This window comes from Neofelis nebulosa, chromosome X (genome assembly GCF_028018385.1).
Source record: "Neofelis nebulosa isolate mNeoNeb1 chromosome X, mNeoNeb1.pri, whole genome shotgun sequence".
Lineage (NCBI taxonomy): Eukaryota > Metazoa > Chordata > Mammalia > Carnivora > Felidae > Neofelis > Neofelis nebulosa.
In genome coordinates, this window is record NC_080800.1 from 20,294,489 (window position 1) to 20,416,384 (window position 121,896).

Consider the following 121,896-nt stretch of genomic DNA (forward strand, 5'->3'; position numbering starts at 1 on the left):
TCCTCAGGCAAGGGAAGCAGAAGCAAAAATAAACTATTGGGACTATACCAAAATAGAAAGCTTTTGCACAATAAAAGAAATCATCAACAAAATGAAAAGACAACCTACTGATTGGGAGAAGGTATTTGCAAATGATAGCTCCAATGAAGGGTTAATATTCAAAATATATGAAGAACTTGTACAACTCAACACTGAAAAACCCCAAACAATTCAAGTAAAAAATGGGCATCTGAATAGACATTTTTCCAAAGGCATACCGATTATCAACAAACACATGAAGAATGTTCAATATCACTCATCATCAAGGAGAAGCAAATCAAAACCACAATGAGATATCACCTTACATTACTCAGAATGGCTAGTATAAAAAAGACAAGTGTTTGGCAAGGATGTGGAGGAAAGGGAACCTTCATGCATGTTTGTGGGAATGTAAATTGGTGGCAAATACCGTGGAAAACATGGAAGTTCATCAAAAACTTAAAAATACCAGTAATTCCACTACTGGGTATTTACCCCCCCAAAAATGAAAACACCAATTTGAAAAGGTACACCCCTATGTTCATTGCAGTGTTATTTACAGTAGCCAAGTGTCCATCCATAGATGATTGGATAAAGTAGATGTGGTATATGTACACAACAGAATATTACTCAGCCCAAAAAATATTTAAATCTTGTCATTTGTGACAAAATGGATGGAGCTAGAGGCTATTACACTAAGTTAAATAAGAGAAAGACAAATATTATTACTTTTAAATGTTACTCATTTTTTGAGAGGCAGAGTGTAAGTTGGGAAAGGGCAGAGAGGGAGACCCAGAATCCAAAGCAGGCTCCAGCACAGAGCCTGATGCGGGGCTCAAACCCACGAACCGCGAGATCATGACCTGAGCCTCAGTCAGACGCTTAACTGACTGAGCCACCCCGGTGCCCTGAGAAAGACAAATATTATATGCTTTCACTTGTATGTGGAATCTAAAAAAACAAAACAAGCAGGCTCGTGAATACAGGGACAGATTGATTTCTGGTGGTGGAGTGAGGTGGGTAGGGGGATGGGTGCAATGGGTGAAGGGGATTAAGGCTTCCAGTTATAAAATAAGTAAGTTCTGGAGATGAAAAGTAACAATTGAAGGAGCATGGTCAATAATAGAATGTTGTGTGGCACCAGATGGGGAGTACACTTAATGGTAAGCATTGAGTAATAAAGAGAATTGTCCAATCGCTATATTGTATGCCTGAAACCGATACAATATATACCAACTATACTTCAATAATAAAAGTATTTAAAAATCAAATTTAATTTAGCAAGTGTGTTAATATTTTTAAATGAGAACATCTGAATGATTTACATTCTTTAGAATTGTGGTTTTACCCCATGAGATGGGTTTTGTTCTAGAAGCTATTGCTGAGGTAGCAATCCAGCCTACTCATTGATTAGAGAAAACGCCAAAAGGGAGCAGAGGTTCCTCTGCTACTGAGAGTAATCTGCTACCAGACTATATATTCTACTTCCTCTCTAAGTTTTCTTTACCAGCCAAGGTCATGCTAAATCCTTTGTGATCTGTCGAGTGCTGTGAATGGTAAAAAAGCATTTTTCAATGAGGAAAGGATAGAGAATGAGATATTTTAGAAAATCAGGCTGTGGTAGATTGTGTATCAGCATGAATACTTTAGTGGACTAGACTGGTGGTTCTGGAGGGATTAGTGTATCCCTTTATTCTAGGGATAGAATAAAGACAAGCATATTTGTAGTAGCAACTTTTTGTTTGCTTTTTTTGGTCATTTATTATCGCTGGAGCCCATCTTTGTGAGCCTGAGAATCTACGAAGATAGTGTGAGCTTTCTTAATGGAGCGCAGGTTTTGGAAACATTCATAGCAGATAGGCAAGTAAAACCACTTACGTCATATGATTGTGTGGTAATGATAATGAAAGAGGTGTAAAATTCATGATTGAAAAATTTTGTTTTTTGCAGTTTAATTGGCTGGGGCCAAATAAGAAGAGGAGTGACGATCAAGCCAACAGTAGATGATGACTGAAGAATTCCAGTTAAATAATACATTTGGATGGAATCAGAATTTGTCTTTACAACCTAGGGGTATATTTTCATAGCAGTACTGGGAAATTAATTTCACAGCTCATTACCTTAGTGGCAGCTCTAAGGTTATTCTCATTTTTTGGTCATGAAAATTTAACCTCTACTGCTAAATTAGGATCTACAATAAATGTAAAAATTGGCATAATGTTGGATTGAATCTACATTTTAGCAGAAATTAATCATTCCCAAATAATGTCTAATTTATACATGATCGCAGGTTTGAAATGAAATTGCTACAACCAGCCTTTGCTGTAGCACACGTACCAAGAAACCTGTTTGAAATAAAGGTTTTCTTCTTATTTTGCATGATTCATCTTTGAATAGTTCCAGGCTTGAAGAACTGTTATACCAAGTAAAAACTTGAAGGCACAAATTCTTGGAAACCAGCTTTCCTTTGCCCCATATTTAATGTTGCTTTATGTTTGAAACTGTGAGTGAAAAGGAAATTAATAAAACATTACCCTTTAGATCATAGGAGCCCATTCTCCTGGACGCACCTTTCCATCCCCTTCCTCGTTTCCTTAACTGGAACACAGGAAACTAGAGCTGCTTCTCCTCATCCTCTCCCTGATGCCCTGCAGTTGTTTCTGCATTGCTTATTACCTGAAACCCTCTAGCTTTCCCCCATTGCAAAATGCTCTTACACCGGATGATTCTAGATGAGTAACAGATCTTTCTAGGCCTTATTTTGTTTTTTCGTAACTGATTAATCAGGCTGTAATGTAGAGTCTAGTATTAGTAACCGTTGGACCTTTCAAGATGTCATTTTCCATGTTCTGGCACTTTCCCTGTGCTTTTTTATTTTTATTTTTATTTTTTTGTCTCTAAGATTCTCCTAGAGCAGTAGCTCCCAACTCTGGCTGACATTAGATTTGCTGGAGAACCTTTAAAAAAAAAAAAAAAAAGTTGGCCTGCAGAGATTCTGATTTAATTCACTAGGGGTAGAACCCTGGCACTGATATTTTTAACTCCTCCCCCCACCCCCCACCAGTGTTAAGAAACAAGTTTAGAGTTGAGAAGTAGGCGTATCAAATAACAGAATTGACTGAGTTTTGCTGATCATAGTCTCTAGTTTGCTTTTCTTAAATTTGTACTTACCACGGGACTTGATGCCACAGTCATAATATTATGCCTTTTTAGGCATTGAAATTGCCTTGTAGAAATTGAGAAGATATGACTATGAATTACAGGTTTTGAAGAAGGATATAATGTTACATACTTGATTGACTTGGAAGGGTTGTGTTATAGCATGAAGGACACTTAAATAAAGCAAGGTTCTAATCCAGACGTATGTTTTATATTTAGAATGTCCCCATGTGTTTTATAAGCCCCTTTCACCAGAAATTCTGAAATAACATAAGACCCAAAGCTTCAATAGTTGACTAAATTTATCTTCATATCGTGTCACAATTGAAAGCACAATTGGTCATCCTCATGAATTTTCAACAAATGTGCAAAGCACTGTGCTTAGTGTACAAAGGTAGACAAATAAAAAACAGTGGGCCTGACCTGATTTTCTTAAAACTTGAAGTCAGTGCATAGATTCTTAGCAAAAGCTATACCTGGTTGAGAATCTGCTTGTAACGCAGTGTTGCAGGTGAAAGCACATTGTGTGTGTAAATCCTGTTGGCTCACCTGTCAGGCAGTTTTCAGAGTCTGACTAGTTCTCATCCACTCCACTGTTAACAACTTAGTTGAAGCCACCCTTAGCTTTCACCTACAATAGCCCTGTAACTCCTTCCTACTTCCACACTTGCCCCATTGCAGTCTGTTCTCAGCACAACCCTATTAACCTTTTTGTAAGAGAATGATGTATGATAAGTTGTAAAGCTAGTCTCACAGAAATGGGGGATTTGAGGGCAATCTCGCTGTGACATCACGTGATTTCCAGACTGACCTAGAAGGTTCTCATGATTTCACTCTTTGTAACCTCCAAAGATGATGATGTGTGTGTTTGGGCTTTGCAGAGGAAAAAGAATTTTCTTCTAACAAGAGTGCATATAACTGTACTCCTAAAACTTCTGCAATCTCATTTCTAGAAAAATTTAATATGCTGAAGCTTTCAGTGAAATAGATGCTTTTCTAGAATTAACAAAATTTTTATAAGTTATTGAAAATGAAGCAGATACCCTTAAAATACTTACAATCAATTAACTTGAATTATTAAAAAATTGCCTCTGCAAAAGTTTCCACAAACTCAATATATGTTTTGTCAAATTTCACAGAATGGGTAATTTTTGTTTAAGAATATGGGAAATGAAAGGACAAGAAAGGAGACCTCATAATTCAAAGTAATGTCCCTGGTGTCCAAACCTGGAGAGAATACTACCAAAAATAAAAACCACTAGAGTTTATTCTCACCCAAGTTATAAAATCCATACTAAAATATTAGTAAGTTAAGTCCAGCAGTATACTAAAAGAATAATGCGTTCTTGGGTACACTTGGATGTTAAAGAGATTGAAAGAGAAAAGCATACCTTGAAGATGTATTTAATACAATCCACAATAACTTTTTAAATGTAGGTAAGGTAGGGAAGGAAACTATTAACTTGATTACAGTGTACTTGTTAGTAGAGAACTACCAGAATCATGGTTTTGAATGATGAAATATTGGAGTACAGTAACATCCTCCATAATGCCATAAGTGGGGTAAAAAGTTTTGGTTGGGTAAAAACACGGAGTTGTAAGGTTAATGAAATAACTAGCATGAAGTTCAGGGTGGGAAGCAGTTATCAGTGGCATGACACTGGAATTCACATTTTTTTTTTCTGTATATTCTTCTCATTAAGGTCTGGAACAAGTCAAGAATGCCAGCTAACACTTCAGTTCTACGACAGTGTTTTCTGAGGCTTAGCAAATGAGATACAGATATTGGGAATGGGAGCAACAGAACATTACTTACAAGGTATAAGATTGTTTAGAAATACAATCCAGAAATTGAAAAACAGGAACTGCGCAGAGAGTTCAGTGAGGTGAGAGAGTTAAAGATAAGCATGCAAAAATTACTAGTTTATTAAGTAGTTTACTAATTAGCTTAAAGCCCTCCACCCCACTTACATACAGACAGATCAGAAAATGCAATGGGTATAAACTATCCAGGTGTAAATTTAACAAGACTGCAAGATCTATATGAGTGAAACATTTGCTGAAGGACAAAAAAGGAGATAGGAATAATGAGAAAATAGGCAATATTCTTGTACGCAAATACTCAATATTGTATAGATGGCTGCCATTTTTCGTTGTAAATTCAGGGCAATCTGAATAAAAATTTCAGTGAGACTTTAAAGAACTTGTCCAGCTGATAAAGATTTGGAAAAGTAAATTCGCAAGAATGGTAAGTAAACTTTAGGAAAAGAATTATCATAGGAGAATTGACTTACCATGTTTTGAACTTTATAAAGCCACAATATCAGAAATGTGATACTGGGGCACCTGGTGGCTCAGTCGGTTGAGCATCCAACTCTGGATTTTGACTCAGGTTATGATCTCGCGGTCATCAAATTGAGCCCTGCATCAGGACTAGGATTCTCTCTCTCCCTCTGTCCCACTCCCCCACTTGAGCTCTCTCTCTCCAAAAAAAAATAAAAATAAAAATAAGTGGTAGTGATGCAGAAATAGACCATTGGAATAAACTTTACAGCCACATAAAATTTTAGTAATACATGCTATAGGTCACATTTTATGTCAGGAAAAGGAAAGATATTTTTAGTCCAAATGGCTAGGCATTTGGAGATAAAAGGTCTTTTATTTAAAATCTTATCTAAGGTTTCATTTTAATGGGACAAAATTAGGAATAAAGAAAAAAGTTTATTTTAATAATTTGTATGAGGAATGCAAAACAAACCCAAAAACCATGAAGGAGAGTTTGGCAGATCTGACGTCTAAAAATTCAGAGCAAGGCCAAAGATAAGATGTAAAAGCTGATAGATTGAGAGAAAATATTTAAAACTTAAATGACCTGTGAAAGATTAATATATATCTAGAACAAATTGGTAAGATACAAAAATAGAAATGGGACAAAATATTTATCGTGTCCCTTTAGTTGAGCTAAAGACTGGCAGGAAGAGAGGTCATGTTGATTCATGAGCACACTGATTTGACTTGGGTGAAGACTGAAGTTAGTGGCAGTCAAGTCCCACAGGTAGGAGCCAATGTGGCATCTACTCCATGGAGTTTTCTCTGTGCCTCAGACTTAACAGGAAAGGGCTGTACTGCTGCCAGTGACTCTCTCTTTAAAATTTTTTTAAATGCTTATTTATTATTTTTGAGAGAGAGAGAGAGAGAGAGACAGAGTGCAAGCAGGGGAAGGGCAGAGAGAGGGAGATACAGAATCTGAAGGAGGCTCCAGGCTCTGAGGTGTCAGCACAGAGCCATACACAGGGCTTGAACTCACGAGCCATGAGATCATGCTCTGAGCTGAAGCTGGACGATCAACCTACTGAGCCACCCAGGTGCTCCTCTGCCAGTGACTTTCTTAAAGGCCAGGTCTTGCTGGATCAGAGAATAATGAGTTTTGTCCTGGGCGATTGTGCTTTTATACTTAGGGATTGTATCACTGTTCAGGAAGCACTTATACAAATACTTAACGCTTTCATTTAAGGGAATGTTCACAGGGGCGCCTGGGTAGCTTAGTTAGTTTGGTGTGCAACCCTTGTTTTTGGCTCAGGTCGTGATCTCACAGGTTGTGGGTTCGGGCCCCACGTCAGGTTCTGCACTGACAGTGCAGAGCCTGCTTGGGATTCTCTCTCTCTCTGCCTATCCCTTGCCCACGCTCTCTCTCTCTCTCTCTCTCAATAAATAAATGAACTTTAATAAATGTAATGGAATGTTTACAAATATCAGGCATTAGGGAAATAACACTGCATTCTGGGGGATAGAACACCACTATTGAACAACATGTCTGACTTCAGTTTCTGGCAACAGGGAAAATCCATGTTGCAAATATGTCTGGGCTATTTATACAAGAAATACATATACCCAACACAGATTTGTAAAGTGCTGAGTCTATCTAGTAAAAAGAAATGTGCAAACAACGTGATTCTTTTTCACTCATTAAAATTGGCAAAAATTGTGTCAACTATACTAAAAAAAAAAATTGGCAAAAATCGAAAAGATTTATACCAGTGTTGGTGAGGATATATTGTTGGTGAAAAGTAGAAACTGGAATGTTCTTTGAAGAGGGCAGTTTAATTATATTTTTATTTTTTTAATGTTTATTTTTGAAGGAGAGAGAGACAGAGCATGAGCGGGGGAGGGGCAGCGAGAGAGGGAGACAAAATCTGAAGCAGGCTGCAGGCTCTGAGCTGTCAGCACAGACCCCGCTGCGGGGCTTGAACTCACACACCGTGAGATCAACTCACAAACCGTGAGCCAAAGTTGGATGCTTCACCAACTGAGCAGTCCTGGTGCCCCCAGTTTGATTATATCTGTCAAGATTTAAAATATCTCACCCTTTGACCCAGAATTCTTTATCTGGGAAAGCCTCATAAACAAATCTTTGCTCATGTTCACAAAGATCTACATAGGATGTTTATTCCAGCATTGTTTGTTGTAGCAACAATTGTAAGACACCTAAATGTTAGAAGGGAATGATTAAGTACATTTTGTGGTACATTTGTTCTATTATGAAATAAAACCATAATCCACCTTTTGATTCAGCCCTGTTTAAAATTAAAGGTGAAAATATTGGTCCCAAAAGTGTTTTATGAAAACCCTGAGAGGAAATCATGTCTTTTTTTTTTTTTTTTTTTTTAATTTTTTTTCAATGTTTTTTATTTATTTTTGGGACAGAGAGAGACAGAGCATGAACGGGGGAGGGGCAGAGAGAGAGGGAGACACAGAATCGGAAACAGGCTCCAGGCTCCGAGCCATCAGCCCAGACCCTGATGCGGGGCTCGAACTCACGGACCGCGAGATCGTGACCTGGCTGAAGTCGGACGCTTAACCGACTGCGCCACCCAGGCGCCCCGGAAATCATGTCTTTAACTTATAGTGCTTTGAGAATTCAAAATGCATTATTCGTTGTTCATCTTAGCAAAAAGAACAGTGTCAAAGGAACAAGCTCTATGTCAGTGTTAGCTTTGACTCTGTTAGAATCACAAGTTTGTTTTCTCTGACAAGTTGATAGGGAGAAAGCCAGGGCCAGTCTCTGGATTCATGCCACTCACACAGTAGTGAAATTATACATCAAAGTGTATCACTGTCGGACTGGTATATTTATTACAATCTATATTCCTACAATAAATACTTTCTAATAAATATGATTTTCTACTACAAGCGTACAGTGGGTAATTCTCTCAACAAGCATAAAAATGTAGCAGGATTCATAACTTTCAGTATCACATTCCAAAAGAGTTAACAATAAATCTTTCATAGATAATATGTATGTCAAGAATGTCACAGCAGGAGTTTCACCAAACAGGAACACATTTTAGTGATGGCAAGGTACTGAAAATGTGTAGCTCAAACTTAAATGAGACCTTCATCCCTTGAGAATCATCTTCAACCTTCTCCAAAGGATTGTAAAAATACAACAAAACCCATCAGTCCAGTGGTTTGCATTCTCAAACTCATTCAACAATCTCTGGCACTAATTCAAGAATCTTTTGTCTTTAACTTTCTGGTCAACTACTATCATGATTCATGGCCTGTTTTTCTTTTTGCCAAAGACCATTTTTTGGCTTTTTTAGTCTCTCGTTTTTATTTCATTGATTTCTTACCTTTGTTACTTTCTTTCTTTTACTTTCTTTGGATTGATTGTCCTATTTTTTACTAAGTACTTCATTAATTTTCTTTCAGCTTTTCTCATTTCTAAAATATTGAAGACCAGACACTTCCCACTTGGGACTTTTATAGCAGAATCAAACAAGGTTTTATTAATTTATTTAGACATAATCTATATTCAATAAATTGCCCAAATCTTGAGTATTCAGTTTGATGAGTTTTGGTTATTTTATACACCAATGTATCTATAGCCCAGATAAGATGTAGAACATTTCCGTCACTCCAGAAAATTCCCTCATGCCTACAATATGTAGTCTTTTGGCATCTGAATTCTTCCATATAGGGTGTTTTTGAGATTCATCTATTTTGTAGCATGTATCAGTAGTTTGTTTCTTTTTATTGCTGAATAACATTCCACTGTAAAGACAGTACATTTTGTTTATCCATTCACCAGTTGATGGACATTTGGATTGTTTCCTCTTTTTGGCTATTAAGAATAATGCTGCAGTGAATATTAGCATTCAAGGACACATGTTTTCATTTCTTTCTCTTCATTTCATTTCTTTCATTCTCTTGAGTAGATTCCTAGGAGTGGGGTGAATGTTAGGTTGTATGGTAAGCCTATGTTCCACTTTTTAAGAACCTGTTAAACTGTTTCCCCCAAAGCACCATTTTATATTCCCATCAGCAATGTATGAGGGTTCCACTTTTTCCACATCCTTCTCAAGACTTTGTATTGTCTCTTTGTTTTTATTACAGCCAATTTAGTGGATATATCGTGCTATCTCGTGGTTTTCATTTGCATTTTCCTAATGACTAATGATGTTGAGCATCTTTTCATGTATTTATTAACATTAATATTTCTTTGGTGAAATGGTATTCAGATTTCTTGCCCATTTGAAAACTGGGTTATTTTGTTATGAGTTGTAGCAATTCTTTATATATCCTCAGTACAAGTCTCTTATCAGATATATGATTTTCAAATATTTTCTTCTGTTCTGTGGCTTGTCTTTTACTTTCTTAATGGTATCGTTTGAAGTGCAGTTTTTAATTATGATGAAGTCCAATTTATATATATATATGTGTATATATATATATATATATATGTGTGTGTGTATATATATATATATATATATATATATATATATATATATATATTATGGATTACGCTTTTGGTATTCTGTCTCAGAACTCTTTGCCTGCCCCAAGGTTACAAAGATTTTTCTCCTTTATTTTCTTCTAGAAGTTTTATAGTTTTAGCTCCTGCATTTACATCTATGATCTATTTTGAGTTAATCTTTTTTATTCCAAGAAATTTTAAGTTTTTAAATTTTAATTCCAGTGTAGTTAACATACAGTGTAACATTAGTTTCAGGTGTACAGTATAGTGATTCAGCAATTCCACAACATCACCCAGTGCTCATCCCAAGTGCCCTCCTTTAATCCCCTTCACCTGTTTCACGCATCCCCCCCCCCCCACATCTCCCCTCTTGTAACCATCAGTTTGTTCTCTATAGTTAAGAGTCTGTTTCTTGGTTTGTCTCTCTCTTTTACTTTTCCTTTTTCTCATTTATTTGTAAATTCCACATGAGTGAAATCATATGGTATTTGTCTTTCTCTGAGTTATTTTGTGTGACATTTTACCTCTAGCTCCATCCATGTTGTTGCAAATGGCAAAATTGCATTCTTTTTTATGGCTGAATAATATTCCTGTGTGTGTGTGTGTGTGTGTGTGTGTGTGTACCACAACTTCTTTTTATTTTATTTATTTTTATTTTTTTATTTGTAAATTTACATCCAAGTAAGCATATAGTGCAAAAGTGATTTTGGGAGTAGATTCCAGTGATTCATCCCCTTTGTATAACACCCAGTGCTCATCCAGCCAAGTGTCTTCCTTAATGCCCCTTACCCATTTAGCCCATCCCCCACCCACAGTCCCTCCAACAACCCTCAGTTTGTTCCCTGTATTTAAGAGTCTCTTATGTTTTTCGTCCCTCCATGTTTTTATATTATTTTTGTTTCCCTTCCCTTATGTTTTGTATTCCCACCAGCAGTGCAAAAGAGATCCTCTTTCTCCTCATCATCACCAACATCTGTTGTTACCTGAGTTGTTAATGTTAGCCATTCTGACTGGTATGAGGAATCTCACTGTGGTTTTGATTTGTATTTCCCTGATGATGACTGATGTTGAGCATTTTTTCACGTGTCTGTTAGCCATCTGGATATCTTCTTTGGAAAAGTGTCTATTCATGTCTTTTGCCCATTTCTTCACTGGATTATTTGTTTTTTGGGTATGGAGTTTGGTAAGTTCTTTATAGATTTTGGATACTAACCCTTTATCTGATATGTCATTTGCAAATATCTTCTCCCATTCCATCAGTTGCCTTTTAGTTTTGCTGATTGTTTCCTTCACTTTGCAAAAGCTTTTTTCTTGATAAGGTCCCAATAGTTCATTTTTGTTTTTGTTTCCCTTGCCTCCAGAGACTATTGAGTAAGAAGTTGCTGTGGCCAAGGTCAAAGAAGTTGTTGCCTGTTTTCTTCTCTAGGATTTTTTGATGGCTTCCTGTCTTATGTTTAGGTCTTTCATCCATTTTGAGTTTATTTTTGTGTATTGTGTAAGAAAGTGGTCCGGGTTCACTTTTCTGCATGTTGCTGTCCAGTTTTCTCAGCACTGCTTGCTGAAGAGACTGTCTTTATTCCATTGGATATTCTTTCCTGCTTTGTCAAAAGATTAGTTGGCTATACGTTTGTGGGTCCATTTCTGGGTTTTCTATTCTGTTCCATTGATTTAAGTGTCTGTTTTTGTGCCAGTGCCAAACTGTCTTGATGATTACAGCTTTGTAATACATCTTGAATTCTGGGATTGTGTTGCCTCCAGCTTTGGTTTTCTTTTTCAGGATTGCTTTGGTTATTCAGGGGTTTTTCTGGTTCTATACAAATTTTAGGATTTTTTTTTTCTATCTCTGTGAAAAATCCTGGTGTTATTTTGATGGGGAGTGCATTGAATATGTAGATTGCTTTGGGTAGTATCGACATTTTAACAATATTCTTCCAATCCATGAACATGGAATGTTTTTCCATTTTCTTGTGTCTTCTTCAATTGCTTTTATAAGCTTTCTATAGTTTTCAGCATATAGATTTTTCACCTCTCTGGTTAGATTTATTCCCAGGCATTTTATGGTTTTTGATGCACTTGTAAATGGGATCGATTTCTTGATTTCTCTTTCTGTTACTTCATTATTGGTGTATAGAAATGCAACCGATTTCTGTACATTGATTTTATATCCTGCGACTTTGCTGAATTCATGGATCAGTTCTAGCAGTTTTTTTGGTGTAATCTTTTGGGTTTTCCATATAAGTATCATGTCATCTGCGAAGAGTGAAAGTTTGACTTCCTTCTTGTTTGGTAGTCATGTTTCTACCTGTCATGTGTCTGACCTTAGTGGGAAAGCTCTCAGTTTTTCCCCATTGAGGTTGATATTAGCGGTAAGTCTTTCTTTCATATATGACTTTCATGATCTTAAGGTATGATCCTTCTGTCCCTACTTTCTTGAGGCTTTTTATCAAGAAAGGATGCTGTATTTTGTCAAATGCTTTCTCTGCATCTATTGAGAGAATCACGTGGTTCTTGTCCTTTCTTTTATTGATGTAATTATCACAATGATTGTTTTGTGGATATTGAACCAGCCCTGCATCCCAGGTAAAAATCCCACTCGGTTGTGGTGAATAATTCTTTTAATGTATTGTTGGATCCAGTTGGCTAGTACCTTGTTTGTTGAGGATTTTTTGCATCCATGTTCATCAGGGAAATGGGTCTGTAGTTCTCCTTTTTAGTGGGGTCTTTGTCTGGTTTTGGAATCAAGGTAATGCTGGCTTCATAGAATGAGTTTGGAAGTTTTCCTCCCATTTCTATTTTTTTGAACAGCTTCAAAAGCATAGGTGTTAACTCTTCTTTAAATGTTTGATAGAATTCCCCTGGAAAGCCATCTGACCCTGGACTCTTGTTTGTTGGGAGATTTTTTACTACTAATTTGATTTCTTTACTGGTTATAGCTCTGTTCAAATTTTCTATTTCTTCTTGTTTCAGTTTTGGTAGTGTGTATGTTTCTAGGAATTTGTCCATTTCTTCCAGATTGCCCAATTTATTGGCATCTATTTGCTCATAATATTCTCTTACTATTGTTTTTATTTCTGCTGTGTTCGTTGTGATCTTTCCTCTTTCATTCTTGATTTTATTTATTTGGGTCCTTTCCTTTTTTCTTTTTGATCAAACTGGCTAAGAGGTTTATCAGTTTTGTTAATTCTTTCAAAGAACCAGCTCCTGCTTTCATTGATCTGTTCTAGTTTTTTTTTTAATTTCAGTAGAATTGATTTCTGCTCTAATCTTTATTTCCCATCTTCTGCGGGTTTTGGGTTTTGTTTGCTCTTCTCTTTCCAGCTGTTTAAGGCGTACGGTTAGGTTGTGTATCTGAGACCTTTCTTCCTTCTTTAGGAAGGCATGAATTGCTATATACTTCCCTCTTATGACCACCTTTGCTGCATCCCAGAGGTTTTGGGCTGTGGTGTTATCATTTTCACTGGCTTCCATGTACTTTTTAATTTCCTCTTTAACTTCTTAGTACATTCATTCTTTAGTAGGATGTTCTTTAGTCTCCAAGTATTTGTTGTCTTTCCAAATTTTTTCTTGTGGTTGACTTCGAGTTTCATAGCGTTGTGACCCGAAAATATGCACAGTATGGTCTCAATTTTTGTACGTATTGAGGGCTGATCTGTGTCCCAGTATGTGATCTATTCTGGAGAATGTTCTGTGTGTACTCGAGAAGAATGTGTATTCTGCTTTAGGATGAAATGTTCTGAATATATCTGTTAAGTTCATCTGGTTCAGTGTGTCATTCAAAGTCAGTGTTTCCTTGTTGATTTTCTGTTTAGATGATCTGTCCATTGCCAAAACTGGGGTGTTGAAGTCCCTTACTATTATGGTATTATTATCAATGAGTTTCTGTATGTTTGTGATTAATTGATTTACATATTTGGGTGTTATCACGTTTGGGGCATAAATATTTACAATTGTTAGATCTTCTCGGTGGAGAGACCCCTTAATTATGATATAATGCCCTTCTTCATCTCTTGTTACAGTCCCTATTTTAAAATCTAGATTGTCTGGTATAAGTATGGCTTCTCCAACTTTCTTTTGGAGACCATTAGCATGATAGATGGGTCTCCATCCCCTTACTTTCAATCTGAAGGTGTCTTTAGGTCTAAAATGGTTCTTTTGTAAACAGCATATGGATGGATCTTGTGTTCTTATTCATTCTGTTACCCTGTGTCTTTTTTTTTTTTTTAATTTTTTTTCAACGTTTTTTATTTATTTTTGGGACAGAGAGAGACAGAGCATGAACGGGGGAGGGGCAGAGAGAGAGGGAGACACAGAATCGGAAACAGGCTCCAGGCTCCGAGCCATCAGCCCAGAGCCTGACGCGGGGCTCGAACTCACGGACCGCGAGATCGTGACCTGGCTGAAGTCGGACGCTTAACCGACTGCGCCACCCAGGCGCCCAGTGTGTCTTTTTTTTTTTATGTTTATTTTGAGAGAAAGAGAGCATGAAGGGGAGAGGGACAGAGAGAGAGGGAGACACAGAATCGGAAGTAGGCTCCAGGCTCTGGGCTGTCAGCACAGAGCCTGATGCGGGGCCCAAACTCACGAACCGTGAGATCATGACCTGAGCTGAAGTTGGATGCTCAACCGACTGAGCCACCCAGGCGCCCCTACCCTGTGTCTTTTGATTGGAACATTTAGTCCATTGACATTTAGAGTGAGTACTGAAAAGTATGAATCTGTTGCCATTGTGTTGCCTGTAGAGTTGGAGTTTCTGGTGGTGTTCTCTGGTCCTTTCTAGTCTTTGTTGCTTTTGGTGGTCTTGTTTTATTTTGTTTCTTCTTTTCTCCCCTCAAAGAGTCCCCCTTAAAATTTCTTGCAGGGCTGGTTTAGTGGTCACAAACTCCTTTAGTTTTGGTTTGTCTGAGACACTTTTGATCTCTCCTTGCTGGATAAAGAATTGTTGGCTGCATATTTTTCCAATTCAGCACATTGAATATATCCTGCCACTCCTTTCTGGCCTGCCAAGTTTCTGTGGATAGGTCTGCTGTGAATCTGATCTGTCTTTCCTTGCTGGTTCAGGACTTTTTTTTCCCTTGCTGCTTTCATGATTCTCTCCTTGCCTGAATATTTTGTGAATTTGACTGTGATATGCCTTGTTCATGGTCAGTTTTTGTTGAATCTAATGGGAGTTCTGTGCTTCCTGGATTTTGATGTCAGTGTCTTTTCCCAGCTTAGGAAAGTTTTCCGCTATGATTTGTTCACATAAACCTTCTTCCCCTTTCTCTCTTCATATTCTGGGACCCCTGTGATTCGGATATTATTCCTTTTTAATGAGTCACTGACTTCTCTAATTCTTATATCGTGGTCTTTTGCTTTAGTGTCCCTCTTTTTTTCTGCTTCATTATTCTCCATAAGTTTGTCTTCTATATCGCTTATTCACTGCTCTACTTCATTCGCCCTTGCCACCATGGCATTCATTCAAGATTGCATCTCAGTTATAACATTTTTAATTTTGTCCTGACTAGATTTTACTTCTTTTATCTCTGCAAAAGGGATTCTTTTTTTCAATCCCAGCTAGTATTCTTATTATTGTGATTCTAAATTCTGGTTCAGACATCTTGCTTATATCTGTGTTGATTAAGTCCCTGGCTGTCATTTCTTCCTGTTCTTTCTTTTGGGGTGATTTCCTTCATCATTTTGGAGGAAGAAAAAGAATTAATAAAATAAAAATTTAAAAATTAACACAAAAAAATAAAAGATAATAGATCTTAGGCGTGTTTTGCTCTGGTTGTTGAAATAAGCTTGATAGACTAGAGAAAAAAGGGAAAGAAAAGAAAAAAAGGAAAATGTTTGAAAATTTAAAAAAATTAATACAATAAAATAGAATAAAATGAAATGATGTAGGGGCGCCTGGGTGGCGCAGTCGGTTAAGCGTCCGACTTCAGCCAGGTCACGATCTCGCGGTCCGTGAGTTCGAGCCCCGCGTCAGGCTCTGGGCTGATGGCTCAGAGCCTGGAGCCTGTTTCCAATTCTGTGTCTCCCTCTCTCTCTGCCCCTTCCCCTGTTCATGCTCTGTCTCTCTCTGTCCCAAAAATAAATAAACGTTGAAAAAAAAAATGAAAAAAAAAAGAAATTATGTAAGTGAAATAGAATTTTAAAAATTTACAAAAAAAGTAAAAATATGGTAGAAAAAATTAAAGAAAAATCTTTTTTATAAAAACGGAAAAGAAAAAATATTTTTTTCCTCTTTCTGTATTCAAGAATAAGGAAAGAAAAATTGAATAAATGGGCCAGCAAATTGAATGAAATATGATTGAAATTACATCCACTTTCTCCTGGAAGTCAAACTATGAAGAACTTTATAGTCCGCAAACTAAGCAGATGAAGGGACTCTAGAGCGTGGTTGGTGCAGTTCTGGTCTTGGTGTAACAGCTCTGTTATCCACTAGATGGCACTGCTTAGCTTACTGGGGTGGATCGTTGTGGCGCGTGTGTGTATGTGCATGTGTGGGAGAAGTGAAAATGGCTTCACCCAGCTATCCAGGCTCTAGTATCAGAACTCTGAGCTCTTGCTGACTGGCAATTAGGCACCCCTCCTTTGTCTCCGGCTTCCATCCACTCCCCACTTTTACACCATCTGCGACCAAGCTGTCAGCCTGCCAGGCTCAGATGGGGCTGTGTTTCCAAACCCCTCATTTCTGAGGGCCCTATGGCTTTGACCTGGCCAAACCCTCTGGGGGAGAGTCTTGCGGAGCAATGGCCGGTGCCGACCCGCCCCCAGGAATGTTTGGGAGACCGTGCTGCTGCCGATGTCCAGAGACTGCTGCTGGATGCCAGCCCATTCCAGAAAAAGTTCACACAATGGTGTAGCAGCAGTGTTTCAAGGATTATGGTAAATCACAACACACATCTGGCGCCAGGATTCACTGCCCCTTAACGTCCTTGTTCCAACACCAGCAAATGTGGCTATTCTCTGGGGTCTGCTGGGACCTTTGCCTGTGCAGAGGCTGCACAGCCTCTACCAAATGTCCTCCTAGCAGGGAAACCACCTCTCCCCATGTGGCCTGAGGACCCCTTGGACCTCAGTGTCTGCTTGTGGGGATTCACCCTTCCCACCAGAGCTCTGCCAGGTATTGAGCTGCAGAGTTTCAGACTCTGTGCTCCTCTGTTCATAACATCTTAATGGTATCCAAACCCTCTTCTCTCTCCCTTTCTTGTTAATTCCCCTATAGGTGTTTCCACTCTTTCTCTTTCTCTCCAGCTGCTTTCAGGAAGGAGTGCTTTTCCTATACTCTCCCCCGTCTCTGTCCTCTCTCCACAAGCAAAAACAGCTCCCTCCCCTCCATGGCTTCTCTCTCCCAGTTCACCTCTCCACGCCATGTACCTGCCAAGGTCTGTGGTTCAAGTTATGCATATTGTTGTGCTAATCCTCAGATCAGTTTTCTAGGTGTGCAAGATGGTTTGGTGTTGATCTAGCTGCATTTCAGGGATGAGCGAAGCAAAAAATTTCCATGCTCCTCCACCATCATGGCCCCACCTAGCCCACCGCATCTTCTTTATCCATTCATCTATGGATGGACACTTGGGCTGCTTCCATAATTTGACTATTGTAAATAATGGTACAATAAGCATAAGGGTGCATGTATCCCTTTAAATTGGTGTTTTTGTATTTATTGGGTAACTACCCTGTAGTGCAATTACTGGATTGTGGAGTAATTCTATTTTTAACTTCTTGAGGAAGCTCCATACTCTTTTCCACAGTGGCTGCACCAGTTTGCATTTCCACATACAGTGCAAGAGGGCTCCTTTTTCTCCACATGTTCATCAACACTTGTTGTTTCTTGTGTTTTTTATTTTAACCATTCTGACAGATGTTAGGTGATGTCTTATTGTGGTTTGGGTTTGCATTTCCCTGATGATGAATGATGTTGAGCATCTTTTCATGTGTCTGTTGACCATCTGTATGTCTTCTTTGAAGAAATGTCTTTTCATGTTTTCTGCCCATTTTTGAACTGGATTATTTGTTTGGGAGGGTATTAAGTTGTATTTTTTGAGTTAATTTTTTAATAGTGTAGGTAAAGGCCTAACCATTTGTTGAAAAGACTACCCTTTCTCCACTGGATTGTCTTGGCACTTTTATCAAAAATAAATTGACATAGGTGTGAAGGTTAATTTCATGAATTCTTTCCTATTGATCTATATGCCACACTGTTTAGATTACTGTGGCTTTATAGTAAGTTTTTAAGTTGGATAATACAAATCCCCCAACTTTGTTTTTTTCCCCCAAAATTTTTTTGACTATTCTAAGTCCTTTGAATTTCCACAGAAGTTTTAGGTTCAGCTTGTCAATTTCTCCAAAAAAGCCTACTGAAATTTTGATAGGGATTGCATTAAATTTATAGATCTAGTTTGGAGGGAATTACTATCTTGACAATATTGATTCTTCCAATTCATAAATATGTAATGTCCCTCCATTTATTTATATTTTCTTTAATTTCTTTCAGTAATGTTTTGTTAGTTTTCAGTGTACACGCCTTGTACTTCTTTTGTTAAATTTATTCCTAACTAGTTATTTTCGATGCTATTGTGAATAGAATTGTTTTCTTAATTTCATTTTTGGATTTTTGGTTCACATGTAAAAATATAGTTGATTTTCATGTATTGCTTTTATGTCCTGTGGCCTTGATAAACTCGTTTATTGCTTCTAGTCATTTTTTTTGGCGTGAGAATTCCTTGGGATTGTTTCTATATAAGATCGTGTCACCTGCAAATTAAGACAGTTTTACACCTTCCTTTCCAATTTGGTTGCCTTTAACTTTTCCATTATTTATTGTACTGAATAAAACCTCGAAAACAATGTTGATTATAAGTGTCAGTAGCAGACATCGTTGTTTTGTTCTTACTTTTAAGAGAGAAACTATTTAGTCTATCGACTATGAAGTATGTTAACCCTGGGATTTTTGGGTTGAGGAAGTTCCCTTTGGTTCCTTGTTTGTTGAGAGTTTTTATCATGGGTGGGTGTTGAATTTTTTTCTGTATCTATTGAGATGAGCATGGGTTTTTCATTTATTCTATGTAAACACGGTATATTACATTAATTGATTTTTGGATGTCACATCAACCTTGTATTCCCAGAATAAATCATAGTGTATGATCCTTTTTAATATATTTTTTAATTTAGTTGGTTTATACTTTGTTAAAGATTCCTGTGTTTTTGTTAATGAAGAATATTGATTTTTAGTTTTCTTGTGTTGGCTTTGTCTGGTATTGGTATGAGGTAATACTAGTCTCATAGAATTAATTGGGAAGTGTTCTATCTTCCTTTATTTTCTGAAAGGGTTTGTGAAGGTTTGGTAATATTTCTTTAAGTATTTGATAGAATTTACCAGTTTACCAATGAAGCCACTTGTACCTGAGTTGTTCTTTTGGGGAAGATTTTAAATTACTAGTTCAATTTCTTGTTATAGATATATTCAGATTTTCTGTTGCTTATTGGGCTGATTTTTATTATTTGTGTCTTTTCAGGAATTTGTCCATTTCATCTAAGGTGTCTAATGTGTGGGCATAAAATTATTCACATAATCCCTTTTAATTATTTTAATTTCTGTAGAGTGGGTAGTAATGTCTTTTCGTTCATTCCTGATTTTGGCTATTTGTATCTTCTTTTTTGTGTGTGTGGTCAATCTAGCTAAAGGCTTGTTAGTTTTTTTTGTTTTTTTTTTTTTAAATTTTTTTTTTCAACATTTTTTATTTATTTTTGGGACAGAGAGAGACAGAGCATGAACGGGGGAGGGGCAGAGAGAGAGGGAGACACAGAATCAGAAACGGGCTCCAGGCTCCGAGCCATCAGCCCAGAGCCTGACGCGGGGCTTGAACTCACGGACCGCGAGATCGTGACCTGGCTGAAGTCGGACGCTTAACCGACTGCGCCACCCAGGCGCCCCAAGGCTTGTTAGTTTTATTGATCTTTTCAAAGAACCAAGTTTTAGTTTCTTTGATTTTCTCCATTGTTTTTCTGTTTTCCGTTCCATTGGTTTCAGCTCTAATATTTATTATTTCCTTTACTTTCTTTGGATACAGTTTGTTCTTCTTTTTTAGTTTCTTAAAGTAGAAGGGTAGGTTATTTATTTTATATCTTCTTTTCTTATATAGATATTTAAAGCTACAAATTTACCTCTAAACACCATTTTCTCTGTATCCCATCCTGTTTTTAAAATTACACTTCTTATTATGAGATCATTGTGAATTCACATGCTATTCTAAGAAATGACACAGAGAAATCCCATGTACCCTTTACACAGTGTCCCCTGGGGGTAACATCTTAAAAACTATAGCAGCGTGTCACAACCAATATACTGACATTGATACAGTCAAGATACAGGACTTGTCCATCACCAGGGATCCCTTGTGTTGCCCTCATTTGGCTACACCTGGTTCCTCCTGTTCCCCTCACCCCCACCTTCCCCTCAGTCCTTAACCCCTGGAAACCACTAACCTGCTCTCCATTTCCATAATTTTGTCATTTCAAGAATGTTATATAAACAGAATCATACTTTTTGGGGTTAGTTTTTTGTTTTGTTTTGTTTTTTTTACTCAGTGTAATTCTCTGGAGATTCATCCAAGTTGTGTGTAACAGTAGCTCAATAGTTCATTCTTTTTTATTACTAAATAGTATTCCTTGGTATGGATGTACTATAGTTCGTTTAACCATTTACCCATTGAAGGACATTTGGGTTGTTTCCGGTTATCGCTTATTACAATTAAAGTTGCTGTAAACATTCATGTACGGGTCTTTGTGTGAACTTAAGTTTTTAGTTTTTCAGAATAAATGCCTAAGAGTGCAAATGCTGAGTAGTGTGGTCATTACGTGTTTAGTTTTTCAGGAAACTGCCAAACTATTTTCCAGAATGGCTATACTAATTTTACATTCTTACCAGCAAGTGGTATCCAGTTTTTCCATATCCTCACCAGTATTTGATGTTGTCACTATTTTTTATTTTAGCCATGCTGATAGATGTGTAGTGATACCTCACTGTGGTTTTAATTTGCATCTTTAATGGTTAATGATACCTAAACATCTGTTCATGGGCTTGTTTGCTATCTGTATATCCTCTTTGGTGAAATGTTTGTTCATATCTTCTCCTCATGTTGTAATGGATTATTTGCTTTTTTACAGTTGAGTTTAGAGATACTAATCCTTTGTCAGATCAATGTGATTTACAGATATTTTCTCCCAGTCTCTAGCTTGACTTTTCATCTTCCAAATAAGGTCTTTCACCTAGATGAAGTTTATATTTTGGTGAAGTCCAACTTATCCATTTTTCCCTGAATGGTGCTTTTGGTGTTAAGTCTAAAAATACTTCGCCTGAAAAAAAAAAAAAAAGAAAAAAAGAATGCTTCACCTGGCTCTTTATCCTGAAGATTTTATCCTGTTTTCCTTCTAAAAATTTTATAGTTTATGTTTTACATTTAAGTCCACAATCGATTTTGAGTTGATTTTTGTATAAATTGTGAGGTTTAGGTTGGGATCCATTTTTTGGCCTATGAATGTTCAATTGATCCAGCACTATTTGACAAAAGGGCTTTCCTTCCTCCATTGAATTACTTTTTGCACCTTTGTCAAAAGTCAGTGGGGCATATTTATTGTGGGTCTGCTTCTGGGTTCTCTCATCTGTTCATTGATCTAAATAGATTTCTCTGCAACTATCACATAATCTGGATTACTGTAGCTATATAATAAATCATGAAATCAGGTAAAGGGATTCCTTCCACCTTATTCTTTTTTTTTCCAAAATTCATTTAGCTAATCTAGTTCCTTTTTCTTTCCATATAAATTTTACGATAAGCTTCTCTATATCTATAAAACAGTATTGCTATGATTTGATAGAAATTGCATTAAACCTGTGTATGAATTGGAGGAGCTTGATATGTTTTTATGATGAGTCTTCCAGTTAATGAACACAGAATATCTCTTTATTTATTTAGAAATTCTTGTATTTCTTTAATCATTATTTTGTGGTTTTCAGCCTACAAGTCCTATCCATGTTTTATTAGATTTACACTTAAATATTTCATTTTTTTGACTGATTGTAAATGGTATTGTATTTTAAAATTTTGTGTCCTTGTGTTCATACAGTTGATTTTATATGTTTATCTTGTATCCTGCAATCTTGCTGAACTCACTTATTGGTTCTAGGAGTTCTTTCATAGATTTTTTACATACACATTCATTTCATTCACAAATAAAGGCAGTTCTATTTTATTTTTCCAATCAAGAGGCCTTTAATTTCCTTTTTTCCTTTTTGCATTGGCTATGACTTCCAACACTATGTTGAGTAAGGTGATGAGAGCAAGCATCCTTGCCTTATTCCTGTTTTTAGGAGGAAAGTAGTCTTTCATCAAAAAGTATAATGTTGGCTGTAAGGTTTTTTTGGTAGATGCTAAAAATCAAGCTGACGTAAACTTTTACCCCTATTTTTCGGAGAAATTTTATTGGGAATGGGTGTTGAATTTTGTCAAATGCTTTATCTGAATCAATTGATATGATTATGTGATTCTTTTTCTTCTTTAGCTTGTAGATGTGAGTTTTGAATGTTGACCTAGGTTTGTATCCAGAGAATAAACCTCATTTGGTGATGGTGTATGATTCTCTTTTTTTAAAAAAATTGTGGGGGCGCCTGGGTGGCTCAGTTGGTTGAACGTCCTACTTTGGCTCAGGTCATGATCTTGCACATCATGGATTCAAGCCCCATGTCGGACTCTGTGCTGACATCTCAGAGCCAGGAGCTTACTTCAGGTTCTGTGTCTCCCTCTCTCTCTCTCTGCCCCTCCCCAACTCCTGCTCTGTCTCTCTCAAAATTAAATAAATATTAAAAAATGTTTTTAAAAATTATTGTGGTAAAACACACATAGCATATAATTTACCATTTTAGCCTTTTGAAAATGTACAATTAATTGTCATTAAGTGCATTCACAGTGTTGTGCAACCATCATCAGAACATTTTCATCACCCCAAAAGGAAACCTCATACTCATTAAGCAATCATTCCACATTCCCATTTCCCTCAGCTCCTGTCAACCACTAATCTGCTTTTTGTTTCTTTGGATTTGCCAATTCTGCATATTTCATATAAATGGAATTATACAATATGTGGCCTTTTGTGTCTGGTTTCTTTCACTTAGAATAATGTTTTCAAGGTTCATCCATGTCATAGCAGTTGTCGGTACTTCTTTCTGTGACTGAATAATATGCCATATTTTGTTTATGCATTCATCTGTTGGTGGACATTTGGGTTGTTTCCATCTTTTGGCTATTGTGAATAGTGGTGTTATGAACAAACAGGTTTTGGTTTAAACACTTGTTTTCAATTCTTTTGGATATATACCTAGAAGTGGAATTGGTGGGTCAAATGGTAATTCAGTGTTTTAACTTTTTGAGGAACTGCCAAACTCTTTTCCAAAGTGGCTCTGCCGTTTTACATTCCCACCAGGAATGTATGAGGGGTCCAGTTTCTTCATATCCTCATCAATACTTACATTTTACCTTTTGTTGCTGTTGTTATTATGGCCATCCAAGTGGGTATAAAGTGGAATTTCATTGTAGTTTTGGTTTACAAGTCCCTAATGACTAATGATGTTGAGCATCTTTTCATGTGTTTGTTGGCCATGCATATATCTTCTTTGGAGAAAGGTCATTGTTCATTTTTAAAGTAGATCGTTTGCCTTTTTGTTATTGAGTTGTAGAAATTTTTTTCAAATATATATTCTGGATACTAGAACCCATCTAATTCTTTTTACATACTGCTGATTTTTATTAAGGATCTTACATCTGCATTGATGAGGGAAATTGGCTGTAGTTTTCATTTTTTGCATTGTCTCTGTGGTTTTGGTCAGGGAAATGTTAGCTTCAAAATGAATTGGGAAGTGTTCCCTCTCTGTTTTCTGGGCAAGTTTGTATATAATTGTTGTTCATTCTTCTTTAAAAGTGAAAGCCATCTGGACCTGGAGATTTCTTTTTGGGTTTTTTTGGGGGGGGATTAAAAATTCAATCACCTTAAGAGCTATAGGGCTATTCAAATTATGTATTTCACATTGGGTGCATTGTGGTAGTTTGTGTTTTTTGAGTAAGTGGTGCATTTCATCTTAATTGTCGAGTTTTCATGTGTTTGCAGTGTTCCCTTATTATCCTTTCTATGTCTACAGGGTCTCTAGTGATATTTCCTGTTTCATTCCTGATAGTGGTAGTTTGTGTTCTCCTTCTCTCTCCCATCCTCCCTTTCCCCGCCTCCGTTGATTTCTAGAACATTGAAATGATTGTTTTTGTCAACTTTATAGTTACTTTTTGGGGACATAATTTGCCTTCCACCTTCCTTGAAAGTCTTGCCTCTATGTAGTTGGCTTTTTTTTTCTTAATGGATATTTTTTTCAAGGTTAGGGAAGTTTCCCTTTAGTTCTAATTATCTTAGGAGTTTTATTTTTGTTTTGTTTTAAATAATGAATAAATGTGTATTGTCTTTTCTGTATCTTGTGTGATGATTATATTTTTTTCCTTTATAAAATATTATATTACTAGATTTTCTAATGTTGAACTCTTCCTGATGCATTTTTCAAAAAGTTCTACTTGATTATGTCACATTATTTATTTTAATACACTGTTTAGGGTTGTTCTTTAGAAGATTTGCATGCATATTAATAAGTGAGATTGATCTGAAATATTACTTTCTTTTACTGTTTTGTGAGTTTGTTATGAAGTTTATATTAGCTCATAAAATGGGCTGAGTAACTTTTATACTTCTTCTGTTTCTTGAGATATATTGTTTAATATAGAGAGATTATCTTTTTTTTGGAAGATTTGGTAAAGGTTTTTAGTAAGACCATGGGCATAATGTTGTTTTTTTTTTTTTTTTTTTATCAGGAGCAACATTTGATTATCAGTTTCTATTTTGGTAATTTATATTTCTCTCAAAATCTTTCCATGTGTTCTTAGTTTTCATATGTACTGGAATAAAGTTGTTCGTAGTATTCTCATATGTTACTAAAAATTTCTGCCCTTATTGTTTATTATATTTCCTTTTCTGTTCCTAATATTGTTCTCCCTCCCTCTCTCTTTCTCTCTTTCTCACTGTCTTTTTTCTCCTTATGTTTCTGGAGATCAGACTTACTGGAATTTTTTCTGTTTTGGTAGTTTTTTCAGAGAACAACATTTGGTTTCATCGATTCCTGTTTTGTTTTGTTTTCTATCACTAATTTCTACTCTTCCATTTTTACACCTGTCTTTCTACTTTTGGGTTTACTTTTTTCACCCTAGGGTCCTGAAATGAGTATATAACTCATTTATTTTCAGCCTTTCCTATTTTTCTTTTTGCAACTTAAAAAAAAAAAAATCAATCCCTTTTTCCAGGAGCAGCTGCTGGATCCATCCTGTTTCTTAAAACTCAGGGTGTTATTTTTTATTGAGATATAATTTGCATATTATTAAACTCACCCATTTAAAATACATGATTCAGGGGCGCCTGGGTGGCGCAGTCGGTTAAGCGTCCGACTTCAGCCAGGTCACGATCTCGCGGTCTGTGAGTTCGAGCCCCGCGTCAGGCTCTGGGCTGATGGCTCGGAGCCTGGAGCCTGTTTCTGATTCTGTGTCTCCCTCTCTCTCTGCCCCTCCCCCGTTCATGCTCTGTCTCTCTCTGTCCCAAAAATAAATAAAAAATGTTGAAAAAAAAAAAAAATACATGATTCAGGGGTGCCTGGGTGGTGCAGTTGCTTAAGTGTCCAACTCTTAATTTTGGCTCAGGTTCGGTCCATGGTGGGTTGGAGCCCCACTTCCAGCCCCATGTCGGGTTCCACCCTGTCAGTGCAGAGCCCAACTTGGGATTCTCTCTCTCTCCCCTCCCTCCCTCTGGCCCTCCCCTGCTTGTGCTCTATCTTTCTCAAAATAAATAAATAAACTTAAAAAAAATAAAGTACATGATTCAGTGGGTTTTAGTATATTCACAATATTGTGGAACCATCACCCCTATCTAATTCCAAAACCTGAAACCCCCATCTGTACCCATTAGGCAGTTATTTCCAATCCCAGCCCCTGGCAACAATTAATCTACTTTCTCTCTCTATGGATTTGGCTATTTTAGACATTTAATATATATCGAACCATACGATATGTGGCATTTTATACTTGGCTTCTTTTATTTAGCATGGTGTTCTCAAGGTTCATCCATGTTGTAGCATCTATTAGTATTCCATTCCTCTTCATTGCTGAATAATATTATATTGTATGGATATACCACATTTTGTTTATTCTTTTGTCCAATGATGGACATTTGGGTTTCTACCTTTTGGTTATTATGAATAATACTGCTGTAAACATTTGTGTGCAAGTTTTTGTGTGGACATCTGTTTTCATTTCTCTTCAGTATACCCCTAGGAGGAGAATTACTGGGTTTGGATGGTGACTTTATATTTAATCATTTGAAGAACTGCCAGACTGTGTTTTTGGCTGCATCATTTTAATTCCCATATGTTAAGGTTCCTGTTTCTCCACATCCCACCAACACCTGTTGTTATTATTATTTTCTCCTTTGGCTATATTCTTTTTTACTTGACATTGTTTACAACAGTTTTTTTTTTTTTAACTAAAGTTCATGATTTACATTAGGATTCGCTCCTTGTGTTGTACATTCTCTGGGTTTTGATAATTGTATAATTACATATATTCACTATTACACTATCGTACAAGATAGTTTCACTGCCCCCCAAATCCCCTTGCTCTACCTACTCATAGCTCCCTTTCTCCTTCCCCTTAAACCCCTGGCCACCACTGTTCTTTTCACTGTCTCCATTGTTTTGCCTTTTCCAGAATGTCATATAGTTGGAATCATACAATATGTAGCTTTTTCAGGTGGGTTTCTTTCACTCAGCAATATGCATTTAAAGTTCCTCAATATCTTTCTGGCTTGATAACTCATTTCTTTTTATCACTGAATAATATTTCATTGTATGAATGTATCACTGTTTGTTTATCTGAAAAAACAGCTTGATTGTTTCCAATTCTGGAAGTTTTGAATAAAGCTGTTACAAACATCATCCGTGTGCAGATTTTTCTGTGGACGTGAGTTTTCAATTCATTTGAGTAAATACTAAGGACGGTGATTGCTGGATCATATGGTAAGAAAATACGTTTAGTTTTTTATGAAACTGCCAAACTGTCTTCCAAAGTGGCTGTACATTTTGCATTTTCACCAGTAATGACAGTTCCTGTTGCTTATTATGACTTTTTGATTTTAGCCATCCAAGTGTGTGTGAAGTGGTATCTCATTATCGTTTTGATTTGCATTTCCCTGTTGGTTAATGGTGTTGAACGTTTTTTTAATGTGCTTATTGGCTATTTGTACCTCTTCTTTGGAGAAATGTCTATTCAGATCCTTGACTCATTTTTAATATTGGGTTGTCTTTCTATTATTGTGTTGTAAGAATTCTTTTTATGTTCTAAATACACATCTCTTATCAGACTTGTGTTTGGCAAATCCCATTCTTTGGGTTTTCTGTGCATTTTCTTTTTTTTCTGCCTGTGCATTTTCTTGATGGTGTCCTTTGAAGCACAGGAGTTTTTCATTTTGATGAAGTCCAATATGTCTGTTTTCTTTTGTTACTGGTGCTTTTGGTATCCTATCTAAGAATCCTTTACAAAATCATGATTTGCTCTTAAACTCATAAGTCATTAGTAGCATTTTTTTGTTCTACACATTTTTTCAGCTTTACTGAAGTATAATTGACTGAACATTTATCTTTTAAAAACATCTTTTTATTCTTCTTTTCTATCAGAGAGTAAGGTCTGTTGTTATTGATTTTTTTGAAATTTGTTGAGACTGTCACTTATATCTGGTTATTTTTAATTATTGCTTTATATCTAACTGAGAAGAATGAACAAATTTTTCTTATTGGTGAGTTTATCTTGTTTTCGGTTTGCTGATCTTGACTATATAGACATATCCTTCTCCAAATTTTGGAAAATTTCAGCCATTATTTCTTCAAATATTTTTTTCTGTACTAATTTCTTTCTACTGTCCTGGGACTCCAGTGGTGCAAATGGTTGATTCTTTGATAGTTTTTCTCAGGCCTGAGGTTCTGTTAAATTTGTTCACTCTTCTTTCTTTTCTTTAGATTGAATAATTTCTCTTGACCTATCTTCAAGCTCACAATCTCTTTTCCCTGTCATCTGTGATGGTAAATTTTATTTTTTTTTAATGTTTATGTATTTATTTTGAGAGAGAGAGCAAGTGGGGGAAAGGCAGAGAGAGGGAGAGAGAGAATCTCAAACAGGCTCTGCACCATCATCACAGAGCCCGACGCGGGGCTTGATCCCATGAACCATGAGATAATGGCCTGAGCTGAGATGAAGAGTCCTATGCCTAACTGACTGAACCACCCAGGTGCCCCTGTGATGGTTAATTTTATGTGTCAACTTGGCTAAGTTATGATACCTACTGTTTGGTCAAACACTGGTCTATATATTGCTGTGAAGGTATTTTTTAGATGTGATTAACATTTAAATTAGTAGACTTTGAGTAAAGCAGATTATCCTCCATAATGTGGTTGTGCCTTGTTGAGTCAGTCATAGGGCTTAAGAAAAAAGATTGACCTGCCCTAAGGAAGAAAGAAGTCTGCTTCCAGATTGCCTTTGGACTGAAGACTGCAACAATCAATTTTTCCCTGGGTTTCCAGCCTGCTGGCCTGCCCTGAGGATTTTGAATTTTCCAACCCCTACAATCACATTATGCAAATCTTTAGAATCTCTCCCATTCTCTCTCTGTCTGTCTCTCTCTCTGTATATATATTCTCTTTATCACTGGTATTTTGCAGTTTCGCTCTAATGTGTCCCCAAAAGTCTTTGTCCCCAAGAGGCACACACAAACTTCCAAAATGCTCCCTAGAGGGCGGTGTTGTTTCTTTTACACCCATAGCACTTCAGAGACTATTGTCATCTCTTCATTAAGGTTGCTGTTTGGCCAGAGAGTGGCTGGGTAGTGAGATCTGGGCTGTAGATCTCCAGCCTCTCATGATCTTTAAGGTTAGGCTAGTTTCCTCTTTAAAGACAAAATGACATGGATTCCAAAATTTTAAAGTAAGAATTGTGCCTGCAGTCCACATAATCCTGATATATATAGCTATATATCATATAAAATGATGGTTTTCTGTATATTATACACACATATCACATGTATACTTCTGCTATTGACTTCATCTAGTGAATTTTTTATTTAATATACTGTCATTTTATCCTCTAAAATTTCCATTTGGTTATTTTTTTGTAGTTTCTTTTTACTCTGCTGACAACTATCTTTTCTCATTTATTTAAAGGGTGTGTTTACCTCACAGGGCATAATTATAACAGCCTTGAACTCTGTAAATTTCAGTAGCTGAATCATCTTGAGTTTGGCCATCTGTTGAATGTCTTTTCCCTTGGGAATTAGTTACTTTTTCTTGATTCTTTGTATGTCAAGTAATTTTGGATTGTATACTGGATATTTTGAATCTTATGTTGCAAGAATCTGGGTCGTGTTATAAAGTCCTCCAGTGGATGTGATTTCTTTTTAAAGCAGGCAATCAACCTGGTTAGGTTCTAACTACAAATTCTAGCTCACTGTGTAGTTGGAACCTACTGAAATGTCAGTTCAGTTTTCAAAGCCTTTGCTCTGATACTTTGGGCTTATCCTAAATCTGGTCTACTTAGGGGTTAGTTTGAGTGGTGTTTTATATCATAGTTCAGTTCTCAGAGTCTTTGCTATATTGCTTTGGGTCTATCCCATGCGTACTGAGCTCAGAGGTGAGCCGGGGATGTATACTGGTTCATACACAGAGTTAAAGGATCCTTTTCTCCAGCTCTCTCTTCTTTGTGACACTTTCCAGCTTTCAGGGGCCTATTTTTTCATTCCTCTGACCAGAAATATGGGGTTTCTTGGAGTTTTTCTCCTTGTGTTTCCTATAGCAACTCTGCTGGAGACTTCCCTAATCAATATTAGGAGAGAAAGTAGATACAAATGTATGGGTAACTCACCCCTGGACAAGTCACATCACATTTTCACTTCCCTTCCCAATCCACCTGCTTTTACACACTTTTCAGATTCTGAGATAACTGCTTGTTGTGTTTTTTTTCCAGAGACTTTAGTTGTTATAAGTTGGAGAGAAGAGACTGTAGTGGTCTTACTTGATCTTAGTTGGCACCAGAAACAAGTACATCCACAGTATTTCTTTGATTTTTTAACATTTTTTGAAAATATTCAACTTTGGAATTCATTCATTTGTTCAGCTAATGTTCATTAAATCTGTTTCATTTGCTAGGTACTGTGAACAAGACAACACTATCTTTGCTTGTGTCCATTCCTATTTGATAGGAGAAATGTTTTTTTTTTAAGTTTATGTATTTTTGAGAGAGAGAGAGAGAGAGAGCACACATGTGAGTGAGAGAAGGGCAGAGAGAGAGAGAGAGAGAGAGAGAGAAAGAATCCCAAGCAGGCTCTGTGCTGTCAGCACATAGCCTGATACCGGGCTCAAACCCACAAACCGTGAGATCATGACTTGAGCCAAAATCAAGAGTTGGATGGTTAACTGATTTAGCCACCCAGGCATCCCTAGGAGAAATGTTTTTGAGGGTTTCTAATGTAAGAGAGAGGAAGATTAAGATTGGACCCTGAGTTATGTGGGAAGCCAAGATAGGATTGGAGACTAGCTTTTTACCACATATGTGAAAGATGTGATTAGAATACAGGTTGTTAGTATTGATGCCAATAGCAAGAAAGAAGTTTGAGTTTCTGGAAGAAACCAACTTTTGAAACAGTTTCCATTTGTAGACTCAAAGTCCTTTGCAGAATTTGCTCTCCACTTGCCCCAGTTATATACATTTTCCCCCTTTTTTAGTTCATTTTTTGAGGTCGGAAGTATAAATTCTAGCCAGATCCCTGGTCAAGCCTTTAGGGAATTCCCAACTTGAGACTATAGGAGTTGCTAATTATTGCACGGTGCCATTGTTCTACATTGCCCTAAATGGAGGGAGGGAGATTCTCCAATATTAGCATAAACTACAGCTGCATCATTTGTAGAACATTTGCCTTCTTCAGATATACTCATTCTAACAGCAACATTTTTCAAGATTTTTGTAAAAGAAAAATTGCACCGGATGAGTTAAAAAGGCAAGAAAGACTATTCAAAACTATTGCAATGAGGGAGAGAGATTGAACTCACCTCTAAAGTGTAGGCATTGAGGTGAGCTAGTGAAAAGCGCTGGACATTAGTGGGGGAGGTTGGTCTATGTGATTAGGCCAGCTGTACTTGCTAATTGGTGCTTATCAAAGTTAGGCTTCAACTCTTTCACCGAGGCTGGGAAATAGGGGTGCTATCTTTCTTGATAATTACATTTCTTTTCTATAGAATATAATGCTTGCAAAATAGGTCAGTCAGAGAAAGACAAATACTATATGATTTCATTCATATATAGAATTTAAGAAACAAGACAAACCAAGAAAAAAAGAAACCAAAAAGCAGACTCTTAACTATAGAGAACAAACTGATGGTTACCAGAGGGAAGGCGGGGGGGAGGGGGGATGGTGAAATAGGTGAAGGGGATTAAGAGTACACTTAAGATGAACTCTGAGTAATGCACAGAATTGTTGAATCACTATTTGTATACCTGAAACTAATATAACAGTGTATGTTAATTATACTGGAATTAAAAATTTTTAAACACTATTTCTTTTAGTGAGAGTCTGTGGGTGGTAAACTACTTCTCTTTCTGTAAATGTCTCTATTTTGTTTTTACTGTAGAATGATAATTTAACCTAAGTATAAAATCCTATGTTGCTAATAATTTCCCTTTGGAAATATTATTCCAGGGGTGCCTGGGTGGCACCATCGGTGAAGCGTCCAACTTCGGCTCAGGTCATGATCTCGCGGTCCGTGAGTTCGAGCCCCGCGTCGGGCTCCGTGCTGACAGCTCAGAGCCTGGAGCCTGTTTCAGATTCTGTGTCTCCCTCTCTCTCTCTGACCCTCCCCTGTTCATGCTCTATCTCTCTCTGTCCCAAAAATAAATAAACGTTAAAAAAATTGAAAATATTATTCCACTGTCTTCTGGTATCAGTTGTTAAGTGGTGTAAAGTATGGTGACAGTCTAATTTTCATTTCTTAGTGATAATGCCTTTTTTCTCTTGTGGCTTTTAAGAATCCCTTTATCATTGATGTTTTGCAGGTTTCACTCAAGTTGTGTCCAAAAAAGTACCCACAAGCTTCCAAAATGTTCCCTAGAGGGCAGTATTGTCCCTGTTACTTCAGAGTCTATTTTGACTGAGGTTGCTGTTTGGCCAAAGGCTGGCTGGATTGTGAGATCTGGCATGTAGAGTGCTCCCCTTTTTATAGATAAAGTGAGATGGAGTCCAAAATTTAAATAGGAGTTGTACCTCCAGTCCACATAATCCTCATTCTGGGTTTATAGCCCATTAATATCTATTGCATTGAAGTTTTAAAAATAATTACTGGCGTGCCTGGGTGGCTCAGTTGGTTAAGCGTCTCACGGTTATGATCTCACATCAGGCTCGCTGCTGTCAGTGCAGAGCCTGCTACAAATCCTCTGTCCCCCTCTCTCTCTGCCCCTTCCCCACTGGTTCTCTCTCTCTCAAAATAAATAAATAAACCTAAAAAATTATTATCACTATTATTTTTTATTTTTAATAGAAGTACAGTTGACATACAGTATTATATAAATGTTTCAAGTGTACAACATCCTGATTTGACAATTACATACATTATACAATGCTCACCACAATAAGTATAGTTGCCATCTGTTGCCATACTAAGTTATTACACTATTATTGACCGTATTTCCCATGATATACTTTTCATCTCCATGACTTATTTATTTGATAATTGGAAGTTTGTGCCTCTTAATCCCCTTCACTATTTCATCCTCCCACCCCCTCCCCTTTGGCAATCAACAGTTTATATTTATGAAGCTGTTTTTGGTTTTGTTTGTTCATTCGTTTTGGTTTTTAGATTTCAGATATAGGTGAAGTCATACTATTTGTCTTTGTCTGACTGACTTCACTTAGCATAATACCTTCTAGGTCATCCATGTTGTGGTGAATGGCAAGTTTTCATTCCCTTTTATGGCTAGGTAATATTCCATTGCATATATATACTACATCTTCTTTATTCATCTATTGATGGACACTAAAGTTGCTTCCATATCTTGGCTATTATAAATAATGCTGCAATAAACACAAGGGTACATTTTCTTTGTTAGTGTTTTCTTTGGGTAAACACCCAGAAGTGGAATTACTGAATTGTATGGTATTTCTATTTCTTTTTTTTTTTATGTTTTTATTTATTTTTGAGAGAGAGGGAGAGACAGAGTGCGAGTGGGGAAGGGGCAGAGAAAGAGGGAGACACAGAATCCAAAGCAGGCTCCAGGCCCTGAGCTGTCAGCACAGAGCCTGACGCAGAGCTCGAACTAACGGACCGTGAGATCATGACCTGAGCCAAAGCCGGACGCTTAACCGACTGAGCCACCCAGGTGCCCCTGGTATTTCTGTTTTTAATTTTTTAAGGAAACTCCACACTGTTTGTCACAGTGGTTGCACCAATTTACATTCCCACCAAGAGTGGACGGAGGTTCCTTTTCTCCACGTTTTCACAACACATTATTTCTTTTCTTTTTGATTCTAGCCATTCTGAGTGGTGTGAGGTGATATCTCATTTTGGTTTTGATTTGCATTTCCCTGATGATTGGTGATGTTGAGCATCTTTTCATGTGTTTGTTGGCTCTCTGTATGTCTTCTTTGGGAAAGTATCTATCCATGTGCTCTGCCCATTTTTTGTGTTTTTGGTATTAAAGTTCTTTATATATTTTGGATATTAACCCCTTATCAGATACATCATTTATAAATATCTTCTCCCATTCAGTTGGTTGCCTTTTCATTTTGTTCATGGTTTCATTCACTGTGCCAAAGTTTTTTAGTTTGGAGTGCCTGGCTGGCTCAGTCGGTACAGCATGCAACTCTTTTTTTGTTTGTTTGTTTTTTAAGAGAGAGGGAGAGTATGTGTGAGTAGGGTACAGGAGCAAAGGGAGAGAGGAGATCTTAAGCCGGCTCCATGCTCAGTGTGGAGCCCAACACAGGGCTCAATCTCACAACTACAAGATCATGACCTGAACTAAAATCAACAGTTGGGTGCTCAACCAACTGAGCCACCCAGGTGCCCCAAGCATGCAAGTCTTGATCCTGGTGTGGTTAGTTTGAGCCCCATGTTGAGTGTAGATATTACTTTAAAAAGTGTTTTAAAATCCTTTTTAAAAGTTTTTTAGTTTGGGGGCACCTGGGTGGCTCAGTCGGTTGAATGCCCGACTTCAGCTCAGGTCATGATCTCGCGGTTCGTGAGTTCGAGCCTTGTGTCGGGCTCTGTGCTGATGGCTAGGAGCCTGGAGCCTGCTTCGGATTCTGTGTCTCCCTCTGTCTGCTCCTCTGCCGTTTGCACTCTGTCTCTCGCATTGTCTCAAAAATAAATAAACATTAAAAAAAAAGTTTTTTGGTTTGATGTAGTCACAGTGGTTTATTTTTCCTTTTTTGTTTTTAATGTTTATTTTTGAAAGAGAGAGTGCGAGAGGGGAAGGGGCAGAAAGAGAGGGAAGACACAGAATTAAGAGCAGGCTCCAGGCTCTGGGCTGACAGCACAGAGGCCCAATGTGGGGCTTGAACCCCCAAACTGTGAGATCATGAACTGAGCTGAGGTCGAACACTAAACTGAATGAGCCACCCAGGCACTCCTTATTTTTGTTTTTATTCCCCTTGCTTGCAGAGACAGATTCAGAAAAGAATTGCTAAGGCTGATACGCAAGAGTTTACTGTCTTTTAAGAGTTTTTGTGGTTTCAGAGCTCACATTTAGGTCTTTAATCCATTTTGAGTTTATTTTTGTGTATGGTGTAAAAGAGTGGCCCAGTTTTATTCTTTTGCACATAGCTGTACAGTTTTCTACATCATTTATTAAAGATTGTCTTTTCCCCACTTTATGTTTGCCTCCTTTGTCGCAAATTAATTAACCTTGTAAGTATGGGTTTATTTCTGGGCTCTCCTGTTCTATTGATCTATGTGTCTGTTTTTGTGCCAGTACCCATACCATTTTGATTACTATAGCTTTGTAGTATAGTTTGATCCTGAGATTGTGATACTTCCAGCTCTGTTCTTCTTTCCCAAGATTTCTTTGGCTATCCACAGTCTTTTGTGGTTCCATACAAATTTTAGGATTATTTGTTCTAGTTCTATGAAAAATGCTATGGTATTTTGGTAGGGATTGCCCTCAGTTTGTAGATTGCTTTGGGTAATATGGACATTTTAACAATATGAATTCTTCTAATCCATCAGCATGGTTTATCCTTCCATTTTGTCATCCTCAATTTCTTTCATTAGTATCTTACAGCTTTCACTGTACAAATCTTTCACCTCTTTGGTTAACTTCATTCCTAGGTATTTTATTCTTTTTGATGCAATTGTAAATGGAATTGTTTTCTTAATTTCTCTTCTTCTAGTTTGTTATCAGTGTATAGAAATGCAACAAATTTCTTTCTTTCTTTTTTTTGAGATAGAGAGTGGGGGAGGGAGGTAGAGGGAGAGACAGAGAATCTTAAGCAGGCTCCACACTCAGCATGGAGCCCAGCAGATGGCTCGATCCCACAACCCTGGGATCATGACCTGAGCCAAAATTAAGAGTCAGATGCTCAATCAACTGAACTACCCAGGCACCCCTGCAACAGATTTCTGTATGTTAATTTTGTATCCTGCACCTCCACTGAATTCATTTAATTAGTTCTTGTATTTTTTTTTTTTAGTGGAGTTTTTAGGGTTTTCTATAGATAGTATCGTGTCGTTTTCAAATAGTGATAGTTTTACTTCTTTACCATTTTGGATGCCTTTCTTTTCTTTTTCTTGTCTGATTTCTGTGGCTAGGATTTCTAGTACTCTGTTAAATCAAAGTGAGGACAGTGGGCAGCCTTGTCTTCTTCCTGATTTTAGAAGTAAAGCTTTTTGCTTTTCATCATTGAGTATGATGTTAGCTGTGAGTTTGTCATATATGGCCTTTATTTTGTTTAGGCATGTTCCTTCTACACCTACTTTGTTGAGAGTTTTTATCATGAATGGATGTTCCATTTTGTCAAATGCTTTTTATTCATCTATTGTGTTGATAATATGATTTTTATACTTCATTTTGTTAATGTGGTGTATCAGGTTGATTGATTTGTGGATATTGAGCCATCCTTGCATCCTGGAATAAACTCCACTTGATCATAGTGAATGATTCCTTTAATGTATTGTTGAATTTGGTTTGCTAATAATTTGTTGAGGATATTTGCATCTATGTTTATTAGACATATTCATCTATATTTTTCTTTTTCTTTTTCTTTTTTTGTATTGTCTTTGTCTGGTTTGGCTATCAGGGTAATGGTGGCCTCATAGAATGAATTTGGAAGCATTCCTCCTCCTTCTGTTTTTAGAAATTTTGAGAAGGATAGGTATTAACTCTTCTTTAAATATTTGGTAGAATTAACCTGTGAATCCATCTGGTCCTGAACTTTTATTTGTTGGGAGTTTTCTGATTATTGGTTCAATTTTGTTACTAGTAATCAGTCTGTTCAGATTTTCTATGTCTTCCTGATTCAGTCTTGGAATATTGTATGTTTCTAGAGATTCATCCCTTTCTTCTAGGTTGTTCAATTTGTTAGCATATACTTTTTCATAGTAGTCTGCTATAATCCTTTGTATTTCTATGGAATCAGTTGTAACTTCTCTTTCTTTTCTGATTTTATTTATTTAGCCCTATATCTTTTTTCTTGAGGAGTTTGGCTGATGGTTTATCTATTTTGTTTATCTTTTCAAAGAACCAGGTGTTAATTTCATGGATCTTTTCTATTGTTTTTTAAACATTTGTTTTCTATTTCATTTTATTTCTTTTTTTTAACTTTTATTTATTTTTGAGAGACAGGGTGTGAGCAGGGGAGGGGCAGAGAGAAAGGGAGACAAAGCATCTGAAGCAGGCACCACGTTCTGAGCTGTCAGCACAGAGCCTGTCATGGGGCTCGAACCCATGAACTATGAAATCATGACCTGAGCCAAAGTCAGACGCCTAACCAACTGAGCCACCCAGTGCCCCTATTTCATTTATTTTCACTCTGATCTTTATTATTTTCTTCCTTCTACTAACTTTGGGTTTTGTTTGTTCTTTTTCTAGATCCCTTAAGTGTAAAGTTAGATTGTTTATTTGAGATTTTTCTTATTTCTTGAGGTAGGCCTTTATGGCTATAAACTTCTCTCTTAGAATGGCTTTTGCTATGTCCCAAAGATTTTGAACCATTGTGTTTTTATTTTCACTTGTCTCCAGATATTTTTTTATTTCTTCATTGACCCATTGGTTGTTTAACACCATGTTGTTTAGCCTCCATGTGTTTGTGTTTTTTCCAGTTTTCTTCTTGTAATTGATTTCTAGTTTCATAGCATTGTAGTTGAAAAAGATGCTTGATATGATTTCAATTTTCTTAAATTTATTTAAACTTGTTTTATGGCCTAACATGTGATCTATCCTGGAAAATGTTCCATGTACACTTGAAAAGAACATGGATTCTGTTGTTTTTGGATGGAATATTCTGTATATATCTGTTAAGTCCATCTGGTCTAATGTGTCATGCAGAGCCACAGTTTCATTATTGATTTTCTCCCTGATGATGTATACATTGGTGTAAGTGGGGTGTTAAAGTCCCCACTATTATTATATTACTCTCAGTTTCTCCCTTTTTGTCTGTTGATATTTGCTTTATGTATATAGGTGGTCCTATGTTGGTACATAGATATTTATAATTGTTATATCCTCTTGTTGGATTGATCCCTTTATCATTATGTAATGCTCTTCTTTGTCTCTTGTTACAGTCTGTTTTAATGTCTGTCTTGCCTGATTTAAGTATCACTACCCCAGCCTTTTTTTTTTTTTTTTTTTTTTTTTGCTTCAACTTGCTTGGAATATTTTTTTCCATCCCTTCATTTTCGGTCTGTGTGTCTCTTTAGGTCTGAAGTGAGGTTCTTTTAGGCAGTATATAGATGGGTCTTTTTTGTTGTTGTTGCTGTTGTTTTTATCCATTCAATCATCTTCTGTCTTTTGATTGCAGCATTTAGTCCATTGACATTTAAAAGTCATTATTGGTAGGTTTATACTTACTGCCCTTTGTTAATTGTTTCTGGTTGTTTTGTAGTTCTCTATTTTTTTCCTTCTTCTCTTGTTCACTTCCCTTATGATTATGTGACTTTCTTTAGTGTTATACTTGGATTCCTTTCTCTTTATGTTTTGTGTACCTATTACAGGTTTTTGATTTGTGGTTACTATGAGGCTCATATATAACATCCTATGTATATAGCAGTCTTTTTTTTTTTTTTTTTTTTTAACATTTTTTATTTATTTTTGGGACAGAGCGAGACAGAGCATGAACGGGGGAGGGGCAGAGAGAGAGGGAGACACAGAATCGGAAACAGGCTCCAGGCTCCGAGCCATCAGCCCAGAGCCTGACGCGGGGCTCGAACTCACGGACCGCGAGATCGTGACCTGGCTGAAGTCGGACGCTTAACCGACTGCGCCACCCAGGCGCCCCTATAGCAGTCTTTATTCAGTGAATGGCTGTTTAAGTTTGAACACATTCTAAAAGCACTACACTTTTACTCTCCCCTCCATGCTTTAAGTATATGATGTCATATTTTATATCTTTATATTTTGTGTATCTCTTAAATAATTTTTGTAGCTAGAATTGATCGTAGTTCTTTTGTATTTTAACCTTTATATTAGCTTTATAACTGATTGATCTACTACCTTTACTATATATTTGCTTTTACCAGTTAAATTTGTCCTTTTATCAGTCTGTCACTTCTAGTTATGGACTCTTCTGCTTTAACGTTTCTTTTTTTTTTTTTAATTTTCTTTTTAATTTTTTAAAATTTACATCCAAATTAGTTAGCATATAGTGAAACAATGATTTCAGGAGTAGATTCCTTAATGCCCCTTACCCATTTAGCCCATCCCCCCTCCCATAACCTCTCCAGTAACCCTCCGTTTTTTCTCCATATTTATGAGTCTCTTCTGTTTTGTCCCCCTCTCTGTTTTTATATTATTTTTGTTTCCCTTCCCTTATGTTCATCTGTTTTGTCTCTTAAAGTCCTCCCATGAGTGAGGTCATATGATTTTTGTCTTGCTCTGACTAATTTCACTTAGCATAATACCCTCCAGTTCCATCCACGTAGTTGCAAATGGCAAGATTTCATTCTTTTTGATTGCCAAGTAATACTCCATTGTATACATATATACCACATCTTCTTTATCCATTCATCCATTGATGGACCCTTGGGCTCTTTCCATACTTTGGCTATTGTGGATAGTGCTGCTAAAACATGGGGGTGCATGTGTCCCTTCGAATCAGCACACCTGTATCCCGTGGATAAATGCCTAGTAGTGCCATTGCTGGGTCGTAGGATAGTTCTATTTTTAGTTTTTTGGGGAACCTCCATACTGTTTTCCAAACATTTCTTATAAGGCCAGTTTAGTGGTGATAAACTCCTTTAACTTTTGTTTATCTAGGAAACTCTATCTTTCCTTCAATTCTGAATGATAACCATGCTGGTTGTATGTTTTTTTTTCCTTTTAGGACTTTGAATATATCATGCCCCTCCCTCTTGGCCTGAAAATTTTTTGCTGAAAAAATCATCTGATAACCCTATAGGGTTTTTCTTATACATAACTATTTGCTTTTCCCTTGCTGCTTTTGAAATTCTTTATCTTTGATTTTTGATATTTTAATTATTATGTGTCTTGGTGTGGACCTCCTTGGGTTCATCTTGTTTGGGGTTTTCTGTGCTTTGTGGACCTGGATGTCTGATTTGTTTCCCAGGTTAGGGAAGTTTTCAGCTATTGTTTCTTCATATAAGTTTTATGCCCCTTTCTCTGTCTTCTTCTTCTGGGGCCCGTATAATGTGAATGTTAGTACAACTGATGGTGTTGTAGAGATCCCTTCATTTCTCATGATGTTTAGAAGTTACTTTTTCTTTTTGCTATTCAGCTTGGATGCTCTCCATTACCTTGTCTTCCAGATCACTGATTTGTTCCTCTGCATACTCTAATAAGCTGTTGATTCCTCGTAGTGTATTTTTCATTTCAGTTATTGTATCCTTCAGCTTTGGTTGGTTCTGTTTTATATTTTCTGTCTCTTTGTTGAAGTTATCAGTCTTCTGTCAAGTCCAGCGAGTATCTTTATGACCATTACTTGGAACTCTTTATCAGGTAGATTGCTTATCTCCATTTTGTTTTGTTCTTTTTCTGAGATTTTGTCTTGTTCTTTTGTTTGGAACGTATTCTCTGTCTCCTCATTTTGTCTGACTCTGTGTTTATTTCTATGTATTAAGTAGATCAGCTACATCTCCTATTCTTGGAAGTAGTGGCCTTATTTAGAAGGTACCCTGTGGTGCCGAGTAGTGCAGTCTCCCCTGGTTTCCAGAACCAGGCCACACCTGCTATGGTTGCACTGGCAGACAGGGCTGGCTCCCCCCACCTCACTTCCTGGGGCAGGGGTCACTTTGGAGGGATGCAATACCACTGGGGCTGCCTGTCAGGTGTAGCGGGGAAGTAGTTGCTTTGGGGGGAAGCCAGTCTCAACTGAAGCTGCCCACCAGGTGTGGTGGGGTAGGAGTTGCTTTGGCAGGCATGGCAGGTCTATAGGTGAATGCCAGAGTGGGGTAATAGGTGCTAGCAAGGTAGGTAGAGACTGTCAGAACTGACCCCCACAAGCATCTGGCTAGCTAGGCTGAAGGAGGATAAGATAAATGGTGCCTGCCAAAACTTCCGTTTCCAGAGAAAGCTCCTAAAGATCTTTGCCCCTCCAGCACATGCCCTAAAGTTAGTCAACAAATCACCTTCACGTGTAACCCACGTGCTTTTCAAACTGCTGCCTCTGTGTTGGGTCTCGACCAAGTGTTATAGTGTGCCTGTGTGGCTCAGTCACTTAAGTGTCTGACTGTTGATCTCAGCTTAGATCATGATCTCATGGTCTGTGGGTTTGAGCTCCACATCAGGCTCTGTGCTAGTGGCCCAGAGCCTGCTTGGGATTCTCTCTCTCCCTCTCTCTGCCCCTCCCTTGCTCACGTGTGCACTCTTTCTCTCTCTCTCAAAAATGAATAAACTTAAAAAAAAAAGAAAAAAGTTAAAAAAAAATGCGCCAGGTTTTGTACTAGACCCAAGGACAGAAAAATAAATAAAACCCAGTCCCATTTTTCAAGATTCCTTCAGCCTCTTCAGTGCATTACTAATACAGAAAAAAGTTTCATGACATAGAACAGAGTTTTATTTATTTTTTTAAATTTTTTTAACGTTTATTTATTTTTGAGACAGAGAGAGTCAGAGCATGAACGGGGGAGGGGCAGAGAGAGAGGGAGACACAGAATCCAAAGCAGGCTCCAGGCTCTGAGCCATCAGCCCAGAGCCCGACGCGGGGCTCGAACTCATGGACCGCGAGATTGTGACCTGAGCCAAAGTCGGACGCTTAACCGACTGGGCCACCCAGGCACCCCAGAACAGAGTTTTAAAGAACATGTGAAGCTGTACCAGAAAAGTCTTTGACTTAAATAACTTAATTTCTTTTTTAGTGGGTATGATATTTTTGGTCAAAGAACCTACCCATTATTCCTCAAGCTTCTGTAAGGCCAGCCCTGCTACCTTCTAGAAGATACATTATAGTTATACTTACTGATTCATGTGTAGGGTGGTTGTGAGAAAGTTCACAATATTTACTGTCAAGTCTCATTCAATAGAGAAATTATGACTGGAAGTAGTACTTTTGGGAAATGGTTTTTGTCAGGCTGAATTATTTGTTCTACAACATCTTATGCTAAACCTGAAAGTAGTAGACAAGTATTCAAAATAAATCTGAGTGGGGTGCCTGTATGGCTCAGTTGGTTGAGCCTCTGACTCTTGATTTTGGCTCAGGTCGTGATCCCACCAGGTTTGTGGGATCGAGCCACACTCAGCGTGGAGCCTGCTTGGAATTCTCCCTCTCTTTGCCCCTCTCCCCCACTTGCACTCTCTCTCTCTCAAAAACAAACAACAAAACAAAACAAATCCAAAAAAAAAAAAATCCCCCAAAACCAAAATGAACTTGAGTACTTTTTCTTTTATCAATATTCATAACATTACTTCCAGTGGACATTTAACAGCATTTAACTTTTTACCAGAAATAAAAGAAATACAGATTTACTTGTATAATTTTAAAAATTAAATATATGTTACTAGATATTAAAGACGAGAGTGATTGGCTTAGATTAGGGACATATTTGTTCATCATAAGTGGTTGTCCAGAGCTTGGACTTTGAATTCTATTTCACACGTTTCTTGAAAATATGAATAATCAGGGGCACCTGGGTGGCTCAGTCGGTTAAGCATCCGACTTTGGCTCAGGTCACGATCTCGCGGTTTGTGAGTTTGAGCCCCACCTTGGGCTCTGTGCTGACAGCTCAGAACTGCTTCGAATTCTCCGTGTCTCTCTCTCTCTGTCCATCCACTGCTCATACGTGCGTGCACAGGCTCACCGCCTTCTCTTTCTCATAAATAAATAAACATTTAAAAAATATGAAGACTCAAACTGCATTGTTTTCTTTTTTTTTTCAATATATGAAATTTATTGTCAAATTGGTTTCCATACAACACCCAGTGCTCATCCCAAAAGGTGCCCTCCTAAATACCCATCACCCACCCTCCCCTCTCTCCCACCCCCCAAAACTGCATTGTTTTCAAAACACATTCTAAAAGCATAGATGTGCCTTGTTTGGGTAAATAAACATTGTTAGTAAGAAACAAATAATTCGTCTGGTAATTTTGCCTAAACTTCTGTTAATTGACCGCCATTCCAAAATTTATTAGAGAAACTTTGACACAAAAAAATTAGTTTTAAACCATGAAGTACTATGGGGCGCCTGGGTGGCTCAGTGGGTTAAGCGTCCGACTTCCACTCAGGTCATGATCTCACGTTTTGTGGGTTTGAGCCCCGCGTCGGGCTCTGTGCTGACAGCTCAGAGCCTGCAGGCTTTTCAGATTCTGTGTCTCCCTGTCTCTCTACCCCTTCCCGACTTGTGCTCTATCTCTCTCTCTCTCTCAAAAATAAGTAAAACATTAAAAAAAATTTACAAAGTGAGTTATAAAATAGCATGTGACCCGACTGTGATCCAATTTTGTGAGAAGTACACACACACACATATAATGGTACAGGAAAAGATCTGGAAGCAGTCCGGGTACCAAGGTGCTAACAAGGTGGGGGTGGGGGTGGTGAACGTTTATGAGTTTCCCATTGTTGTTGTAACAAATTACCACAAAGCTAGTGCCTAAACAAACACAAATTTCTTCTTTTACAGTTTTGGAGGTCAGATGTATAAAGAGGTTTATGAGACTAAAACCAAGGTGTCTGCAGGGCTGGTTCCTTTTGGAAGCTCTAGGAATGAGTCCATTGCTTACATCTTTCTGTTTCTTGAGGCTGCTTGCATTCCTTGGTTCTGGCTGCATCACTCCAATATATGCTCTTATTATCACGTCACCTTCTCTGTCCTCTGACCCTCCTGCTTCCCTTTTATAAGGACACTCGTGGTTACATTGGGCCCACTTGGATAATCCAGGACAATCTGCCCATCTCAAGATCCTTAATTTAGTCACATCTGCAAAGTCTCTTTTACCATAACATGCACAGTTTCCGGGGATTAGGTCATGGACATCTTTGAGGGGGCAATTATTCTGTCTACCACAGAATGTGATGTTTTTATTTTTAATTTTTGTTTATATATTTTGTATTTTTTTAAGTTTATTTATTCTGAGAGAGAGAGAGAAAGAGAGCATTCACATGAATTCCTGTGGGGTGGGGGGCACAGAGAGAGAGACAGAGAGAGAGAGAGAGAGAAAATCCCAAGCAGGCTCCATACCATCAGCAAAGAACCCGACACTGGGCTCGTGTCATGAACCATGAGATCAGGCGCCCCTATATATTTTTGTATTTTTATATAATGTGGATGTATTACTTAAAATATATTAGTTAAAAGTTGAAAAATGTGGGGCGCCTGGGTGGCTCAGTCAGTCTGACCCTTGGTTTCAGCTCAGGTCATGATCTCACAATTCACGAGATCAAGTCACGCAAATGGCTCTGTGCTGATGGCACAGAGCCTGCTTGGGATTCTCTCTCTCTCTGCCCTCCCCCGCCCCCGCTTGTGTTCTCTCTGTCTCTGTCTGTCTCTCTCTCTCTCTCTCTCTCAAAATAAACTAAAAAAAAAGTAGAAAAATGTTATAGTTTGATATCAAATGACACGAAATGTGGTTATTTGTAAACTTTTATCTGGCTCCATGTGAAGTTTGAGCTTCACATTCCGTTATCTTCTTACTTTGTATTTATACTAAGTCGGAAAATTCAAATTCACAATTATACATCACCAGAAATGGCAGTAAGTGTTTGGTAACTGACCCACAAGTTTGGATCAGAGACTTGTGTATGTTGGATTGAGCAAGAATCCATAATTTGAGAAGTAATTTCTTCCATTGAGTGTTGCCTCCAGATGCTAAGTGGATGAAGAATCAAACTCAAATTCTGCCAGGATGAATGTTTCACCTTAGGAGAGTGGGTCTCACTAGGGGCCGTACCACACAAGGGTCTACTTTGAAAACACGTGGGGCTCCTTTGGTTGTTGCAGTGACGGACACGAATCCCCTGGCTGGGATCTTCTGTTGGTTAGTTGGACAGAAGCCAAGAATGTCATATGTCATTCAGTGCATGTGACTTTCTTACAAGGATGAATTTTCCTACATCTTACATAATTTTCAAATGTCCCCCTAGACATTCGTGTATATGAAAAACTTATTTGTCATTATCTGAACCTAAACCTGATCTCATTTTACATGTAAACTCAACATACTTTTTTCTCTTTCTGAAATGTGTTTTTAAAAATATGGAAGGCTTTTACAAACCTGCATGTCATTCTAGTGCAGGGGCCATGCCTGTCTTCTCAAGTTTAGTATATTGCTGCTGAAGTGAGCATAACTCGAAGTATTTTTTGCATGGTTTTATACCCTGGAATTTTCCAGGAATGGAACTACTGTGTAAATTGAAAGGAGTGTCTGTTGTTTTGTTTGGAGCTTTACCAAGAATGGCTTAATGTTTTAGAAAATCACGCCAGTCACATCAATGCCATTTATGGGCTGTGCTAGGTACCTTACATTTTCCCTTCCAGATTAACTCCACCCTCTCTACCTGCTCTGTGCCGTAGGAAGGGACCGTGTCAATAGGTTTCCTTGCCCTCCAGCTTCTGGGTAGGTTCACTCAATGGAAAGCACGGGCAGGAAATCTGGAAGGTGAAAGGAGAGTGAGGTGTGCCTCTTGTAATGACCATCAGAAAGTGAGTGTCATCTGATCCATGGAAACATAAAATTGGATGTGACAGCAGTATTCCATTAGAAAATGGTAGCGCTAGGGGCGCCTGGGTGGCTCAGTCAGTTATGTGTCCGACTTGGGCTCAGGTCATGATCGCTCGGTTTGTGAGTTCGAGCCCCACATCAGGCTCTGTGCTGAGGGCTCAGAGCCCGGAGCCTGCTTTGGGTTCTGTGTCTCCCTCTCTCTCTCTCTGCCCCTCTCCCACTTGCACTCTGTCTCTTTCTCAAAAATAAACATTAAAAAAAATAAAAATAAAGAAAATGGTAGCGCTATATAAACACAATTGAGTCCAAGCTGGTCAGGAGGCACAAGCAAACTGCAGGAAGAAGTGTTTTAAACTCTCATGGCACTTGCTCCTACTGATTTACTTCTCCCTTAACCCACATTTAGGACTTCCCAGAGAGTTCTCTATGACTGGTTATCAGGTAAAGCACAGGCCCGGTTTACACACATTTGCTGGCACCAGCTGAAAAGTGGGTGCATTCTACCCCCCGAAAGACAGGGGTGAAGGAAACTCTTCCTAGGAGCAAAACTTTGCTCATACCTCCTATTGTCCACTTCCAGTGGAAGGATACACAGCCCTTTCTCTCTGGGCACACTATTTTTGCCACGTACTATCTGTCACAGCCCAGAGCGTCACTGCTTGTGCTTGTTTTACATGCCTGGAATGCGAGACTCAGACCCTCTTGCAGGAGCCGCTTCTCAGGGCTTCCTTTGTAGGGAACTGCCTTGAGGGATGAGGTGATATCTCCTTCTGAACAAATAATGGGCTTGCTGTAAAAGATGTGAGCTCCCCAAGGCCAGTTTTCCTCAGCTGCAATGCCAAAGTACTAACAGTATGTACACAGTGGGTCTATCTGGGCTCCTCTGCCTGGCCCCTGTGGGATCTGGGGAGTGGGGAACCCACACAAATAAGCTAATGAGGCTCATACTGCTTACCATGCTGCTGGCATCCAGGAAATGGTAACAGGCTAATTTGTTTGCTTATAAATAGGAGAAAAATCTCAACCCCCAACTAATACTTATTATGCACTTTGCAGTTAGTTTTATAAGCCTTTTGGCTAGTTTGTGACTTGTACCTGATTTTGCATTGAGGGGTACGACTTGCAATTATTCTTCTGTAGCTTTGGTCCCTTAGGGAAAAATTTTGCTACTTTTATGTTTGGCAGAAGTCCACTGACAGAGGTGTCACTGCACATCTGTTGGAAAAAAACAAGTAAGTTTTAATGACTTCATAAAATTAATTGAAAAAGTTTCATGGCGACAGTGCTAAGGACTAGGGGTGAATGGATTGCCAATATAAGCAACCAGAAATTCAGATATTGTCGGTTTTTGCTATTCACACCGTAGGATGGATAACGTTCTATGCTAATATTCCAATTGTTTATAATTCTATTTTGCCCTTTTCCTTTCCGTAGTGAGTTTTAAACTTCCGAGGTCTGTCTTTATTTCTTTCAGTTCGAAATAATGGAATTCCAGCATTTGGTCTCGAAAACCACAGGCTGTCCTAGCTGCTGGTGTAAGAAATCCCAGCAACAGGATAAGATTTTCTGGTTTCTTGATATGTCCTTGAAAATGTTATTACTAATGAAGGAGTCTTGTGACACATCTGGAACTCAGAACTTACGGCTTGTTCTGTGAACGAAACTTTGGCCTTAAAAAGCCTGTAATTCTTTTTGTTTGTATTACTTAATAATGTGTTTCCCTGGTAATGATATTTATATTGCAACCCCACGTCCTGAAAGCTATGCATACCTATGAGTTTTCTTTAATAGCCAAGTTAATGGAAAATTTATGTGCACACAAAAACTTGTATGCAAATGTTTGTAGCAGCTTTATTCATCAGAAACTACCAGATGTCCTTTAACAGGTGAATGGATAAACTGGTCCATGCATACAATGGGATGCTAGGCTGTGATAAGAAGGAAAGATCTACTGATTCACTCAACAACATGAGTGAATCTTTTTTCCTAGTGGTAAAATATATGTAACATAAACCCGGATGAATTGTAAATGCATTTTGCCAAGGGTAGGAAGCCAGATTCTAAGATCCAGAAGTATTGTATAATGCCATTCATAAGACATTGTGGAGAAGGCAGAATTAGAGGGAGATGTGTTAGTTTCCTATTGCCGCTGTAAAAATTACCACAGACTTGGTGGCTTACAACAACACAAATTTATTGGCTTACAGTTCTCGAGGCCAGAACTCAAAAATCAGTTTCACTAGGCTAAGGTCAAGGTGTTGTAGGACTGGCTCCTTCTGGAGGATCTAAGAGAGGATTCGCTTCCATGACTTTTCTGGCTTCTGGCGGCTGCCTGTATGACTTAGCTTGCGACTCCTTCCTCACATCACGCCGCCGCCTTGCCTCCTTTCTCACGTCTCCTCCTAACTCCTTTGTCAGTCTTGCTGCTCTCTTTTAAGGACCTTTGTGATTACATTTAGGACTCACCTGGATAATATCCCCCTCACGGAATTCTTAACTTAATCACATCTGTAAAGGCCCTTTTGCCATGTGGCGTAACATTCGTGGGTTGCAGAGATTAGGGCTTGGGTATTTTTTCAGGTCATTATTCAGTCTACCACAGTATGGAAAGCAGAGCAGTCATTGCTAGGGCTTGTGGAAGAGGGAAGGATTGAGTATGTAATGGGTCGTACAAGCATGGTGGAGGATCTGTGACTCTACAGTTGTCACAAACCCATAGAATGGGGGCGCCTGGCTGACTCAGTCGGTTAAGTGTCTGACTCTTGATTTCCACTCAGGTCACGATCTCACAGTTCATGAGGTCAAGCCCCACACTGGGCTGTGCTCTGATAGCACGGAGCCTGCTTGGGATTCTCTCGCTCTCCCTTTCTCTCTCTCTCTCTCTCTCTCTCTCTCTCTCTCTCTCTCTCTCCCTCTTTCACTGACCCTTCCTCCTCTCTTTCTCTCTCTCTCTCAAAATAAATAAATAAATAAATAATGAATAAATGAAAACTAAAAAAAAAAAACCACATAGAATGTTACATCACCAAGAATGAACTTTAATGTTTGCAAATTTTTAAAAACCATTCTGTCAGTGATCCTAGGATGGAATGCAGAGTCTGACTAAGTAATCTGATTGTATTAAAAGTGGATGGCATACCAGACTTCAAGATGTATTACAAAGCCGTAATCATCAAGACAATATGGTACTGGCACAAAAACAGACACTCAGATCAATGGACCAGAATAGAGAACCCAGAAATGGACCCACAAACGTACGGCCAACTAATCTTCGACAAAGCAGGGAAGAGTATCCAATGGAATAAAGACAGTCTTTTCAGCAAGTGGTGCTCGGAAAACTGGACAGCGACATGCAGAAAAATAAACCTGGACCACTGTCTTACACCATACACAAAAATAAACTCAAAATGGATGAAAGACCTAAAAGTAAGACAGGAAGCCATCAAAATCCTCGGGGAGAAAGCCGGCAAAAACCTCTTTGACCTTGGCCACAGCAACTTCTCACTCAACACAACTCCAGAGGCAAGGGAAACAAAAGCAAAAATGAACTATTGGGACCTCACCAAAATAAAAAGCTTCTGCACGGTGAAGGAAACAATCAGCAAAACTAAAAGGCAACTGATGGAATGGGAGAAGATATTTGCAAATGACATACCAGATAAAGGGTTTGTATCCAAAACCTATAAAGAACTTATCAAACTCCACATCCAAAAAACAAATAATCCAGTGAAGAAATGGGCAAAAGACATGAATAGACACTTCTCCAAAGAAGACATCCAGATGGCTAACTGACACATGAAAAAATGCTCAACATCACTCAACATCAGGGAAATACAAATCATAACCACAATGAGATACAACTGGCTAAATTAACAACTCAGGCAATAACAGATGTTGGCGAGGATGCGGATAAAGAGGATCTCTTTTGCTGGTGGGAATGCAAACTGGTGCAGCCACTCTGGAAAACAGTGTGGAGGTTCCTTAAAAAAATAAAAATAGAACTACCCTACCACCCAGCAATGGCACTACTAGGTATTTATCCAAGGGATACAGGTGTGCTGTTTCGAAGGGGCACATGCACACCCATGTTTAGAGCAGCACTATCAACAGCAGCCAAAGTATGGCAAGAGCCCGAGTGTCCATCGATGGATGAATGGATAAAGAAGATGTGGTATATATATACAATGGAATATTACTCGGCAATCAAAAAGAATGCAATCTTACCATTCGTGACTACGTGGATGGAACTGGAAGGTATTATGCTAAGCGAAATTAGTCAGAGAAAGACAAAAATCATATGGCTTCACTCATATGAGGAATTTTTTTTTTAATTTTTTTTTTCAACGTTTTTTATTTATTTTTGGGACAGAGAGAGACAGAGCATGAACGGGGGAGGGGCAGAGAGAGAGGGAGACACAGAATCGGAAACAGGCTCCAGGCTCCGAGCCATCAGCCCAGAGCCCGACGCGGGGCTCGAACTCACGGACTGCAAGATCGTGACCTGGCTGAAGTCGGACGCTTAACCGACTGCGCCACCCAGGCGCCCCTCATATGAGGAATTTAAGAGACAAAACAGATGAACATAAGGGAAGGGAAGCGAAAATATAAAAATAGGGAGGGGGACAAAATAGAAGAGACTCTTAAATATGGAGAACAAACAGAGGGTTACTGGAGGGGTTGTGGGAGGGGGGCTGGGCTAAATGGGTCAGGGGCATTAAGGTATCTACTCCTGAAAACATTGTTGCACTATATGCTAGCTAACTTGGATGTAAATTAAAAAATAAATAAATTAAAAAACAAAACAAAAAAATGGATGGCATAACTTCACTGAAGAAGGCAGGTGGGAAAGTTAAATAGCTTGGAAAAATTGTTTTTAAGTTTATGGACACAGAGAATAGATTGGTGGCCACCAGAGGAGAGGGGTGAGGTATGGGCAAAATGGGTGAAAGGAGTCAAAATGTGCAAACTTCTCCAGTTATGAAATACAGAAATCATGGGGATGTAATGTACAGCATGGTGACTAGAGTTAGTCATACCATATTGCATATTTGAACATAACTGAGAGGAAGTCTTTAAAGTTCTCATCACAAGAAATGTGTGTAGTGTGGCAGATGTTAACTGGATTTATTGTGGTGATCATTTTGCAGTATATACAAATATCAAATCATTATGTTGTATACCTGTAACTGATATAATGTTGTATGTCAATTATACTTCAATTAAAAAAAAAAAAAAAAAGAAAAAATGGTGTTTTGACCAGGGAATGGAAGACCAACAATAAAAAGAACAGTATGTAAATGTACTATAGTTGGTAGATAATATACAGAAATATAGATGTGTATGTATACATAAGGTAGTATATTTAGATACATTTTCTGGCTCTGGCTCTGGCTTCTGCAGTGGTCTGGAATCAGTGACGCGCCAGCAGCAATGAGCACACCTAGCCCCCAGATCTTTGTTTCTAAATACCATTCTCCGATAAAAGAATTCAGGGCTCCTTAAAGAAATGGCTGATTCTAGGGTTGGGGCAGGGAAGATATGAGATGAATGCAGTTTGGTAGGACCACAAGAAGACCATAGGAGACTGCACCTGGCCTCACCAGGCCCTGCTGTGAGCCATATGCTGGGATGTATAGTCTGACTTCTGTGCTCTTGCTGTAACATGTCCTTCCCCTGTAAAAAACTTTTTACATTTGTAAGCCTTGTCACTTTGGGTCCTGTGAATCTTCTTTAGCAATTGAACTCTGCTTACATGCCACTGTTAGTATAACTATATATTCAAGTTTTTACGAATGCTGCATGGGCACTAGGAAACAAAAACGGTGTATCATCTACTATTCAATACATGTGTCTCTCCAGGAATCTATTAAAATGAGACTTATTAATCATATTGTTAAGTGAGTCTCTATCCTTCTTCATATTTTGGCTTTATAAATTTCAGTGTAATTTTATTTTATTTTTTTAAGTTTATTTATTTTAGAGAGAGAAAGAGAGCATGAGCAGGAGAGGGGCAGAGAGAGAGGAGACAGAATCCCAAGCAGGCTCCACACTGGCAGCGCAGAGCTCGGTGTGGGGCTCAGACTCATGAACTGCGAGATCATGACCTGAGCCTAAATCAAGAGTTGGACACTTAACCAGCTGAGCCACCAATGCGCTCCTCAAGGTCATTTTTTTAATGTCAAATTGTACTAATGTAAGTACATCTTTGATTCCTCTAAATTTGCATTTCTTTTCGATATTTCCCCTTCCTTTACATTCCTATTTTTGTTTCATTTTGTGTTTCATTTAAATAACATAAAATAGAATTCTTAATCCAATTTGTGAATCCTAATTTTTATTTATTTTTATCTTTTTATTTTTTAAGATTTTACTTAAAATTGTTTTTAATGTTCATTATTTATTTTTTGAGAGAGAGACAGAATGAGAGCCGGGGAGGGGCAGAGAGAGAGGGAGACACAGAATCTGAAGCAGCCCCCAGGCTCTGAGCTGTCAGCATAGAGTCCGACATGGGGCTCCAACCCGTGTGCCGCGAGATCATGACCTGTGCTGAAGTTGTATGCCTAACCGACTGAGCCACCCAGGTGCCCCAAGATTTTACTTTTAAATAATCTCTACACCCAACATGAGACTCAAACTTACAACCCCAAGATCAACAGTCACATGCTCTACTGACTGAGTTGCCAATCACCCCTATGAATCTTAATTAAAAAATATTTTTTAAACATTTTATTTACTTTTGAGACTCAGAGAGAGACAGAGTGCAAGTGGGGGAGGGGCAGAGAGAGAGGGAGACACAGAATCCGAAGAAGGCTCCAGGCTCCAAGCTGTCAGCACAGAGCCTGATGTGAAGCTTGAACTCATGAACTGTCAGATCATGACCTGAGCCAAAGTCGGATGCTTAACTGACTGAGCCACCCAGGTGCCCCTGAATTTTAATTTTTAATAGAGGAGTAGATTCTATTATATTTATCATGATCACTAATACATTTTTTATTATAAATGTCATATATTTATGCTATTTTTAATGTTTCCTTATTTTTAAATTTTTTTTTATGAATTTTAAATTTCTTTTTCCCTTTTGAGTGTTTGCTTTTATCTTCTTCATTTCTTTGGAAGCCATATATACTCCTTTTGATACTGGTAAGTGTGACTTTTCAGTTTTCCAAAAGCATTCTGTGGGTAATGTACACAGTATGTATGTATGTATTTTGAACTGTATGTATGAACTGTATTTTAATTCTAGTATAGTTAACATACAGTTATATTAGTTTCAAGTGTACAATATAGTGATGCAACAATTCTGTACATTACTCAGTGCTCACCAAAATAAGTGTACTCTTTTTTTGTGCGTGAGAGAGAAAGAGTGTGTGCATGAGTGAGCATGTGCATGAGCTGGGGAGCAGCAGAGGGAGGGAGAGAGAGAGAGACAGAGAGAGAGAGAGAGAGAGAGAGAGAAGGAGAGGGAGAGGGAGAAGGGGAGAGAGGGAGAGTCCCAAGCAGGCTCCACACCCAGCACGGAGCCTGATGCTCAGTGAGATCATGACCTGAGCCGAAATCCAGAGCTGGATGCTTAACTGACTGGGGCGCCCAGGTGCTCTCAAAATAAGTGTATTCTTAATCCCCTTCACCTATTTAACCCATCCCCTCAGCCACCTCCCCTCTAGTAACCATCAATTTGTTCTCTATAGTTAAAAGTCCATGTTTTGGCTTGTCTTTCTTTTTTTCTTTGTTCATTTGTTTTGTTTTTTAGGTTCAACTTATGACTGAAATCATGGTTTGTAAAAATATGGAATGCTTCATGAATTTTTGTGTCATCATTGCACAGGGGCCATGTTTATCTCTGTATCATTCCAATTTTAGTATTTGTACTGCCAAAGTGAACAGAAAGTACACAGTATTTTGACAGTAAGAAAGCTGTCAACAACTGTTAGGGTCATATCAAAAGGACTCAGGAGCCAACTTAAAGAAGTTCCCCCTGAACCCTCTTGCACTGTTGGTGGGAATGCAAATTGGTGCAGCCACTCTGGAAAACAGTGTGGAGGTTCCTCAAAAAATGAAAAATAGACCTACCCTATGACCCAGCAATAGCACTGCTAGGAATTTACCTGAGGGATACAGGAGTGCTGATGCATAGGGGCACTTGTACCCCAATGTTTATAGCAGCACTCTCGACAATAGCCAAATTATGGAAAGAGCCTAAATGTCCATCAACTGATGAATGGATAAAGAAATTGTGGTTTATATACACAATGGAGTACTAGGTGGCAATGAGAAGGAATGAAATATGGCCCTTTGTAGCAACGTGGATGGAACTGGAGAGTGTGATGCTAAGTGAAATAAGCCATACAGAGAAAGACAGATACCATATGTTTTCACTCTTATGTGGATCCTGAGAAACTTAACAGAAACCCATGGGGGAGGGGAAGGAAAAAAAAAAGAGGTTAGAGTGGAAGAGAGCCAAAGCATAAGAGACTCTTAAAAACTGAGAACAAACTGAGGGTTGATGGGGGGGTGGGAGGGAGGGGAGGGTGGGTGATGGGTATTGAGGAGGGCACCTTTTGGGATGAGCACTGGGTGTTGTATAGAAACCAATTTGACAATAAACTTCATATATTGAAAAAAAATAGAAAAAAAAATTAAAAAAAAAAATAAAGAAGTTCCCCCTAGTCATAGGATAATTTGAGCATCAATAAAAGTAATTGCAGTGTGTGTGGGGGGCATCTGGGTGGCTCAGTTGGTTGAGCATCCAACTCTTTTTTTTTAATATTCATTTATTTGGGGGGAGAGCACAAGCAGGGGAGGGGCAGAGAGAGGGGGACAGAAGATCTGAAGCAGGCTCAGCGCCGACAGGCTGACAGCAGTGAGCCCGATGTGGGGCTCAAACTCACAAACTTTGAGATCATGACCTGAGCTGAAGTCGGACTTTCAACCAACTGCGCCACCTAGGTGCCCCAAGCATCCAACTTTTGATTTTAGCTCAGGTCATGATCCCAGGGTCGTGGGATTGAGCCTCATGTCAGGCTCTGCACTGAGCTTAGAGCTGCTTAAAATTCTCTGTCTCTCTCTCTCTCTCTTTCCCTCTGCCCCTCTCCCCTGCTTGCTCTCTCTCTCTCTCTCTCTCTCTCTCTCTCTAATAAAAATAAGGGCACCTGGGTGGCTCAGTTGGTTAAGCATCTCACTTCAGCTCAAGTCATGACCTTGCAGTTCATGAGTTCGAGCCCTGTGCCAGGCTCTGTGCTGACAGCTCAGAGCCTAGAGCCTGCTTCAGATTCTGTGTCTCCCTCTCTGTCTCCTTCTCCCCTGATCACACTCCATCTCTCCTCTCTCTCTCTCTCTCTCTCAAAAATAAAGAAACATTAAAAAATTAAAAAAATAAAATTTAAATAAAATTTAAAAACGGCAGTGGATTGACACACATGGAATGTGTTTGACTCATGAGTTTATATAATACTATCAAATAAACTTATTTTGCACCTTAAAAAAAAACCTGATTGAGGTCCAGACTTCCACAACCGGGGGAGGGGGGTGAGGTTGGTGGACACTTTCCCCAGTGAAACAACCATTTAACTGGTGAAAATTGTTTAAAAAAACTCAACCATTTAAAGTCTCTGGAATTGTCCTAAGCACATATGGCAAATAGAGAAACATTTATCCAAGAAAATCTACTACTAGTAAAACTTCAGCAATGAACTTGTTACTTAGTTGGGAGTCTGTGACATTTGTGCCACAAACTCTTTCCTACTTCCCAGATCAATGTGATGGAATGTCTACTTTTGTAAGATGCAGCCAAAAAGATGGGGCTCCATTTCCTCCCAGCTCCCAATCTAGGACTACGGTTTCCCTCCAGGAAAGGCGGGCCACCAGCATCTCTCATCACCTCCAACGGTGTTGCAGAACCTATATGTCCAGGTAGGTTTAAGGAGAATTAGAGAGATTCCATCCCCTGTCCAGCCTCCACTGTGGGACAGAAGTTCTATTGCATGCGCCGCTGGCCGTAGTCCTGGGACCTGATCACTCCCGCTCCAGCTTGCTCACAGGGCAGAGGTTCCATATCCAGAGAAGAACGGTAAGAAGGGTACGGGCCACTATCCCTACCCAGTTACCCTCTTGCAACATGTGTCATCATCCCCTCTGGCAGATCAGGTGTAGTAATGCAGAGGCCCTCTTAAAACTTAGAAGAGTGCCTGCCAGTGTGTGCTTAGTATTTGCCAGCCATTACTGCGAAAGACCATTTGGCCGCGAGTAGGAATCCTCCGGTATAACCCTGTTCTCTAAAAACCCTAGCTGTTGGTCCATTTTCTGCCGAAGACTGATGTTGCAGAGAAGCCTGACATCAAACTGACTTTGTTGCCTTCTAGCCTAGGCGGTGGAGAGCTCTGGATGTGTGACTCTGGGCAAGTTACTTGACCTCTGCAGTCCTTGCCCGCATCGTGTGTAAAGCGGGGCAAGTCCTAGGCCTCCCCGCCTTGGGCCCTTTGCACATGCTGGCCAAGCCATCCTTCCTCCCTTCCATCGGCTCGTTTTCCCTCACTCCGACCTTTTCATTCTGCCAGGGCTTCTAACCGTAGCGGCCTCAGCCTCTGGCCAGTCATCTCACTCCGGCCTCTCGGCCTCCGCCACCGACCCGAGGGCACGCACGCGGCAGAGAGACAACCGAGCGAGCGGTTCCGCGGCGAGACCGGAAGACACACTCTCTTTCGTCCAGGGTGACTGGGCCGCGGGGAGCCCAGAGGCGCCCGTCTGCTCCGGCAAGGGCTGGAGGACAGCGGAGGCGGCTGGAGCGCACAGGGCTCCCGCCAGACTCGCTCAGGGTTCCCGAGGCCAGTCGACGTCAAGGCGGGCGCCGCGCGCGGCTTGGTTGGAAGCCGTGAGGTTTAGGGGAGAGAATTCAGTAGAGCCGCGAGTAGCGTGCAGAACACGGGCTGAGCCCTCAGCGAACGACGGTTTCCTCCCGCCTCAGTGGTTGCGGGGCTTTTTGTAGTTCCAAGTTGTGGTTACAGATTGTTGCCAACTGTGTCTGTGCGTGGGTAGGTGATTTTCCCCGAAGTGCGGGGAGCTCTTTCAGCCTGCACAGAGAGAGAGAGAGAGAGAGAGAGAGAGAGAGAGAGAGAGAGATCTTCCCCAAGCTTAGGAAAACCTTGGTTCCCCGACGAGCTTTCGTTATTGCGCCTCTTGGCTAGGAGCGGCGAGCACCTGCCTATGGGCGACGGTCTGTGTTCCCCGTCTCTACCATCCCTCCCCACCTCCGAACGTTGAGTTCCCGGGGGCGGGGACGTGGGTGCCGGTATTGATCTCCGGAGGGCTTCCTCCCAGCCTCCTGGGCCCTGAGGCCCTGGAAGGGCCTACAAGGCACCGGCTGCCCCCGGCCCGGCCGCTTAGGGAATGAGTTTCTGCCCCTCGCCCGGCCCACTGTCCTTCTGGCAGCGGCACACGACTTCTCAGCGACACACTTGAGCGGTCAGCGCGAGGAGCCACCGACCGCGCGGGCGATCCCAGGAACCCCCGCTGCTCAGCCCAGAGGCCCGGCCTAGGGGCTTGCTGGAAATGCAGAGCCTCCGGGAGGTCCTGGCCCCGCTGCTGCAGCGGAACAGCACGTTCACGACGCCCCCGGTGGTGGGGGCTGGGGGGGGGGGTGCGGGGTGGGGGTTGTGTGCGCCTTAAAGTTGCAGAGGCTGTGCTCCAGAGCACGGGACTCGGTAACCCTTTGATTCATAATCCGTTTGTTTTCTGGCTACTCACGGGGTCTTTCTTTACCGGGAAAACCTTCCCAACTCCTCACCAGACCAGATCATGTCAGGCTCTGACTACTTCTTACTGCATTTTCATGTGAAGTTTCATGACCATAAACTGGGGACTCCGTTGCCCATCGCCTGAGTCTTACGTGCACAATTCACACTTCATTGGAACCTTAATTTTATTCTGTCACATTCCTGCCGTGTCCTCGGCTCCCTTCACCTTTTCAAGAGTTATGAAACTTTCCACATTTCTGCCAGCTGCTTCTTCCTGTTTTGTTCTCAATTTGGGATGTTTGTTTCTATTTGCTTGATGTCTGTGTTCAAAAACAAGCAAAAAACATTTGTGGTTCATGTAAACATAGAGCACAATTCAAATTTGTTCCATATGAGATTCTCTGCTGAGGAATTCTTATGTCTTGTAATTGGTGAGAATACTTTTGCCTTAAACTGTAATGTTGAATTATCACTTCTTTTAGCATATTTAGTTAACGAATTTTGGGGTGAAAAGTCATTATGTCATTGAAAAGGAGTCTTTGTTCAAAATGTGGCAGATTTTTCAAGAGCTGCTTTAGCAAATGTTGCTAACTGAAAGATCATTCTGTAAGGTAGTTATGTTCTTGGCAAAAACTAGAAAGTATGAGCACATCAAGAGTTGGCTAAGAAACGGGGAATTGGGAATTCTCTCCTCCTACTGGAAGCAATATGTATTAGTACATTCATTTTGGATAGTAATACTGAAAATGTGCCATATCCAGCAATTTTACTTCTTTATAATCCAAGAAAAACTCTTATAAATGTGGGCAAAGAGGCATTTACCAGAGGTACTAATGTTTCTTAAAGTATATTGGTGTGTGGCCCAATTGTCTATGTATCACCCAGGCTCCTGGTTAAACTGCAGATTCCTCAGCCCTATACGATACCTACTAAAAATTAGAATTTCTAGGAATTGAGAGCCAGCAGCCCACATCTTTAGCAAGATACTGCTTGCAAGTTTGAAAACCAGGGCTGTTTTCTTAATCATATGTGGTTTAGTTGATTTCATTGTTTAATTATGCTGATGGTTTTTAAAAATAAGTGCTGTTATAAGGTCCACAGAAAAGCAACAAGGGAAGCAACAAGTATCTGTAATACTTGCCCCGCTCCAAAGATTCTTTGAAATGTGAAGGTAATTTTTTCTTTGTATGTTTATTTTTTTTAATTAATCGATTAATTTTAAATCTTTATTTTATTTTTGAGATAGAGGCAGAGCTCGAGCAGGGGAGGGGCAGAGAGAGAGGGAGACACAGAATCTGAAGCAGGCTCCAGGCTCTGAGCTGTCAGCACAGAGCCCGAGGCGGGGCTCGAACTCATGAACCGTGAGATCATGACCTGAGCCGAAGTCGGATGCTTATCCAACCGAGGCACCCAGGCACCCCATATTTTTTTTTTAACTCGCTACAGAAAATTTCAAGTATATACACAAAGAGAATAATGCATATCATTTTATCGAAGTACAATTGACACACAATATTACATTAGTTTTAGGTGTACAACATAGTGATTCGACAAGTTTGTACATTATCAAATGCTCACCACAATAAGTGTAATCACCATCTGTCACCTTTCCATGTTATTACAGGATTATTGACTATATTCCCTATGCTGTACTTTTCATCTTTGTGACTTATTTTATAACTGGAAGTTTTACCTCTTAATCTCCTTCACCTATCACACCCATGCCCCCACCCACCTCCTCTCTGGCAACTACTAGTTTGTTCTCTTTTATTTATGAGTCTCTTTCTGTTTTCTGACTGCTTATTTATTCATTTGTTTTGTTTTTTAGATTCCACATATAAATGAAATCATACAGTATTTATTTTTCTCTGTCTGACTCATTTCACTTAACACAATAGCCTCTAGGTCCGTCCTTGTTGCTGCAGTGGTAAGCGCTCATTCTTTTTTATGGCTGCGTAATATTCCATTCCATTCCCACATCTTCTTCATCCTTTCATCTCTCAATTGACACTAAGGTTGAGTCCATCTCTTGACTATTATAAATAATGTTGCAGGGACGCCTGGCTGACTCAGTTGGTGGAACATGCGACTCTTGATCTTGGGGTCGTGAGTTCAAGTCCCATGTTGAGCACAGAACTTAAAAAAATAAATAGGGGCGCCTGTTGGCTCAGTCAGTTAAGCGTCTGACTGTGCCTCAGGTCATGATCTCAGGGTTGGTGGGTTTGAGCCCTGTGTTGGGCTCTGTGCTATCAGAGCAGAGCTCACTTCTGATCCTCTGTCTCCCTCTCTCTCTGCCCCTCCCCTCCCCTGCTCATGCATGCTTGTGGTCTCTCTCTCTCAAAAATAAACATTAAAAAAATTTTTTTGAATAAAGGAAATGTTTTTTAAAAATCAAAGAAGATAATGCTGCAATAAATATAGAGGTGCATATATCTTTGCAAATTAGTATCTTTGTTTTCTTTTGGTAAGTACCCAGAAGTAGAATTACTGGATCATATGGTATTTCTATTTTTAATTTTTGGGGAAACCTCCATACTGTTTGCCACGGTGGTTGCACTAATTCACATTCCCACCAACAGGGCACAAAAGGGTTCCCTTCTCTCCACATCCTCACCAATATTTGTTGTTTCTGGTCTCTTTGATACTAGCCATTCTGACAGATATAAGGTATCTCATTGTGTTTTAATTTGCATTTCTCTGATGATTAGTGATGTGAAGCATCTTTTCATGCGGCTGCTGGCCATCTGTATGTCTTCTTTGGAAAAATGTGTGCTCAGTGTGCCCCTTTTTAAATCACATTGTTTGGTTGCTTTTTGTTTGTTTGTTTTTTGGTGTTAAGTTGTATAAGTTCTTTATATATTTTGATATTAACTCTTTTAAAAAATTTTTTTTTAACATTTATTTATTTTTGAGACAGAGAGAGACAGAGCACGAATGGGGGAGGGTCAGAGAGAGGGAGACACAGAATCTGAAACAGGCTCCAGGCTCTGAGCTGTCAGCACAGAGCCTGACGCGGGGCTCGAACTCACGGACCGCGAGATTGTGACCTGAGCCGAAGTCGGCCGCTTAACCGACTGAGCCATCCAGGCGCCCCTGATATTAACTCTTTATCAGATATATCAAATATCAAATATTTTCTCCCATTCATTCTGTTGCCTTTTTATTTTGTTGAAGGTTTTCTTTGCTGTGCAAAATCTTATTTTGTTGTAGTCCCAAGAGTTTATTTTTGCTTATGCTTCCCTTGCCTCAGGAGACATATCTATAAATATTTTGAGAAGGCTGATGTGAAAGAGATTTTTGCCTATATTTTCTTTTAGGAGTTTTATCATTTTAGGTCTCATGTTTAGGTCTTTGGTCCATTAAAAAAATTTTTTTTAATGTTTATTTTTTGAGGGAGGGAGAGAGAGAGCATGAGCAGCGGAAGGGCAGAGAGAGAGGGAGACACAGAATCCGAAGCAGGCTCCAGGCCTCTGAGCTGTCAGCACAGAGCCTGACGTGGGGCTTGAACTCATGAACCACGAGTTCGTGACCTGAGCCAAAGTCGGATGCTCAACCAACTGAGCTACCCAGGCGCCCCAGTCTGGTCTATTTTGAGTTTATTTTTGTGTATGGCATAAAAATGTGGTCCAGTTCATTCTTTTGCATGTAGCTATTCATTTTCCCCAGCACCGTTTATTGAAGAGATTTTCTTTTCCTCATTTTATATGCTTGCCTCGTTTGTCTTAGGATAATTGACCTTATAAGAATGGTTTATTTGTGGGCTCTCTCTCCTGTTCCACTGATCTAGGTGTCTTTTTTTTTTGTGCCAGTACTGTACTGTTTTGATTTTGATTACTGTAGCTTTGTGGTATAGTTTGAAGTCTGAGACGGTGATACTTCCTGCTTTGTTCCTCTTTCTCAAAATTGCGTTGGCTATTCAGAATCTTTTGTAGTTTTATACGAATTTTAGGATTATTTGTTCTAGTTCCATGAAGAATGCTTTGGTATTTTGATAGAGCTTGCATTGAATCCCATACTACCCATTGCTTTGGGTAGTATGGACTTTTGAACAGTATTAATTCTGCCAGTCCATAAGCACAATATATCTTTCCATTTGTGACATCTTCAGTTTCTTTTATCAGTGCTTTATAGTTTTCAGAGTATAGGTCTTTCCTCAGTAGCATATCATATTATCTGTAAATATTTTGATAATTTATCTCTAAAAGGTAAGGACCCTTTTGAAGATATAATCACATCATCATTACACCTAACGTAATTTGTTTATATCAGTATATATCCAGTTCACATTGACAATAATCCAGTGTTCACATTTCTCTAATCGTCTCATCATTTTTGTACACTCGTTTGTTTGAATCAAGATTGAAATAAAGTTCATACAGTACATTTCATTAATAATTTTTTTATTAAAAAATTTTTTTTAACATTTATTTATTATTGCGAGACAGAGACGGACACAGCGTGAGCATGGGAGGGGCAGAGAGAGGGGAGACACAGAATCTGAAGTAGGCTCCAGGCTCTGAGCTGTCAGCACAGAGCCTGCCTCGAGACTCGAACTCACAAACCGGATCATGACCCGAGCGGAAGTCGGACGCTTTACCGACTGAGCCACCCAGATGCCCCCATTAATAATTTCTTTTAAGTCTTTTATTATCTATTACTGGTTTCCTCTTAAATTTTTTGCTATAATTTATTTGTTGAAGAAAGCAGGTCCTCTAGTGTTTCTCACCATCTGAATTTTGTTGATTGCATCCCTGAGGTTTCATCGATATGTTTCTCTGTTCCCTGTATTACCTATAAATTGGCAACTAGAACTGAAGAGTTGATCAGGTTCAGGTATGATTTTTTTAGGTGCTGGCTTTGTGTCCTTTCGTCATGAGGCATATGTCTAGTTGTCACTCTGGTTAGCAGCCATTGATGGTCATTGCCTAGATCCATGAATTCATTAGGGGTTGCAAAATGGTGACATTCTAATTCCATCAAGTCTTTTTCATATATTAGCAGAATTATTAAAAGAAAATTCCCTTTATCAGCTATTTGTTTAGCCTGAGGAAAGTTCATCTAGGATAAGTGCTTCATCTTTCCCTTTACTTTTGCAAAACAATGAGTTGGTTTTCTACCACTCTCCAAAGGTGATCATTTTTAAAAATTCAAAATATAATACACATGGTATATAATTCAATCTTTTAAATTGTATAGTTCACTAGTTTCTAGTACATTCACAAAGCTGTGCAATTGATCATTTTTAAAGTCTGATTATAAACTCACAAACATACTTGATGTGTTTCATTCCATAGCAGTTATTCTTTTTTTTTTTTAATTTTTAAAGTTTATTTATTTTGAGAGAGAGAGAGAGAGAGAGAGAGAAAGAGAATCCTAAGCAGGCTCTGCACTGTCAGCACAGAGCCCGACATGGGGCTGGAACTCACAAACCGTGAGATCATGGCCTGAGCCGAAACCAAGATTTGGATGCTTAACCAACTGGGCCACCCAGGTGCCCCTATAGCAGTTATTATTTTGACATTCAAATATTTTCATCTTTAGCCAACTAGAGCCTCTTTAAATTGGCCCCCCGAGACCTTTTGACACACCCCTAGTAAGCTCTGACATTTTCTTTCCTTGCTTTCTGTTATGAGGAGATATTCCTAGTTCACTTTGTACTTTTCTGATTCAGCCCAGGAATCAGTCATTTCTCCCAGAAACCTTGGTTCCTTTAGTGGAAAATTGTACATCGAGGCTCCAGTCTGGGCACCAGACGGGTCATTGTTTCTGGGCCTCACATATTGATTTTCACCTTTGTAGTGGAGCTAATTTGTTTGCAGTGTTCTGTGATTTATAATCCATGAGAATTTGGCTATTGGTGACTTTCAGTAATTAAGCAATGTCTTATTCAACTAATGACTTGTGTGAAAAAAATACTGTTTGAAAATCACCTAATTGTCAGTCACTGTTTATTTTAAAATTATTTCCCTTGGAGAGGGTGTGTGGCTTAAAGGCTCAGATTAAAAATTCTTACTTGACATTAATTATAGCCAGCTGAATTCCAACGTGATGCAACTTGCTCATGTTAAGGTAAGTATGACTTAAGTATCAAGTATCAGATAAATGGTTCATTTTTATAGGGCATGCTTGGTTCAATAAAACCAGGGCCTCTCTAGGGGAAAGTAAATATTTTTCAACCTTTGGGATATAAAATAATGAGTTACTACAACTTTATTCAAGAAGGTCTCTATTTTCTAAGCCAATAATTTATTGTTTCCCATTTGGATTTCTATCAGTCAGTGATGTGGAGTGAAAATCAACAGCTTTTCTTCTTCTTGTTCTTCTTTTTTTTTAATGGCTTCTTTTCGACTAATCTTTCTTGGGAAAAGTGATTGAAAGGCCTTGTATTATTTTTGGCTCCAGGACCTATAAACATGTCAGGGATTTTAGTTAAGTTATTAAAACACTGTCAAAACCTTGAGTAGATGCTTTTAACTATCTGATATACATTAACAGCTCTGAAGGAACAAATAAATTGTAGCACATAACCAAAATCCATGTGACTGCATTGAAACCATCTATTCTGTATTCACAGCATACGTCTTTGAAATATTCTGCTCTCCATCTACCTAAATAAAATTTCCCTCTATTGTGTGTTTATTTAAGTGAGAAAATGAAAGCACTTAAGAATGTTTTTATTCTGCCACACACAGCTTCCTTGTTTGCAGTTCCCCCAGGGCAAGCACCACGTATTTTTACTCCCTGTGTCCAGAATTCTATAGGTCCCAAATACCAAAACATTGAACAAAAGTATCAGTGCAAGATAGGCTGTCATTCAAGTGCAAGGTGTCAAGTCCTTCACCACTCACTGCTTGATTACCAAATGCTTTCAGTGCTCTTAGGTGTCCTGCGGGTCTTATTGTGAACATTTCCACAAACTATATATGTTATAATAACATTGAACAATTTCTGATCTCTGCTCCTTATACCTTCTTTGCTCCTTCACTTTATCATGAGTGTTTTATATTGAGTGTATTTCTAGGAAAATGATTTTTATCATACACATCTTTATGGCCTTCCATAAATGGATTTGAAGTACAAATTACTTTCCCTTTTTTGACAACTCAAAAAGAGTTGAGCTCATCTGTACAATCATCTACAGAATATTTGTTGTACTGCAGTAAAGTTTTATCTACTATAATTAATAGAACTAGGGCAGTCTTTCCTTGTTTCCCATCAAAGTTAACTGTGTCTTATGTTTGAAAGGGCTCTTGAAAAGTCTGAAGACCTAAACTACTTCTGGACTTTTAAATGGAGGAAACCTCTTTTTTATTTACCCTCCTTGATACTCTTTTCTGAAGTGCTTTATACTGGTGTTCTTAGAAGCATTTGATGGTGATTATGGAAGAACTAACAAGAATGCTGACATTAGATTTTTGTGTTCATGCTGCTGTTCTCACGATGATGAGACCCCATTCTTGACATACCATAGCATTTAATGGACTCCCTTGGAAAGTACTTAAACACTGGTTATCAACCCTTTTTTGAAATTGTATTAGTGTGTACAGATATTTCTCATTTTTTTACTTGAAAAAATATTAGTTTTATTTACCTTTCTGTGAATACAGTCTGTATCACAACCTAATACAATTTTCTATAAATGGTGAAGACACGCTGTCATTCACCATTTTTGAAAGGATATTTTATCTCTTCAGAAAAACCAAAGGTAAAGCCTGGAGAGGAAAATTGCCTTCCAGTACGTTCTCAAAGAGATTTATTGTTATTATACCTTTGTTTTTTCTTCTTGAAAGGATTTTATAATGGTAAAATGTCTGAGGGAATGGACAACTTGCATTGTGGGAGTTTTAGAAAGTTATGACAGGAACCTAAAATACATGGCCTCTGTATTTAAAGAGGCTTCACACCAATATGCTATTTGTTTGATAACTTTTGTGTTCTTTATTGTTTAAAAATCTCTTTGTCGAACATTTAGTGAACTGAAGAAAACATGTCATTCTGGATTAACGTAAGGATTACACTGTTTAACGTTTAACTAGTAACTTGTAAACATAGTTTGGGTCCCAAGTTCAGAATGGAAAGAGCATAAAAATTTAAACTAATGAAAACACAAAATAGACATTCTTGGAGTTGATAAACCCTTGTTTAATCAAATATATAGTTTTCTTTTTCTCCTAAATCTTTTTAAACTTTAAGCGCTTAAGTAGTTTGTAAAAAATATCCATACCCAATTCTACTACCTCTATATTAAGACTGTGGAAAACTCATTATTTATGAAACAATTACACAAGACTTACATTTCATAGGCTCCCAAACTCTGAAATACAGATATATAGAAAATATACATTAAAAATTCCTGTTCATTGCAATGTGCGAAACCAGTTTCAAAAGCTAACCCTTTTCCTCATCCTTTTTTCCCGCAAACTAATAACACCAGCTAGGTCCTTTGACTGAATGCTTGTTTAAAAAAAAAAAAAAAATAGACGGCTTGGTAGTAGCTGGAGATAACCCTTTTCCCCCTCCTCGTGCCCACACACCCATTTAGACTGGCAAGCCTATTTTCATTTTATTTCAAAGAGTTTTTTTTTTTTTTTTTTTTTTTTTTTAAGCGAAGGCAGGGGACGGCGGGGGTTGCTAAATTTATCTTCTCCAGCCACAGGGATGAAGAAAACACATTTACTGCGGGCGGGGGTCTGAGGGCCTGCAAACAACTCGAGCAGGCGCCTCGGCCAAGACGGGCGCGGAGAGGCGGTAGGTCCCCGGGGAGGGCCCGGGGGGCGGCCGAGGCCCGCGGGAGATGGTGGGGGGCGGCTAGGCCGGGTCGGGTGCGGGCCGCCTGCCTCTCGGCGGGGTCGGCGGACCGCGGCCCCGCGCAGGCTTTACGGCCGAGGCGGCGGCAGCGGCGCGTGTGTAGCGGCGGCGGGCGGGAGCGCGGAGGAGGTGGAAAGAAGGGGGGCGCTGTCACGGAGACTCCGGCCGCCGGAGACCCCGCCGCAGCGAGGCCACTGGGCTCCCCGGTCGCGGAGCGTGAGCGGCGCCGACCCGGGGCGCCAGGGGGACACACCGGGCGGAGGAGGGGGCCTATCTACCCTTCCGCATTTTCCTGGGTCTCTCTCCCGGGCGGTGACGTGACGTGCTGACGGCGGGCCCGTGCCGGGGAGCTGGGCCGCTTTTTGTCAGCTCCGAGCTCGGCCCCTCCTCCCTCCCTCCGCCCGCCCCACCAGCCGGAGCCCGGCCCAGTGCTCCAGAGAAAGGCCGGCCTGCAGCACCCGCCACCGTCGCCGACCGCCCGCACGCCCGTCCGGTGAGTTCCGGGCGCCGCCGCGGCCGTGGGGCCTAGCGCGCGCGCAGCGGCCTGGTCCCGGCCTGGTCGGCGGCCCGCGAGGCGCCCTTCCGCGCTAGGCCGGGCGGTGCGGCGCGTGGCGCCGAGCAGGCCCCGAGGAGGCCGCAGTTAGGCCCGGGGAGGAGCCCGGCTGCCCCGAGCGGCGGCGGAGGCGCGCTCCGTGAACGGGCGGAGGTTGGGGGAGGGTCGCCCGGTGGCCCGGGAGGCGGCGGAGGGGCGTCGGGTCGGCGCCGCGGCCTGCCTGGGGCACCGCGCGGGGGCGAGGCCTGGCAAGGAGGCGAAGGCTGCAGGCGTGAGGTGAAGGCCGCAGGCCGGCCGGGCCGATTTTCGCTATGTAAATATCGGCGAGGGGGGGAGGGACGGGGGACAAGATGGCGGCGGCTCGGCGCCTGCTGCAGGGGACGATTGAGGGGGTTGTCGGGAGGGGGAGCCGCCATCTTGAAGGCGGCGTCTGAAGAGAAAATTCCGCTACAGCCCGTGAGGGGGGGTCGGAGAGCGGGCGGCGGCGGCGGCGGCGGCGGCTCCGGTGACGGGCCCCCGAGGCCCGGCACGGCAGCGTGTGCGCGCGGAGGGGGCGTGCTCGCTCCCCACAGCGGCCATTGCCCTTGCCGCCATGATGGGCGCTCAGGCTCTAGGCGCTCGGCGGCAGCGCCACCTTGCTGCCCTGCCTGCCGCAGCCCCGTGACTGGTTGCTGCTTCCGCTGCATTTTAACCGAGCTGCCGCAGGCGGCCATCTCGTCCCTCAGCGTTCCTGGCCCCGCGCCTTTCTCCTCCTGTAGCCACCCGGGGGGCCGTCGGGACGGGTGGCAGCTCAGGCATCTGGGCTCACTACGGCAAATGGAACTCCACGACATTTTATTTTCACGCCATGTCATACGTGGCTATCATGTTGCCCTCGATGCGGTTTTTTCCAACGCTCAAATGTTTTCTCGAGTATCTGAATAAAGAAATAAAGATAAAATTTGATAGGAAATGAGTTCTCACAACTGTTTTATCCAGTAGGGGGAAAAGTGTAAATTGCACCGCACGAAAACGGAGGAATAAGTTTCTTAAGGAGTCTTTGCAACTCGCTTATTTGAAAACAACTTTCTTCACAGGGGGCGTCCAAGCAATTAGTGATCTGTTGGTGTGAACTTTTTTTGAGGAGCAAGGACACAGGTTTTTAAAATTTTCTTGCAGTATCGTTCATGTGCTTGTCCTGTGTGTTAGTTTATTTAATTTGAAAAATTTTAAGTGGCATCTCGTCCCTTAAAGGGCGTTTGATTGCATACTGCACAACTCCCCCGTAAACTCAGAACCCAGTGTTAGTGATGCACTGTGCTGCTGAGTGATAAGAAAGATTAGAAAGGTTCTTGTAATGCGGACGGTGGCTGCAAGAAGTTCGTTGTTCAGAGGCGGATGGGACGAGGTGAAATGCACTGAAGTGCTGGCGTAAAAGGTGCAACCGATTACTGGGGTTCCAGAGGAAGGCAGGGTTTCCGTTTAGAGCATGAGGAAAGGGTTCCTCAAGTAGGTGACGTTTTGAGGTTACTTAAGGATGGGTAGGACTTTGTTAGGCACAGGTGGGGGTAGGGAAAGGGCATTTCAAGGGTGAAGTTTCTTCGCAAAAGAGCAAGAATTTGGGGAGGGGGGAAGTTTTGGCAGGAGTAGATGGTGAAGGTAGGGGGGGGTGGTGGGAATCCCGGCTAGAAAAGGTGGAAGGACTTGCTTGCCAGGTGGAGGGGCTTATATGACAGGGGAGGCAGGAAAGCCCTCAGGTAGGGTGGTGACACACCTGAGCTGGGCTTTGTGTTCACTTAGCGGCTCCACTGGACTAGGAAAAGTTTTCCAGGTTGGGAAATAATGAGAGTAGCAAGTGGATCATTGTTCTCACTGCCTGAATGATTATCCGGACTTCAGAAGTTAAGCCAGCCAGTTTTGCTACTTTTTAACTGATCCGTTTGTACTAAACAGCTGCTCCTCTTTTCTGTCCTCACTTCTGGCTCCAAATAACTTCTTGCTCTGAGTTACAATTTCTGTAGTAAACAAGAGTGAGAGGTTTCTAACTTTTCACATACCGGGGTTGAGAATTGCAGCACTAGTGCTCTGGGTTTCTTGACGAAGGTAAGCAATGAACCTGTAAGTATTCTCATGGTAATTTTTTTAAGAAGTCGGTTTGAAAAGTTAGGTTAGAGGAAAGATTACTAAAAAGGCAGCAGCCTTCAGATGGCCTTTTGCAACCCCTGTTCTTCCCCTTGGTGAGAGTAACTACCCTTTTGTTGGATATGGGACTTGGACTGTTTGCTAAGCCAAGCCTTCTCATGTTTTGATTAATATCTGACTGTCCTAGATGCACACGTGCGGAATGTGTTTCCTAGAATTTTATGATATAAATCTGTAGGTAGCATAAGTATTCACTAGAAAGTTATTTCAGTTTTTTGTTTTTCCTGGACTGCAAGAGGTCATAGCAGTGATGCTCTGTGAGAGGACGGGAGGGAACTGAAGATTCTCGTGTTTATCATAAGGGGCCATGGTTTAGAAAAGTTGGAGAAACAGTGCGTTGTAGGAGGCCAACAAGAAGCAAGTTGGTAAGCAAGTGGGCTGCGGTTGTTGAGGTGGTAAGGATAAACATAAACTTAGAAGAAGAATCGGTTGCTTTATGTCTGGACAGCTGGGAAAGACGTGGAAGAGCTCTAAAAAAGAGAAAATTGTGTAGCTGCGCACACAGTACAGCAGCAGTAGGTGTTCCGGGACAGCATGAGTGGATGGTTAAGATTAAGGAGATTCAAGTTGCATGGTTAAAAAGACAGATAATAACGTAGTTCAGAAGGATTTCTATTGGAAACTGTTAAATAGAAAATGTTTTTGCCTAAAAGGGTAGACCTTGATGATCTGGAAAACTGGTGTAATACCTTATTACCCAACCATTTTGGGTAAATGAGGTGTTAGTCTTTAATTTATGTGTATATTTCAGATAGGTGCAAGGTTCCTTTTTTAAAAACGTGCCCGCAGAGCATTACAAAAAAAATTCTGTCAACGTTGCTCTTTGTAAACGCTTCCTCTTTAACCCCATCTGGGATCGTAATTGTCACTGACGACTTGTGTTATTTGTGTTTGTGCACACTGGCGATTCAAGACTTTTTTTATTCTTAAACTCTTCAACTCGTCCTGAAACCCTTCAGCCTCTGCAGAGATTATCTAATCTCTGACTTAAACCAGAAAGATAGACAACAGTCTGATCTAAGCATCTGAGTTTGCTTCCTTTCCACTGCATGCTCTTCCTCTTGTCTCTACCTAGGCTTTCCTCGCGTTCTTTCGCTGCAGGAAGAATTGGCCTCCTTCAGGCCTGTCCTCGGGGCTCTGTCCGTGATTCTGCTGCTCGCTTGCATCATTGCCCTCTAACTCTGCTGGTGCCTTTCCCTCTCCTTAGAAACATTCCTAGGTTTGCTCATGTTAAAAAACCTCGCTTGTCTTCTTGTTCCTTTCGCCATTGCTTTTATTTCTATTCATCGCACTTATTCCTAAATCCACTATTTCCGAAATTGAGAAACTTACACAGCATGTCATCGGGTGTATCAAATAAAAGTGTTCTTTGTTTCAGAAATTCTCTGTCTGTGCTCTCTCTGTGTTCTGTTTTGGGATTTCCCTCAAGGTCGATCCTCTGTCCTTTTTCTTGAATCTTCGCCCCTGTTTTCAGTGTTCTTTACCGTGTTTCTCATCTAGCATTTCCAGTTGCCTGCTGACCATCTCCTACCCAGGTATGTTACTGTCTCAACGTGGCTGAAACCAGATTTATCTGGTATATTGTAGATGTCTAGACTGTTTATAGAAAATCTTCTGTTTCTTTCTTTTTCTTAGCCCAGAGTCCTTCAAACAAGTCTTGCTGTCTAGCTTGCTTTTTGTTAATTGCACTGTCGTTTCTCCCGGCTCATTCTTCTCTAGCTCATATAGCAGTGTGGACATCTTTAATTTAGCATTAAATTTACTTAATGCTATTATATTTTAACTGTGTGTTTATATTTTTGTCATTTTTTCCCTAAACTCTGAATGTAGAGATAGGTTCTCTTTTATTCTTCTCCTCCAGCAGTACCTGGCTCATGGTCATTGCCTCTAAAAACAATTATCTCGGTTATTGGGTGCAGAAAACTTTGTAGTTGATTAGTTTTCAAGTATTAAAGCATCTAGTCCATGTGTCCCTTGACCACACGGAGTATACATATTAAGGCACACCACATGAGCTGGGTAACCCCTGCTCCTTAACTGTTCGGTTAATATGGCCAGTCTATTCTTATTCCTGTCAGATTATTTTTCCAAACAACTTTTTTATAAAAATCCAGGTATCTTGTAACATTTATTAAAGTGTAAACACTTTAAGGAAAACTAGCTGGGGAGTGGATATACAGCCATTAGGATTTAAAAAAATATATTTAAAAATTTTAAATTGTGAAAAATTTCAGAACTACTGAAAAGCAAGTGTCACTTAGATTTAACAGATCTTAAATATTTTATTACATATTTGCTTCATAACTTTTTTGTTTGTTTGAAGAAAGAAAATCTCACAGATCTGTTTAAAGAGTGTCCATCCCATTCCTGTCTTTTCTTTGCCAGAAGTAACGATTGTCCCAATATATATGTACCAAACCCAGTATCAGGTATAGCTTTTTGTGTTTTAACTTTACATAAGTGGTATCATACTGTGTGTGTCATTTCATGGATTTTTTTTCACTTAACACCGTTTTTGAGGTTTACCCATTTTGTACGTGGATCTAGTTCAGCAGTTCTCAAAGTGTGCTGTAGGAATTCCCAGGGATCCTTGAGATTGTTCTGGCTGCGTTCTTGTGTGCACTGCACAAGTGCTGTACAGAGGCTGCACGACACATGATGTCATAATAGGTTGAACACAGAAGCAGTTATGGGAATCCAGCTGTTCTCTATTAAGCCTATTTTAAAGAGCTTTGCAGAAATGTAAAATAATGCTACTCTTCACTAATTTTTTGGTTTTGAAAAACAGCTATTTTTAAATGTTATGTTTATATACCGTTGGCTTGTTATTTTTTATGAATTCATAAATATTTTTTAAATGTTTAAGATTTAATCTCTAATGTAAATATCTATAGCTAGAACCCACATAAAGGAAACCTCTTTGGGGTCCTCATTTTTTAAGAGTGTAAAAAGGGTCCTGAGACCAAGAAGTTTGAAAGCTACCAGTCTGGTTCATATATTTCAATGTATAAATACACTGTGCTTTATTTATCTATTCTTATGGAGGGGCCTTTATGTTGTTTGTAGTTCTGTACAGTTTCAAACATTGCTGCTGTGAGCATCCTTATACAGGGTTCTTCTCTCTGGAGATTATAGATGTAGAATTGCTACATTCAAAAGTGTGCGTTTGTCAACTTTACTGGGAATTGCCTAATCATCAAATTGTGTTCCATCTGACACTCCCACCAGCTGCGTGTGAGCCTGTATTTCTCCAGACTACTGCCAAAAGATTAGCCTTTGCAAGTTTTTCCAATCTGTTGAGTATAAATTGTGTCTCGTTGCTGTTTTCATTTTGCATTTCTTAGATTACTATTGAGGCTGAGCTTTTTGCCCCCCGTATTTATTGGGCATTTGAATATTTTGTGACTTGCTTGTGCGTATCTTTGGTCCATTTTTCTATTGGATTGTTTCCTTTTTCTCATTGGTTGATGGATAGTCTTTTTCTACTTTGAATACTAATGATTTGTAATTATACATCCTGAAAATACCATTTCCTAGTCTGTGGCTTTTTTTTAGCTTGTTTGTGTAGGACTTCCTAAGGTGAAGGTAGTCTTCTCAGGTTTTTTTTCGTTTATGGCTTATGTTTTTTGTATCTGTAAGAAATTGTTCCCTTACCCTAAAGTCATACCCATGCTGTGCTTTTCAGATTTAGGTCATTAATTCTTCTGGAATTTTTTTTCTCTATTGTGTGATGTAGGAATCTAATTTTATCTTTTTTTTTTTTTTTTTTAAATTTTTTTTTTTTCAACATTTTTTATTTATTTTGGGACAGAGAGAGACAGAGCATGAACGGGGGAGGGGCAGAGAGAGAGGGAGACACAGAATCGGAAACAGGCTCCAGGCTCCGAGCCATCAGCCCAGAGCCTGACGCGGGGCTCGAACTCACGGACCGCGAGATCGTGACCTGGCTGAAGTCGGACGCTTAACCGACTGCGCCACCCAGGCGCCCCTAATTTTATCTTTTTAATATGGATTCGTTGAGCCTTTCTGTCCCCTGATTCGTAATGAAACTCCTGAGATTTATTGTAGTCTCATGTAGACACATCCATTTTTCGTTTGTCTCTTCTGGTTTCATTGGTCTGTTTGACTCTACCACTCTGATTTAATAATGATAGCTTTATAACTAAATCTTTTTTTTTTTTCTTTATAATAGGTTCTTTTTCTTCAGAAATTTTAAAGCTCTTTCCTTTGTTTATTTTTGGGTCCGTTTGTCAATGTCTGTGAAAAACTATTGGATTTTTGTAGTTCCATCAAATTTATAGAGTAAATGTATAAGATACATATATGCTAAGTAGTGGAAATGGGATGATTTGAATCTGAGCATGGTCTGGTGATTTTCATAAAACTCTTGCACAACTTTTGATTTTTTTTTTTGCTAGATACTACACAGTTCTTATTGTGAATAGGATTTTGTTACTAATTAATATTTTTATTTAGTTACTGCTAATGCATAGCGAACACTGCAGACTTAAATGTATTGATCATGTAACCTTGCTGATCTTCTCTCTTACTATGTTTTATAGATTATGAGATGCCCTTTTCCCCTCTACATTTTAGCATTTCTGAAATCAAAATAGGTTTTTAGTAGATGTAGATCACCATATAAACACTGTTGTTCGAGCAGTCGTCCGATGCAGTTGTTATTGCCTACACGTGCACATACTTGGTCAGGACTCTTCATTTTGTCCCCACTTAAATGAGCGTGTACCCTGTGGTGTTATTTCATGCCAGACAGTACAACTGAAGGCAGAATAAATTGCGAAGTGGATGTCTGACTGGAAAGAATATCCTATAGATAATAATGGAGCATTTTAAGAAGTGCTGTATCACCAACGCTTTTTTGACAGAGGGCGATATTCTTGAGAAAGACTGACTGGCTTTGAGTAGAAGAGCAATCCATGGTAGGACCCTGAATGTGAAGTTTTAGGAATACCCTACCAATTTCTTTTTGCTTCTACTTTTCTATGTATGTGCAGGATCTGATAAAATATGTCTAAGTCTAAAAGAATGGCCTCAATCTAAATTGAACATTCTGAATAACAAAGTACGGCATCAGTTTGTCAGGGTTTTTTTTTTGTTTTTTTTTTGTATGTAAAACAAGGATGCAACTTCTTGTTGGTAGTATCTTTAGATTCACTGAAATGTGTGAGTAATGATAGTTTCTAATTCTTTTATATTTTCTAAGTAGTTGTATGTGAATAATGAAGGTTTTGTTTCTTCTTTTCCATGACTTTTCTGCCTCCTGTCTCTTTTTTTATTTTTCTTGGAACTGCATTGACTGATGCCTTTAGCACAGTGTTGAATGGAAGCATTGGTAGCAGGCATCCTTGTCTAGGTACTTTAATGGAGTGCTTCTAATATTTTATCATCAAATACCATACCGTATCGATTTGTTTTTAGACGGGCTAGTTATTATTTATTAGTTTATCTTCTTATCATTTCAGAGTTTTCGTCACGAACAGGAGTTGATTTTTTTAGTGCCTTTGCCGCATCTATCGGTGTGATAAATTGCATTAATGGATTTCCTATTTTAAACTGTCTTTGGATTCCCTGGATATTGGCATCCCTTTGTCATTGCCATGTACCTGTCTTTTTTGATGTAGTCTTTGTTTTGTTTTGATAACAAGGTTATGCTAACTTGATAAGATGAATTATTTTTTTGAAACAAGTTGTATTTAATAGAGATACTATGTTTCTTGAAAGTTAGAATTCATGTGTGAAACCTTTGTCTTTTCTGATTTGGTTTTTAATATAGTAATACTTTCATGGTGGCAAGTCACTTTGGCTTTTCTTTTTTTTTGTTTATTTATACAAAATGAACAATATTCCAGAAAAATACACATTTTCCAATATATTGGTATAAAATATAGGCTTCTCTAATGACTTTAAAATATTAATTTCATTTATTTCTTTTCTTTCTGATCAGTACTACCAGTAACTTGATTGTATTATTAAGGCTTTCCAAATAGTTCTTTTATTGATCCTTGCTCTTCCTGCCAATATGATTAATATTTCTTTCACTCTATTTTATTTGCATTTATTCTGATATCTTAAAATTTTTTTTTTTAATTTTTTTTTTCAACGTTTTTTTATTTTTGGGACAGAGAGAGACAGAGCATGAACGGGGGGGGGGGGGCAGAGAGAGAGGGAGACACAGAATTGGAAACAGGCTCCAGGCTCCAAGCCATCAGCCCAGAGCCTGACGCGGGGCTCGAACTCACGGACCGCGAGATCGTGACCTGGCTGAAGTCGGACGCTTAACCGACTGCGCCACCCAGGCGCCCCTGATATCTTAAATTTTTAAGTTGAAGATTTAGCTCATTAATATTTAATCTGTGCTCTTATATGCCTTTAAGACTATAAATTTCCCTCTGAACTATAACCAGATGCTGTGATTTTGACGTGAATTAATTTTTATTATTTAATTCTAAATATATTGTGATTTGCATAATTTTCTTATTGCCCACTGAATTTTTTAGAACTTTGTTTTCAAATTTATGGGATTCTTTTTTCCCCTGTTTTATCGTGGGACATTTCTGATTTTACTGCATTATAATTGGGGAGCATTGATTGATATGCAAAAATTAATTGTATTTGTCTATACTAACAATAAACAATTTGAAAATCAAATTTAAAAGCCAGTACCTATCACTCAGCTGTAAAAAAAGAGAATGAAATCTTGCCATTTGCAATGACATGGATGGAGCTAGAGAGTATTATGCTAAGTGAAATAAGTCCATCAAAGACAGATACCATATGATCTAACTCATAAGTGGAATTTAAGAAACAAAACAAATAAGCAAAGGGGAAAGAGAGAAAGAGAGGCAAACCAAGAAACAGACTCTAAAGTGTAGAGAACAAACTGATAGTTACCTGAGGGGATGGGTTAAATAGATGATGGGGATTAAGGAGTGCACTTGTGGTGAAGTAGCATGTGTTGTATGGAAGTGTTGAATCACTGTATCGTGCACCTGAAACTAACACTGCACTGTATGTTAACTGGAATTTAAATAAAAACATACTGGGCTACCTGGGTGGCTCAGTCTGTTAAGCGTCTAACTCTTGGTTTCGGCTCAGGTTGTGATCTCACGGTTTGTGAGTTTGAGCCCCACGTTGGGCTCAGTGCCGTCAATCTCCTGGTTGGGATTCTCTGTCTTGCTGTATCTCTCTGCCTCTCCCCTGTTCGTGTTCTCTCTTTGTCTCAAAAGTAAATAAATAATACTATAAATAAAAACATACTAAGATCTTTAGTAAAATGCTTTACTAAGAACTTAATGAAGAATTAAAATAATGGGAAATAACAGAGTTTATGGGTGAGAAGTGTCAATATTATATAAAGACATCAGTTATGATATATAGACATTTGATGGAATTCCAATCAAAATACCAACAGGACTTTTTTTTTTTTTTTTTCTTTTTGGATATACCAGTTCTCAAATTTATATGGAAATGTTAAGGGCCAGGGATAGCAAAGACAATCTTGAATAAAAAGTTGGAAGACTTACCCTACTATATATCGAAGTTTATTATAAAGTTATAGTGATTAAAACAGTGGGCACAAAGCTAGATTGATCAGTGGAATAGAATAGTCTGAAAGTAGACCTACATATATAAGGTCACCTGATTTACAACAAAAGTGTATTGGGATTTGGATTGAATGTAGAGGTTAATTAAGGGAAAATTGATACTATTGACTCATCATACTGAAAAGCAAGATTTTTAAAAAGTTTTTATTTAAATTCCAGTTGGTTAAATAATAGAATATAGTATTTCAGGTGTACAATACAGTAATTTTCCATACAAATCAATACAACACCTAGTGCTTATCACAACAAGTGTGCTCCTTAATCCCCATCACCTATTTAACCCACCCCTCCACCCACCTTCCCTTTGGTAATCATTAGTTTGGTCGAATAGTTAAGAGTCTGTTTCTTGTTTGCCTCACCACCCCCCCATTTGTTTCATTTCTTAAATTCTTAAATATGAATGAAATCATATGGTATTTGTCTTTCTCTGACTTATTTTGCTCAGCATATACTCTCTAGCTCTGTTCATGTCATTGCGAATGTCAAGATTTCATTCTTTTTTATGACTTAGTAATATTCCCTTGTATATATATTCACCACATCTTTATTCATCAGTCAGTGGACACTTGAGCTGTTTGCATAATTTGGTTATTGTAGATAATGCTGCTGTAAACATGGGAATACATGTATCCCTTTGAATTAGTATTTTTGTATTCGGGTAAGTACTCACGAATGTGATTGCTGGATCATAGGGTAGTTCTGTTTTTAACTTTTTGAGGAACCTCCATACTGTTTTCCAGAGTGGCTATACCAGTTTGCATTCCCACTAACAGTGCAGAAGGGTTCCCCTTTCTCCACGTTGTCGCCAGTACCTGTTGTTTCTTGTGTTATTGATTTTAGCCATTCTGACAGGTGTGAGGTGCTATCTCATTGTGGTGTTGATTTGTATTTTCCTAGTGATGAATGATGTTGAGCATCTTTTCATGGGTCTGTTGGCTATCTGTGGGTCATCTTTGGAAAAGTGTCTTCATGTCTTCTACTCATTTTTAAATTGGGTTATTTGTTTTTTGGGTGTTGAGTTGTATAAGTTTTTTATATATTATGGATACTAATCCTTTATTAAGTATGTCACTTGCAGATATCTTCTCCCATTCCATGGGTTGCCTTTTAGCTTTGCTGATTGTTTCCTTTGCCGTGTAGAACTTTTTATTTTGATGAAGTCTCTACAGTTTAATTTTGCTTTTGTTTCTCTTGCCTCAGAAGATATATCTAGAAAGAAGTTGCTGTGGCCCATATCAAAGAGGTACTACTGCCTGTGTTGTCCTTTAGGATTTTTGTGATTTCAGGTCTCACATTTAGGTCTTTTATCTATTTTGCATTTCTTTTTGGGTTTGGCGTAAGAAAGTGGTCCTGTTTCATTCTTCTGCATGTTGCTGTCCAGTTTTCTCAACACCATTTGTTGAAAAGACTATCTTTTTCCCATTGGATATCCTTTCCTGTTCTGTCAAAGATTAGCTGACAATGTAGTTGTAGATTTGAAGAGCAAGATTGGTTTCTTTATGTATCTGTGTTTTTTAATTTATTTTTTATTTTATTTTATTTTTTAAAATTTTTTAATGTTTATTTTTGAGAGAGAGAGACAGAGTGTGAGTGGGGAAGGAAAGGAGAGAGAGGGAGACACAGAATCTGAAGCAGGCTCCAGGCTCTGAGCTGTCAGCACAGAGCCCGACGCGGGGCTCGACCTCATAACCTGCGAGATCATGACCTGAGCCGAAGTCGGACACTTAACCGACTGAGCCACCCAGGCACCCCTATTTGTGTTTTTTAACCCCACTTAGAGTTTTCAAGTATTTTTATCAATGGGATTTAAATGTGTTACGTAGGAAAGCTTTTGTCTTCAAGTATATTAATTTTGTACCAGCACAGTTTATGAAATCATACTGATAGTAATTTTTCAGTTGATTCTTTTGGATTTCCTAGATAGATCATGTATAAATAAGTCTAATTCTTTCAAATAATAATTATATTTTGCATTTTATTATCTTACCTAATCATATTGGTTATAAGTTCCCATATAATCTTAATAAGAGTGATAATGGGTATCCTTGTCTTAATTGACTTTAGAAGAAATACTTTCAGTGTTTTACCTTAGTTTTAATCCATGCCTTTTTGTATAAATTGATACATCATTCTCTTATCCAAAAACACATGTAACATGAACTAGTTTAAGATTTGCATATACTCCTTTGTGGTTTATAATTTATAAAATTGTTATAAGATTCATCCTTTAAAAATGTACAGTTGGGTGGTTTTTATTAAATTCAAAGGTGTGAAATCATCACCACTAATTTTAGGACGTTTTATCACCCCCAAAAGAAACTTTGTGTCCATTAGCAATCACTACCCCCATCCCCAACCCCTGACAGCCACTAATCTACTTTCCATTTTTATGTATTTGCCTATTCTTGACATTTATTATGTGTTTTTTGTGTGTTTAGCCTCTTTGACTTAGCATATTCTTTCCAGGGATCATCCATGTTGTAGCATGTATTTGTATTTCATTCCTATTGTATTTTTTAACTGTTAAAATGTTTTTCTATTCCAATTTGACTGAATAGCCTTAAATAAAAAAAATAGATGTTCTCAGAGTATGGGAAATGAAAAAGGGACAAAAAAAGGAGGCATCATAACTCATTGTTTAAAATTATTTCTACCCTGTCGAAACCTGGAGAGAATACTACCAAAAACAAAATAACAACGACAGAAATGGATGTTGAATTTCAACTTTTTGGCATCTGTTGAGAAAATTAGGTTTTTCCTTTTTTAACTTGTTAATTCAGGCCATTATTTGGCTCTGTCTTTGAATTCTAGACTAACCATGCTTTGTCAAGGTGCATGTGCATGAGTGAGCGCATACATATTTTTTACAAGATGGATCACATTTACAAACACTTCACTTGAGATTCATAATTAATCAAATTTGTAGTTTGATTACATTATTTTTGTTAGGGGTTTTAAAAATGGTAAAATTTTGTAAAAGGAATCAAGAAAGCTTTTCTCCTCTGTCCTGGCATAGCTCAGATAGCTTTGGGGAAAACCTAGAGCTTTTTGAAAGGGTAAGAGACAACTCTCCTTTATTAAAAAATTCTTTGGGGGGGATGGTGCCTGGGTGGCTCAGTCGGTTAAGCGTCTGACTCTTGATCTCGGCCCAGGTCATGATCTCACAGTTCGTGGGTTTGAGCCCCACGTCGGGCTCTGCGCTGATGGTGCAGAGCCTGCTTGGGATCCTATCTCCTTCTCTCTGCCCTCCCCTGCTTGTGCTCTTTCTCTGTCAAAATAAATAAATAAACTTAAAAAAAAAATTAAAAAAATTTTTTTTCCTAGGGGCACTTGGGTGGCTCAGTCGGTTAAACGTCTGACTTCAGCTCAGGTCACGATCTCACGGTTCGTGGGTTCAAGCCCCGCATTGCCTCTGTGTTGACAGCTCGGAGCCTGGAGCCTGCCTCATCTTCTGTGTCTCCCTCTCTCTGCCCCTTCCCTTCTCGTTCTCTGTCTCTCTCTGTCTCTCAAAAATAAATGTTAAAAAAAAATTAAAGTTGTTTTCTCCTTAATTTCATGGTGATTGGGTTTTCCTTTATTAACGATAACATATTTCCCCTCAATATGGTAGCATGGAATTATAGAAGATTTTCTTAGAAAATTTTCATTTTCTTTGTGTTTTTCTTCTTTATCATTTCAAATGATATATGTTTGTGCTTTCAGTCCCCACTCCCTGCTTTAGATAATTATTTAGTAGTATTTTACTATCTCCCTATACTCCTGGAAAGAGCCAGGTTTGGGTTCCTTTGGGTGGGGAGTATCAATTAGCTGGCTCCCTAACTTTGTTCCAGAGAATGATCATGGAATTAATGTTGCCGATACTTAACCTGGAGCTGATACTCAGTGGAGCATGTCATTCTTAGTCATATAAGAAGCGGGTGTTCCTGCAACACAGGGGTTTGTAAAAAAAAATAAATGAGAAAAAAGTAGGTGTATTGCAAACCAGTGCCTGTGGTGAGTAGCCTGGTCTCTCTCCCTCTCTCTTTTTTTAATTATTAAAGGATTTAGTATGTTATGGGTGCAAAACATACTATTGATTGCATTGACAAAAGATCAGTATTCCCTGATTCTGCGACTGTCAATTTAAAAATTTTTTTTGTTATAGTTGTTGAAAAGCTTGGTGTTATATTCTTGCCAGTGTTTAACATGTACTGTGAACATTTGTTAGTATCATTGCTGAGTTTACAGAACCTCACAGACCCAAGGTAATGTATTTAGGAAAAGCAATTAACAAGCATGTGATCATTCAGGTGAGGGAAAGAGTAGAGCCCATATTAGTCAAGTTGCTGTAATTTTAAAGAGTTTCATAGTTTATTAAAAATAGCTTAAAAACTATGAAGCTGTAGGGACACCTGGGTGGCTTAGTTGGTTAAACTTCTGACTCTTGGTTTCGGCCTAGGTCTTGATCTCACAGTTGGTGAGTTTGAATTTGAGCCCCACATCATCGGGCTGTGTGCTGACAGTGCAGAACCTGCTTGGGATACCCCCCCCCACCCCCCCCCCCCCCCCGCTTTCTTTTCTTTTCTTTTCTTTTCTTTTCTTTTCCTTTCTTTCTTTTTCTTTTCTTTTCTTTTCTTTTCTTTTCTTTTCTTTTCTTTTCTTTTCTTTTCTTTTCTTTTCTTTTCTTTTCTTTCTGCCTGTCCCTGGCTTGCGCACGTGCGTGCTCGCTCTCTCTCAAAAAAATAAAACTATGAAGCGGTGATACATGATTTATACAACTAGTTAATAGAAAACTAAGAAAAGCCCTTGTTAGCTTGAATGAAGTAAAATGAAAGTAAGACTCCTTTAATCCAAAAAAACCCAAATTCTAATGCATTATCAGAAAGATTTTTCTAACATAAGGAGACATTACTCATTAAGAAGGAGTTTGGTAAGAAAAGCACTTACTCAGTTAACAACTTTGGGAATGATCAGTTAGTTCAAAGGGGTATTAAATGCCCAGTTTGGGGGGAAATGTCAGGTGCAAGAAAAAGGAAAAGTGGAGGAAACAGTTTCTGATAATACAATCCTTTCTTCATGAACTGCATTTGACAGAAATTAACCTTTAAAAAAAGTCCCCCCTACCGTTTTTATTTAGTTTAACTATTCCATGTACAATATAGTTTAAATTAATTTCCACTTCATATCATGTCAGAAAACTGTCGTATCCTTTGATCACATCAAGTGTTTGACACATTCGACTCCAGTACACCTGCACCTAAAGGCAGAATACTTCATTCGAGGAAATATGTGAATTGAATTCCTGTTCAAAATCTCAGCAAAGGTTAATAAACTATTTTAAAAATGCTTTTCATGACAAAATCAAGAAGAGCGATCCAAAGAAAAGGGTTTTTATATGTTATTTTTAAATTGAAGTATAATTGACAGTGTTATATTAGTTCTGTGTTATGTATATTGCAGTGTATTCAGTATATGTAGTATAATATATTCAGTGTATTAAAATACAGTGACTCAACATGTATATACCTTATGAAGTAATCACCAAGATAAATCTACCTACCATCTCTCACTGTACAAAGTTATTTAATATTATTGACTGAATTCCCTATGCTGGACATTGTACCCCTCATGTCTTAACTTATTTTATAACTGAAAGCTTGTACCTTTTACTTCCCTTCCCCTATTTTGCCCATTCCCTTCCACCCCATACAGTAGATTGTTGTGTAATGAGCATGGGTTGATGAATTATTGAATGTGTTAAATGGCAGTGTTTATTTAAGGACACTGTACCGCTTTATGTACGGAAAACTAGTTAGAAGGTATAAGCATTTCCTCACGTCAGGCTACAGTCTTACAGGCAAAGGCATTTAAAAACTAGTGCTTAGTGTGGATAGCACATCAACGCAACTAGGTTCAGAAAGTACTTTGGCAACGCTTAGTCTGAGCACGAATAAGGGCTTTGGAAAAATAAGGCGGTAAGAAGGCTTGTCATTTTAGGATCAAATTTTAATAGATGTTGAAAGTTCAAACTCTTAGACTTTAAACAAAACTGAAATTTATTGGCTCAAAATGATTCTATGGAAACAACTAGTCTGAAACAAAACCTTGGCATTGAAATTTTGAGCAAGTGTACAAAAGTTCCAAGTAGGACAGGACACGGAAGGCCTGGGCTCTGCAATTTACAACAGCATGCATTTTCTCCTCTTCTTGTCATAGAGGGTGGGCAAGGTTGTTTGAAAACAAAGTATTTTCTTCAGGAATGGAATGTGAAATGAAGCTATTACATTAATATTGTTAATTATATACATCTCTTTCCTTAGTTTTTGAGTATTTGATCTGTCAGGGGTCGATAAGAGTTGTAATTTGTCACTACTGTTGATTTTTGTTTTCTGTCTCATAGTTTTTTGTTTTTATATATTTGCATGCTGTTTTATTTGATACAAATTCATAATGACTTTAAATTCAAGATAGAGTAGAGAACATACAATTTACTTTTTTTGCCCTTTCAAAATCACATTGAGGAAGAAATAGAAAAATAAATTCAGGGAAACAAAAGAACCTGATAGGTATGCTACTTGCAAACCAAAGTATGATAAATTTCTGGTTGAATAAAGCACTTGGGAATCAATTCATGGCAAAACCCTAGAGAGCTTAGTGGCCTTGTTCAGAAAGTTGGAAGGACCATCCAAAAATTATATTCTGTATTATCCCCAGTGTCAAAAGCAGGCATGTCCTAGGAGAAGGAGCAAGCCTTGGGCACAGCCAGATAATTAAAGATATGAAAAGCTAAGTCATTTACCTATTAGTATAGATGTCTTCTAGTGTGGGTTTCCTCCTGAGAGAATGCCAGAAATTCAACTTTCTGATTTGCAAAGTCGTCCATAGGAAATTCCAAAGTAGGTCCTGTGGGGAAAAAGGAACAGTGCTTTAGGTAGCTTGTGGCTATCCTGAGGGATGGCGGACCTCCAGTACCTGGAAGATGGGATACTTGCCCACCGTTAAAAAAAAGCCCGGCTGGTTGCATGGCTCCTTTGTCTTCCTTGGACTCATTCTTCTAGACTCTAGACCTCTAAATGTGGTCATAATTTAGGTTCATTGCAAGCGAAGATTCTCACTTGAGCTGGGTAAATATAACCTAGCTATCAGAATGTAACTGATTTAGATCTTCATCTACAGATTTGAATGGACAACCTAGAAGAATCATGCTTTTGAGGAAAATCAGCAGCCTGAAAGAGAGGCACCAAATCCAACTGACTGAATAATGAGACAGCAGAGGAGACAGTTTAATATAGAATACAGAATTAACTTTAAATCTTCAGAGACATTTGGTAAGATACTGTATCCACTAAAAGAGAAAAGATTGCTGCGAAAAAGTTTATTTTGATATTAAAATATGACCTTTTAGATAAAATTCAGTAGATAGAGTGAAAATCAAAGTAGTTAGCTTAGAAGAAAGAGTTGAGGGGTTCTGAGAATGTAGTACAAAGAATATATGAGAGGAAAATTAAGGTAACATGGAGGCTAGTTCTAGGAGTCCTTGCATCCTACAGTAGAAATTCTAATATGAATGAACAGAGAAAATGGAAGAAAGTATAGAAACAACAGAAGAAAATTCCTTGAGTTCAAGAAAAACTCGAGCCTTCCCCCCCCCCCCCAAGTAATCTTTATGCCCAACATGGGGCTTGACCTCACAACCCTGAGATCAAGACTTGCATGCTCTTATGACTGAGCCAGCCAGACGCACCTTAGAAGGGTTCAAGTCTTTTGATTGGAAGGGCCTGTTGGGTTCTGGATACAAGACACCAGAGCTTGTTAGAGAGGTAGCAGTGAAAATACAGGACTTGATGAATTTACGAGTGGCTAGCGTAGAGACAAATTTAAAGGTTGAGTTGGTAAGAGAAGTGAAATAGAATTCCACACATGAAAATTAAGTATCCAGGGACATGTGGGTGGCTCAGTTGGTTAAGTGTCCATCTCTTGATTTTAGCTCAGGTCATGATCTTAGAGCTCAGTTCGAAAGATGGAGCCCTTTGTCTGGCTCTGAACTGACAGGAGCCGGCTTGGGATTCTTTGTCCCTCTGCCCCTCCCCCACTCACATGAACGAACTCTGTCAAAATCAATAAATATTAAAAAAAAAAAAAAAAGAAAATTAGGTATCTGAAGAAATGGCCAACATCAAACAACATGGGGGAAAAATTGGAAAGAAATGTAACTTAAGAGAGAAGATTGAAATGTAAATTTTCAGCAGTTCCACTTTCACTCTAAGAAAAATTCTGTTAGGGGTACCTGGCTGGCTCAGTTGATAGAGCATGTGACTTTTGAACTCAGGGTCAGGAGTTCGAGCCCCACGTTGTGGGTAGAGTTTACTTAAATAATAATAATAATAATAATAATTCTTTTAGAGACAGATCAGGTTTTTGCCTTTCCTGCAGCTTGAGCAATTTCATCTCCAATATGTAAGTACAACTGGTTCTCTGAGTTTGACTTAGGGAGAGGGACTAGAGTTGAGTCATAAAATTAAAAGGCAGTGAGTTTCTGGGAGGCCGAAAGCAGAAAAGTAATTACCGTATGCGTATTAGCTGCAAAAAGCGAAGTTACATGTAAGCACCCTTTTAACTTGCCCACGACGGAGATCATCAAAGTGTCTAGGCATCAAGAGATCCACAAGGGAAATGTCCTATATTCATTATCACTAATTTAAGATCGATAAATGCCCTTGCTATACCTATTAACTTGGTATGGTATTTTTATTGTTTTATTTTAAGGAATGAAAGAAAGTTTTTGTGAATTTCCTGAGTTTCTCTCAACCCATGATTTCCCTTAAAACTGTATGTTTTTCTATTGTGAATTCTTCCACACCATGTTTAGGATCATGACTTCTGCAACTGGGAAGGGAATATTTTACTGAGCTTGAGGTAGAGTGGGGTCCCAGAAGTATTTTGAGGACATTTGATAATCAGACAAAATGTTAGTATGTCTCCAAGTTGTTAGTCTTGGTTCTGTGAACTATTCTGGTTTGAATTCTCCAAATTCAAGTGATCTCTAGGCTTGGTTCTTGCAGCAAAGGTAGGAACAATTTCAGTTACATTATTTGTGCCTGTTCCCTACTCTTAGACTCTATCACAGTCCTGAGAACTCTTCTGAGTAGGTTCTGTTCTAAGAACGTTGGTTTCATTTTGGTTGTCAGAATTACTTCTAACCACATAGGGGTTACACAGTTGAAGGACAGTCATCTCTGCTTAGAAGTAAAAACACGTTTTTTCCTCATTGGAGTTTTTGTAATGACAAAATAGAAGGAAAATGAAGCAGTCAAAACTGTTTAAACAATTACTGCTTACCTAAGTCAAAATAAGGTGAGTGGATTACCCTCCATTTGGGCCAGAGTATCTGTTAGAAAATAAATGGAGGGGCGCCTGGGTGGTTCAGTCGGTTGATCGTCCGGCTCTTGACTTCAGCTCGGGTTTGTGGGTTCGAGAACCACATCAGGCTCCCTTCTGACAGCGTGTGGAGCTTGCCTGAGATTCTCTCTTCCTCCCTCTGCCCCTCCCCAGCTCTTTTGGTGGGGGGAGGGTGCGTGCTCACTCTCTCTCTCTCTCAACATAAGTAAAGAGAAGCGGATATGATATAAAATGATGGGAATAAATAACGCATAAGTCTGTTGTGGTAGCTAGGGTTAGTATTTTAGAGCACCTTTCATATGGGGGAAGTGCGAAGCTTTCTGAGCAAGGGAGTGCCCTGATACAAAGCAGGGCTTTCATCCCCTGGGGGGGGGGGGGTCGGGAAATAGGAAGCTGAGAGTGAGTGGTGACAGTGGGAATAAAAAGACAGGCACAGATTCCTGAGAGGTTGTGGAGAAGAAATGAAGGTCTGACAACCTGACTGAATTTAAGCAGGGAGGAAGGAAAAGGCCATAGCGGTCATGTCAGAAGAAAGCAGGGTCCTATCCTGGTGAAAATAGTCCGCAGAGGGTCTGGTGGGAGTGTTAGGTGCTGCCCTTAGTATGTGGACTTGAGGACTCACCTCTGTGTAAATGGTAGTTGAGACGGTGGCATAAAAGTGGAAGGCAGAGGGCTGGGCAAGGCTGCGGTGAGGAGCCAGAAGGCAGAGTAGCCAGTGGCCGGGAAGGTGGAAAGAACACTGAGGAAGGAGAGAGCTTCAGAACCTGGGGGATTGATTATCTGTCAGACTCTGAGAGAAAAGCCCAGGAGGATGAATACCCAGCACAGGAGTTCGTGTGCAGCTTGAGAATCCTTAGAGCTGATAGGGTTGGGTTTATGTAGGGAAATTGGTAGGAGGGCCCTTAATACCTTAACAAATGCTATTTATTGCCCTCTTAATTGGATTCATTTCGAGTAGTAGTATAGCATTATGTTTAGAAGATTAATTTACACTTTATCATTTTGTAATTACATTATTAAATTGGGAAGAAGAGAAAGCATTATGGCCGGGGTGATTTTAATGGGGAGAGAGCAGTTGACAACTTTTTCAAAGCATGTACAAGTTTCCATTTTTCAGAGTTGAAGATTGTTTTGTTGTTTTCAAGAAATTTGTTTTTAATGTTTGCTTATTTTTGAGAGAGAGACTGAGCAGGGGAGGAGTAGAGAGAGAGGGGGACACGGAATCTGAAGCAGGCTCCGGGCTCTGAGCTGTCAGCACAGAGCCGGACACAGGGCCCGAACCCACGAACTGTGAGATGGTGACCTGAGCCGAAGTCGGATGCTTGACCAACTGAGCCACCTAGGCGCCCCTGTTGTTCTTTTTAATTTGAAGCATTTTGAATAAATAACATGAAACATGTCCTTCCTTGAAAATGAATAGAAAGGTTCTCAGAGTTGATATGTTGAAAATTAATTTATTACATTAATGTTATTTGAGTTTCTCATGGGTATATAAATAAGAAATATTTATATGTAAGTTTAGCGTCTGAAAATAAGATCTATATAAGTAAATAGTTATTTATGGCAAACAGGTAAAATCAGAGAAAAATGGTAAAAGTGCCGTAGAAATTCAGAGGAGGGAAAGATTATTTTCAGCTTTTTCTTTAAAAAAAAACAAAAACTTTTTTAATGTTTATTTTCAAGAGGCAGAGAAAGACTGAGTGTGAGTGAGGGAGGGGCAGAGAGAGGGGGAGACCCAGAATCCATGGCCGGCTCCAGGCTCTGAGCTGTCAGCGTGGAGCCAGACGCAGGGCTCGAACCCACCAACCATGCGATCATGACCTGAGCTGAAGTCGGACGCTTAACCCACCCAGGTGCCCCTCAGCTTTTTCTTTTTTTGTGAGGGAAAGGATTTGGGGGAAAGGTGTTCTAGGTAGAAGAAACCTTGAGCTCAGTGTAGAGTTGGGGTCTTATGAGGACACTGGACATTTTTGTTTGGCTGAAGTGTGTGTGTGTGTGTGTGTGTGTGTGTGTGTGTGTGCATGCATGCGAGGTACTTGAAGGGAAGGTAGGGGACAGAATGAGGGAAAGATTGTTTAGGTATGGAATTTAGAAGATGGCAAGAGTGTGAACTTTATTTGGAAGCAGCAGGGAGCCATTAAACATTTTTGAACCAAGGAATGATGTCATCTAGCTGATGCTTTAGAAAAATGACTCTTGGAGCATCTGGCTGGCTCCGTTGGAAGAGCATGCGACTCTTGATCTTGGGGTCATGAGTTTGAGCCCCACGTTGGGTGTAGAGATTACTAAAATAAATACACTTAAATAAAAAAAAGAAAAAGGGCTCTTGTTTCTGTTATTTGAAATTTTAGTAAGAAGCTTTCACCACTTACATCATCAGTGAAAAATGATAAAGGTAAAAGAAAGATGTCTAATAGTACCATTTAGGTTGATTAGAAAGGGAAAGTAGAGAGATAAGGAAATCACTGGGGGAGGAGGTTTCTGTAATACTTAGAACATGAGTAGACCACAATCCCTGATTAGTGATTAGTGCTAGATAGCGTATTCTTTAATTGGTTAAGTTTTTTATTGTTGTAGGTTTGGGCTTAAGTAGAAAAGGGAACATTAAGGTTACTGGGATGTCTTGCAAAAACCCCAGGCAGACAAGGTCCTGTAGCTGTGCTTCGGAAAAGTCTAGAACCAGGAGCTAAAAAGCTTTTGGTAAACTTCCCCTCCCTGGTCCTTCTACTTTGTTTCTCAGGGCATTCACTGGATTCCGTTTATTTTTTATTTGTAAATGTGATCTCACTAGTCTAAGCAGTAGTTGGAAATGGCCTTTCTCAAGCCCCTGTGTTACAGCAAGGGTGGGTGATGGTAGTGGGGAGAAGACTGATTGACCCTTGCTCATGGTTTCAGATTCTCAGGGATAGGACTTTGATTTTATGGTGCTCAAAGATGAACTTATTTTTACCATTTTGTAGCTAGTGCCAGTCAACTCTGGCCAGGAGAGTATAAATACACTGTGGAAATTTACTTACCTAGATTGGACGGTCAGTTAAGAGAGGTCAATGTAGGGGGCGCCTGGGTGGCTCAGTTGGTTAAGCCACCGAGTCCTGATTTCTGCTCAGGTCATTATCTCGAGGTTCGTGAGATCAAGCCCCGAGTGGGGCTCTGCGCTAATAGCGTGGAGCTGCTTGGGATTCTTTCTCTCCCTCTTTCTCTTTCCCTCCCTCCACTCATGCTGTCTCTCTCTCTGTGTCTCGCAAAATCAATAAATAAACTTAAAAAAAAGAGAGAGAGAGGTCAATGTAAGTTAGGCAGAATTCCCAAAGGCTGTTTATTACTACAGTTACGCATTTTGGATTTTTACGGTGGTTTAATGTACTGGTTGAAAGATAGACTACATTAAATATAGAGAAGCAGTATGAAAATCGTGCAGAAATTTCCCCCCAGTAAGCTGTAGAGTGTGTTTTGGTTGAACTTTAATAAACCTCTTTACCCTTGTGGGAATATGGGGTGTATATATGGACTGAGAGGAGACGAGAGTGTTGGGGTACTGGAAATGTTCCAGATCTTGGTCTGGGTTGTGTAGTGATTATACAGGTTTAAGCATGTGTAAGAATTCATCAGGATTTATATACTCGATGTATGTAAGGAGTATCTCAGTTAAAAAAACCAGGCGCAGCTGACTTGTTCATCTGCCTTGCCTTGTCACTGGACAAGCAGTTAAGTTAGTTCCCTTTTGTTTTAGAGAGAGACATTTTTGATAGATGTTCATCTCTCACATAATTTTGAGTGCTTCAGAAATAAATCACAGTGAAAATTTTAATACATGATACAAAAAAAGTCATGCTTGGTTTCCTTTTTTTCTGCTTTAGGAGCTGTGACTGATGAGAATCAAAGGCCATGGATGAAGATGGACTTGAATTACAACCACAAGAGCCAAACTCGTTTTTTGATGCAACAGGTATAACTCGGGTTGTTCCGCTTCCAACTACCACGTTCAGAGTTGGCTATCAAGTGGACGGATTGCTAGACTCTTACGTTGATATTCACACTTACGTATCTTTTTGTCCTGTATCTTTTTGGCCTCCATTGGTTAAGGGGAACACATTCTTATTCCCCTCATTAAAAACCTGGCTCCCTCATAACCAACACTCCTATTCTTGTCTTTGACAGCAGCGGTCTCAAAACGTCAGTGTCCTCTTCAGTTAATCTCTTGCCCATTTCCAGCACTGAGTCCTATTATTTCTCCCTTGCTTACATCTCTTCCTTCTACTTTCTGCCACATGGACGGGCTCCGTCATCTCATTCTTAGTTTGCGGTAACTTTTATTTTCCTTACCCTTAGTCTCTTTTGTCTAGCCCACCAGTTAAAACACTCATCATAAGATAACATGTGGATTGTGTCATTTCTCCATTTTCCGTTCATGACCCAGCAGGTAATGTATAAACCTCAGGCCCTGCGCATTGTGACCCTTTCCTACTTTTACAACCCTGTCTCTCAAAAGGGGACAAAAGGAGCCCTTTGCTTCAGGAAGACAGTCTTACCTCACGCTCCAAACTGTAAGGAATAATAAATTCATGAAGTTCTAATACTATAAAAAAATGTATTCACAGTTTCAGATTACCCATGATTCCAACTGTATAACATTGTAAAGTGATTTTGCTAGGTTTTATAATGTAAAATGGTTTTATATCACACTAGCTAGCTACCCTTATAAATAAAACGTTGACTGGTTTTCCATTGGACTTGAAATGATCCTATTGCAGTATGTTAAAGAAATAGTGATTAACTTTATCAGGAAATTAAATATTAATGATTTTAAATCTTTAACTTTTCTTAAGTCTCTAAATCCAGCAGGGGTATATGTATTTCTCTGAACAACCTGGAATAGTCTTTTAGTTCACATTTGGTAACTTCACTTTGATAATGATCAGTGCAGAGGTATAATTCTTCATTAGAACATGAAGTATAATTACTGTGCTTTAAAGAGAGACTAGGCTCTTTGGAGAAAAATGTACACTCTCTACTGGCTTAATCTTGCCACAGACAAGCCTGGGTCATGGGCTAAGTGGTGGATTGAAGGGCTGTTCCATTTTAGCCCTGGTTGGTAACACTTAGGGTGTTTGTTTACCTTTGAGCAAGTCACTTAATCAGTCAGGGCCTCCGTTTTCATGTCCTAATAATAATGAAACCTCTCATTACAGTTTTTCAGAACACTTCCCATATATTCCCATTTGATCATCACAACAGTCCTGTGAGGTATGCATGCCAGATACTACTGTCCTCATTTTATTGATGAGGAAACCAAAAGTCAGAGGTTAAATGACTTGCCCAAGGCCACAAAACAAATCAGTGTCCAAACTCTGTTCTCTGATTTAGATTTTGTAACCAGTCTTCTTGCCACTAAATGCTTTCATCCTCATGTCTGCAAAATGGAGGTTACAGTGATCTGCTGCTGGTGCTAATATTGAAAATATGGGAAACAAATGAGTATGGAACATTTTGTAGAAGTGCTATAGAAATTAAAGCAGACATATTTGTTTTATTATTTTTAGATGTGATTAAAATGGATATTAACTGGCTTTAAGATTTCTTACATTTTTAATGGTACTTTTGGCCCTGGCCGGTCATTTGTGTTGGTTGAACAAAGCCATGTGTCTTTGAGGGCCTGGCCAGTGACACACAGCCATTGAGTTAGACAGCTGCTTGGACTCAGCCTGGTCTGAGTCCCATCCAGAAGCACTAGTCGACAGAATGGTGTTTTAGGTAAGACTTTGATAAAACTTTGCTTTTCCCTACACTAGGATCCAAGATACTGGATTTGTTTTCTTTTATCTTATGTTAGTTTCTGGCAAGGATATCTGTTTTCGATTCCCATTTGTGGCATTCATTCAGAGTAATATTTCTTGAGCACCATAATCTGTGCAAACGGTGTGATCTTGGTGAAGTCATTTAACCTCACTGGGCTTCAATTGATTCAACCTTCTACCTTCATTCCTTAACTGCAGAGTAAGGTTTCTTATATTCTGAGGAGCTGCCTGGGGAGTTAGGGTATGGGGCGGGGGGGACAGGAGGAGGCTGGATAGAGCTGGAATACCCTGGTGAAGTGGGGGCAGGCACCGCTCCAGTTGACCTTGGCCTCCATCACTCCAGAGCACCTGCGCTTGTGTGCATTTCATCTGTCCACAGAGATTCCTTAACCAGTTGTCTTTTCTTAACTGTGGCCTTCTGGCCGTCTTTTTCATTTATGCCCCAATCCTTTTATATCCTAGATTCAGAGGATAATTTCTAAATTTCCATAGTCATAAATAGAGGTTATTGGTGAGATATTATTCCAGAACAGAGGGGGAGAAAGGGCAAAAAATGGATTAAAAAATACTTGTGAGAGATGGAAAGAAGAAAAAATATTGAGGAGAAAGAGAGCAAGAAGGAAAAAGAAATGAAAAACTCATATAATCAAGGGAAATGGTGTATTTGCCACCAGAAGTTACATCACTTACTTTTATAATCTTCCCTTAAGTACCTGTGTATATGAGCTTAACTTTAGTGAGCCTAGAATTTGACTTTCATGAATTTTTTTGTGTGTGACTGGCTCGTTGCTTAGTTTTTCTGTATTTCTTTATCTTAACTTGATTTAGGATGAGAATAAAAGTTCATGTATTAAAAATTTCTGTTCTGATATGATTCAAAAATAGATTCCCTCTTCTTTAATCTACATTAATGTTTGAGAAAACTGTGGAACTAGTCTGTTTTACTGCTAGAAATCGAATAACATTTACATTATTTGAGGTAGACTTGCACACCTACCTGAAATTTGTGGTTTTAATTTTTTTTTTTTTTTTTAAGGAGCTGATGCTACACACATGGATGGTGATCAAATTGTTGTGGAAGTACAAGAGACTGTTTTTGTTTCAGATGTTGTGGATTCAGACATAACTGTGCATAACTTTGTTCCTGATGACCCAGACTCTGTTGTTATCCAAGATGTTATCGAGGATGTTGTTATAGAAGATGTCCACTGCCCCGATATCATGGAAGAAGCAGATGTATCTGAAACGGTCATCATTCCAGAGCAAGTGCTGGACTCAGATGTAACCGAAGAAGTTTCTTTAGCACATTGCACGGTCCCAGATGATGTTTTGGCTTCCGACATTACTTCAGCCTCAATGTCTATGCCAGAACATGTCTTGACGAGTGAATCCATACATGTGTCTGATGTTGGACATGTTGAACATGTCGTTCATGACAGTGTAGTAGAAGCAGAAATTGTCACCGATCCTCTGACAACAGATGTCGTTTCCGAAGAAGTACTGGTAGCAGATTGTGGCTCTGAAGCAGTCATAGATGCCAATGGGATCCCTGTGGACCAGCAAGATGATGACAAAAGCAACTGTGAGGACTACCTTATGATTTCCTGTAAGTCTTGGGGTACAGTGATTGTCAAAGGTATTTTGAAGGCTGTCTTTCCTCATTTACATCAGGGGTGAAATTCTCTTGACTTCTAGAAAATCGAAGTAAATCTCATAGACCTAACTACATTGTTGTTTCAGTTTAGATCCTGTAACATAACTCAAAATGAAGAGAAGTGAAATAGTGCAGAGTAAAGAGTCGTTTCTCTGTAAGGACACAATAGAAAGATGAGATTCCTTCAGTCTAGAAAGACAAGGACGGAAAGGAGTAGAACTGAACTTTCTGAAATCATGAAGGATGGGATTAGGCTGTTAGAAGCCTTTATTAGGATTAGGAATCCTCTTGAAACTTTTTAAAAGGAGTTCAACTTGGAAAAACATGCGTAACCAAACTCCTTACATTCTTGTATGTGGATGTAGAGTGCTACTTATGTACTTACTCTATGTACATGTAGAATGCTATTTATATAACAGATAGCATGGAAAAGAGCTCTGGTGTAGTATCGAAACATTAAATGATTCCAAAACATGATTTCAAGTATGATGGACTCATGGTAGGTTATTGAAGAAAAGTCAGGTATTTTAGAACACAGTTGTACATTTGTAACCTAACGTCGGGAAGGATAGCTATGTCTTACAACATATTTCTTGGTACCATTTTCAGAGAGAAAATCCTCAGTTGGACAGACCACAGTTCTGACCCCGTATGGGGATACTCATGCCTTTAGGAACTAAGGTTCAAACAAAAAAAGACTCACAGACTATTTGCTTATATAAATTGACAAGACTATTTGCTTTGCTTGAATACCTGTTATAATACAGGAATTTAATGTAAGCATATATTGGAGTCCACCAGCATTTTAGGACGTACCTTTTAAAAGTTCCAGATTTTGGAAATCCGACTTCTTTTTTTTTTAATTTTTTTTTTTCAACGTTTTTTATTTAGTTTTTGGGACAGAGAGAGACAGAGCATGAACGGGGGAGGGGCAGAGAGAGAGGGAGACACAGAATCGGAAACAGGCTCCAGGCTCCGAGCCATCAGCCCAGAGCCCGACGCGGGGCTCGAACTCACGGACCGTGAGATCGTGACCTGGCTGAAGTCGGACGCTTGACCGACTGCGCCACCCAGGCGCCCCGGAAATCCGACTTCTTTGTGTGAAGAGGAAGAAAATGCCTTCATTCAACACATGTGCACTGGGGCCCCCTACCGTGTGTTAGACGTGGTTGTAAGTGGTGCAGATATGGATAGGTGATAAAGAAACACCGAAAACCGTTGTTCTTAGCTTACAGTTTACTACAGGAGAGAAAGATAGGTTGCACTGTGATGCAGAGGTGTGACTAAGTTGCTGTGGACACGAGAGGGAATGGCTGACCTTTGAACTCGTGGATGAGCTCTAGTTTTACCAGGTGAAGAAGGGCATGAGTGGGAGGGGGACATATCTTTGTGTACTTTCTGGTTAATTTGATAGAACAAATTTCTAGAAATAGAATTGCGAGATCAAAGGGTATACACATTTATAAGTCTGGTGACAGTATCTCAATATTTTGCCTAATAATAACTCCCCCACCAAGTTTATGAGAATGTCCATTTCCTTAAACAAATGACCAGCACAGGGTATTATTTTCTGTTTTAGTTTTTGCCAGTCTGACAGGGAAAAATACGGTGGCCTGTTTGAAGTTTGAATTTATTTCAGCAAGATAATTTTGGTAGTTATACAGAATAAGAATATGGTGAGGGAGAGACTGGCGGTAGAGAGTAGTTGAAATGGTTCGTTTATGAGATAAGAAGATCCTAAGTATCTTCGTAGGAATGGGGACAGAAAGAGGGAACTGGATTCAAGAGAGTTTAGGAAGTAAATGAAATGAGAGAAGTTTGGTGACGGAATAGGGGTGGGGATCTGAGGGAGGAAGGGAATTCATGGACGACCCTAAGGTTTCTACCTTGGGGAATTGGGTGCCTGGTCATACTATTACCTGAAAGCAGGAGGAGATTTGGTGGGAAGATCATGATTTAGGACCTGTTAGAAGTTTGAGTTGCTTGCTGGGGACGATCTGGTGGATGTTTCTCCTAGGCAGTTGATGATATGAACTTGGTGCTTTTGAGAGAGTTTGTGGCTACAGGAAGATATTTGGGACAACGGCATATAGATATATGTGGAAATGGGTGGTGGTTCCTCGCAGAGTGCTTTTTTTTTTTTTTTTTTTAACGTTTATTTTGAGAGAGAGTGCGTGTGCACATGTGCAGGGGAGGGGCAGAGATAGAGGAGAGAGAGAATTCCAAGCAGGCCCTGCACTGTCAGCGCACAGCCCGATGTGGGGCTCGATCCCACAAACTGCGAGATCATGACCAGAACCAAAATCAAGAGTCAGACATCCAACTGACTCAGCCACCCAGGCGCCCTCCTCAGAGAGTGCTTGTAGAATAAGAGTGTCGAATATGGATCCTTTGGGTATTTAAGAAGTAGATAGAGAAGAGGCCATGAAAATCCGGAGGTTTGGGGAAGAGAAGGAGGAGGAAAATCTTTAGAGAGTGTTTTTAACACTGTTAAAGATGAAAAGAATTCCTGGAAGTGTCAGTCGCTGAGAAGAGAGAGAAGAGAGGAGCTGTTTCATTGAGAAGTTAGGAGATTCATTGGTATCTTAATTACAGTAGTTTCAATAAAGCATGGGCCAGTGGTGTGGAGATGGAAGAGATGAGCTGTAATGGATTGAGAAGTTGGTGGAAGTGAAGTAGGTGAAGCAGTTTCTATAAATGGCCATTTTGGTTGGTGAATGGACAAAAGAGCCAGGAGTACAGCTTTTGATGTTTGGCTGGATGGTGAAAGTGTGTTGAGCATATATTTATAGGCTTACAGGTGCAGGACACAAACCGTTGGACAGAGAGACTCAAGATAAGGGAAGGGCTACCAGATGGAGCAGTTCCAGAGAAGGGGAAGGGAATGAGGTCCAGGGCAGCAGTGGAGGGCTGTTCGGTGAGGCCCCAGAAGCTTTAGAATGTTGGGAGCAGAGCACCTGACTGGCTCAGTTGGTGGAGCTTGCTACTCTTGATCTTTGGGTTGTGAGTTCAAGCCCCACGTTGGGTGTAGAGATTACTTAAAAATAAAACCTTTAAATACATAGCATGTTTAAAAAAAACGAATGTTGGGAGCTATTTTCTTTGTGTAGCAAATTTACCTGCTGATACGAAGGACCTGCAGAGGTTGGGTGGAAAGCTGAAGAAGAGAGACGAAGGGTTGAAAAATCTTAGTCTTACAGGGAGGGACCAGGGCGGGAAGCTTAAGAACTCAAAGGATAGATTGCCTCGCTGCCTTGAGTGGCCCGCTGAGGTTGGAAGTCTGAAGTTTGTATGTAAGATGCAGCATTTAGGATGAAAATGCCATTTTTTAAGTATCACTGCCAGATTTTCTTCTGCAAGACCAGGCAACCCAGAGGCAAGGCTGGAGAAAGTAAGGAGTTGGGTTCATTGTGCTTGATGAGGGGAAGAGGACCAGATGAAAGATTCAGGAGAAAAGCCCTCCTGGTTTTCTCCTTGACTTCTCTTTGCACTTAAACTCGTTTTCTCAGGAGTGAAATGCATAGCGTTGGTATGACCTTTAGCTGCATTCTATCACTGTCTCTTGCCTTTATTGCTCTTCTAGGAAGTTCATCCCTCCAAGAATGTCATAACACCAAACCAAACAAAAAAACAGGAGTTGCTTTAGTAATGATTGACATAGTATACTAGATTCTTACATTGTATTACGGAGTCCAGACTTGTAAAATTTTCATTAAAAACCTTACAGTTCTCTTTCTTTTAGGCCCTGGGTTTCTTAAGGATGGACACAAACTGCTATTGTTGTGTATTTTTGTGTATTTTATATATGTATATAAATATGTATTTTAAGAACATAGTGATAATTTATTGTTTTCCTTTTAAAATAGAATGTCACATCCAAGCTCAAAGAATACAAAGAACACACACACACACACACACACACACACACACACGTTACCTAATCTCCTTATTTTACTATAATGAAATGGTTTGATTGCTTTTAAATTGGATTTAGAGATGGTGACGTCTTTGTTTTTGTTTTTGCTTGTGTCTTTTGTCTTCTCTATTACGCAGGCACTTCTTGACTCATTTTTCCTCCCTTCCACACCATCGTCTCTTTTCCCTTCAAAGTGTGGTCATGTTAAAAATGTAATTTACTATTGGCTTCAGAATCAAACCAATTGGATGCTTTAGAATTAATTAGCATTTCTCTTGTTTCTGCCTCCCAGTGCTGCATTTTCTCTTAAAACCTAAATTGATTTCAGAAGTTTATGATTGACAAGAGCTTTGTGGTAAGCGTATAGAGGAACTATGGCCTGATTTTCTCCATGATAGAGAATGCACAGATGCCATTTTTAGCAGTCCACTTTAATGCTTTTCATAACATGGTGAGAGATGGTAGTATCTATGAATTGCTGTGATGTTTATTCATCACTTTACGGGTCAAAGAACATGACCAGAAACTAAATACTCTTCAAAAATTCCAGTAAGTCATTGGATCTAAGAGCTTAATAAACAGCTTTATAAAGTCTTTAGTTTCCATCTTGGCAGATTTCTTGGCTCTGAAGGTCTCCTTTAAAATGATGATGGGGACACCTGGGTGGCTCAGTCGGTTAAGCGTCTGTTGATTTCGGCTAAAGTCATGATCTCATTGTTCGTGGAATTGAGCCTCGCGTCAGGCTCTGCAATGACAGTGTGGGGCCTGTTTGGGATTCTCACTCTCCCTCTCTCTCGCTCTCTCTGCCCCTCCCCTGCTTGTGTACTCGTTCTCTGTCTCAAAATAAATAAAACAAATAAATAAAAAATAAAATGATGATGAAGTAGCAATTCTCATTATGTACATTGTCATAATAGCGTATATAGACATAAATGTCCTTTGTCACAGTAGAGCTACCTTTGAGGCCAGGGTGATCTCTTTATCTCGTCTTTGCAGTCTAGATGTTAAGATGGCTTTTAAATTTGATGATCTGTTTCCTGAGTACAATAACTATCCACTGCATCTTGGCCATTTATGTATCTTCTCCATTAAACCCAACGCAGATAGGTATAAAATAAATATTTGTTGAATATATAAAGACTATAGCTGAAAGTCTGTGGGTACCATGCCATATCTAAGGTGTTAATAATATTTCTTCCCTCCCGAAAGCTAGTGGTTCTTACTTGGTTCTGGTTAGGTTAGATATGGTGGTACTGAGTTTTCTGGGTCTCTGAGAGATGGAATGTTGAGTCATCGACTTGTTAACCAAATTGGTTTTCAGTTCTCCTTTAATCCAAGACAGCTGCCAGACATCCCTTATTTCTTTGCAGTGGTCTTCAGCCTCCCAGAGTTTCACTTTGCAGCTGCATAGTCAAGATGCTATTTTGTTAAACATCAGTTTGTACAATAGGGAAAGCTGGAGAAGATCTGGTGATCATGAGTCAGGCACTGCCTTACAACAGCTGCAGGAAGCAAAATATTCTCTGGGTGCCTCTTATATTAACGTGATCAACAAGAAGTCATTCTTTAGGTCTTGTTGACATATCCCATGTCTTTTAATTAGAACAGTTAGGTAGAAGATGACCAGGAGCTAGGTATTCCTTTCTAATCCTAGATTCAACATATGTGTTAAAATAAACTTTGTTTGGTAACAGCTTTAACACATATAACATCATGTAACACATGTCATACAGTTTCACCCATTTAAAGTGCACTTCAGTGGTTGTTAGTGTATTCACTAACTTGTGCAGCCATCATCTAATTTAAAAAAATTTTTGTTACCCAAGGAGAAACTCCATACCCTTTAGCTATCATTCCCATCAACCCTTTCTCCCTGTCTCTCCCAAATCTATGCAACCCCTCATCTCCTTTCTGCCTGGATAGCTTTGCATATTATGGATATTTCATGTAAATGGAATCCTATAATGCATCGTCTTTGAGACTGGTTTCTTTCACTTAGCATAATGTTTCCAACGTTCATGTTGTGGCACGTGTCAGTGCTTCATTCCTTCTTATAACTGAAGAATACTCCATTGTCTGGGTGTAAGTTTTAGTCCATTTGTAAGTTTCTACTTTTTCGGCTGTTTTATCTGTAATATTAACATTTGCATACAAACTTTTGTGGACATATGTTTTCATTTCTCTTGGGTGTGTGTATATATATATATATATATATATATATATATATATATATATATATATATGAGTGGAATTCCTGGATCGTATGGTAACTCTTATGTTTAACCTTTTAGGGAACTGCCAGACTGTTTTCCAAAGTGGCTGCACTTTTTTTTTTTCCACCAGCAGTGTATGAGGGTTCCAGTGTCTCCACACCCTTTGTAGCACTTGTTAATAGTGTCTTTTTTTTTTTTTTTTTTTTAATCATAGCCATCATTGCGGATGTGAAGCAATATCCTGTTGTAGTTTCGATTTACATTTCCCTGATGGCTAATGATGTCGAGCAGTTTTTCATGGTCTTATTAGCCATTTGTACGTGTTCTTTGGAGAAATGTCTACCTTGCCCATTTAAAAAAAAAAAATGTTTTTTAATGTTTATTTATTTTTGAGAGAGAGAGAGCATGAGCCAGGGAGGGGCAGAGAGATGGAGACACAGAATCTGAAGCAGGCTTCAGGCCCCGAGCTGTCAGCACAGAGCCTGACGTGGAGCCCGAACTCAGGAACCGTGAGATCATGACCTGAGCCGAAGTCAGACACTTAACGGAGCCACCCAGGTGCCCTGATGCCTTGCCCATTTTTAAATTGAGTTGCCTTTTTACTATTGAGTTGAAAGAATTCTTTATATATTCTAGATACAAATCTCTTATAAGATCTATCATTTACAAATGTTTTCTCCCATTCTGCCAATAGCCTCCACTTTCTCGATAGTGTCCTTGGATGAACAAAAGTCTTACATTTTGATGAAGTCCAATTATATATATTATTTGTTGCTTAAGCTTTTGGTGTCATATTTAAGAAACTGTTGCCTAATCCAAGGTTATGAAGATTTACACCTGTGTCTCCTTTTAAGAAAGTTTTATAGCTTTGGTTCTTATCTTTAGGCCTTAGGTCCATTTTGAGTTTATTTTGGTTGATGGTGTGAGGTAGATAAGGAGCTAACTTCATTCTCTGGCATATGGATATTCAGTTGTCCCAGCACCATTTGCTGAAAAGACCGTTCTTTCCCCATGGAATGTTTCCGGCCCTCTTATTGAAAAATAATTGTAAATGTGAGGGATTAATTTTTGGACTCTTAACTCTGTTTCATTGATCTGTATGTTTACCCTTATGTTAGTTCCATGTTGTCAGAGTGGGTAGTGAATTTGCACAATTTACTACCCTAAATATTAAAGTCTAAATTTTAAATCTCAGGCAAAAATGCTTAATTCGGTCATAAAAGGTGTAACAAAATTAATAAGTGATGGCGACATTATGTGTTCTTATGGAAAACAAGGGTACTTGGGGTCTGTCTGTCTTTTATAGTAACTTCAAAGGAAACAACTAATACGCCTCTGGAGCATGGGATCCTTCCTGCCAAAAACTGGACGGTTGGCCAGAGAGTTTATTTTCTAACGTAAACCTATATGATGCTTCTTTTCTCGTATACATTTTAATAAAATGCATGCTTTCAGTTATTTTAAGCAGTTTAAAAATAGCTAAACTAAGAAAACTCGAGCAAATAATTTAAGCCTAGAACCCTTTAAACTAGTTTGGTTAAATGAAAGTATGTCATCGCTTTTAACACGTTGATTATAAAATTGGAAATTTTACTTTGTGCAGACCGTAACTTTAATAATAAAGTATTTGATGACAATGAGTGTGGAGTAGTAATATATATAGCTGTGTTCTCTCCAGTTTAGTTGTTTTTATGTTCTCAAGGCCAAAGATGTTTTCACTAAGATAAAGTTGTATTCAGAATACTATTTTCTACAATATGCAACTGCTTGTATAAACGCTGAATGTTAATACGTCATTAGATTGGTTAGTTCTTAACTAATGCTTATTAAACTCTTTTGGTCTGGTGGCATATGTGTAATGACGTGCATTTGGATTAGTATTGCAAGGAAAGAGCTCAGGTGCTAATGTGTGCAAAATGCTTTCAAGCCCATCAGACCTATTTTCTAATGACCCTGGAGTCAATTTGCATTTCTGTCACAATATGGAATTAAGTTCGTTTGGTGAGGTTTGTTGTTAATAAAGCTCACTTTTCAGGGGGAAAATATTTATGACTGTATTTGCGGTTTGATTGTTATGAAGCCAATTTGGACAACTTAAAAAAATATTTTTTAATTTAAGCTTTTTTAGTTCAAGAGAGATTATTTAGTTGGAGATTTGTTAACAAGTTGGTAACAATAAAAATAGGTGATAGTAAACCTTCAATAGATAGTATCTGTGTGTCAGTACTTAGTATATATTATTTTCTTTACACACAGCCTTATAATGTTGGTATTATCACTGTTTTTTACAGATTGGGTAATAGGAACAGTTCCAGTAACTTGACCAAAGTTACACATCCAGCTGGCATTAGGTGGAGGATTTGAAATCAAGTGTGTTTTATTCAAAGTGTCTATCTACCCTTCACTCTCATATTGCCTTCCTTCATGTTTGTATGTGTGTGTATTTATATATGTCTGTATATAAAGGTATTAATACAGAGCAGTAGCGTTTGGCTTAAATAGTGCTTACTGGTGGATGGAAGAGGCAAACAGAATTCAGTGATAGTTAAAATTTTTTATTGAATACCCAATTTCAGCAATAATTTAGGGGGCCCAGTTTCTTTTTTTTATATTAAAAATTTTTTTTAAATGTTTATTTATTTTTGAAGGAGAGAGAGACAGAGTGTGAGTCGGGGACAGGGGCAGGGAGAGGGAGACACAGAATCTGAAGCAAGCTCCAGGCTCTGAGCCGTCAGCACAGAGCCCAACGTGGGGCTCGAACCCACAAACCTCGAGATCATGACCTGAGCCGAAGTTGGACGCTCAACCAACTGAGCCACCCAGGAGCCCCAAGGGGGCTCAGTTTATTAGTTAACTCATGGTAGAAACCATGCAGACAGCCTCCAAACCCTCTTCCATTGGTTTTCTACCTAAATGTTACTTTTCTTTCAACTTTGTTTAAATGAGGAAAAGGAATCATACATAAGCTATTATTTTTACTCTTGTCCATGTTTACTTTCCTTGTGCCTTCATTCATTCAAAAACATTTATTGACCAGCCACGATAAGCTAGGAACCTTGGTAGCTGTTAGAGATAAGCAGTGAAAGCCTCTGGCTATTTAGAGTCCAGTCCTGGAGGGAAGACAAACACAAACAGATCATTACTGTTGATTGTGAAAAGATGCACAACTGAATGTACAAAATATTTTGGAAGCACTAAGGGAAGAAGATAGTGGGGGAATTTTCGGTAGATGAGTGAGCTACATGCTATGAAAGCATTGTTTATTTATTTTTTTAAACGTTTATTCATGTTAGAGTGTTAGGGGCAGGGGCGGGGGGGTGGTGGTGGCAGAGAGAGAGGGAGACACAGAATTCGAAGCAGGCTCCAGGCCCTGAGCTGTCAGCACAGAGCCTGACGTGGGGCTCGAATCCATGAACCACGAGATCATGACCTGAGCTGAAGTCAGCCGCTCAACCGACTGAGCCACCCAGGCATTCCTATGAAAGCATTATTTATAATAGTAAACCATAATAATGGTGTATAACCAAAGTTCTGTGAAAGCTTGGTTGAAGACATAAGTCAACATATTTCATCTCCAATCCTATGCATTTCCTTCCCTCCCCTCTTGTTCTGAAGCAAATTCCACACGCCATTCCATTCATAGGTATTTCAGTATATGTATCTGAAAGACAAGGGTTTTTTAAGCAAATGAAACAATGTCATGATCACATCTTTAAAAAATAATTTGAGGTGAACTCATTTTGAAGGATGAACGGGTGACTAAGGAGGGAGGGATGTCACAGAGGAGGGAGGAGGGCATATTTAAAGGCAAGGAGATGTGAAAGATCTTGGAGTGTTCAGAGACTCTTTGGAGTGCAAATGACAACTTTGGCAAAGAGAATGTAGGAAATGGAGAGAAATAAGATTGGCAAAATAGGCAGGGCCCAAAATAAAGGCCTTTGAATGCACTAAGAAGCCTGCTTTACCTTTTTGATGTGGGGAGCTGTTAAAAGGTTGTAAGTAGATTAATAACAACGTGGTTAGGTGGATTGTTTAGAAAGATCATCCTCTTGGCATTGTTGACAGCAAGCAGACAGGAGTAAAATCAGAAACAAAAACTGCACCACGGGAGATGATAGTAGTTCAGGTAAGAAACCAGTGACAATACTTTGAAATAAGGTTCTCTCAGTAGATTTTGGCAGAAACTGGTTCATGACATATTTAGGGAGTAGAATTTGGATTAAATGTAGGCTTGAGGAAGAGGGAGTGTTCAAAGCTCACTCTCTGGTTTCTGGCTTGTGCAGCTAGGCAGATGGCAAAACAATCACCAGAGGAGGAGCGTGTGTGGACATGTTGGAGATCTGTCCGGCTGCTACATATCGATGTCCCTTTGGTGCCCCTGACCTCCTAGTTTAGGTGTTTTGACCAGTTGGTCTGATGTTAGCTCCTACTTAAGTACAACTTTTGGTCGTGGTGGACTTCCAGTAAAAAGTGATTCCGGGAATGAGTGAAGAAATAAATCCAAACTTCCGTGTTTAATGCACAAACTCTGAGAATTAGTGCAATCTGATGGTTTATTTACTGATTCTCAGGGCTATTAGCATAGGAGACGGTAAAATAGTCGTTTATTCCTTTGTTCTGTGGGCTGATGGCTGGACGTTTATGTATCTTACCATTATTTTTATATATGCACTCTGTCATTTTTTTGTTTCTCAAACCATTTGGTAAGCCACAGAATAAAATTTTAGAATTTTAAAAATACATACCTTCCTGGGAATGTTTCTGAAATGTGAGAAAAGTTTTATTTAAAGAAGACATATTGAGAGGCGCCTGGGTGGTTCAGTCGGTTAAGCGGCCGACTTCGGCTCAGGTCATGATCTCACGGTCCGGGAGTTCGAGCCCCGCGTCGGGCTCTGTGCTGACAGCTCAGAGCCTGGAGCCTGTTTCAGATTCTGTGTCTCCCTCTCTCTGACCCTCCCCCGTTCATGCTCTGTCTCTCTCTGTCTCAAAAATAAATAAACGTTAAAAAAAAAAATTTAAAAAAAAGAGAAATGTTTCTTAAAAAAAAAATAAAGAAGACATATTGAATAAGCTTTAAGCTTGTTTTGATAAAATTAAAAAAAGATTGCTATTAATCCATCTAAAACTATAGTCTTTACTGTGGGTACTCTGAAACTTACTTAGAAATCACCAAAATTAAGGAATTAAAGAGTTTTCAGTTTATTGTTCAGTCTGGATGTCAGTCAGATTTGTATCAGTTGTAAAGCCCTCAAGTAAGGCAAATATATTGTCTTCCCCTCTCCCCACCAAAAATCACATTGGGTGAAAAGTCTGTATCTTGAAAGCCTTAGAAGCAATTGGAGCTTCAGATTGGCCTCCTGACTCCTATTTATTGTTTGTCTGCTTGCAGCCTAGACAAAATTGTCCAATAGCTTGCCCTTTGAACAGATCTGTGGTTACTTTGTGGGATGATGGGGGTAGGGGAGGAAGAGAGAGAGGCGGAGAGAGGGAGAGAATGTGCCTTTCGTTTGAGGATCTTCGAGAAGCTCTTCAGTGCTTCAGAAGCAGTGGAATCAGTGCCTGCAGCTTAGAGCCAGCCATCCTTCCATATGGACGCCAGCCCTGCTGCTCGCTAGCTGTAGGAATTTGAGCAAATTACGGACTTCTCTTTGGCCTTGGTTTTTTTTATTTGTAAGATGGCAGTCCTACTACCTGACCTGTGGGCTGATCAGAGATCCCATGTACCGGGCACCCAGCATGGAGCCTGCCTGTCAGTAACTCTGGTCATTGTTGTCCACACAGAGTCTCTCCCGTTGGTGGCATCAACCAGGGTGGCAGGACTCACTCAGGACTGGCTTTACTTGAGACTTTCCTGTTGTCTCATCAGGGAATTCCTGGGCAAAGGCAGGCAGGCACGGGGTGGGATTGTAATAGTCATTCCTTTCTTTCCCCCCTGAATTTATGGAATTAAGAAGCCAGTTCTTGGTTAACTAGGTTTAGTTAGTGCCATTTTAGTAGTGCACTTTGGCAAATATTTTTCATTAGTTCTATCTCCAACACCATGCTAGAGATCACTGTGACTTAAGACGGGCGCTTGAATGGCTCTGATCCTTTAATTCCCTTTCTACAGATTAAGGCTAATTTCATTAAACCTTTGAACCTGTCCAGGAAAGTTTCAAGAATTAAAAAGGAGATCAGACTGTTACTAATTCTCTGAAATCTTTTATAGGCTATATAACAAAAATAAGATGGGATTTTAACCCCAGAAAGGGTTCCTGAGGAGGAAGCTAAGAAAGGGAGGTCCAAAAGTGAACTTCTAAGTGTATTTACCTACAAGAACATTTGCTTACTCAGCAGAATGCTTCCTGCAAGTTACTTAGTTTTTTAGGGGCTCTGGTTTCCCATCCGTAAGGTGGACAAAACACCTGTCATCAGGCTGTTGTGATTGATCTCATGATAAAAGAGAGGGACACCACTCACCACAGTGTCTGGGACCTAACAGTTGCTTATGAGCTCAAGTATACTTTTAAGAGGAACTGCCCATCTGTGATATCTTTACCAATTAAGTAGCTACCCGCCCACACAGGCAGTCTTAGGACTCGTTGAATAGTATCAAGCTTTTATTCTGTAATTTTTTCTTTTGATTGGATTTTGGGTTTAGAGGTTTTAACAATTGAAGTGATTAAGTAGTAAGACTGTTGGACTTGTCAGAGTAAGTTAGAACAGGCTTTTGATTCAGAGAACCAAATTCCTTCTTTCTTCCACAGCAATACTGACTGCAGCTCTTCTTAAAAGGCCCGATTTCCCTCCTTGATGTTAATCCTAACATTCACGCCTGGGGATCCTGTTAAAACTTGGGAAAAGATTTGTGTATTCAGACTGTCTGTCCCTTGAAGTAAATTATTTAGGAAGTGAAATTGTCTTTATTTTTCTTTCACATTAACCTGTTCCAAGATTTACAGGTAGCTTCTAGTTCTGGAAGGCTGGGATTTTGTGACTGAATCCTTGTCTTCCCTGTGGGTACTGGTCCATAGGTTTATAGGTTTCAAACTTAATTAGACTGTCTTAGAGACTGATTCTGTCCTCTAGCGTGGGATTTCCTTCTGAATTGTTTGTGCCTTCTAAGAAATATATCCTTAAGTTTGACCTACTTCTCCATCCTCTTAGGTTTTTTTTCTTTGAGTCCTCCTTCTCCCAGTGATTTTCCTCTCGAAGCTTTTTCTCGTTCAGCTCCATTCTGAAGTAGTTGCTTTCTAGGCTTAATGTCATGCAGACATTTTTCTGAAAATGTCCTTCTCATTTCCTGAGATTAATCCACTGTTTTCTGGATCCCCATGCCACCTTTGTTCTTGACTTACTCCCTTATTGTAATAGACCACATATTGAAATAACTTCTTAAGGAGTATAGATTGTATACTAAAAAAAGTTTTATTCTACCTTATACTTGATTGATCATTTGGTTAGGTACAGACTTCTAGGTTAAAAAGAATTTTCCCCGAGATCGTGTGATGCCATGTTTCACTGTCACCTAGCATCCAGTGTTACAGTTTAGGAGCCTGATGCCATTTTGACTCTCATTCTTTTGTAGGTGTTTCTTTTTCTTCTGAAAGCTTTAAAGACCTTCTCTTTATCCCTACTGGTATGAAATACCACACAGTTGTGCTTAGTTTGGTGTAGGTCTTTTTCATGCATTATGTTTTCATGCATTTGAATGAATCTAAAGAATCATGTTCTTTGAATCTAAAGAATCATGTTCTTCAGCTCTCTGAAATACTTCTATTTAATATACTGCAAGAAGAATCTCTGAAATTTCAAACACAGAAAGTGTATACCCCAACATCTGTCTGAACCTGTGTGTTCCAATATGGTAGTCATTAGCCACATGTGGCTCATTAAGTTTAATTAAGTGAAAATTAAATAAAATTAAGTATACAGTTCCTAAGTTGCACCAACCACATTTCAAGTGCTCAATAATCACATGTGGCTAGTGCACATATGGATGTAGAACATTTCCATCATCGCAGAACGTTTTCTTGGTTAGCGCTGGTCTGTATAGGCTCAATGAAATTGCAAAAAACATGTTCTCTTTTTTAAAAGTCAAAGAAGTGATGCAGAAGTTCAAAGAATATATTACAAGACAGTATGAGGCAGATAGAAAGTAAACTAATCAGAAAGAAGTTAAAGAGAAAAATAAAAATATGATCAAGATAAAAGCCACCATAGAAGCAACTATAAGAATAAATATATCTCAGTAAATAAGCATGGGCAGAGGACCCAGCTTTAGGAAATCACAATAATGAAATGGTTAAGGAAAAAAAGGATACAAAAATGTGGAGAAGATGGCTAGATACGGGAGACGGGTAAAGGAGCCAGACACAAGTGAAATTCTGAAAGAAGGGAACAACCAGTGAAATACAAAAATATTTACAATGGAAGAAATTTTCCTAACATAAAGATTAGAATCTTTTAGCGAATTTTCCTAAAATAAAGATCAGATCTTGTTTCAAGAAATTAACAGAATGATAAAACTAGCAAGTCATAATCAGTAGTGACGTTTAGTGAACTTTAAGGATAAAGAGTATAATGACATGCACACAGAAGTACTCAGTGTGTGATGACAGTGGAACAACTCTACAAAGTTCTGAGAAAATGTAACTTAAGAATTTTATAGCCAGCCAATTTGTTCTTCAAGTAAAGGCCACGGACTGACATTTTCATGTATTCAAGAACTCAGGAACTGTAGTATCCATTAGCCCTTCTTGACAGCCCACCCTATTTGGTAATGAATCTAGCAAACTGAAGGGTCAGTCACTAGAACCGTAGAATGGAGAAACTGATAAAAGGATTGGTAGTGAGTATTGGCATTCACTTAGTACCAAACTATAAAATATTTGGGAAGTGGAGGTATGTCAGTGTGTTAATTTCCACATCTTTCATAGTAGGATGACAGCAGATACTGGCTTTAAAATTGATTCATGTATTATAAGCAAAATATGACTCTAAATGTTTTTGTAGTATATTATCTTTAGAAGGTTAAGAACTCGTATAATGGCAAAACATTTACTCGAAGATCAGCATTCATATATTTAAGAAATGAATGTTGCATCTGTACTGTATGTCAGACTGTATTGTAGGCACTTGGGATACATCAATGAACGAAACAGATGTCCGTGCCTTCCCCTCCTGGAGATTATATTCTAGCAGAGGTACACTGACATAAATAAGTGATATGGTATAAGTGATACCTTAATGGGAGAAGAAAAGAGTATAAGGAGGATTTGGGGTGCAAATGTGGCCAGGGTTTGCTAAGAAGGTGACATTTAAGCAGAGACTTGACACGTACAAATCTGAGTTTGGGAGATAGGACTAGAGTGGAGATGCAAAATTGGGAGTTGTTGGCATATAGGTGAAATTTAAGCTATAAAACAGTGACATTGCCAAAGGAGTGATTGTAAATAAACCAAGACCCAAGACTGAGTCCTGAGGTTTATGACGTTAAGAGGCCAAGAGGAAGCCCCTGAAAAGGATTGAGGAGGTATGGCCAGTGAAGGAGGAGGAAACCAGAGAGCTTGTGTCCTAGAAGCCAAGTGAGGAAAGTGAAGTCGAGTCAAATGAATGCAGAGAACGGGTGACCTTGATGAACACTTCTGGTCAAGTCATGGTCCCGGCTGAAGTGAGTTTAGAGGATATGGAATAACAAGAATTAGAGAAATGGGATCCAGAGTTTTTGCTTTAAAGGGGGACAAAAAATAGTTTGTTTATATGCTGATAAAAGTGATCCAGCAGAAGGTGTGGGGGAGAGGGGGGCAGGCTTTAGCTGGGAATACAGGTGAGTTGTCTATGGGAACATGCCGGGTTTAGTTCCGGGTAGGTGGGTAGATCTGTTAGTGGATCTTCCAGTTGTTTCAGTTCTCAGTGAAGTAAGAAGATGAACTGAGAGCGAGAATGGGGAGGTGAAATTAGAGATTTGAGGAGACAGACTTAGAAAACAGGAGGGAAGGTAGCAGGAGAGGTTCGCTTAAGGTTCAGGGTCATGAATTTAAAGTGAAACCAGTGTGCGTGCATGCATGGGAGAGTGCATGTGTGTTTCTGGTCAGATTTAGCTGCATAGGTGCTGGTGGAGAGGCGTAGAGGAAAATTGCAATTAGGCTAGATTGTGGTTCTGCCAAGCCACTATGATGAAATGAAAGGAAGGGGTAGGGCAAGGGATGGGAGAGCAAGGGAATGGATAGACCGTGGAATTAGATTTGTCTTGGTGTTGATTTCAAGTAAATTGTAATAATTTTTATTTAAAAATGCCACGTTAAAAGGGCGCCTGGGTGGCTCAGTCCCTCGAACCTCTGACTCTTGATTTCGACTGGGGTCATGATCCCAGGGTCGTGAGATTGAGCCCCATGTGGGGGTCTGCTCTGAGCATGGAGCCTGCTTGGGATATTCTCTCTCTCTCTCTCTCTCTCTCTCTCTCTCTCTCTCTCTCTCCCCCCCTCCCTCCCTCCTTCCCTCCCTCCCCCCCCCCCCCGCCCCTCTCCTCCACTTGGTCGTGTGCGCGCTCTCTCCAAAATTTAATAAAAAAGGGCATATTACAGTATCCAATTTTCATTAAAATATCCGTTCGCTCTTCCTTTTATTTATAAATATGCATGGGAAATGTCTAAAGAATGATCTGTAAATTGATAATACTAGATGGTAGGATTTTTTTTTTTTTTTTTAAGTAGGCTCCACACCCAGCGCAGAGCCCAACCTTACTACCCTGAGATGAAGACCTGAGCTGAGATCAAGAGTAGGGCACTTAACTGATGTGATCCACCCAGGTGCCCCACTAGGTGGTGGGATTTGGTCACATTTTTATTTCCTTTTAAGGTTGTATTTTTAAGTCATCTCTACACCCAGCGTGGGGCTTGAACTCAGAACCCCAAGATCAAGAGTCACATGCTCTTCCAACTGAGCCAGCTAGACGCCCCTATTTCCTTTTGTATTTTAAAAATACTTTTCTTAAATAGTAAGCTGTATAATTTCTACAAGAAATTATATATATAGCACAGAACAAGAAGCATAAAGGAATGGAAATAGAAAAATAACGTATTGTCTAAGTTCAGGGCACTTGAGGTTGTCTCAGGGCTCCTGGGGGAGATGAGACTGAAGGCAGAAGGCACTCTGCTTTGCTCAGAGGTCAGTGGCTAGACTGTGCAGTTTGTAATTTATTTGGTAGGAAATGGGGTACCATTGTAGGCTAGAGAGTAAGGGGACTGGATCTTCATTTTAGGGAAGCTGACTAAGGGCTGTGTCTAGGGGTATTTGGTAGGAAACGTAGGAAGAGAGAGATCAAATGGTGAAGAGATCTTTTTTTCTTATGTTCATTTGTACAAAATGCAATTCCGCTGCAATCCAGTATCACAAGTTTTTCTATTTTGGCAAATATCGTAATGAAATTTGTCTAGAAACTTAGGTGAGAATAACAAAGCAGTATTAACTATTTCGTAAGGTTTTTGTGAGGAGTAAATGGGACATTTTAAGGGCTTATCATCATGCTCGCCATGAGGTCCAGGGTCCATAAATGTTCCCGTTCTCCGTCACAACCACCATCCTTCCTTGCTATGTAGATTGTTTATCAGTTTAGTTTGGGGGATTTTTTCTAATTAGATCAACATTCGTTTAACAGTTGACTTGAAGTAGTGTACTCCCCCGCCCACCCCAGTAATTTTTCTTTTCCAGAAAGTACTGGGTTTCTGAAATCTTAACGAACTGTGTTTTTAGACACCATACTATTTATTAACATTGCACATAAACATCCTCGATTTTCGGTCTCTGAGAGATTTTACTGACGCTCCTTTGAGGCAGTATAAAATACTGCCTACATTTTGCTATAGTTTTGTTGTTACTAATGAGATTGTCGATAAGTCACATGTTTCTCAGTTTTGAAGTTTAAAATGTCGGATGAGATGTAAAGATTATTCTTATGTAAGGCTTGAGGAAACTGTGATGCCAGTTTTGCTTTAACAAAACTAGAAAAACTGCCAAGAAAATCTACTAACATAGTGATGGGAACTGGTTGGTGGGACTATTGGCGTTTTGTTTTGTTGTAATTCTGAATTTTATACAGTAAACATACATGTCTTAAAAGAATCAGAAGATGAAAATGAAGGTCCGGGTTCTAAAGATAGGCGCTTCTTCTCTCATCCCTCACTCATTAGCTCACTGACTTTGGGCAAGTCACATGCCATCTCCGAGTCTTTTTTTCTCTATCTGGAAAAGGTAAGAATCAAAATAACAGTACATACAAATGATGAGGAAATAGCAAAATGTCATGCCAATGGTAGTTATTATTAGAAGTAGTCTTAATTTCCAGAAATTATGCTCTTCTCTTTTGGCCTAGTACCAAAGCTCTAGTCCTTCATTACCACATTAGAAGAAGGCACTTAGGCAGAAATCATACGTATGATGACTCAGTTTTATCAAAGGCACCTTTGTCTGGTTTTAGAAATGCATTTTTAATGGTAGCTCTAAAATCACAGGGAAAGTTTGAGTAGTTAACAGAACCATCGACGTGGGCCTTTTTTTTTTTTAAACAAATCACTTCTGTAATATTTCATATTCAGAATAATATCCTAAGTTGAGTTAGTGGGATGGATTCTCAAGGTGAAAATCTGAAGGTGAATTCTGCTTTTGTTTGATAATAGAATAGCTTTGCTTGGCTCAGGTGAGCCTGTATATTTCAAATGTGTTTTCCCACACATTTATGAAAGCAAACAGAAAGGTCTTTTACTCCGGATTATAGGTAAATTAAATACATGACATTTTGCAAGTTCCAAAATGATTAGATTTCTCAGTCATCAAACATCTTAACTTGTGAATACCAACAAACTAACCTGTGCAAAACAGCTAGCCTGACCTTGTTTTTTGTAAACACAAGGACATTTGATTTTCCAGTACCTGTTAAAATCAGTTTTGACACACGAAGGGCAAGCTTCGTTAACAGCATCAAAGGGTTCAGAGATGATTTCTCTGAAGATGTAACAGATTTACTCAGGACTCTCCTATGAGTTTGGTGAGATCTTCATCCTTCTAATGCTACCTCAGTTTGAAATTCCAAAGCTCCCTTTAAGAAAATAGCCTTGGCTCAGTCAGCTGGGTATGTCATAAAAATATTTAGCTTTGAAAAAGGGTAAATACATACCAGGCCAGAAATAAGGTCTTAATGCCAAATCTTTCTCCCTCCAAACCATTTTTATAAAGCATAGTCAAGATACTGGAATTTAGGTAGTTATGTGCAGAGTTCAGGGAACCTTTCTTTGTTTTTGTGGTTTTGGTTTTGGGAGTTTTTTTGTTGCTGTCTTTTGTTTTTGTTTTTAGAGAGTGGTGGGCAGAGAGAGAGGATCCTAAGCAGGCCCCATGCCCAGTGCAGAGCCCTGCTCAGGGTTCCATCTCAGGACAGTGAGATCATGACCTGAGCCAAAATCAAGAGTCAGATGTTTAACCGACTGAGGCACCCAGGTGCCCCTCTTTATTTTTTTAAACCACGAAGAGCTTAACCAGCTGATCTCTTTGAACCTTCATATTGTGAAGCTTGTCCCGGATCAGCTCATTTTCTCAAACTTATTAAGCTCTTCACCCAGTCTGCCATCTTCTCACTGATAACTGCAGCCCTTGCCTGCAGTTTGATATCCACAGTTGGAGCCATCAGCCTTGAACTCCTCCAGCTTCCGACACTACAACCTTCCCTCTTAACGTACCTTCCCCCAAACGTACCATTTGCATCCATGTTTACCGCCTCGAGTTTCAAGAGGATAACATGTTGCTCCCCCAGTCTAAGGGAAATTTCTTCATCTTTGCCTCCAGTTTCATCTTCCCTTTTTCCTCTAAGATCTTGATCCACAAGTTTTGCCGTGTCCTCTGGCTTCAGCTTCTTGTTGTACTTGCTCCCACAGACTGAATATGCTTGGGTATTTTTATTAATTAAACAGAAAAGTCCTTGACCCTGCAACCCATTCTAGTTAGTGCCCCTTTGTTCTCCATTTTAGAATGAGACTTCTTGAAGAAATGCACACCTTCCACTTTAACCTGACCCCATTTAGCCTTCACTACACTGTTTTTCACCGGGAGCAGGAGTGACTTCCAGGTTGCTGTGGTCAGTACAGACCTTCCTCCTTCAGTCGTGCGCACGCTGCGTTATTGCCATGGGCCTCACTAGGCTTCTTGGAATTTATAACTCCCTAGCTTCCTTTGTGATCTTCCACCAACCTCTCCGGCTTTCCCTTCTCGGATTCCTTTGTGAACTCTTCTGGTCCCTCCCTTAAACCGTGATGTTCCTCAGGATATCCTTGCCCCTCTCCGCTCACACTGCAGGTCCTCACCGTGTGATCTCAGGGCTAGTTGACACGGACTTGGTGGCTCCAAATCTGTGTCAGCCTTCAGCCTTTCAGACTCCCAATATTCAGCAACTGACCTCACACATCTCGTCGACTGAATCATTGGTTCATCAGTATTCTGAGCATCCACCATCACCAGACTCGGTCCTGAAAGACTGAATAATGAAATGGCAAGTTCCGCTCTGTCAGTCGGAGGGATGGGGGAAGATCCCTGAGAGTGAATACAGTGAACTGCATACTCTGCGAGAAACAAGCAGAGGGTGCTGGGAATGTAAAAGGATAGGGGCAGGCACCAGCTCTGAGAGCTTTTAGGGATGTTACCTCCCGGACCTTAAATTAATTAATCATGCAGGAAGAGAGGTCCTTCCTGACGTTTCCTCCTCCAGTCACTCAGTCACCTAAATCAGAAACCCCATAGTTATCCTTGGCTCCTCTGTCATGTTCAGTTTTGGGTCTTAAGTCCTGCCGTTTCAGTTCTGAGACAGGGCTCATGTCCAGCCCTCTTCCCCATCTGCTTCTGTCCTGGTTCGAGGCCTCGTCATCCTTTGCCTGCCTTATTGCTATAGACTCACAAGTGGTATCCTTGCTTTGTCTTGATCCCTTTGCATCCACTTTTCTAAAGGCCAGCGCGGTGTAGCAAAAATGGTGCTGTGCCCTTGTCGCTGCTCTGCTTAAAAGTCTCTGATCAGAATCTCTAAATCTGCCCACATACCTGGCTTCACCCCTAGATTCTGATTCTGTAGTGCCACTGGGCTGGGGCCTGTGTTTTTAAGTTCCCTAAGAGATACTGACATCTGACCCGATTGAGAAACCTCTGGCCTACCACTGTCAAGTCTCTGAGCTCCTCTGCCTGGTTGCACAAGGCCCTCCGTGACCCCAGCTTTGGCTTAGCAGACAGCCACATTTCCCACCGTGCCTGCGTGTCTACTTGTCTAGGGAAAATTATCCAGTTTCATATGACTCATGTTAGAGATTGTATTCGTAAAAAAGACTTTTAAAAACGGTAACGTTTTATTTAAGTATCTGCTATTGTTATCTGTAATGCATTCCCTGCGTTTTCAGTGGATGATGCTGGCAAAATAGAACACGATGGTTCCTCTGGAATGACCATGGATGCAGAGTCGGAAATCGATCCTTGTAAAGTGGATGGCACTTGCCCTGAAGTCATCAAGGTGTACATTTTTAAAGCCGACCCTGGAGAGGATGACTTAGGTAAGAGGAAAGTTTCAGCATAACCTGCATCCGGATCAGCCGCTTCAACCCGATGACTTTTGGGTGGTCTGGATTGAGAACCTTTGAAACCTATTCAGAAGATAACTTTTAAGCAAGGATTTCCATGTAGGGGGAGAAAAGTCTGTAAAATGTAGTAAGTCACCCGGATGGAAATGAAGTTTTCAGATAAATTCTCGGAGCTGTCGTCTTCCCTGATAGGTGGCACCGTAGACATTGTGGAGAGTGAACCTGAGAATGACCATGGAGTTGAATTACTTGATCAGAATAGCAGTATTCGTGTGCCAAGGGAAAAGATGGTTTATATGACTGTCAACGACTCTCAGCAAGAAGACGAAGATTTAAGTAAGTAGGTGCCCTTTTTGTGGGAGAAAAATTTTGTTTCTGTAGCGCTCTCTTTAAATCTGGTCAGGGGGCGCCTGGGTGGCGCAGTCGGTTGAGCGTCCGACTTCAGCCAGGTCACGATCTCGCGGTCCGTGAGTTCGAGCCCCGCGTCGGGCTCTGGGCTGATGGCTCAGAGCCTGGAGCCTGTTTCCGATTCTGTGTCTCCCTCTCTCTCTGCCCCTCCCCCGTTCATGCTCTGTCTCTCTCTGTCCCAAAAATAAATAAAAAACGTTGAAAAAAAAAAAAAATTTAAATCTGGTCAGAATTTGAAGGAAACGAGTAGCGTTACTGTACAGATTATTATGCTGCCGTATCCCAGGGGCAGTATCAGCGACTCTACGTATGCTTCGAATGTTGCTTTAAAAACGGGTTAGGGTGAAAGCCAAGGAATGGAGGAGGGTTCATTCAGCAAGTATCTGTTGACTGCTCACGACTGTGTGGAAGCTGTGTTCTAGGTGTGTAACGTTTGGGCCTTTCTACCTGCCTCTTCACCGAATCTGAGTACAGACGTCTCCCCTGCCATCTCTGTAAACACGGTCACAAAGGTTTATATCACTTCCTATTCAGATGTTGCTGAAATCGCTGATGAAGTTTATATGGAAGTGATCGTGGGAGAGGAGGACGCTGCTGCCGCGGCGGCCGCCGCCGTGCACGAGCAGCAGATGGACGACAACGAAATCAAGACCTTCATGCCAATAGCGTGGGCGGCAGCTTACGGTAAGTCGCTCAGCAGCTCCTTGGACGCCGTTGGCTCGTGAACATGACTCCATGCCTGGAAACGGTGCCTGTTGTCCTAGGGTTCCAAAATACGAAATACCAGTGCCCTGTAAGGGTTATTTGATTTGAGCACAAGTAGAGGAAGATTATAAAGTCTACTTTTTGTCTTTATTTCTAACAGGAATTTCCTTCATGTGTTTATTACGTAGAAGGGAGTACTGCAAGAAGTGCACAGGCTTTCCAGCCGAAACTTTCCTCTTGATTGTATCTGGCCCATGACTTTGCAGTTTGGGGAGACGACAGGGGAGTCCATGGGGCACAATGCTGACCTGTGTTTTTTAGATCTGGAAGCTAGGCATTTCCTACCGTCTCACTATAATGAACGTGGTCATACAACCCATTACCTAGAATGGGGACTCTCTGTCATTCATGAGTATCATGGCTTACTTTTCATTGTTATAGTTAATAAAGAATCCCTAATTTTTTATAATTTATAATACTGTATAATTTTGTTTTTTAATGCGCATTGTTAGGTAATAATTCTGATGGAATTGAAACCCGGAATGGCACTGCAAGTGCCCTCTTGCACATAGATGAGTCTGCTGGGCTCGGCAGACTGGCTAAACAAAAACCAAAGAAAAGGAGAAGACCTGATTCCAGGCAGTACCAAACAGGTGAGGGCACATGAGTTCCACAGCGCAGCGTGCTTTGCGAGCTCTCAGATGAAACCCTAGCGTGTGTCCACGGAGGTGTTGTGATGGCATTCTAGCTGCTAGACCACATTGTAGCTTCTGTGTACTGAATTTGAAAATATAATTTTAATAATTCAGTGATATTCATGAATGATTTCCTGGGAGAAAAAGAAACAAGGAATGGATCGAACATGGATGGGAAAAAAATTCAAAACGTGGGTGATTTTTATGTGGAAATGAGAAGAAATCCCTCAAATATGTCGCAGGCATTAACTCTTTTAAAAACTCAATGACTACAAAGAATCTGATTCTGTTAGCATAAAGTAGGCATACTTTATAGAGCAGGAGGACGGGTACTCGAGTTCATGTGACCTATTCCTGTCTATTTGTGTGTGGCAATTTGCATATGAAATTTCTCATAGGTGGGTTTAAGCTCTACTGTAAGTTGACACAAAATTACGTTTTTTGGAATCGGCAAAGCAGGAATTGTGATTACGACACTTTATTTTTCAAAATAATTTTCTACCGAGCGATATAGCTTCAGTCGTTAGTTGGTAGGAGTCACATATTTATTGACTGATTTTTCAAACTGGAGGGACTGAGGTTGGTACAGTCAGCCTGAATGAAGTTTTCAGACCAGGGTTCTCTTTATGACCAGGTTGCTGTCTCTCTTACATTGAAAACTGGCAGAAGGAATGTTAAGTAGCCAATAGCTTAACGTAGGAACACTTGCTTAATGATGTTCAGAACGCACACTTTGAATGCTTGAAGAAACCAAAACAGAACTTGGTTTGATCACTCATGTTCCTTTCTTTTCCTTTCTTAGCAATAATTATTGGCCCTGATGGACATCCCTTGACTGTCTATCCCTGCATGATTTGTGGGAAAAAATTTAAGTCCAGAGGTTTTTTGAAAAGGCACATGAAAAACCATCCCGAACACCTTACCAAGAAGAAGTACCGCTGTACTGACTGTGATTACACTACCAACAAGAAGATAAGTTTACACAACCACCTGGAGAGCCACAAGCTGACCAGCAAGGCCGAGAAGGCCATCGAATGCGATGAGTGTGGGAAGCATTTCTCTCACGCTGGGGCTTTGTTTACTCACAAAATGGTGCATAAGGAGAAAGGAGCCAACAAAATGCACAAGTGTAAATTCTGTGAATACGAGACAGCTGAACAAGGCTTACTGAATCGCCACCTTTTGGCGGTCCACAGCAAGAACTTTCCTCATATTTGCGTGGAGTGCGGTAAAGGTTTTCGTCACCCGTCAGAGCTCAAGAAGCACATGCGAATCCATACTGGGGAGAAGCCGTACCAGTGCCAGTACTGCGAATATAGGTCTGCAGACTCTTCTAACTTGAAAACGCATGTAAAAACTAAGCATAGTAAAGAGATGCCATTCAAGTGTGACATCTGTCTTCTGACTTTCTCAGATACCAAAGAGGTGCAGCAACATGCTCTTATCCACCAAGAAAGCAAAACACACCAGTGTTTGCACTGTGACCACAAGAGTTCGAACTCGAGCGACTTGAAACGACACATAATTTCAGTCCATACGAAGGACTACCCCCACAAGTGTGACATGTGTGATAAAGGCTTTCACAGGCCTTCTGAACTCAAGAAACACGTGGCTGCCCACAAGGGTAAAAAAATGCACCAGTGTAGACATTGTGACTTTAAGATTGCAGATCCATTTGTTCTAAGTCGCCATATTCTCTCAGTTCACACAAAAGATCTTCCGTTTCGGTGTAAGAGATGTAGAAAGGGATTTAGGCAACAGAACGAGCTTAAAAAGCATATGAAGACACACAGTGGCAGGAAAGTGTACCAGTGTGAGTACTGTGAGTATAGCACTACAGACGCCTCGGGCTTTAAACGGCACGTTATCTCCATTCATACGAAAGACTATCCTCACCGTTGTGAGTACTGCAAGAAGGGGTTCCGACGACCTTCAGAAAAGAACCAGCACATAATGCGACATCATAAGGAGGTTGGCCTGCCCTGATAGTCCTTCTACAGACATTTATGGAGATGTTGGCCTTGAAGCAGAAATCTCATTTTAAAGCCAGTCAGTCTCGTTCACATACAATACTGTATATTGATTTATGCTGTGTACAAATAGAATTATTGCTTCTAGTTGAGTTTTGTTGGTTTTTTTTTTTTACATTTTGTTTAATAGTGTGTTCTGAATTCTATTCAGTTTGTTTAATAAATGGGGGAAAGCAGCAACAAATAAGTTGCTTTTAATAAAGTAATCCTTGATGCTATACTGGATTTTTCTATCTTACAAGTTTTATATTTATTTAAATATTTACCTTGCTTACCTTGATGGTACTCTTCTAAGACCATTTAACTTAAAGTTAAGGTAACTTTAGATTGGTAACTCTGAAAGTATTCGTGTTGACTCATTTTTTTTTTTCCCCATGAATTTCTCACAATAAAATTGTCAGAGACATCTACTAACATAAACGGGAGATTTTACAGTCAGGTCTAATTATCCTAACACGGAAGTCCTTGACTTGTCTTGCTTGCTCTTCTCAGACCACATGACAGTGAAAGTTTCCATTTGAGCTTTTGCCACCCGGGCATCGCTGAGGAAAGAACAGTGGCTGGGTTCGTCTTTACTTTTCATTTCGTTGAGCAGACAAGCTGTACTTTTTGCGGGGGGGGGGGGGGGGGGGGGCTTTCTTTGGTGTATTTACATCTTTTGTCAGCATAGCAGACTTCTAGAAAACTTCCTTGACAAATTTGGCTTGATCATGTTGTATTTTGATTATTCCGTCTGTGCTGCATTGTCTCGGAATGGTTGTGTGTTACAAATGAGATTATCGAGGACTGCATTTTGGAATCTCCTTGAGGTAATTCGTGGCTTGTAGGATCTTTTGTGACTTTATATATGTAAATGTACCCTGAATTATATATATGCACATATATAGAGAACATGTATCTGTGTGTATTGCTTATTTTACATATTTATACACACAACCCCAGTAGTAGTTGTTTAAGATCTATAATGAAAAGTATTAAATTTACAATAACACGAAAGATGCAGGGATGCATGAGAGAGCATTTTGTAAATCATGCTCTTCAGAGAGACTACTCAGGTGAAGAATTAGAAGGAAAATAAGGACACTAGTATTTTTAAAGAGTTAAAGGTATTTTCTTTTAAATATCTTTGGTAATTGAAAAATAGACGTTACGATGTTTCTAGATAGAATGTTTTCATACAACTTCAGCTCCATGCCTTTATATTTTTCTGAAAAGCTAATGAGCATCCAGGCAGAACTCCCTCCGTTCTCTCAGAGAAACTCTTGAGGGAACTCTGTGTCTGTCACCCAGTGAAGGGGGATTAAGGAAGCCACAGCTCCGTGTCCCAGAGATTGGGTGCTAATGATGACTTCCGCTTGGCAGGTCCAGCCTGCTCTGTTATGTCTTAGTTACAGTTAGCAAACTTTAAAAACCTGAACACTCAAATTGGCTTTGGTTAGAAGATAAAGGTGTGTTTAAGTGCGTGAGGAAAATCTGAGGCCTTATTTGGAACATCCCCAAGTCTTTCACGGTTTTGTTTTTCTTTGAGAGTTGGTATTTTTTAAACAGTTCTGAATCAGTTCAGAAGCGCATACACTGAAGTCAGTTACTTAGAATTGGATCATGCGAAGATGGATCTTGGAAAATGCAGAACAGTTTTTGGGGTCCTTTAGATGGGATGTCAGCATGTGAGTATCCGGCACGTTGTAGGAGATTTAGTAAGGACTTTTCTTCCCACCTGATAGCTGCCTTGCCACTTCATGATGGTGCTCCTTCCCCTTTGTGCTGTTCGGGTTTAACCTTTCATCTTTCTCTTTGCCATTGATACTTGTATTCAAGAATTCTATTTATAGGGTTAGAAATCTAAATATTTGGTGTTTGGCAAGCCTCTGAAGTGCTAGATTGATTTCATCCACTTGGAAATCAAGTGCTTTAGGCTGGTATGAACTCCAACCTGAATGCCAGTTAAAGCCAAGGCATGGGCCTATCCCAGCGGGAGCTCCTGTGCTCTCTTGGCCCCATAAACATTCTTTTTTTTTTTTTTTTTTTTTTTAAGCGTAACTTAACAATTGTGTGATTCATTGCCCTGCAGTACTATTCTTGAAAGCTCTGTCTGTTTTTTTGTGAGAACCTTTAAAATCTCCCTTAATTTCTTTTTCCCAGAAGTCATGTAAAAGAAAACACTTAAGTGAAAGTGGAAAGTTATTAACTTTAAAACATGCTGTAAAATTAGTACAGAAAATATAAAGAATTGGTCATTTAACTATATTTTTTTAAATAAACTGAAAGATAAAGAACACAACACTGTACACACTTTATATTTCTCTTACATAGTCTGGAATCATACACAGCTATTTTCTTTTTAAAGCACAATATTGAAACCTTTAAAAGGTATTTAAGGGTTTGGTCAAGTGAATATGATAAGATGTATTTGTCTGTATAAAGAGAAAATGAACTTGTAGTCACTGTTATGTACTGACATTAGTTACAACCTAGTTTTAATTCTTAAAACAATTTTGATTAGCAAAGCTAAAAAAAAAATGGATGTTTCAGTTAAATGTTTTAAAGAGGTACAGATTTTTACAAGGACATAATATAAGTTATTGTTCTGTAGAAATATCCTATTAAATATTGTATGTCCCTCCCTCTGTACACTTTGTAAAAAAAGTAAAATACATAAAAAGAAAATCATATAGGGATGTGTGACATTATTGTAATTGTGTACTTGAGAATAACGTGCAAAAATAAAAATCAGAATATTTTCCTGTTAATGGATGTTTAGTCTATTTGATACCAGTACTAAGTTAATGCTTTTTCTTAAGGAAAAAAATGTACAGTTTTTGTAAACCTAATAAACATCAAAAGCAGTGGATTATTTTCATTTCCCCATTTCTTAATTCCTTTTACGTAACAGTGGAATGCAAAATGCTTGATTGCTTTGAATTTTGTGACTCAGTGCAAATACTCATACTAGTTGAGCCCTGCGAATTTGCAAGTCATATAGCAGAGAACTTAAGAGGTGATTGGTGAGTCCTTTGATGAGCATGTCCTTGAAGTTCTTTTTTTTTTTTTTTCTTTTATCTTCATAAGGGATTTGTTTTATTAGCATTCTCCGGTTCCCCTGACGTGAATTTGCCCTGCATAAAGTTGTTTTTGAGAGCGCTTAAAGTTCATTGCAGCATCAACCCATAGCACATTTAATCCCTGGGTGTTGTCCTCACCTCCACAGCAGAGAAGC

The 121,896-nt window shown here is 39.4% G+C and overlaps 3 protein-coding genes, 1 non-coding gene and 1 pseudogene across 9 annotated transcripts in view; 2 read left to right on the forward strand and 3 right to left on the reverse strand.

Annotated features, from left to right (window-relative positions):
- The window catches only part of EIF2S3 (eukaryotic translation initiation factor 2 subunit gamma), an 18,376-nt gene extending 15,986 nt beyond the window's left edge, over positions 1 to 2,390 (forward strand). Inside the window, exon 12 of the mRNA XM_058712564.1 lies at positions 1,969 to 2,390. Within this exon, the coding sequence (XP_058568547.1) occupies positions 1,969 to 2,032 (64 nt within the window). The 3' untranslated portion in view covers positions 2,033 to 2,390. The remainder of the gene's footprint in view (positions 1 to 1,968) is intronic.
- Positions 2,391 to 44,933: 42,543 nt separating this feature from the next.
- LOC131503314 (U6 spliceosomal RNA) lies at positions 44,934 to 45,028 on the reverse strand (annotated as a pseudogene).
- An 8,157-nt stretch (positions 45,029 to 53,185) lies between these two features.
- LOC131503282 (U6 spliceosomal RNA) lies at positions 53,186 to 53,287 on the reverse strand. The gene has a single exon (XR_009257384.1). It is a non-coding gene; the product is annotated as a U6 spliceosomal RNA (small nuclear RNA).
- A 12,481-nt stretch (positions 53,288 to 65,768) lies between these two features.
- Positions 65,769 to 121,533, forward strand: ZFX (zinc finger protein X-linked). 6 transcript variants are annotated; one of them, XM_058712556.1, is made up of 9 exons: positions 65,924 to 66,435; positions 83,457 to 83,608; positions 89,537 to 89,625; positions 92,511 to 93,080; positions 114,665 to 114,814; positions 115,034 to 115,177; positions 115,784 to 115,933; positions 116,467 to 116,607; positions 117,452 to 121,533. In XM_058712556.1, the coding sequence occupies exons 3-9, from the start codon at positions 89,565 to 89,567 to the stop codon at positions 118,633 to 118,635; spliced, it is 2,400 nt and encodes a 799-aa protein (XP_058568539.1). In that variant the 5' UTR covers positions 65,924 to 66,435; positions 83,457 to 83,608; positions 89,537 to 89,564; the 3' UTR covers positions 118,636 to 121,533. The 6 variants fall into 6 exon arrangements, with proteins under 6 accessions (XP_058568540.1, XP_058568544.1, XP_058568539.1 ...); XM_058712557.1 differs by lacking the exons at positions 65,924 to 66,435; positions 83,457 to 83,608 and adding an exon at positions 65,769 to 65,882; XM_058712555.1 differs by lacking the exon at positions 83,457 to 83,608.
- Positions 66,468 to 67,328, reverse strand: LOC131503024 (uncharacterized). The gene has a single exon (XM_058714339.1). It carries the CDS (start codon positions 67,326 to 67,328, stop codon positions 66,468 to 66,470), a length of 861 nt encoding a protein of 286 aa, XP_058570322.1.
- Positions 121,534 to 121,896: the final 363 nt, after the last annotated feature.

Coding starts and splice junctions, on each gene's coding strand:
- ZFX (XM_058712557.1), top strand. CDS start 89,565: ATGGATGAAGATGGACTTGAATTACAACCACAAGAGCCAAACTCGTTT. Junction 89,626..92,510: donor CTCGTTTTTTGATGCAACAG/GTATAACTCGGG, acceptor TTTTTTTTTAAG/GAGCTGATGCTACACACATG. Junction 114,815..115,033: donor CCCTGGAGAGGATGACTTAG/GTAAGAGGAAAG, acceptor CTTCCCTGATAG/GTGGCACCGTAGACATTGTG.
- LOC131503024 (XM_058714339.1), bottom strand. CDS start 67,328: ATGTCGTGGAGTTCCATTTGCCGTAGTGAGCCCAGATGCCTGAGCTGC.